Below are 144179 nucleotides of genomic sequence, written 5' to 3'. Positions count from 1 at the left end.
CACGTCCAGTGCATTGCTGCTCCTGCAGCTGCTTCAACCCTTATTCCCTGACAGAGTCAGACACTCTTCCTGCAGGGTGACCCCACATCTGCCCAGCCACCCCAGGGCAGGCAAAGGCTCCCACACTGCTCTCCCTTCTAGAGGAAGTCATCAAGCCTTTGTGCAGCCACCCTGAGCCAGGGTGTGGGTTGCTTGGGAAAAGGAAGAATTTATGGCAATTTTTTTCTGTCTTTCTCCTTTGGCGTGCCATGAGATTAACAGACATTAGCAAATGCCTCTTCCCGGAGTGATGTGACAAGATGAAACCTGCCCTGACTGGCACCTGCAGTCTGTTTCCCTTGTGGTCTTTGATCTGCCATTGCTGAAGGTTAGAAGACCTGAATGGCTCAGAAGCAGACACTTCCTTCGGCTTGCTTTCAAGTGCTAGGAGCATGTATGTGTCAAGACTGTATTTTCTCCCTGAAAAATTTACTAAGGGATAGAGGAATTATTATTATTATTATTATTATTATTATTATTATTATTATTATTATCATCATCATTATTACTTGTCTTACAGAAGAAGCCAACCATCTTGATAAAGATTTCAGCCCTTACACAGAATACTTTGAAATTCTCCTAAACTAAATTTCCCATCACCGACTACAGACGCCACAAAGGGAGTTTCCCCTATTCCACTGGTTTGAATATACATTCTCCAAATCTTTGTTCAAATTAAAAAGTGTGGAAACAAATAACTCCCATTTCCCCTACTCTGGAGAAGAGCATAAATAATTCTATAGGCTAGGGTATTACCTGCATACATCGCAGTCCCAAATATTTGAGTAATTTCATTTACCACTGAAAGGCAGCTGCTGCTGGAGGCAAATGCACCAAACCCTTGGATAGCAGAGCAGAGGAAGCCAAGAATGCCCTGCTGCAGAGAGGTGTGCTAATATTTCCTCAGCCAAACTTTATCAGCCAAATCACAGAAGGTCCTGGTTCAGATATGAGCATTTTCACCTGGCAGCATACTTCAGTGAAGCCAATGTAGCATAACCACTGTTTCTGCTGGATGATCTATCCCTCTGCAGCTTTTCCACAAATACTATTCAACAGTTTATTGAGCTGCAGGAGTGGAAGGGAGAAGGAGGTGAGCATGTTTCTTGACTAATTTGAGCAGGGCTATCTAAGAGACGACATTTACAAGAAACTCCTTGACTGACATGAAATTTATTAGGTCCATAACATGAATCTCCTTTGGGAAATCCCAGCTAAAGGCCTGTCTTTTCATGATTAAAAGCTAGGGAAAGTCCTCATGATGGACAAATTATTGTGTTCCTCTTTGTTTCAGCTGCCATCTCAACAATCAATTTGTGCCCAGTGCCACCTCCTCTCTCAGAGCACCTGAAAATCTGAAAGCAGCAATAAGGATAACAATGTTTTTAAATGTTAAAATCTTCCCATTGTAAAATTTCAATCTTCTAGACAAGAAATTACTCCAGGTACTATGGAATCTATGCCTAACAGTACAAGAAATTTCAACATATCCATGTGAATATGTAGGTAAGCAGTGCAGGCTTTTCAAAAGTTAGGACAGAAGCCCAAAGGAGAATTCTGAAATTCAACTTGGATAGCTTAAGAGAGAGAACTATCTTCAAATTGTGTTTTCCATTTTATTATTTTGACCACTTCTCCTGCTGTCAAGCACCAAAATTGGCACACACCAAATGCAAACTGAAGAACCCAAATTACCAATATTTGTATCATGGGAAATGATGATATTTGTGCCATGGGAAATTATTGGTTGGGAAGCGGTGAGATGAATATTTATGGACTGGAAAAATCAATGGCTAGGATTCTTAGGGGACAATATAAGAAAACCCATATTCTCATCCAAGAACTGCAAGTTTCTTCATTCCATCTGCTAGTGCTTCACTGTCTTCTCTCTCTGTGTTGAAGGGTCAGACCCCTGCAATTGTCCACCTGCTCAGAGTTCCCTTAGTTGGAAACTCTGGGTGCTCCTTTACTTATAATCTTACCCTACTTTAATAATCTTGTCTGAAATTTTCTAGACCCCCCCAAATCCATATTTCACAGGGTAATCTTTAGAAATATTCTGTCCAAAACCAGTCGAATTTATTCATGAGAACAAGAAAAATAAGCATTCATGTTAAAACATAAAGGGACATTTTCTTTGAGAAATTTTGTCTAATGCTCTAATGCAGGAACTTGACATTTGTCTGGGTAATGTCTTTTCTCTTTGTGCCTTGTGCTCTTCCCTTGATAATTCACTCAGATTTGGAAAAATGTGCAAACTCTGAATAACTGTGTTTTTCAAATCCATAGTAAAGGTTTTGTAGAACTTCACAGGCAAATCTTTGAAACCTTCACTCCTAGAGAATATGCTTCTGCCTGTGGGGAATTAGACCTTGCTTTTAGCTATAGCCCAGGATTGTTTTGAACAGTATCTGTCAATACTCCGAGCATACAGGTGCACTGGCATTTTTTAAAATGAAAATACTAAAATCTTAGAGTTAATAAAGCAATTGCACTACAAAAATAGTTGTTTTAGTAGTAAAATCACTACTACTGATACAACGCCCAACAAAGTCTGGAAAACAAAAGAGAAATATATTATTGCTTGTTAACATGATAACAATATTGTTCCTAAGCAGTGTTTTAATTTTAAAGCTTTGAAGTGATCTAGCACATCATAAAGGCTATAAAATTTAGATACTTCAATATAAAAATGGGCATGGGCAACACAGGTCTTGGTTCTGCAAACCTCGAAACCTCAAGTGCTAGGAGCATGTATGTGTCAAGACCACTTTTTCTCTCTGAAAAATTTACTAAGGGATAGAGAAAATATTATTATTATTATTATTATTATTATTATTAATAATTATTATTATTACTTGTCTTACAGAAGAAGCCAACTATCTTGATAAAGATTTCAGCCCTTACACAGAATACTTTGAAATTCTCCTAAACTAAATTTCCCATCACCAAGGGATGCAAAGCTGCCCAATGTCTCTGGGAACCCCCACTTGCTGAAGCAGGAGAGTGAGCAGGCACAGCAGTTTGCCCACACGTCTCATTTGAGGACAGATGCAATAATGCACACCTTGAGCAGGGTCTAATCTTTCAAAAATGTTATTTAATGCATCTACTTCAGCCTACTTCTTTCAGAGAACTTTAAAAGAATTTGTACAGTGTCAGTAAGAGGACACACAGAAAATACCACAGATGAGGGCCCAACAGTGTGTAAATTAGATTTTGCTCTTTTGCCTTATAGCAGAAGGCAGTTTAAAAAGTCTTCTCAAAAGGTATCCACAAAGGTATCATCTCTGTGTTTTCCTCTCAAGAAAGACTAAGCTGTATGGTTTCATCTAATACTGCCAAAAAAAGGCAGCAAACTTTGGAAAGAAATACTGTAGGAATCAGGCAAAATTAGACATTTCAGAATCAAGTTTTATGCTTGAATTAAGTATAGCGCCATGTCCTCATTTCTGTAATCATACCTGTGTGTTGCCTGTGTGGAAGCAGACCACAATGTACGCCTTTAATTTGTAACTAACAAGAAAAATGCAAACATATGGAGAGGCTACAATTCAGTCTACCACTGAGCTGAGCCTCAGCAAGTACTGGGAGGTTCCTTGCCTTCCCACCGCAGCTGTGGGAATTTGGCTCAGAATTAGATGCCAGATTTGGGTCTTTCAATAGTAAAGCAGAATTGAAAACGTGAGCTGGGAAGTCAGTGGGAATGTGGGGAAGAGTGAAAGTCCAAAGAAAGCTGCAAGTTAATGAAGGTTAAGAATGCAATATGCAACCACAAATACATATGCTTTAAAAAGCATACCACAAATGCTTTATTTTAGGCCACAGTGAGTGGCCTAAATCAATAATCCTGAATCATGGAGCTCCAGCTGTCTCCTATATATGCCTGGCACTCTGGGTAGCACTGAGGATGTGGCTCCTTCTATTTTGCTTACATCTCATGTTTGGTGTGACCGAAAAGCTGCCAAACTGAGCCAAACCAGGAGCCTGCATCAGAAATGATCTCACTATCACCCACACTTGTGGTGCCACTGTCTTGGGTTATCTCAGACACTGAACACTCAGTACAGGTAGGCCAAGGAAGCAGGGACACCTCTGTGGTGCAGAGCATCAAGCACAGATGGTGGCCACGGAGCCAGCAGCTATGAGGTGGCACAGCGGCCAAACTGAGCAGGTCTTCTGCTCCGGATCTGAAACTACTTGAAGCTTAATGGTAACCCTGCATCACATGGGACAGTCACATAAATGTAGTCTGAGTGATCTGCTCCAAACACAGAGGTTTACACGTTCTTATTCTGATTGTACTCTGGTTGTTGTAGTGGTGATCTTCCTGACTTATAGCGCTACTGAGACTAGGGCTGAAAGCGAAAGGTACATAAATACATCTGTACAATTTTAAGCAATAGGATATTGCACTTGGTTATGTTTCCAAGTGATTTGTGTTTTACAGCTATGCTACTTGCTTATTCATCTTTTATAGTATTGTGCAACTCAGAATCAGACAATCAGAAACAACATTGCCAAGGATTGTTTAACTATGAATGGCTTGGATCACTCTACAAATGGTAAACAATTTGTACAAGCTCTATGCTGAGGCAATCCCAGGATAAAACATTGCTCAACTAATCCACCTTGGGATTTTGTAAAATTAAGAGAGTGGAGAAAAGACCCATGGTCCCAGATATGGGAGAGAAATCTAGAGTTGGAGGGCTCTCCATGGAAAGATGCAAAAGGAAGGGGCAAGAAAAGAAAACAGAGCAATGAGATCAATGAGATATTGACCATGATAAATTCCAGCTGATGCTCATGAGGATTTATGAGCAGCTCATCAGTATTCAAAAGCAAAGACAAAGGCTGCCATGGTTAGAAGTAAAACTAAGAACTGATTCTTTAACGCCTGATTTAGGTAAGTATTTCTTAACACTTGTAAAAATCTCCTAGGGGTAAAGCAGTTTTCTTGGAAGAGGGAGGACTGTGGCAGACATAAAAATTCTCTCTCAAAGGGCAAATTAAGACTCTCTAGGTTGTGCAATTCCTCCTCCTTTATCAAATTTTTACCTCCACAACAAGGATGCTTGTCCACATAGGTAAGCAACTTTATTCAGAGTCACAGAGGTACTGATAACCCCCACAAACCCTGCATCTGGCATTCCTACCAAATCAATCAAGATTTTTAAGAGATTAGGCCTGAATTCCTCTCCCTTAATCCCAAACCAACTCACTTGTAGCCCTTCAACTCCTTTTCCATATATTATATCAAGCAGGATTTTCTAGACCTCAGAAATAATTCATTTTACATGGCATACATTTCCAGAGAGTCAGTCTTCAGTGCCTAACAAAACCAACCAACTCAGGAATCTGGGACTGGTTTCAGGATCTGCATCTCAGTTAAGTCCCTAGAACTGGGAAAAAAAAAGAACATCCATTCTTTTAAGAGCAATTCTGAACTCCTATGCTTCTACAAACAAAAGAAGTGAGAAGAATAAATATAGTGGTGGGCAATTTGTAGAATGTAACAGAGACCAAGGGACTAATCAAGGTCACACAGAATCAGAGCCTAAAAAATTGGGTGAACATTCAGTGTATACAGTCAAAAGAATACTTAGTCTGTAATAACTGCAATAGGGAGCCAAAGCTGCAAATAGTACAGGGGGACCAGCTGGTACTATCACCACAGAAGAAAATATCTAAAATAGGTTTTCTTTCTCTCCTAATAGAGACAGAAATCCTGAAGACCAAAGAGAAGTGAAATAAAAGATTTTTCTTACAGAAAAAAAGTACCAGGATCTAAAACTTCTAGGCTCCTGCCTTAAATTTTGATAGTGGAAATGTATTATTTTCTCTGTACTTCCTGCAAGTAGCCAGGAACAATCCAATCGCAATACAAATAGTTTAGTTGCTGAATCAAATTAGGTTTAGGGACTCACTAAGGAGAGCCGGAATGCCTAGAGTTTAGGCAACTTTGTACCACAGTCACCAAGAAAAGGGCAGATTTACCTGCTGGCAATAGCAAATGCCCAGCACTATAATATAAAGCTCAGGAAACTGATCCAAGCTAGTCCTTACCACCCAGATCCAGTGCCTGGAACAGATCTTCTGTTCAGTGGAAAAAATCATTGCCATCCAGATCTTCTTCTGGAACTTTGCCAGAAGATATCTCTTCTTTGACATGAGAAGAAGGAGGGAGTAGTGACAACTTTTCCATAGCTGAGTAAAATTTTGGGTTCAATCTTCTGATAGTGATGGAGATATCAGAACACCCTAACCTTAGTCCCATAGGGATGGAGCTGTCTTTGCTCATTTTTTGAAGCTGGGGGTATGTGTGCAATATCCTTCCACTTCACCCTAGAAGTGAGACTGGGAAAGGAAAGCTCACTTTTCCCAGCACTGCTCAGGAAAAGTGGTTTTGACACCTCTGTTACTTGGCAATAACAGGAAGAAGCTCCAAGCCAACAGATGATCCAAAGCTGATGCTAGTCTGAGCAAGAAGGAGCATCACCGTCTGGAAGAGCTTGGGACAGTGACAACAGGCAGGATTACACTTTTTAGCAAAGACAGAAGCAGTAGCAGCCTGGCCAGGACCAGGCTCACACCCTGAGCTGGGCTGACTCCCAGCATCTAATTTTGTCTAATCCCTAAATGCTACCAAAACATCGTATTTTCTTCTCATGACGTGACTGTAAGGAATCTGAAATAAATGTTGTATTTTCTGTTTTCTTGAGGAACGATTTCCTCCATATCTGGGGGTTTTGCAGTCCCGGTTCTCCTGGGGCGCCGGAAAGCCCGGGGGGGCTTGGAGCGCCGTGCCCACACGCCTCTTGCCAGCTCTCCCAGTGCGGGCGGAGGCGCCAGATTTAAGAGTAAAAAGGCGCCGTAAGCGGGAGAGAAGCGAACTCAGGGCGGAGGCGAGGCCGGAGGGCACCGGAGCCGGCCGAGGTGCGAGCTGCCCGGCGCTTCCCAGGCTCATTCTCCCCGGAGCTGGTGTCAGGTATTGCGAGGAGGGGTAGGGGCCCGGGGAGGAGATGGCTGGAGGCTTTCCAGCCCCGGCTCACGCAATGCTAACTCCGCACGCAACGGGGAGGCGACAGGCGGAGGAGGGGAAGCTCTACGGCTTCCTCAGCCCCTAAGATGCAGGCGAGACTTCGCCTCCCGACAGCGAGAGCTGCGAGCCCGCCCGCCACCCCGCTCCCCTCCCGGCACCTCCTCCGCTAAAACTTTTGGCCCCGGCCATAAAACCATCCGTGGCTCAGCCGCTCCGCTTGGCGAGGGCCCAAGGGCAGCTGGCAAATAACTGCGACCCCTCAAGCCAGGGGACGGGCCAGGCAGCGGCGATTTGCCAGCGGGGCCGTCCGCGTCCCGCCCGCACCGCGCCGCGCACCGCGGATGCCGGCGGGTTTAAAGCCGGGGCTGGCAATGCCAAGAGCCCCGAGGTGGCGGCGCCGTTTCTGGCTGAGCCTGAGAGCAGCGAGCCGTCCTCTCCGCGCCCTCTGAGCCCCTCGACCTCGCTCCCTGCAGCGGACTGGGCTGGCCCCGTCCCATCCCCGCAGCCCAGCAGGCGGGTGGGAGGGAGAGAGGGAGGGAGGGGGCGCAGCAGCCCGCTCGCTCCCGGTCCGCGGGGCTGTTCGGGGCAGGTGGCTGCCTTGGGGCGAGCTCCGAAGGGTTAAAGAGCTGGGAAGGTGATAACTGCGCTGGGATCGGGCGCAACTGGCACTTGGCTGCGCATGACCCGCCAAGCTCCGGCTGACAGGTACCGGGGCTCCTAAATGAGTTTCCCAAAGGTTTGGATCTGAACGCCGCCGTCGCCGCCCTCGGAGCCGCAGCTGTCCATTAAAGCTGCCGCCGGCTGCACAGCTCCTCTCCATCCTCCTCAAGGTCTCGGATGGTAGCAGCGTGCAACAGGTCAGTTCTACTACCAGAGCCCGCCGCTTATTTCACCCCTTCATTCCCTCTCTGCTTCTGAAAGGCTGTAGCAAATGGTAGGAGCGGGCTGCCCCCGGGCACGGGGATGGGAAGCGGGACCAGTCAGCATTGCCACAGCAGAGTCCTCAGGCATCCTCCGCAGCCCAACCCCGGGACCGCAGACCGCCAGCCTGCGGTGCTGCGACGGGCCCGAAGGTGCGGGGAGGAGGGAATGGCTCGGGACGGAGAGGGCTCCGTGGCCGTGTGCGGAGGTTTCCCTGAAGCAGCGGGAAATTCCGACAGTGGGGCGGGTAACCCGTTTCTTGCAGGGGATTTTTCGCCGAGGGCAGGGATGCGCAGCACCGGAATTAACCTGTCTCCGGCGCACGGCAACTGCCTGCATCTGCGGAGGCTCGTCAGGAAAAAGCATCCTCCAGCTTCCCACTGTGCCTCTCAGCCGTGACCTGTTGGATCTCTCGCTGAGAACTTTTCCTACCGGCGGAGAGAGATCAGCGCCTGCCCCGCCAAACACGACTTCGATCTCTCATTAAGAGCTTGCCACTCGATTATCGATTCTCCCTTGTTTTTCGCACAGGATTCGGGGGGCTTTAGGCACACGAGGAGCGAGGACTTGCCCGGACTCCGAGCGCTGGCGGAGCTGCCGGCACTTCGCCTCGGCCCCGCCAGCGCGCCCCGTCCGGGCTTCCCCCTGCCCGCGGGGACGCTGCCTGCTGACCTCTCCCTTTCCCTTGCAGCATGGCCCTCGAGAGGCTCGGGGAAGCGCTGCGCGGCATTCCCCCTTTACAAAGCTCCCTCCTGCTCCTCCTCTGCCTGCTCGTCGCCATCCACCTGGGCAAGCTCCTCCTGCAGCATCAGCAGCGCCGGCGGCAGGGCCAGCGCCGGGCGCCGCCGGGCCCTTTCCCCTGGCCCCTGATCGGCAACGCGGCGCAGCTGGGCAGCGCCCCGCACCTCTCCTTCGCCCGGCTGGCCAGCACCTACGGCGCCGTGTTCCAGCTGCGCCTGGGGCGCTGGCCCGTGGTGGTGCTGAACGGGGAGCGCGCCATCCGCCAGGCCCTCGTCCGCCAGGGGGCCGCCTTCGCCGGCCGCCCGCCCTTCCCGTCCTTCCAGCTGGTGTCGGGCGGGCTCAGCCTGGCCTTCGGCGGATACTCGGAGCTCTGGAAGCTGCACCGGCGGGCGGCGCACGCCACGGTGCGCGCCTTCTCCACGGGCAGCCCGGGCACCCGCCGCCTGCTCGAGCGGCACCTGGTGGGCGAGGCGCGGGCCCTGGTGGCGCTGCTGGTGCGCGGCAGCGCCGGCGGCGCCTTCCTCGACCCCTCGCGCGTCCTGGTGGTGGCCGTGGCCAACGTGATGAGCGCCCTGTGCTTCGGCCGCCGCTACAGCCACGGCGACGGCGAGTTCCTGCGCATCGTGGGGCGCAACGAGCAGTTCGGGCGGGCGGTGGGCGCCGGCAGCCTGCTGGATGCGCTGCCCTGGCTCCAGCGCTTCCCCAGCCCCGTCCGCGCCGCCTACCGCGCCTTCCGCGACCTCAACCGCGACTTCTACGGCTTCGTCCGCGGCAAGTTCCTGCAGCACCAGCGCAGCCTGCGCCCCGGGGCCGCCCCCCGCGACATGATGGACGCCTTCATCCGCCTGCAGCGGGAGCAGCCGCGGCTACAGCTCGAGCACGTGCCCGCCACCGTCACCGACATCTTCGGCGCCAGCCAGGACACCCTCTCCACCGCCCTGCAGTGGCTCCTCATCTTCCTCATCAGGTAAGCGCCGGCGGAGGCGGCAGCACTCCGGCCCGGGGTACAGGGGGGACGTGGGATCCCGCCCGGGGTGTGAGCGCCCGGCAGCCCCGGGGGAGCCCCGTTTAAACTGCGCCGCACTGGCAAAGGCGCTGCTGGGAGGGCTCCCGAGGCGGGAGCAGCCGGCCCGAGCCAGCGCGTGGAGCTCCGGCCCCGGGCATAGCCGGGAGCGCGGCCCCGGAGGGGAGCCACCGTCGGGACGCGGGTCTGCGAGAGCGGGCAGCGCCAGCCCGTGCAGAGCCGGGTGCCTCAGAGGGCTCCGATTAACTGACACGGAAGCTCTGGGAAACCTGCCAGAAAGAGATAAGAAAGTATAAAAGAAATCCCACCCTACTCAGGCGGTCGGGTTATGGTGCATAAGGAGAGGCTGGCAGAAAGGCGGCCGAGTAAAACCTGAAAGTAAGAGATTTTAGCAGGTCAAGATCAAGGAGATCATAGGAACAGGATAACAGCTGCTTAAGCACGATAAAGAGTTCGTGCACCGGTTGACAAACCCGCTATTATGCTGAGCTGCCGTTGCGTGTGCCTTCCTTGCCATTGCGTGACTGGGCAAGGCAGAGCCCTCGGGCAGCCGGCGGGAGCGCTGCCCTGGCACCGGCCCGTCCGCCGGGGAAACTCGGACACGGGAGGTGCTTTCAGACAAGGTGCCATTACACTGACTCGCTTGCCTTTTACTCTTTTACTGACTCTCTCTTCGGCTTTTACTTTCACTGCCTGCGTAATTTGTTGGTTTATGCAAACATTATTTACTCAGTCATGTCTTGAAAAACAGGCAAATATTTAACGCTCCAGCTAAGGGTGTGATGCCCAGTGTTCACGGAACTTTTGGGTTTCTCCCCATTTCTCATGTTCGCCCAGCATTTGATATGTGAGTCTGCTGCAAGATGAAAAAGCAAGGATGCAGAAGCCAAACTTGAATACTTAAAGCAAATGAAGGCTCCTGGGCAGAATGTGTGTTTTTAGACAAGAAAAAGATGTATTAACATTTTGATCTTATTTGGTTACTGTGTAGTCTTCCAAAATGTCCAGACTTCAAGACAGTCATCTTTAAATACGTTATAGGGAAAATATAATTTGATATTAATTAGAAAATATCTTCTCAAACTAAAAGTGGGATGTTCATAAAGCCATTCTGACAATTCAATATTTGTTTTGTTTTGTTTTTTTTTTCTAGTTTAGAAACCTCCAGGCTTTCAAAGGTATTAAATATATCTAGTGATAACAAACTCCATACTAACTTTTAAAAGTCACATACAGAGTTGGAAAATCAAATCCTTGTTCCTGTGGAAAATCCAGTACTTAGAAGAGACAAGTAATTCTAGTTTTAGAATTAACTTTCAAAATTGGATCAGAATATTCAGTTTCAACACACTTTAGGCTACTGTTATTCTTCATGTTGAGAATCAGTTATGTGGAATATTGAAGTAAAAACTGAGCAAATCTAAAATTAGACCATGGATGTAAAATTACGCATGGGACGTTCGTTTTTTTCTCAAAGTTTTCAACTGAGGTCTACACATTCCTGCTCAAACTGCATCATTTAGAATAGCAGTGAGATTCTGTGAAAAATGTTTACATTATTTGTAAGAAAAATCCTTTGAAAGTGTTATGTACGCACATGCATTCTTGCTTTAAATGACAGGTACCCGAAAGTGCAGGCTAAAATGCAAGAGGAAGTGGATAGGATTGTTGGAAGAGACCGTCTGCCGTGTGTTGAAGATCAGCCTCACCTGCCCTACATCATGGCTTTCCTGTACGAATCCATGCGTTTCAGCAGCTTTGTGCCTGTGACTATCCCGCACGCCACCACAACCAACACCTTCATCATGGGCTACCTCATTCCCAAGGACACCGTCATCTTTGTCAATCAGTGGTCAGTGAATCATGACCCAGCAAAATGGTCCAACCCGGAGGATTTTGATCCAACAAGATTCCTGGATGAGAATGGGTTCATCAATAAAGATCTCACTAGCAGTGTGATGATTTTCTCCTTGGGAAAGCGGCGGTGTATTGGAGAGGAGTTATCCAAGGTGCAGCTCTTTCTCTTTACCTCCATACTGGTGCATCAGTGCAATTTTACTGCTAATCCAAACGAGGACCCTAAAATGGACTTTACCTATGGGCTGACCATTAAACCTAAGCCATTCACCTTGAATGTTACGCTTAGAGATACGATGGATTTGCTAGATCAGGCTGTCCAAAGACTGCAAGCAGAGAAAGCAGCCAGTGAAAGTCAGCTGTCAGCAAATGCCTAAGCAATAAACCTTGCATCTACAGATAATCCCCCTCTCTTTTTACATTTGTATAACTCAGAGCTTGTTCTGGTAATATTTTTGGTACATAGCCAATATTACACATTATAAAAGCAGGAAGAAAAGTTGCACAAGGTATAATTCAGTTATCTTTTTAATTCTAGAAGGAGAGCCAGGGGAACAATATATTAAATGGTAAAACATATGCAATTTGAAAGTAAGCCTTTTCTTTTCTAGTTTGTTCACAGAAGTTATCATTGTAAAGTGCTTTTTATCTACTGACTGGTTGGAGCATCTCCAGGAACTGTCTCTGTAATCCTTTCCATGTCTCCATCCATGATGCCTTAACTCTAAGTTTGCCTTCAGTGACTCCATATTCAGAAGTGAAATTTCTTATTAAAAACAAACAAAAGCAGGTGCTCAGAACACTGCAGCCTGCTTCTAAATTTACTCTGCAGGAAATTGCCATAGGCTCATGGCAGCTCTGGTGTTGTGGCTGCTGGGATGTACGTTAATGCCTCAATAATAAGTGTTCACATGATTTTTGGTAAAATGGCAATGTAAAGTCTTGCCTTCAGCATTCCAAAATGTTTACATAAATGCCTGAAAAAAATAAAACTTTTGCTTGAGAGTGTGCTTGATACTAAAATTCATGTTTTATATGAAAAGCAACAGCATGTCCTAATATAGTAACTTTCCACAAAGTTTTGAAAGACCAGAATTTCTAAGTCATTAGATGGCAAGGGTGATACAAATCATATGCTAATCTGTTCATTAGCATGTTCCTTAACAAAGTAAACATTTGAATCAGATTTATAAAGGTACAGCTGAACTTTATGGTTCTTTATGAAGGAGATAATACTGTTGTCCCTAAGCACATAGTTAAGTCCAGTAAAATCCACATCGGCCAAGTTAGGTAGGAGTGAGATTGGATTGTTTTTAATATTAAAAATGTATCACATTTTTATACTAAAACATTAATGCCACAAGCCTCAAGTAAAGCATACAGCAAATAATACCCATACTCATTAGTCACTCTGTTAGGTTGAGTTAAATAGTATATCTGAACATGAACTATGTACTTTTAGTACAATTTGTTTGGAACAAAGCCTCAGAAGGAAAAGTAGCATTACACATCCTAATTAAAGTACCCATTAACTGAAGAAAAAGTACTTTTACAATATTTGTGAGGCAAAGTTCATAAAATTTAAAAGAACCCACATATTATTTTAAAGTAAAACACACATGAAACTTTATGGCGTTGAACCTCCAGTTATGCAGCTTTGTGAAACAAACATTGTTTCTCTAGAAGGCAAACAGCCCTGTGTAAATGCCTGATTTGAAAAGTGTTGGGCACTTCTTCAGGGCTGCGGGTTGCCCTCAGTCACGTATGAATTCCATCAGACAGGAGAGTGCCTCACACGACTTGCTGTGCTCAGCTGAGCACCAGATAAAGTATTAGTAGAGCTAAAAAAACAAGATTACAGTGCTACACAGTGAAGTAGCTCTGATGAGACCTAAGCAAGTAAGGATTTGCACTGTGACTTCCAATAGATGGCCAGTCGTAGTCATGCTGGCAGCTGGAACAGAGCTCCTGCTGACACTGGGAAGATCTGAGTTAACAACACAACCCCAATCTTATGTACAAGTACGCTACTGATTTTAGAAACCTGAATCCAGCCTACAAGCACCGCTCTATAACCCCCCACACTAATAATGTACCTGTTTAAAGTCTCTGACTTCATATGACATCTCTTTTTAGAGCTAAAAAAAGCTTTCTGCTACACACACATGGAGTAACCTCAGGTGTTTTTCTGAATTGTGTACAAGTTTGTGATATCACAGAACTTAGCCTATACCTGTGAAAAGCTTTATAAGATACTTGGCATTTTCATGTGGAGATCTACATTAGATCAAATGCTAGCAGAACAATTTTTCTTTCGCCTCTTTAAGTCCTGTTATTAAAACAAATAAATTATGTAACCTTCAGCTGAATAGCTATTCTAATGCAAGGCTCATCAATTCATATTTTAATAAAAAATGGCTTTTGCAATTTTGTACTTTTCCAAAAGCTTTGACTGTGCATTGGCTACTAGTGCAAAATCCATCCACACTGCTCATGTCAGTCAGGGGGTTACACACTATATAGCTGTTGGTCACATAATGCCTCATGTAATCTGTGACATTACTCAAATTTAGTAGCACCTATTTAGAATGCATGCAGTCATTTAGCAAGCTAAATTCTATGGTCATTTTGAGATGTATCATTATGTTACCAAAATATTAAATAAAATTATTCTTACACTACCATTGCTTAGTTTATATACAGCTTTCTAACATCAAGAAAATTATTATTTCTGATTTGGAAAGTATTATTATTTTAGATATTTGTTCATATACTTTTATCTTCTTCCCATTCCTGGATTTTAAGATTTTTCCTCCATGTTGCCCTTACAGCTTCTCAGGTCTGTCTGCCTTTCATGCCTTGCCATCTGTGTTCAACATCCTAATGCTCCTTGCTAAGAACATTCCCTGCTGCTTGCCTCAGCATTGATCTGAAGTCTCCCATGTCTTTTGCTTTTTTTTTTCTAATACCTCTTAATCTCTCCTCAGCCTGCACAATCTCCTCTGCTATGTTCTTCCCTCTGGCATTTCATTTTACTTCCGCCTCCCCTATTTTCAAGCCCACAGACTGGTTTTCCTTTCTCTTTTTCCCTCCTATATATAGTGCTGGCATCTATATACTCCTGGCACTGGGGACCAATCTGTGCTCTTTTGGCCTGGGTATATAGTCAGGAGTGCCAGGAATGGAAATCTCAGGGCCAAACAGGTCTTGACGTGCCCTTGCAGAGCAATCTCTCACAAAATGAAGGCAGTCCTGTGGTGAAGGGTGGCTGTTACTGCAAATGTAAAACATTTCTTCACGATGAAGCATCTCCCCCGCCCCTTGGTCTTTTTTTCCTCAGTCTGCTACACAAGCCTTCTTACTTCAGAGCTGTCTTAGAAATTATCACATCTTCCCTAATCCCGTGGTAGTGGAACAAGAGCTGGGTGGGACAGGAGGCTGGGCAGACTGATGAGCAGTAGTTCCCTTCTGATTTATTTTCAGCTAGAGTTTCTCCCTATGGGGGAATGACCTACGTTCAGGCTGAGTTGGTGAAATCAGGAGCACAAGCTGAAGAGAACTTACAAAATGCTCCTATGAATAGCTAAGGGCCTGTGGAGCAGGTGTAGTGCCCAGAGATAGCCCGTGCAGTGTGCACACCACAGGGGCTGGCCAGTGGGACAGCGTGGATTCAGAGCCAAGAACACCTCCCTCACCAACCTGCAACTGGGTCACCACAGCAATACTAGACCAAGACAGGCTGCTCTTTCTTCATGAAGCAGGAGGAATCTAAGCAGCTTCATTCAAGACAAGAGTTTTCCTTTAAAAGTCTTGCTCAGGTTGTAGTGATTTCAGTAGGCTGGGAAAGCCAAATGTCATCTCATACTTGCTTCTTCTGTGTGTGTGGCACCCACAGACTCAGCCCACCCCCCAGAATTTTACTAACATCCTTTATTCCAGTTGAGATAAGATATTAAAAATCCAAAACAAACACCATAAGAAGCAAAAAAGCCCACAAACCCCCAAAGCAGGAAGCCTAGACTTAAGCATACATTTCCTGGAGAGACAGTAGCTGTCAGACCACCCCGCTCCATAGCAAGGAAGGGGAGCAAGTTTGCTGAGCTAGCAGAGTTGATACAGGATATGTTGATACCAGTCAAGTGTACCATTACAGTCCTTATGAAACCAATGGAAACTTGCTGGCTTCAGCAGGAGTTGGTTCAGAGCTGCTGAAATCCATACCTATAACAATTATAAGGAAAAAAAATCATCAGAGCCTGAGCTACAAGCACTGCTGTAAAGGTGTGAGGGGGTGTCCAGGATCTATGTAACAGCTCTTGGTACCAGCAGAGTGATGGCACAATGCAATTAAATGCAATGCCACTTAGTTTTGCATCAGACTTGACGGGTTTTTGTGAGTGTCAGGGACTGATGCATACGTCTGTCTGTAGGAAATTGTTTCAGACTATCCAACCAGAGGAATCGGAGACTAAGCAATTGGGAACTCACATTTTACCTGAGGAAAGTTGAGGAATCAGCCTTGGAAAGTAAACAGTTAATATCTGCCTTTGCTACATTTTTAATTTGGTTAAACATTACTCAGATCTTTCATTTGCCCAAATAACAAATTCAGCTTGGGATAACACTGAAGGTGGATCTGGCTTTCTTCATGAATGAAGAGAATGGCTGGATTCTGAATGGTGCTGTTATTCTGGCATACAGTACAACACAGATACAGTGATTCAAGTTTCAACAACTTCTTTGCTGTTTACCACCCTGCACTTTTGCAGCTGACTTTTTTCCATGTTTCAGTCATTTGTACTCAGACCAGGCCAGCTCACTTAACTGTCAGGTGAAAACAAGCTCAGCATTAAGCACAGACAGTCTGGAACATTTAAGACAGCTGTAGCTGATGCTTTGACAGCCTTCCTTTTGGGCTTTTTGCCAACTTTTCAGACAGCTCCACAAACAAAAAAAATTGTTGCTCATCTAGTGTTGTCCTGTCCTTCAATACTTATGATCTTACTTCAATACTACTGATCTTGCTCCAGCCTGAAAGCTGAGCTGGGGTTACCCAACTCAGAAAAGAGCCCCTCAAGTCCCTGTGCTCTGGGTCTTTGTCTGGGGACAGTGATCCATCACTATAGACAACTCAGGAGATACAGGATGCTCAGACATTTGAAGTGCACATGGGCAGAGGCAGGGAAGGGAGCAGATTCACAGGGGACTCATTAACGGTGCATTAATCAACTGCTGAGCTATATAGAAGTCATTTGCTGGAGTGGCTGAGAGTTGGCAAATGAAAATATGTGTCTGGACTGCAGCAAGATTTCAGCTGGGAAGGAAGTGTGCACAGGATCTCTGATTTCCAGTAAAAGAGGGCTGGTGGTTTTACATTGCTTGTACATACACATACAGACAAAATATGCCAGGATTAGGGTGATAAGAATCCATATGGTATTAAAGATACTCATATCAGCAGCAGGGAACATCAAACTGAGAGCAAACCTTACCAGGCAGATTGATTGTTTTTCTGAAAGCTTTGGAAACAAAGGGTGTCCAAAATGTAAGTCCTGACTGCCTGTTAACTCAAATAATAGATCTGGGAGGCATTAAACATGGAAATGAGAGCTGAGGAACTAAGCACAAGGGATCAGCTGCAGGATTTGAGAACAAAACAAGTCTACAACAAAAGGTCATGGCTAGTCTGTCATTCTCCTTGCTTTGGCATCCCCAGTACCTGAGAACGAGAGGAGGAAGAGACAGCCCAGCTGCAACAGTCTGAACACCTTTTGGTGGAGTCTTCCTCTTGACATTCAGACAGAGCAGTAGAAGAGGCTGGCACTACACCCAAGAGAAACACTTCTGATCTAGAGGGTCTGTTCAGAGCAGCTCAGTGTCATTTATTTGAGCAAGGTGTGCAGGAAGAGTTTGGTATCGGCTGGTTATTCTCACACTATAATTTTGTCTTCAGCTGTATTTAGGCTCACTCAATACCCCCCAAGGAAAGAATGGCTTATATTGTGGCATGGTCCAGAAATGGGCCTAATCTCTGGTATTATTGGTATGTTTTCAGTGGTGGCTCAGACTAGGCTTTATTTCTACAATCTCCCTTCTCCCAACCTGACCTCTGGTAAGAGAGAACTGTTATCATGCAGAAACAGGCTTCTAAACCTCTCATGATAACAAATGGGATTTCACATAATCACATTTTCTCTGCTAAAAATAACAGAACACCCTCCACCTATTTAGACTCTTCTGCTCATCATAATAGAAGTGGACATGTAGAGCGAGACACCTTGCTCCCAGTACAAAAGCAAGATTGACCGAGCAAGACAAAGTTTGACTTCACAAAGCAAGTATGGTTTGCAATTGTCTGCAGGAGAGCACGCAACAATACCCCATGCTTCTTTTATGTTTTCTATTCTGTGAAGCATTTCCAAGCTGCAGTTAAAAAATTTAATTCAACTGTATATCTTCTTTTTAATTACACTTTTTCACTCTACAGAGGAAAAGTATAAAGTGTGAGGCTATTAATCTTCTGTGGTTCAGGAAATTTATATAATTCAAGTTTAAAGAAGTGCCACCAGAACATAAACTTAAACTTCACAATAATCACCCTAATGAAAAAATGAGACTCCTAAATGAACCTTTGTCTTGTAACATAGCTCATTTTCCTTCCCTTCATTTATGTGTTCTGCTGCTGGGACACAGCGTTGTGCTTCAACTTGTTCCAAGACATAACTCTGCTCATCTCTCTAGCAGAGGAGAGGAAGAGCGGTACCTACAAAAGCTGCCCTGCAGGGAAGCTTTCTGAGCAACCTTTCCAAGTGGCACAGAAACAAAAGAGAGGTGTTTTCCACCAGTTTTCTCAGGATAAGCATTCTTTCTCTCACGTGCCTAACATCCTGCCCAGCCTGCATCTTTCCAGTATGTGAGGAGCACCAGTGCCACAGCGAGCTGAGGGCAGCTCAGCCAGTGGGGGCTTTGGTCAGAAACTACACAAATAGTCTTTAAAAAAAATCAAACAAGGAAGAATTCCCATAAAGGAGAGAAAGAAAAAAAAATCTGGAATAAATAAATATTTAAATAGAGAAGATTCTCCACAGAATTACAAAGCAGATCCTCCAGTGACATCATACCTGAACTGAAACTTTGTACAAAAGTACCCCTGTTCCTGATGGCATTAAGACAGATATTTAGCACCTGGGTGTGCAGACTTACAGCACACCGACAATCTTGTTCTCTGCATTTAAAGGTTAAGGTACTAACTCCCTTGAAGTCTTCAGCAGAGGTGGAATACAAAAAATTTGTCTCATAATGTATTTACTATACAATGCTATTCAAATATCTTCATGCCAGCAAGAATCATTTCCTATCTTCACAGGGTGTCTCTCACCCTGATACAATACTTTTCTGCTTCAGTAAATAGCTCTAGCCTGTTCCCAGAGTTAAGTGTACACAGTAGTTTTTATTGGGTATAAAACCATAAAACTGCTCAGTAGAACAGAAAGGGAAGTTCCTGGAATAAACTGATGCTCCATCAGCTGAATGACTGCAACTGTGAAAGCAGAAGAGATGCATTAGGGTTGGATAGTAAGGTTAACTTTTGCTCTCAAGAGGACAGATAGCTTTTCTTAGGATTTATGAAGAGTCAGTTAATGAAGTGACTGGACTTCTTTAACTCTCTTTATGTAATTATGACCAAGTTCCTCCCTGAGGATTTGTCATACCTCTCTTTTATTCAAAAATTTCACTGAAATACACACAAGTCTAGGTGGCAAAAGTCAATTATCTCACTTAACCCAAGGCATAGATACTAATTTTTATTTTTCTAATAAAGGCACTCTGCTTTCTGGAGAAATCCAGCAAAGCTTGATCATATGCCAATAGAAGCAGTTGTCCTCCAGGGTCAATGGCAAAGAAGAGTCTCTGTGTTCTGAGGAATAAGTACAGGAAAAAATTGGGACGCTTGAGAAGTGAGAAGGAGAACACATCAGAGAAGGAGAAATAACAGGCCAAAGTTAATGGAAATAATTATTTTTATCTCATGGAGAAGAATGAAAGTGAGGAAAGAGAATGTGAGCATTTGTTAATGGTAATTTGCCACATCCCCACATACAACAGCTCCCCAGGGTACCCTAGGGACCACAAGTTGTGGTTGATGTGACTGTGACACACACATGCCCCTGCAAAGGGCAATTTGTCCCATCTGCTCTTTTATCTCCCCAGGCAAGAGAGCACAGCCAGCCTGCCCATACCAAACATATTCAGATTATTGATGTGCCATGTCCTGCCCTTGCTACTCCCACATCAAATGCTAGAGAACTGTATTTTGTTCTGCTGTGCTTAGAAATAGAAATGTTAAGCTACAGAACATCATTGGTGGTGCAGCTAGATTAGGAAAAAACCAATACTCTTCTGCTGGTGGGACACATTTCCTTAGGGATTGAGGAAATAAGCCACACTATTTTAGCTAGGCCATGTTGCACTGTCTAACCCAACTGCCTGATGTCACAGAATCACAGACTGGTGGAGATGAGCAGGAACCTCTGGAAGTCATCTGACTTGACACCCTGATGAAGCGGGGCCTCCTGGAACTGGTCTAGTTGTTCTACCTTCATGTTAATAAGAATTACCCATAGTGGTTTGGTTTTTTTACAGTAAACACGTAGCGAAGATGTTCACCACTGGTTCACTTTCCTTTCTTCTTAAAGTTAAACCCATATGGGCATCACTCTGGGAAATGCATTGCTCTCCCTAGGAAGTGTTCTTCCACAGCATCCTTCCCCTCTTTCACTGGATGAGAAAATCCTTCCCTTCACTTTTTTAGGAGGCATCCCCATAGGCAGGAAGAGAGAAAGGCTGTGTAAGACAGCATGACTGCCCATCTCCTGCTGTTTTGAGCTGGATTTCATGTGATTTTATGTGCATTTGCTCCCTGCTTCAGCACATAATAGAGAAGATCTCTCTGTCCAGCACAAACTGTCAGAGACTTTCCTCCTGCTGAACTGAGCCAATAAATAAGTTGTTCATGTCTTCCCCAGATGTTTCTGTTTTCTGAACTAATAGGAACCACATGTACTGCCGGCTCTCCCCGAAGATCTGGGCCAGCACAAACAGAGGAGGGGGGAATTCCCCACTTGACTTCAGGAACCAGGCGCCTGCAGGAGCAGGGTTGGCACAGGATGCTTCCCAAGTGAAGGCTCTAACAAAGGACCACTCCCAAACCACTGGGAAGAGGCCACAGGTGTGACCATCTGTTGAAAATGGGGGCCATTTTCAAAAGATTCAAAATATTTTAATCATTTTAACTCTTTATAGCACTTCAGTGTCTTTGATACTTGTAGTATCAATTAAGCACTACAGGCAGCAAACTTACCTATGGCAGTAGGTGAAGCAGCCATGCAATTTAAGACATGGATAATAAACAGTGCCCTGTTTGCGCACTGAATTTTAGTGTAGAAGTCTGTGTTTATTGTAATGGTCATCATGTAATCAAAGGATCTAAGCTTTCCCCTTAGTTTTTAAAACACAAATACCTTGTAAAATACTGTTATCTGTTCTCATGTTTACAAATATCAATACCACTATGGTCAATGCATAGCATGTCTTCTGTCAAACTTTGTGGTCAGGCTTTAAGAGAGGAAAACCTACAGAGCAACACATTTGCAAACACCTAAGTCCCTAATCTGGCCATTACATTTTACTGATTTTTTGTATTTTTTTTTTTTTTTTTTTAAATTTACTGCATACTGAAAGTTAAGTTTTAAAGATAGGAAACAAATTACAATTTATGCCAATGCAGATCTGGGCAGGGGAATTCACGCCGCTGAATACTCTTCAAAAATAACTAGAAATTAGAACCCTACCTTTTCCTTTCCAGTGTTTGGCTTGTGGGTTGGATTTTTTCCTTTGCTCTCTCATTCTTGCATAGATATTGGTGAAAATCCCTTGCAGAATACATGCTTTCCCAGGCTCCAAAAACGGGTATCAAAACTCTACTTCAAATTTTTAGAGTCTTTCTTTTATCCAGCACGCAAAAACATGTGATTACTGATGTTCACCAAACCCACATGATTAAACTGTGCCACAGAAGTGATCTCCAAATTTATTAGGAGGTACATCATGTTTTCAGCTTAAATGCATGTGGTTTATTGACTTCTTAGTTCTGACTGCTAAATAGCAGCAGTATTTAAAAAGACAGGCTTCAGCGACATATGATTCTTGGATGAATGAATTTCAGTAGTAGCACAGGCTTACACAGTAAGACTGGAAAGTAGCCCAGTGTTTTTCTAGAAAATTTATTTTCCTTTGTCTAGTTTTGGCCAGACTATATATATTTTTAATATTGGTTCTTTCAAGGTACTGGCCCTCAACCTGTGCTCAGTAACACAGTAAGAGAGCAACCTCCTGCAGACGTCCTATGAATTCCTCCACTGAAACTTTAACTCCTAAGTCAGTTTGAGTCCCTTCTTCACAAAGGCACTCAGACTTGAGTAAGGAACAAATTACAGAGAATCACCACATCCCTATGCTGGTTTAAAAAACAAAAAAACAAAAAAACAAAAAACAAAAGAAAAAAAAAATCAGACCACCCTAATTGTAATTCTGCACTTGTGGTTTTCAACTTCTGACATACAACCCCAAGATAATTTTATACATACTACCAGAGAACTTCTCTGCCAGTAGCTTGCAAGGCATGATAAAGCCACATATTTTGCCCAGGAATACACTAAAACATGGGGTTAAAGTTCATAATTGACTAAAGCTTCATTCTAAGTCCAGTGATCTTAATGAATATTCAAATTTCAAATGTAATTTCAAATATAATGAGTATTCAAATTTCAAAGACTGTCAGGTTACTTTCTTCTCCCAGATGAGCAAAACAGTGTCCAGGAGACAAAGAGCTTGATTTCTGCCACCATGCCCCCAAGAATTATTATTATTTTTAATGAAACACATTGAGGGTCCACATTGCTGTCAGCAACTAGGTTTATTTTTAGCTGGTAATATACTTAATAAAAACCAGGTACAAACCTCATCCTGCTTTAGAAGCACATCTTGGAAATTGGACAGCTCTGCTAAAGTCATTATAAAACAAGATTTTCAGATACTTCTAAAAAGCCATAAACCAAACTGTTCTTAATATGTAATAAAAGAACTGTTTATCTATGTGCATGCATTGAAACATCTGATGTTGCACTTTTCCCTTTATAGGGAAAGGCAACCTTGTCAGAGAGACCACACACTATGTCATATTTAGTACCTGTTAGGAAAATTTCAGCATGATTTTAATTATTTCTAAGCTTGGTAAATCCCCTTCTGCCTCTTTGCTGGAAGGGTTTACATCAATTAAAATGGAGTATCCTGTAAACTGTTTAAATGCCTAGAAAACTTCAATTTGCATCCTAGTTAGCAAATTATTCTTCTTCTAATTGTTCAGCTACAGTCTTGGCCACAACAACAAAAAAATGCAGTTTCACAGGTAGCATAGTACCTAGAATGCCATCCAGATGTCCCTGTATTGCTCTCAATACCTGTGATGAATTGTTTGTGCTGTCTACAGAGCTATCCTGAACTGACAGAAAAGCCAAGAGAGAGCAGAGGGGCCATTTGGCTCAGTGACACCAGACTCAGCTCCTGCAGAATTTGTATCTAAAGGGTAAACTTGTAGAAAAGCTGGGACCATGAACCTGGTATTTTACACCTATGGCTGTGAATCTGTCAAGAAATTTGCATATGCAAACACCAAACACATTAATTCATCTTAGGACACCACCTTCTGGAGGCAAGGCTATCTGGGATTCTGCCCACCCAAACCCCAGGGAAGAACTCAAACAAGGAAAGACAGGTACAGAGATTACACAGGAGGGAGCAACAGCTTTGCTGGAAAATATATGGGCACATGGGCCAGGAAGAGAGGCCTCACACTTCATCTTTGGCTCCAAGTCTGGACATATAATGATGTATCATACTCCTGACAATCAAGGACTGAGGCTTAGCTGAAACATCTCCCTCGTGTTGGGCTACTCACAGCATTAGAGCCTACAGACTCTTTTTTTCAGAGCAGAAGTACACAGCCAGGTGCAAAGCAATAGCCCTGTAATCATATTGGGGCTTTCAGTTTCAAGAAGCCCAGCATCAGAGGTTTCCACACACAGCTATTCTTCCAGAGGGAGAAAATGAGTTATGACCAGAAGAAGAAATTCTGCTGTTAAAAGCAAAGCTGGGGTTAGAGTTCACTGATCTGCCCCTTATATCTTGGTCTGCAAGGCCCAGGGGACAGCAAAAGGCAGTTGCAGGAATATATAAGAAATAGAGCTTCTTGGTCCCCTTCAAAAGAGACCTCAGCATCTCCTAGCAAAGGGCAATATTCACCTGCAGCCAGACATCTCCCTGCTCTTCAGTCTGCCCAGCAAGATGAAACCTGAGAGTTTAATCCACAGTAAATTAAAGAACCAGCATGTGTTTTAGTAATTAAAAAGAACATTCCAAGCAGTAGCAGAGTTTGTCCATACAAGCTGGCTGGGAGGAAAACCTTAAACATTCTTGCATGTCCTAGTTCACAGCTGGGATGCCCACATCTTCTGACAGTACTTGTTCTGGTAGCACAAGCTTTGTTCTTATTTCTTAATGGAAAAACATTAGGAATAATGAGATCACCATACTCTCATACTTTTTTTTTTTTTCTTTGAGAAGTACAAGGCCAGATTCATGTTTTGTTTTGTACTTCACTCCTATTTAGAAAAAGACACACATATCCTATTAGGCAGCCTGATGCTGCAGTAGGACTGAACACTGTTCTCCCATTGTGAACAGATCACAGAGATTTTGATACTACAGAGTTGGGTCATCTGAAGTTTCCTTGGTTCTGGATGTTTCAAGTAAGCTGAAGCTTTCTGGGAGCAGAGGAAGGGTGTTGGTTACCAAGGAAATTCAACTGGTCCTTACAGTAACAGAAGATGGATTACATTAGCAGGACAAGACTTCTGGTTATGCCTAACCACAATAAATACCAGATCCTTCCAATATATTTCTGCTTCACCTCCGGGTGGAGTTCTCAAGCTTTCAAGACAATATGCCCTAGAAGTCCTTTAGACACCTAACTCCCGTGTAAAAGGAGGACAACAGCCTGCCCATAATTCTTCTGTGAAAGCTTTCATGTAAGGAGATACAAGTACCACAGCTGAGTTTCATATTGTTGCAGGAAGAAGACAAACTTTTTACATAGCCCCTGCAATACTTAGTCATTGAATAAGTAGTTATCCCAGAAAAATGTTATATTGCCAAACATCTTCTACACAGATGCACATTAGAATTGTTTCTCCCCTGCATTTCAGGAATTAGTAAATAATGCTGGGGCCAATTCCCAAACACAAGGCGATTTTAGTAGACCACCTTGCTTGGGACCAACCCAGAGTCACCAACAGTTAAATATAATCCCCTAAATTATATACCACTGGTAATGTCTGACAAAATGCAAGCCTAAAACAAATTTAGGGTAGCACTTATACACCAAAGGCAAGGGCAATCATGAGATTTAGGGGCAGAAAAGTCTCTTCATTCCCAAAGGGCAGATACATCAGTTTGTCCAATAAGGGGGTTCATTACCAGGTTTAGAGCATGGACTGAGAACACATCACAGGATGCAGACACACATGTTCTGTCAGGCATTTGAACAGGGAAGGCTGCAGACCCTGAGGGGAACAACACTGTGCTACACTGTGCCATGCCTTCATTCTTTCTGTTCCTTGCACGGCCTGGGGTTCCAGGCAGGCTCATGAATTTCCATCCACAATCTAGAAACAGAAGAGCTAATTGTAACACCAGCACATCAAGGCAGCCAAGCCCCTCACCAAACCTGTCTCCGGGGCTTTCTGTAACCACAAAACTTAGGTGTGCATTTTGAGCCATAGCCCTCGTAGCAAGCCCAGCCTTTCCCTAGGGAAAGGGATGGGTGTTAAGAAGGAGATCCCAGGGAAGTGCTTTGCTAATCACACTTTCAGCTCCAGGAAAGTGTTCTTGTCCCCGGGCAATCTTTTCAACAAAATTGTATCTGAACGCCAAAAATTAAGGAAATGAAAAATGAGTAAAGAGCAAATTAAAATCCCGTAGCATTTAATTGTGGAATCAACAAAACGCCGTGTTCCTGGAACAAGCACTGTGCCTCAGGCACCTCAGCAACTGCTGCCCGGCACTGAGAGAGGCTGAGTCTCCTCAGTCTCCCACTGTCCCAGCAGAATGACGGCTGGGAACACACAAGACTCAAAGCAAAAGTCCTGGTACATGTCAGGGTTTCTCCTTCCTTTCCTTTCTCATGTTTGCAGCACTGCCTTGAATGTGACTGATGAGAACAGCTGAAACAATGGATGTGGCTTCTGCAAAGCAGCACATGGTCAGAGAGGGAATCACAGGGCTGGTGACTCAGTGGCTGCCCAGCACCACCGTTTCCTTGTATCACACGTGTCCTTGCAGGCTGATCTGCTTATTAGGATACAACAGGCTGCCATGTGATCTCTGTTTAATGGAAGCATAGTCATGGTGCATTTATATATTTATTTAAAAATTTAATTGATGGACACACCTCCTTGCAAATCATTTTCAAGGAAACATTAAAGTTACTTTCACGAGGGAAAACAGGGGTTAATTATTAAGAAAAATATAACTCAAAGCTAGCACATTCATTCTGCTATTAATATATTTTTCTTAAGTTCTTACTGTATTATCACTATGATAACATTGTGCGGAAAACTGTTTTCTTTCCTACACCACAAAATCTGTTAGCTCCTCCCATCCTTTGAGTTTACAGCAGCTTAGAAACTGCAGCTTTTGTGATGTGAAAAATCTAACAGCAAATTCCATCTGTGCTGAAAGACCATGAGTTTCTCCAAGGCTGCCCTGATGCCTGCAATATCAAGAATTACTCAACCTGTCTGAATATGAGATATATCTTTCTGTCAATAACAACTGGAAAATCTATTATCTCATTGGAAAAAAAAGTGGATTTGAGCAATTGGGTTGCTTTGTACCCAAGTTTCCACATCACCTGTATTTTATTTTAATTGTATTGAGAAACTGACTGCAGTTTCCCACATATCTGGTGCAAAAATTTGCAGCTTTTATAAGATTCCAAAAAAAAAAAAAAAAAAAGAGATGTTCCACTCAGTTGCAAAAGCTGCCCCTAGAGATGAGAAGGGACCCTATCTGAGAAAACAGGTACATAATTAAAAGTATGACCGAGTAACTCAGTAAACACTGCATTACCCCATCTCAGTTGTACATACTGTATGCACTAAGCATTAAATATTTTGGAGGCTGTACATAGTAATGAAGATACCAGTGAAGAAATAAAATGCTGAACTAAGATTCCAAATTCCTCTGTTTCTGACTGCCAAGCATCAGATAAATCAGAATAAAAATCAAAGCCAGCTCGAGAGAGGAGGAGTCACAGAAAATCAACATAATAAAACAGAATTTGTCAAAACACATGGAAACTGAAGTCCTGGAGATGTACACAGCTCTGCTGCAGGTTTAATTTTTATGGATACTTTTCCTTCTGGTCATAGGTCTGTCTCAGGTCAAACCTACTGACAGGCCTGTGGTTCCTGCTTAAAGTTCTGCCCATACACTTGGCAAAAAAAGCACTTCACAGCCCCTGCAAAGCTGCCTCTAAAGCTCACTGGTTTAGGGTTACATTTTGACTTCTCCTTACTTGGAATATGACTGAAAATACCGCTCTTTTTGGCACAAAAACTGGGAGAGATTCAGTGTAATAGGGGTGAGTGCACCAGTTATTAGCATCTCAGCAGGAGCCGCTCAGGGATACACTTCAGTTTCCACACACTTAAGAGCTAAAACAGCTTCAGCCTTGCCTGAAATTTTTTTCCCCTCCCCACTCCTACAGGATTTATTTCACTTTTTGGTGAACAAGTACTGAGTTCAGGAAACCAAAGAGATACCAAAGATGGGTACAATCCTCCTTGAGCACTTCTCTGCAAACCATAATCCTTACTTACAAAAAAGCACCCTCAAAAGACAAAATCCCACCTCAACACATAAAGCTCTCCCCTCCTCCTCATCCTCCCCTTCAGCCACAGACTCCCTGGAAGCAGATATGATGTTTTGGGAACCATCATCCAGATGATAGATTAAAGGTTGGTAGAGTATGTGTTGATTCCTACTGACTCAGTAACCCATTCGTGGAGCTCACAAGCTCTCAGTTTGGAGAAGGCAAAGCAAAGGAAGCTAATATATTAATTTACAGCGTATTTTACCTTTTTCTTTACCATCTGCCTGCCCAAACTGAACACATAAGAGACTTCCATTGGGAACTAACTGCTCTATATAAAGATGAGCCTGAAGGGTTATCATCTAGCATTTCCTCTCCAGCACACAAGGTATCCTGTGTTCAACAGGTATTTTTCCAGTCTTTCCTCTCAGAGGGAGGTCCAACTGTGTGCTGTGGTAATTCCCTCTCATGTTTTAACTCTGCATTTAAAAGTTATGATATAAAAGGATGTGCAGGCAGAGTCTTTCTCAAGTTTTCACTTCACATGTAGATAGAAATTTCAAAAAAGTTCACAAAGTAATCAAGTTGGTTATTGAAACTACAAAACACAGCAAATTATAGATACTTTTAACTCTTCAATTAAACTTATGAATATATCTATCCACACAAATATTTTTGTATGTATATACACCCAAACACACAAGCTATGGTCTCCACACAATTTCTGCTCATGCTATTACAATTCTGCATTCAAAACCAGACAGGATCCATAGCAATCCTGCCTCAGCAAATCCAGTGGGGTTGCAGTGCAGCTGAACCCAGTCAGCCTATTTGCCCTCAGTCAGTACCACTGTGGACACACTAAACATTTGCTTCTGTTCTGCTGCCCATGGTTTGACATAGGAAAAGCTCCTTAATTTAAGTTCCTTCTCTAGCCTGAATTTAAGGATTAAATACCACCACACCCCCCCATCATTTAGGAAGGACATGGCACGCAGAGCGCTGCAGACAGAGCCCTGCTCGCTGCCTCACACCCACCACAGGCTGCCTACAGGGCTGTCGGGGGGATTTTAACTGAGTCCTGTAACCAGTTATGGAAGAAATGGAATAAACTACTGGCAGTTAAAATACATCCTACCCCACAAACCCCAGCCACAGCAATGTTTTCACACTGGTGTCCTCGCTTTATTTGAGCGCATGTTCAACAATAACAATCTCTTACCACAGGAAAACGACAGCTTACAGGCAATGCATTTGAACTGCCTTTTCTGCCTTGTATTTTTCCATATAAATTCAAGTTGGTGAACACGAACAAACGCATCTTTTGAAGTGAGGAAAATAGGAAACGACCATTTTTCCTTCACTATCACTTGCCACTGCAGTAGTGCCCCACAGCACAAGGTAGTGGCAGAGCCCTGGAGCATCCCCTCAGGTCTCATGGCAGCCTGAGGGCAGTCAAAGCCCCGAGCGGAAGAAAGTCTTGCACGTAGTACAAGACCTGTAGTTACAGGCCCAAGACTTAACATGCCTTCCCACAGGAGTTACCAAATCCTGCCGACCTTCGGTTAGCTTGCCAAGGGACAGCTTCCAGATTTTCTCTTTTAACTTAACGCCACCCTGAGCCACAAGCAGACAGGCAGGCTTGTGAAACACCCACCATTACGGTACCCACCACACGTATCCCACACACACTGCTCCTGACACAGCAGGGTGAAGCTGGATACCCCACGGAGCACATACTCACCCCTCCTTCGCCTCCAGGCCAGCAGCGCCCACAGGTCCAGCCAGCCTCCTGCAGCAACACAGCTCCTGAGGCACCGGCACACCTCCCCAAAGGACGCTTAGGCACTGCTCACACACCGAATGTGCCCATTCCCCGCTGCCAGGGCCCGCCTGAACCTCATCAGGGTCGCTGTCCTCGTTGCTCAGCCAGGTGTGTTGCCTCTCCTGCCTGGCTGGCTGCTGCTCACCAGCTGGGGCACTTGTTCACACACTTCAGTGCCAGAGGTACAGCTGTGTGCCTGCAGACACAACTGTGTGGGCTTTCCATGTGCTCCAAACCAGCCTGGGACCGGCATAAATGCTTCCCAAGGCTTCATCTTCCCTGACAGCATTTTGACAGCTGATCGAAAGAGTAAAAGATGCCTAAAAAGTGAAGGCTATTTTTCAACTTATTGCTCTGTGTGTTCCCCATGTGTTTTTCTTTTATGTTTTATTTCAAACCATCCTCATGGGTGAAAGAAGCCTTGTCAGCCCAACTTTTTTCAGATAGGGAAATAAGTTGTGGGAGGGAGGAAAAATTCTGTGGTGTGCAATAGGCTAGAGTAATCACAAAATTCCCCCTCTAGAGAAAATAAACTAATGACCTTTAGACAAATCATGTATGGTGGACAACTAATTAAAAGTTTTGCTCAAACGACCATACAGGTCCAGGTCAAGTAGTTTGGGGTTTTTTTCCCTCTTGATCTATTGTTCTGAATTTCCCCCATGACATCTGAAAATACCTGCTTTCTCATTTCCTGAATCAGCCTGTTCAGACATGTAGGACTGGCTGTAAAGGTGGATGAAAGCAGTGCACCGCTGGAACAAGCTGGATTGAGCGCTAAGGATGTGCAGAAGAAAACGTCACACAAGGTCATGCAGGTACTTTTAAAAATCTCATCCTGGAACAAAGCCTGGGACTCACTGATGTCCAGAGGCCGTGTTGCCATGCTCTTAATGGCACCAAAATGTCACAGGACAAATCACACAAAACTAGTCTTCTGTAAGAAAAACACTTCTAAAACTAAGATGTCAAATGACTGTGGGATCACACACTCAATTACGGTCTTTTGTGACAGTGTGCACTGGTAATTCTTGGTCAGGGATTCATGGTGAAGGCACCAGGAACGCTTGTGCTTGAAACTGCCAATACTCATACACTGGTGGCATTAAAATCAACACACATATTCTAGCAGTGCTTTTGTATGAACCCCTTGTTGCACTTAGAATTGTTGCATTAGATGTATTCTGCTGCTCTAATTTGAAAAACATGTATTTTATTACCATTTTAAGACTTCACATATGATTTTATAGGGCACTATGTAAGCTGGCCTAACATTCTTCAAAGCAGTAATCCTTAACCCAGAGCCACAGTCAGCTTTACAAGTGAATTTTCATTTCTTCATAAACTATTCTCTTCCAAGATTAGGAATACACAAGTAAACTGCTGAATCCACTTTGCTGATGTGCCACATTTTTCTGAAGAATGAACAAGAACATTTCTCCCTAGAGACTGCAATTTCAACAGCCATGTTGGTTACCTTTACCATGAATCAGAAACCTGGACTTGGTTTGGAAAAAGCCCATCCATATTCATGCCCATAACCTTGACACATGTTTAGGTTACAATATTCCCTGTAAATATTGTGTGGCTCTATTTTTATCTTATACACATAGGCCATTCAAACCAGCTCACAGCTAATCTTAATAAACAAAACATATGAAGAGTGGACAGAGGGTGTTTGCGTGTGTGTAACTTGGGTATGTAGCTAAGTAGCTTAACCCCACAGTCACATCATGGGTCAGCAGCACTGCCATGCACAGAGCTCAGATTATTCATATTCAAGTTTGCACTGGATCCCACAGATACTTCTACAGTAACTGGTTGTTTATTTAAATGAGTAAAATATTTCCTAAAAAAAAAATAAAAATTAATGTTTCACATTCTTAGTTCCAGTGCTTCATTTCCCAGCATCACACATGCATGGGTTACACAAACATAGACAGGGCCAGAAACGCTTACTTCTTTTTGTATTGTCAAGACAGTTTGATTTGTTTCTTCTCCAAGGAACTTGGAAGCCTGTAAGAAGGAGAAGTGCCGGAAAATAAGAATATAACCTTATGTGCAGAAGAAAAAAAGAGCAAATAATAGTCTTGGCCCTCCAGAGCCACTCTTTCTTGAGTCTGCACTGGATGAATGCAGCAATACAATTTTCTCACATTATTACAAGACTTTCTGATTTGGAGTAGATGTAACACACTACTATGCCCACTGAAAAAAACACCACAAAACTAACCTCCAGAATGTCCAGGAAAATTCCAGCAAACCCACCAATCTTGCTGGAATCCATAATACCTCCCTACAGTTTTAGGTACTTCAAATAGAATGTGGTATAGTAGTAATGGCTGAAGATAAGTAGATCCAAATAAGCTGCTATGTTTGCATTCAACATGGCTGGATCTCTGGTACCCATTTCTTCATTGCATTTCTTTTGTTGTTGCTTTGGTTTCAGTGTTGTTTTTTTGGTTTGGGGGATATTTTTTTGTTTATTTTTTAGTTCAGGCTTTTACTACTATAAAAACAGAATTGTAGACATGGATTTAGGTGAAGTTTGGGTTTTTTTAAACGGAACTGGACATAGGACTTGTCACTTTCTTTGCTAGATCATCAGCTACACACCACTGGTGGACAGCTGTCTAACTGATTGCAGAAGTCGCTGTATTGATATTACTACACAGAAATGCATATCTCACCCTGACTCTGCAGAAGAAAAGACAGTGCTCTAAACAAAGCAGTATGCGAGGGTTATCTCTGTCACCATTTCCACGATGTGTCTGTGCCATTGCTACAAAAAATGTATCCCATGCTTTGTGGGCTGCAGAGGGACAACTGCAGAGGGATTAGGATCGGTGACAGAAGCCTTAGCTTCACCACAAGAGATAAAACTTACCTCCATATCATGGACTGCAGAACTAGCTGTTTTAACTGTAATGAAACACAAAAATCCTGGTACCAGGCCCCCAAGCTCACTTTTTATCACATATGTAAAGAGACAAATTACCACAGAGGATTTGCAGTGTATGTACTGGAGCAGAGACCAAACAAGAGATGCCACAGTAGAAGAACTGAAAGAGGTCCTGTGGCTTCAGGAAGCCTGCATCCCCATCTGCTCCATAGGGCTTCAAACCCGCAGGGGGTTAATACAGAATCACAGAACCTAGCTCCTCCACAGAGACAAAACTACGGAAGTGACTGTCTGCTTGTGGATATTTTAAACAAAAAAGAAAACATATGGCCCTCTGGAGCTATGCTTGCTTTTTCTCCAGCTGGTATGACAACAGAACAGATAGCCAGAGCCTACAACTAAATGCAAAAGCTTTATTACAAAGAGTAATTAGGGAACAATCTAGGGAATGTCCTTCAATTTTAAAAGTTCTCAGATTAGCAAATCAGAAACAAAAAATTTGAGAATGCTCATGCATATTAATTAGTAAAAACTTTTAAAAGTACAAAATATCTTAGCTGTTTCTTACCTGTGTGATTAATATTTCTGCAAACTGCTAAACACAATTTAGAATGAAATAAAAAAAAAGGCCCAGCCTTTTGTCTCACAGACGTAAATTTGTAATTCCACACATACACTAGTAATGAGTAAAAATTAAAACAGAATAATGAGCTTAATTCAGAAGGCTGAAAAGAAAAATCAGTAATTTCATTTATAAAATAATAAATTTATTTTAAAATGTAACCATGTGGATTAAAACCACAATTAAATAAATGGTCAATGGCAGTCATGATGCATATCTTTAAATTCAAGTCTTGAAACACGCTGATAAATACTTCAGAGTACAAACTCATTTGGTAGTCTGGGCCCAAATGCTGAGCCAGTGTGTGCAGACACAGACTCCTGAACCCCTGCAGGAATGCCTATGGCTCATTGGGAGCTGGAGTTGTGCACTCCCCAGGGTCAGCAAGGCCAGGAGGGATCTTACAAAGTCATCTAGTCCAACCTCTGCCAGAGGATGAACCGTGCCTGAAACACTGCCAATGTATGAAATCTGATTGAACTTTTATACTAAAACTTAAGTAAATGATTTTATAATGTTCTCAGGGAATATATTGCAGGGCTTTGTAAAGTTACCATCAGGATTATTTTCTCCCAATGCCTAATCTGAAGGTAGGCTATTCCCTCTCATCCTATGAATAGGGAATTTGGAGAACAAGCTTTGGGGTTCTTTTTTACTGTCTTCTTGGCAAAAACATTTTACAAATGTGAATACTCCTTTAGTCCTTGCTCCTGCAGACTAAACACACCAAATTCTTTCATGTTCTACAAGCAAAATAATGTTGTCTAGCACTGTCATCTTTCTTGTCTTTCTCTCCACTGGACTCCTTCCAGTTAGCCCCAACCTCCCTCAAGTGGGTGCCTGAAACCAGATACACTATACTAGCTCAGACCTCATTAGAACATATTAGGCCTAATTAGATAAAAGGTTATTTCATGTGAATTTAATGGGGAATGTTTATTTATTCAGTCTAGTATGAAATTTGCTTTTTCACAAAAACATAACATTATTGACCCATGATTAACTTGCCACTCACTGGAATCTGCATTTTCCAAGTCCTCTTCCATAGAATTGCAACTAGCCTGGTCTCCAGTCTCTTTCTGTTAATTACTTCAATTCAAGACTTTATATTTGCCCTTAATGAAGTAAATCCTACTTACATGATGTAATTTCAGTAATTAATATAAGTAACTTCTTGTTCTAATCTGTTCCTCCAATACATTTTCAGCTTTTATCACCAATAATTACTTGTAAATGAAGTATCTATTGCATAATCCAATTTATTTTATAAAGGATATCAATTAGCATAAAATTGATGTCAGTAAAGGCCTCCTTAGTACATCTTCCTAGGTGACTGATTTGTTAACAACAACCCTAAGTGCAAATCACTCTCATAGACTCTTTTAAACAATGCTTCCTGCATTGGCTATGAAAAGACCAAAACCAGACTTTACCAACAGCCGCTTACCAAAATCACAATGTGTCACCTTTCCCACTTCCCCATTCACAAGTCAGTTACTCTGTGTGAATCACAACACTCTGCCACAGAACGAACGGTTAGGATTAATCTTTCATAGTATTTTCCCTTTTCTCTGAAATTATGTATTAAAAAAAAAAAAGAACTCTTGAATTGAGACAAATAGAAACCGTTCTTCCACAGGATGAACATTATGCATACTTCAATTTGTGAGGATCTCCCTGTCTTTACCATAAAGTGGTCCACATTATTTTACACATTGAATAGATCAAGGGAACATTTAGCTGTCTTTACTCAATTCTATGTTCTTTAACAGAAATGCCTACTTCTTTCAGGTACACTCCCTGCATCTAGATTAAGATCCTGAATTAAAAGTCAATCACAACTGACCTCTATTCTTCTACAGACTGGTGTATTCTGGATCACTCCAGTGGTGAATGGAAATTCTTTCCCTATCTGCTACATTCTATTGAAAACACTGCTGTCCAAAACAGACAGAAGCAGTAGGTCTTTGGTAGTCTATTTTTATGTACAGATTATGTTACATAGATGATATAAAAGGTTAGTGATGGACACATGCTGGAGAAGATTCTCCAAAGACACTCTGATGAAACCACATTAGGCAACTCTTCAAAGATAGTCAGACTTCACCAACTTCATGGAGGTCCTGATACAAATCCATTAAACATCACGGCTGTCATAGATTAATCTAACCACTTCATTTAATTGGTCTGATCTTTAATATTGTACTTGATGCAACAAATAAATTATAATATTTAATTTATAAAATTTTCACATTTCTTTGTAAAACCAACAATATGTTTAAAGTAAAAAGAGCTTTGTTGCGGCAACAGCTTTGTTTAACTTCAACAAGACTGTAACTTTTTTAAGAGTAGAGAAATGTGTAAACATATTCATGATTTTCTTCTGTACACATCTGTGTAAATTAGTTGATATAAATATAATTTACTATAGAAACATTTTTTGTTTGTTTATGCTACACACAGTTCTATGCTGGCATCATGTACTAATTGATTAATCTTTTGAAGAGTGAGATTTATTCCTTTTGCATTCTAACCCCCAGTAGGTCCATTGCTAGCAGTGGACTTCATGTTCAGAGAATCAGACTCACAGTGTCAGAAGTCTAAAATTAAACTTCAGTACAAGATTATAAATAATCAAAAATGAATGTATTATTTTAATATCATAATCACCATACACTTAAAGGCCATGATCCAATCCAACCAAAATCAATGACTCTTTTTCCACTGATTTAGCTGAAATTCACCCGCAGTTTCCAGTCACTGTAGATTCTCATTTTAGTTTTGCAATTTTATTACAGTGTGAAGAGTTAAAAGTACGTAGTATCAGAGCTTCAGTGTAAGAAGTAAAGCCTCTAAGTCTTTCTGGGCCTCTTTATCCTGAAAGAAACAGACAACCATGCATCAACTTAGAGAAGATAAATCCCTTCATTTGCCTAATACGTGCCTACCCACATTTCTTTACTAACAACAGACATAACATACAACTGCAACAGTCACAAAATGTAAAGACTGCATAGTAAGTTAATTTATCAGTGAATACAAAAATAGAGTTTGAAGTGAAAACAAGAGCCAGATGGCAGCCCTCCCTTTACAGCTCTGTTTAAGCACTTAAAATGATAGCCCACAAATAGCCTTTTCAGCAGACCAGTAAGCCCTTCAGCTTGGGATACACCTTTCATTGGTATACTTTGCATAAAGTAGTGCCTTGCCTTATACCTGCCATAATCTTGCATCCTGACCACATGCAGTTTCTCTAAAGATGTTCTATAATGTTTGCTAATGATTTATTATGCAACTAAGAAGACATTGGGAAATGTAATTAATGACATAGGTTAGATTGTGTTTTCAGTGCATACAGCCATACCTACCTGGAATAACCACCATGGGCTGACTGCACCCTCATTATCTCCCAGACGGAGCTCTGCCTGTGCTACTGGGCTTACAGCAGAATGGGGCCAATGTGGGAGCAAGAGACTAGTGACCTGCTGTGCTCAGAGCTATCACTACTTTGTGCTCCTAGGGCAGCAGGAAAAGGCTCCTTTTAGGCCAATGTTTTAAGTGCACAGTTTGCATGGGGCTTTAAACCTAAGCCAGGCCTAAGACTGTCTCACAGGTAGTCAGTGACACATATTTTGGCTATTCCATGTATAATCTGCTTGGAAAAGGGCACATGCATATAAGCATGTAACCACGGTACAAAACCTCCATTATTCTAGTTATTTTTAAATGTCCCCTGGACATAATCTTCCTTTAGCTGCTGCTGCAAAACTTCTAGCTTGCAAAATGCATCTTAGCTTAAAACTACACATCTAACATGTCAGCACCTCATGCCTGCAGGCTCGCAAGATTCCAAACACCCAACACATGCATCCATGCATATTTAACAGTGCAAGTGAAAAGTGCCTGCACAGCACAGATTTCGTGTAAGTATTGCTAATGACAGGGACCAGTAATGGTAATGCCACAGGATATTCTGAAAGAAAATACTGTAGACAGTCAGTGAAGTAATCACTAAACTTCAGATCACCCAATCAACCAAAGAGCTGGAACAAAATACAGAACATTTTAGAATATATTTTATGGGTGAAGAAATTCCTGCTTCTCTTTATTTTGGTTAGTTGTCTATAATGTCATGGAGGAACAGAGAAGAATATTGAGATGATAGAAACCATATGCCAGACATGTCAAACTACATCATATTATTGGTCTGGATTAAGGCATTAATACATTAGCTGGACACTTCTCTTGGAGTTACTGCCTTACTCCTACTGGCAACAATAGGCTAAACTATCTGCCTAATCATTTATCAGAGGCCTTAAAAGGCACACACTGCAAAGCCAGTAAGATCTTGCCAAAATACTCTAACAGAAGGAAATGTCATACGGCCTTGAGCACTCCTTAAACTCCACATCACTACAAGCTGCCTGGAGCACCATATCACTGCTTTCAACAAAAACTGAAAAATTCAAAGTTTTCCCTTATTTCAGGGAAAATACACACTTTTCTGTACTGACACTGGTCAACTTATGAAAATGATTCTAAACTCCATTGAATAAAATAAGTAAAAAGACAGATATTGTCCCATGCTAATAAGAAATGGAAAAGTTTCATTGTATCTGGTTGTACTCTTAAGACAGTTTTCTAAGCTGAAAATTATTAAGATGCAAGTTTTCTCATATCTGAATTGAGTTCAGCATTTCATGAGTTGATGGGATACTCTACTCATTTTACAGGATACAGCATTTTAAAAATTTATCTTCAAAAACTTTGGATAATTGTCTCTGTCTTTAGAAGTAAAGGATTATATTGGGCAATGAGCTTTGCAAGTTGCAAAGGTCCAGAAACATTGGGCAATCTTCCCTGAATCTTCCTCTGGGCTTAGGAAAAAGAATGGAACAAACCCATGATTGCTGTAAGAGCTGTCTGGAGAAGAAACTGCAAACGTGCAAAGCATTCTTCCTCTGGTTTGCCAGTTCTAAACAAGACTGCATCAGTTAAAGCAGGAATTATTGTTGCAAACCGCTTAATGGGTTGCATTAATTGAGTCAGCAGCTACCAGTCCATAAGAACTTGTACAGCAAAAACATTGAAAAAAATCAGTAATGGCATTAAAAACAAAGCTGAGAATGGACAGTGAAGGGAACTATTATGTCACCTTTGGAGAGAGTCCTTCCAGACCAAGAGGTGTGTCATGCTAAAAGGAGAGAGAAGCCACAACTCTGTTCAGTGTACTAGTTTCTGGTTCTAAGGGTGAAAACTTCATTATTGCCCAAAGCTTGGCTGCTAATGGAAAGAAAAAGCCATAAATCTTATCAGGGGCCAACTCTCTTCCTTGTTGATTTCTGGGCCTGTGACTTTCTAAAAATGAACAATAAGGCCAGGTTTGGGGTTTTTTTGTTGGTTTTTTTTTGGGCTTTGTTTGTTTGCTTTGCTTTGGGTTTTTTTGTTTTGCTTTATTTTTTTTCTCCAGACAGCAGACTCTCTCTTTAAAGTGTAGCAAGCAGAAGACGAGCTGCAAGCTGTAGGAGGAATGCAATATATTTGCGTCAGTCCCATTTGTTCACCCTGAGGCTTAGTTCAGCACTGACTGAGCCATTTTCAACCTTGTCTTTCTACTGTCAAGGCTTACATTTATTAAACACCCCTTATATAATTTTCAGAGTTGAATATGAGTTCAAAATGTTCTGCAAACTGCTACACAAAAGGTATTCAAATTACAGGGTCAGGGACTACATTTCGCCTTATTCCTATTTTGTTGCTTTACTTTTATATTTCAACATTCACAGGGGATATGCACAGGAAAAAAAGACCTGGGAGGCCAGGGACTGAACAAGGGGAGAGAGGGAGTTGAAAACAAGAGCAAGAAGGAAGAGAGAGCTGGTGGGAAAAAGGGAATGTTGGCTTAACTGGAAGTAGTCCACATTTTGACAGTTCATTTTTGCTGAAAAAAATTTACTGATACATATACGTGGAGAGTTACACATAAATGTGCACATAAAAATTAAACGGTAATTAAAGCCAAGACAGAAAGATAATGATTTTACCTTCCATCTCTGTTAATTATTTCCTTATGTGCTAACACACTCAACCCAGGCCCTGCACATGTGTGCACTTGTTGACAAAGTCCCAACTGTCAACAGAGAACGATACACCCCCATGACCACAACCAAAATGGTTACACCAGCCAACGAAAACATAATTGTGTGCAACCACTGCCAAATCCCAAGCTGACATGCATCCTGTAGGGTTTCACTGAAGTCAGCAGGGCAGTATGGTATATTAAATGAGCTGGGCTGCAAGGGTGGTCCAAAGCTGTAGCCTGATATGCAGTAACAGCAATGAGGTGCTGAGAGACACTCCTGCTTTTGGGTACAGCTGTATCATTCCCTCACAGCTCCAGGAGAAATCCTGGACTGTAGCAGAAGAGACTCCCAAACATGCACAAGGGTTGTTAGAGAGCAATAGTTCTTGTGGACGGTATAAATCATACAAAGATAAATGCTATCCTATCCCTTCTCAGTTTCCTGACAGATTCTCACAGATGGTGTGACTATAGTGTGCACTAATGATTGTGTAATACCATTCAGTTTCTCCTTCAATATTGCAATACACCAATGCAATCATCTATGTGCCACCTTCTATGTGACTGATGTATGTCACAAGCTGGGGCATTCTGTGTTCTTTCATCTCATCATTATCTTCTCTGGGGACTAACCAGAACTTCTCAAGGCTTTTAGGATCAAGACAAGCACAGCTTTAAAATATGCAGCTGCCAATAAATACAGATTTTTGGATATTACTTCAAATGGAGGGAAAAATACCCTTTTGAACTCATAAGACTATGAATAAAGAGTTCAGCTCATTCAAGGACTACTGTTGAAAAATTACAAAACATCAGAATACAATTCAGAATAGTAGTCATGTAAAATTTTAATCAGCTAGTTCTTTTCTGGCTTGTAAGACTAAACTTCCCCTATGATCTGGTTTTCTTTTACTATTGTATACAATGTGGAGCCTTTGGTGTTCAAGACATTCTCCTCTTTCTGTCTGGCTGCTGCCTCTCCCATGATGGGACCTACAGCTTTTCTTTCTGATGAAAGAGCCTGAACACAATCACACCCCGTTACAGGCCCCTCAGAAAGGTGCCTGTCAAGGCTTTCCTTCACCCTGTATATTGCCTCCAAGACAACATATTTAAAATCCCAGGAGTTTGACTTGGCCCAGCTACTCTACAAAAATTCAAAATGGGATTTTACCAATCTATTTTGTAATCCTGGAGTGCACCACCACCTCTGTGAATACTTCTTCCTCTCTGCCCCTGCATCATCAGAATGCCAGTGGAGCAGACACACTCCATACTTTGGGGAACTGGCTGCTGTCCAGTCTTGCTGGACTAAGAACTAAACTAAAACAGTGTTAACTTTGATAGGATGTTGAAACAAATACTGTGTGATAGTCAGTTTAATACTAAATATAATAAGCTTGGTATTTATCAGGGTAAACTTCATTCTTATGTACGAAACTGTGACACCACAAAAAAACATCTTCATCACTTTTCAGAGGGAGAGAAGAAATAAGTACACAATGCAAACAAACCTTTTTTCAAGAACTTCAAAAACATGCAGATAGAAAATTGATCTGATCACTAAGATAGAGAAAAATAGACTATTCTTTGAAGTGCAAAATAATGTAAAATATGGACAGTCTCAAATTATTTTATCAACTCTTTAACAAATGTCTCATTTTCCCCTCGAATTTTAGTTTGAAATTTGATCCCTTTATAAAGAGTTTTTAAAAAGTGTATTCCCTGAGCTTGAAGCAGTCACATTCACTGTATACAAAACCACTAAATAAGCAATAGTTTTTTTAAGCTTTGAGTTGGTGGTAGCTTTTAGGAAATTCTTGTTCAACTCCACAAACACTACTAGCAGGAAAACAATAGTCCAGAATTCTAAATTAACACAAATCTGAACACTTCCATTATTTTTCAATTGAAACACCATTTACTTTTGCTGGCCATTTGGAGGCAAAAAATGCAAAAAATCTAAAGCAACAAATATTCTCTGAAAAGACTGACATATTTGATCTGAAGATGTGAAAAGAAAATATTCTGGTTGATGAGAAAACAAGAACACTTTTATATGGTTAGCCCAAATTACTCAGTTTCAATTGATAGTTTTTTTCAAAAACAAGTCATAATTTGTAAACTTCACTTTAAAAGCAAGAGTAAATTACTTTTTTCTCCTCAAAATCCTACTTAGAAGGACAGATTACAACAATGGCTTCAAATAAGATCTGTTGGAAATATCACAAGGTCTGCTCATATGACCAATCCATGGTGGCTGGAGTGGTTATTTCTCAGAAAATCTTGAAAAATCCAAATACAGAAATGGTCTGTTGGAACAGAACAGCTGATGGGTGCTGAAGTTTATACTCTAAACTCCCATCCCAATTTTTTCCTTATAGACAATACTAAAAATGAAATTTATAGCCAAGGAGATCAATTATTGTGTTGTAAAAAAAAGCATAGGAAAATTCTGAGCATGATTTCTCCTCAGCAGCTGCATTCTTGTGTAAGCATTCTGCCATTTTTGCTGCCCATTATTACTTTTATCACCTCCTCCACATGAGTTTCAGATGTCACTGTGGCTGAAGGCAGTCTTTAACAAGTCTTTGCTTCCTGCCATTCTACACCTGTAAGAAGTGAATGCCACAATCATGAATTTTTGTAATATCTAAATCTCCCTCACATGTTAATTTCAACCCTGAATTGCCATAATTTCTAATTACTGGGAAGGATGGAGTGCCCAAAATCACCAATAATTTTGTAAAACACTTTCTTACCTTTAGGGAAGTTTTTATCTACATTTTAAATAAGACTTCCAGCAACTCAATGCAAAAAGATTTCCTTTGCATTTTTCCTACTTTCCTGCCTTCATCTCTTCCAAGACTACACTTTCTGTAATGCAACTACTGCTTTTCAGATTAATTTTTTTAAAATGTAATAGAGAATAAAATAGAGACTAGAACCTTGAAATTTTAATCTCTTTCTTTGCAAGGCTGTTAACTCCTTTGTGGTGCAACACAAGCACAGAGTTCATTGTCATGCTCATGCTCATCTCCAGACACAAGAAAAAAATAATTCTGTGACTATTATACTTTATAATCCTACATTGAGACTTGAATTTCTACAAGTTCCAGCTTTGAAAACTTCCAATCATCTTTATTATAAACAAGGAATTAGGGCTTTATTCCCCTTACAAGCAAAGGACCATGTGTTTAACCATACACATACATACACACACACACAGACCTGTTATGTCTTTCTGTATGCAAGACAGGCACTCATGATTTCAAAATTAAATTACATTTTTGTCTTCAAATTAAAAGAAGTAATTTTGTTCCACCACAATAGTGCACCACATCTGGTTTCAACAGCCCTTCATGCAGTCACACTCAGCAAGGCTTTGAGCACACTACAAAGTAATGAGTCTCAGTAACGGTAATGCAACATCCACTAGAGGAACAGAGCAGCTGTTAAGCACTTAACAATAACTCACAGCAGCCCTGAACATTGGGATCTATTTTACTGAAGGGGCAAGTGTTTCCCAGGACCCTGAGGTTATCCACCTGGGTAGCAACCAGAGAAAAACTGGACAATTAAATGTCCCATGCACCTCCAGCAGTGAAGTACCACTTTACACTATTTATGGCCAAGGAAGGATTGTATGATTCATCAGAGGCTTTTTGTTTAGAGAGGACAGAGAAAGGTCTTTAATGTTGCACTGAAATATCAGCTTTGTTTTTCCAGATGTAATTTGAACTAAATCTCATATATTTCCTTTTAAAATAAAAAAATGCATAGACTGATAAGTTAAAAATGTGCCAAACTATTTTTAAAAACTGTCCTATTTTTAAAAATCCTCCTGTAATTCTTAATTTACAGGATGCACTTAATCAGAACTTGTTTCTTTTTTTATAATTGCTGTGTATCCTTTTTAAGATTCAGAATAAGTCTGAAACAGGCCATCTGATTTTTTTTCCTTTAACAAGAATTAGCTATGTTTGGAAACCCCTTTACCGCTTGAATTAAAACAAATTCTGTAAATGGCACAACAGATGCACAGAAGGGATATTTGGATGTGACACAACATTCAAGACAAAAATAATATCACTTAACTCAAAATGTTACATGAAATAAATCCTAGAAAAAGTGTCAAAGACATGTCCTGAGTTACAGCAGCTGAGAATTTGACCTGCGGATTAAAATGAACTATGGGCCACTTTACTGATGCCAAGCACCTCTGGTTTCCAGAAGTCACTGGAAACTGTGGATGCTCAGAAGCAATAAAAAGTAAACCACTGTCTATGATTATTTTTCTGTGGGATGATTTGTATCATGAAATACTATACATTTCCTCAATGTGGCATCTTTCCAGCAACTTTGTCTCTCAGTCTGCTCCTGATTTTATGCCTTTATACAAATACATGTTTCTCAGTAGAAGCCAACATTTAAAAACAATAAAGGAATTCCCCTGCTTCAAGAAAGAGAAAACTCATATGAGAAACTATGATTACACTTGGGAATGATGGGTTTCACATGACTGTGACAAAACACCACACTGCTGACAACCTTGAGATCCTGAGCTGTGGCAAACAGAAACAAATCCTCAGACTGCTGCTGACCTGTGCTTTATTCTCAGACCATGAACCCCATCTTCTACAGAGCTGCAGTCAATTCAGGCACTTTATTAGCATCTGTTTATTACTCTCTCCCCAATGCCTCTTCAGTCTTATTACAGTCTCTTCCCCCTCTTAAACTAACCTCACTAAATGTTATTCCTACATACAGCCCCAAGCCCTGAACCAGATCACTTCCAACACGTTTTCCCAAAAATCAGTAACAGTCTTTCTGTAACACAATAACCAAAACAACATGTAATATTCGAATTCAGATGGGATTTGAGGTAACAGTCAGCAATAGCAGAGTTCATGTTCCAGATCTCCATTTCACAGTAATTTCTTTCAGCATGCACTGAAAGGGTTTTTTTACCCTGTGTTGAAGCTGAGTGCTTGGTCGATTTTTTTAAATTGAATTACATACTACTGCCCTAATGCCATATTCTTCTGGACTCTTTTTTTCTAAATTTAACTCAAAACACATCACAAGTAAACAAGACAAAGAAGACGAATCCATGATATTTATAGAATTAGTCAAAACAGGAGAGGTCAAATCGTCTTGTCCTTTTCAGAGGGACAAACGATTTTTGGGGCCCATTTGACACTCACTGTTCTGTTTACAAATCAGTGTAATTTTTATTCTCATCACCACCCTGCTTGCCAGAATACATACACCTATCCCTCCAACTCCTCTTGAATTCCTGCTCTCACTTCAGGGTTACTTCTCCTTCTCAGGTCTGCTGATACTTCAGGAATGTGATAGGATATTAAACAGATAATTTATAGCAGCCTTTCCTATGTTCTGTAATAGGCAAGCTGAAGGTATATTTTAACAGTAAGCAAAGAATAAGGAGAATGAAATCGTTGTTAATGTCAAATCAGTATCAATATATATTTGAAGAAACACTGAACTTAAGCAATGATTACTTAATTTATGTCTGGTACATACTATAACTGGGGCCAAAAATTAGGCCACCCAGGAGCAGCGGCTGGTGAGGCATGCAGGGGTCTTTCTTCCCAGCAGGAACACTTGACATAAACATGTTAGTGCTCCACACATTTATTGTCAATCAAGTTACAGAGTTATTTAATGGTCTTTTCCCTTAACTTCAAAGAATTAAATGGGATGGGGCCAATTTCTCTCAGGAATCACCTCTCTTTCTCCATACCACATCTGCTGTGCTCAGAGGGGGTCCCTTAGGCTGAAAAAGCTCAGGTTTGAACTTGTCATGCTCTAGGATGGTAAGATGTTTCCAGTCATAGGTCAGTCATGGAACTTGCTTCTACATGAGATCAGACAGAGTGAAGCTTCTTGCCATGACTTGGTTTATATTTGAGAAATTAAACAACTTAAAATATCTCAAATATTTGTAGAAATTTTGTGTCCACATACCAAAAATATTCTAATGGGCCTCAAGAAGAATCTAGTAATCTCTCAGAACAAACAATATGCCAACAGATGTGACTTCAAGAACTGTGCCTCCTTAACTGCCCTGTGGTTGAAGACAAGCCAATCTTGAATAACCCGTCTGCCTCTGCTGTAGTTAACATACTGCCCTTGACAAGAATCACAAACCAGAGGCTTTCAGGAGCAGAGAAAGAGACTTTAGGACAAAAATTCACAGTGCTTTCAACTGAGAAAGACATAGGTCTGCGGCAAAATTTCAGCACAGCTAGAGTGACACACCCAACTGCTTATGCTTAAGATGATCTAATGAAGTGGGTTGAATTACAAAGAGTACAATTCAATTTCTGATACAGACAAGTCCATGACAGTTTCCCAAACAAAGATTTTTTTTAAAGCTGTTGATACAGACAACTGTAATGAGCCAGCCTAGAGTGAAGGGAAAAGGAATGTTCTGTGTTCGGAGGAAAAACTGAAACATTATGTTGTTACCGGCAGTGCAGTAATGGATGCCAAAGACAAGAGAGCAGTCACAAGGGAACAAGTTATCACTCTCAATACCCACCTCATTAGTAACTGAGAGAATTGACAGTGCAGAATCACAGTACTTCAGTGCATTGTTTTTCTGGCCAAGATCTTTATAGCACTGAAAAGAAAAAACATTTTGTTTCCAATCAGACCACTGTAAGAACACCAGAGTCTACAAATCATTATTTTTAAAAGAACTTGGTTACCTTTGCCAAATACACATAATTGCATTTGGAATATCCTGGATGCATTTCTTCTGCCTAAATAATCAAAAAACAGGAAAGAGAATAGACATAAAACTTGTGTGATGAGATTTATGTGGTCTGCATAACATTTTTAGCAATGCATTACATTTCCTCAAACATCAGACAGAATCATCCCTACTCTGTGTAATGCAAACTGTTTAGTAGCACTTAAAAAAAAAAAAATAAAAAAACCAAGAAAATACAAAACTCAAACCCTAAACCAGGCACATGAGATGCTGATAGTGAACACATAAAAATGTTCTGTACTACTTGCTCTCCTCTCTCCCTAAGCGCTCTGTGAAGATCTAGGGTCATTCTGTACAAGATCTATTGGATTCATTCACCGGGTAGGTTTAAAGATACCACTGTCTCTAGATTATTCATATTTATTTCCTCATCAAAGAAATAAGAAAGCAACTGACCATTCACACTTTGTGTAATAAGTAAATTTTAAAATTTAAAACTTACTTATTTAAAATTTTAAATTTTGTAATTATTTCTCCTCCACAGACTCTTATCGTCTAGCTCTCAGTTCACCTTTCTTTTCAAATATTCTTCTTCTGAAAAATTCAGGTAATTAAAAAATTCCAATAATGTCTTTTTTTTAAAAACAAACCAAGGATATAGAAGCTTGCAAGATGAGTAAAACCCTTACTAATTATTTACTAATGAAGAAGCATCTTTTAATCAATAAACAGCTTTTGGGAGAGAAAAACTACATCAGTGAAATTTATAGTAGTTGTAATCCTTGGACCAAAACAATGTTGCTTTCACCACAATTGTGTAGAATCAAACAACTGAAAAAGAAACCCAAACAGTTGTCTTTTAGACAGTAATTTGATTTTTGTTGCTGAAAATTACTTAAAACCACAGCCACACTGCAGCCAACCACAAAATGCCCTGAAGCTAAAGCGAATGTTTCAAATTATTTCTACCACTTTTGGAATTTGACCTTCAAGATAAAATCTCTTAAACTGGGAAGATGGTACTGTCTAAAATTCAGGAAATAATTCAATCTTTAAATAGACTAAGAACACAGAAAAGAAGTATTTTTGATAGTGAGGAAAATATGCCTGTCCAATTTCTTTGAAAAACTTTCTGAAAGTAATTGTAATGATAGAAGTTTATGCTTTGAATCCAGTCATGTGAAAAGCTTGTATGCTTTTGAGCTCCAGAAGCAGAAATTATTCATATGGAAAGTGCTAAAAGATAGATTTCTTTTATCCATGTGGTATTTTCTTGTAACTGTGTTCAAATAGAAAGCCCAGGAACATGAGGCAACCTATGTGACAGAGCTTCCTTCTCTACTTCACTACAAGAGTCATTTCATCTCCACAAAAAGAAAGGCTTCTACCGAAATTCAATGGAAGAAAGTTTCAGATCAGAAAAAAGAGAAACATCACAATGTCAAAGTTTTCCTTGCCTATGTCAACCCTCTTGCAGAAACAGGCAAATCAGCAACTATCACTATCGCTATGGATGATTTGTTTCAAAAGCATATGTAACTAATCTATATCCATATCACATTCAATTCAATAACTATTAACTATGGCAATTATTAGAGAATTTCCTGAAACTAAATAAAGAAAAGTAAGGTGCTAACCACTCATGTCCAAACTAATTTTAAAACTGAAAATAAAAAAAAATAAAAAAAATTATAGAAAGCTCAGTGGTGTTTAGAAGAGCCCTGAATTTATAGCTACTGAACATAGTCTATTGAACAGACATCTTGACAATACTCATATATAACAGCTGGTACACAGCAACACAGGAAGACCCTTGGCTAGAACTTACCTTAAGGAAATTCTGCAATGCTTCTTCTACTGTTGAAGTTGGTGGAGTCCCAAAGAGAGCAGCAGCTACTTTCTTTTCAATCCAAGACAACTGAGCTACCTAGAATTAAAAAAATAAATAAATTAAAAAGTCAGATTTATTTAGAATTCCTTCTCAGTTTTGCAGTAAATACTATCTTTTGTATTGTACTATCTATACAGTGTATTTTGGAAAAGAATCTGTAAAGGAATGCTTTATACTGTCAATTTGGCTAACTCAAAGCAGTCTTTTGGATTTTAGAGTCATATGGCCAAACACCAACATCCTCAGTAAAAGATTACTCCCATATTAAAAGCCTAGAGTGCATTTTAGATTTCCTAGCATCTTGCTTTTCTTAAGAACGTAAGGCTAGAAATAGTGCTTGAAACTTGTTAAAGGTTTTCATGAGATAAACAGCTTTGCATGGTAATCTGTGCACTTGACTACTTTCCTACATTATGAAAAGCTGTTGCTTCAGTAAAAATGTGTATGTGTGTTTGGAGCGTGTATAACAAGTTCATTTATTACACAGAAGCTGGTGACAACCACTGTTGTCAGAGGCTTCATTTTTAGCTCTTCCAATCTGACAAATAACACCTTCCAATGACCTCTTCTCATTTCAGGAAGATGAGCTGCTATAAAAGGACTTTAGGGAACTGTCATATTGCCACTCATTGCACAAGATTTCTTCCCTTACATACACTGACGCCTGACAGAAACTGCTTTGGTTACTGCCATCAGGTATGTGGCTCCATCACCCAACCCTCTCACTTCAAGCAAAGGATAGAGTTGCTAAGAAATGCAACATGAAAGAAGAACCTGTTTAAAGTTTAGGTGTGAAGCTACTTTCCATTGGAAACTTCTATTACGTCCGTAAAGAAAAGTCCGGACTTGTTTACTTCACATCAGTCTTTGAACCACAGCACTGATGGCACAGAGCAGATGAGTCAAAAAATGGTGAAAAACAAGGTTCTGTATTTTCTGGCCTGATCTTTGCAGAGGCAACACAGAGAAGAGGCACACAAAGGCAAAGAAAGAGAGCCTCTCACCAGAGACTTGGAGATGAAATATGAATCACATAAGGATATCTCTTTTTCAGAAGGAGCTGCAATTCAAATAGTTCAGCGTTGAAGTCAAGTCTCTCCTACTGCTATACAATTTAAAATGGTTTTCCTTGGATTTAGATTATTTCTGCCTCATTCCCTGGCTTCTCAATATCTGCAGGGCTGTTGCTGCTCCCCCTACCAGCTCCACCTATAGCCAGCAATTATCCAGTAGATGTCAGTTAATAATTGTAAAATACAAGATTCCACTTTCTTACAACTATCCACAAGTACCAACCAGAATGCTTCTGCTTTGAACAGACACCAAGTTCTATGTACTTCTAGTTGCAAATTGTCCTAAAAATACCATTGTGAAGACTAGAAATACAGGTCACCATGCAACAGGAAAATGCATAGGACTGTGTTTTCTCACCTGGCCCCAATATTTCTAGCTATGTATAAGTAGCATTGCTTGAAGACAGAAGGCATCCTGGTCTAGTCCTGCTAGCTGCTTAGTAGGGTCCCAATGCCTTATTTGTTACATGTTGTCAGTAAGTGTTGCACACAAAAGCACAAAAAATTATAACCCAGAGAGAAACAATATCACAAAAATAAAGCTTTTGTTTTCATTCTCTTTCACCTATCTCACTCTTGAAGCTTCTTCCAAGAAAATAAAATGCTTTTTACAAAATCTCTCCTGCAATCATGGAGTTCTTACTCACTGAAGCAACAAGATGTTGCCCCGCCATGCTTTCCCGCTGTGTTACAAACTGCAGCATGCTGCTTAAAACTTCTAATTGTAGGTATGTATATAATTCCTTCCCCATTTCATTTCTCTCATTGTTGTATAGTTTCTGAGACATATTCTGCAAGAGTTGTTAAAAGAATTTTTGCAAAAGTGCTGTTTTTTTCATGTCAATCTACTGTTGCCTTGTTCTCACTTCTTTTGGAAGAGGAAGGGCGTTTCTATACTTCTAGGACCCTCAAAACAAAAGGGAGGAGGGGAAGAGGTAAAAATTAAGGGAATGCGTTACACTGTTCTCTGCAAGAGCACACAACACCCTGGAGATACACACTGAACAGATACAATTACCACACTCATGTCTGCTGTTATGCAACAGTGAGGAAACAAAATTGCAGTTTTTCCATGTAGAGTATAATTAACTGGTGAAAACACAAGTTCTTCCTGGCAGCTACTTTATTTTCTTATGAGATTTAATCAGAACTGATTTACTGAGGTTTTAGTCTTTATTTTGTCTGGCTTGGGTGCTGCTTTGCACTACTCAAACTTTTAAAAAGCCCAAACATATATGCAGTTGGCCATTTTTATTTCACAAATCCCATCAAGCTAAAACAATGTTTAAAAGTGAAATCCATGTAAGCACATTTCACCCAAAAACAACCACTGAAAGGAGGTTGTAGGAGGTTGTTTAATTTCTCTTCTTCCAGGTAACAAGTGATGGGACTGGAAGAAATGGCACCAAGGGGAGGTTTGGATCTTAGGAAAATTTTCTTTACTGAAAGGGTGGTTGAGCATTGGAATAGGCTTCCCAAGGAAGTGATATAATCACCTCACTGGAAGTGTTCAAAGACATGTGGCACTTGGGGACGTGGGTTACTGGTGAACAGGACGGTGCTGGGTTAACAGTTGGACTTGATCTTAAGAAGTCTTTTCCAACCTTAATGATTCTATGGCAGTAGTGAGGTTTTTTCAATGTTCACTCTATCCAGCATTATACTTTTTGACTATTCCAGAGACAGTCTGAGAGTTCTGTGATGTTTTCAGCAGTCAGACTTATATGCCGCTGACTTGATGAATTTGTTTCAGCAACTCTAGCCCTCCATATAAGAAGTGCTGAGTTCACACAAGTTGTCCAGATTCCTTGCATGGTCAATACAGAGAGGCACTTCCATTAGGCAATTCCTCTTCACCTACATTAGCCTGGAATGAACACTTCTATCTTTTTTTCCTTCCTTCAACTACAAAAGGAGCACAGACCCTGGGGATAGCTAAAGGCAGCTGGGGTGAATCCCATCCCAACAGCTTAACTGTGCCCTACCTGAGTCTGTGTGCACTCCTCTACGACTGAAGTGGGACAAATGGAAAAGTCCTGTTATATGCAATACACAAAATTGTTTCCCAGAGCAATAGTGATGAACAGGAAATTAACCCTTCCCCTAAACACAGGTAAGCAAAGTCCTTAATCTGAAATAACTTTATTTGAGTAACTCTTACACCATGTTCAATGAAATGGAAACATCATTCCTACTATACCAAGTTATTAATCATTCTCTGACTGTGAGCAAGCACAGGGAACGGAACTCGAGGCATAACATGCTCTAGTGTAGTGCACAATTGACTGCTACAAGTCAAGGTTACTCCAATATGCAAAGTCTATCGAGGTCCACACAAAATCAAATATAAAGAGAGGGTAACTGTCACCAGCTACAGCAGAGCTATGATTCCACTTAGTGAGTGTTCCAAGAGTGGTAGAGTGTATCAGGGAATAAGGCAAACAGCTACTGTTGCAAGTAATAGCTACAACAATAACAACAACAACATTATTAAGGAATGAAGATTGGTATTGCCCTACAGATGATTTCCAAATGTTAAGTAAGTTTTGGTTTTTCAGATCTCCTGAACCCTGATGTCAGCCCTGCCAGAAGCCTGAAAATTCAGAGAAGCACTGCAAGAAGCACTGTGTTTCCAGAGAATATCAGGTTTTAATGTACTGGGTCATTCAAGGAACATCACTCCCCAGTGGCCATACATAAGGAGAGGTAGTCCCACCCACTCAAGAGCAACAAACAAAGGCCTGAGGAACCATCAGCCAACTCCTGATCTCCCTTAGAGCTGAAGGGTAGTAGGTCATCCTGACAGCCTGGCCTTTGCCAAGGAGAGGAGGCCACTCCAGAGTATCCAGAGTATCCCAAAGCCAATAGAGATGCTTGTCTCAAACAACCTCTCCTATCTGTCAAGGAGCTGTTATCCATTTATTCTACCAAAATTTCTATTCTATCCAGAGATGGAAGGAAGACACTCCCAGAGTTAAACTGAGGCTGAACATTAAGTTCTTACTTGGTACTCTTCCATCAGACCTCTTCTATCTCTGAGGGCCAAGACAAAAAATGTGGTTCTCCCCTAAATATATATACACACCCATATATATACTGAAACACTGGCTGGATTGTTGTCTTCTGTTTGTTTTTTATAAAAAGCAAACCTTGCCCCATGACATCTCTTTTCACATTCCAGGATGTTGGTACGAAGGAAACTAAGCCGCCTGAATTGAAAAATCATCCAGGGTTGACTTTCAGCCCTAAAGGACATCCTCTTCCAATGCTTCTTTGCTAATAGCTCACTGAAGACATAACACACAACTGCCTTCCATAAAGGCAAATCATACCATTGATCCAGCTTCAGTAAAATATTAATGGCACCTAATTAAATATCTCCAGAGAGTTTCTTTTTCTTTTTCATTACAATGTATTAATGTAAAACTGTATTAAATCATTTTGCAATGTTTTGACTTCTGGAAGAGATTAAGTAACTGGACACCAATTTTGAAATATTGGCTTCCAACAAAAATATTCTCTTTCCTGGCAGTTGAGGAACTGAGACAATCTGCACAGTCATTTAGGTATTTATCCAACTTGAATTGGGCTTTTCACTTTCCAGTAAGGGAAGCCCACTTAAAGAGCGTGCAAAGCAACTGGATCAATTTGTTCCCTGATGTGACCCACACAGATACTGGGATAGACCAGAGACAAATCCAAAACATGGCATGCAACCTGCAGAAAGAAAATCCCTGGAGATCTCATTTTTAACACACTACTAGCATTTACCAGGGACTGTGATCCAGTTTCACAAGCACATTCTAGCTGTTCTGTGCCTGTCCTGTAATGGCAAGTAGATGTCTTAACTAGATAGTTTTATAAGCTATTTGAAACATTAAAACACTTAACCCTCTCTCCGCCCCCCCCCCCCCCCAAAAAAACCCCAAAACATACAATTATAACGAATTATCAGATAATTGTGCCCAAAACTTTAAGGAAATAATTCTTATATACCATCTACCATAGATCCATTTGCTTCTTGTATATACAGCAGGTTCCACAGGCAAAATTTTGCCCACCATGACATCTGTGAAATGACTGGTGAAAATCTTGCCCACCTGATTGTGATACCAGAAGTAATGTTCTAACAGAGCTGATAGGATTCTGTGATCCTTTTCTTTTACACAGATCTACTGCCTTTATAATGATAAGAGAAATAAGAAACAGCAAAAACAAAAACTGATTTTTAGACAAGGTGGTGCACAACTGTCTCTCACAACTGGCTCTGCATCACACACAAACCCCAGCTGCTGTGACACAGTGAAAACCCAGCTGATCGTTTCTGCTGGAAGGTGCTATGACACCTGGCATCAGCTTCATTTCTGCCCCAGCAAAAATAACTGCTGAGTAAGAAACTTGGCAGAGCTATACCACTGCTCCTTGCAAAGGACTGCACTACACTGAGGAAGGTGGGAAATGGCAGTCAGGCCAGATTAAACTCCACAAATTAAACAGCTTTTACTAGAACAGTATGCAGTCTTTGCTTACAGATTTCAGTCTCCAAAAAATCTTCTGAATTTGTCTCCCCTGGTTGAGGGGTGACAGGATTGACAGTTGGACTTGATGATGATCTTGAAGGTCTCTTCTAACACTGATGATTCGATGATTCTATACTTCTTACTGCAAAGTCTTTTCAATGGATTTGTAACCCTGAGTTACACTTGAAGCATCCCCATTTACAGTATCTTATACAATTCCTGTTTGTCATCCAAAAAAAAGTATGCTAGACAACAGCAGTAAGACCCCCTAACATTAAATCAGGAGAGAAAGGGAAATCTCTGACTATACTAGGAAGACTTAAGTACATCAGATTTCACAAAACTGCCATCAAAGCCTATAAAATATCAAAAACTTGTTATCCTTTTTAACTACACTGCTTCAGTAAAGGAATATGTAACCAAAATTGGACAAGAATACCCTTGGAAGCAATACCTATGAAAGAACTAATATTGGGGCCAATCCTAACTTGATTCCAAAGTCAGCTAGGCTAAATATGAAAACCCACCTTCTTGCCTGAATCACCCCTTTTCTGCTTTAATTCTCTCACACTGGTCAACATCTTCCCAGCCTCAACAGTGAGACTGAACATTAGAAACAGAGCATCTAAAAGGAGCATTATCACTCCATCTAGAGGTACCAGATGAGTGACAAAGGAATTTTTCAACACTTCATCATAATCTCTACCCTGACTAAGTATTTGGAATCAATACCATAGCCAACAGCCTTCTTTTGGGATAATTACCACAGCATGAAACTTCACAGTCTGCAGAACAGAAGCAAGGACTTTGGCATATCTTCCACAAGCTCCTATGACTACCTATATCACATGCCTGGCCAAAACCTGGGTTAGTGGATCAGCACAGAAACCAACTCCCTCTGCTAAAACTAGTGAGGATATTACCAATCTCACTGGGCAAGGGTTAAAAGCTAGTAATGCCTCTAAACTAATGTTTCCAAATGACCTCATCTTGCTACTGAAAGTGTGCAAAGACAGTAAGTTTTTAAGAGCTGACAGCCCCAGAAGTTGAACAAGATGTTATTCAGTCCTATATTTGCATTTAGAGTACAAAAATCTGTTCTGTGTTTCAGGTTACTATTTTGTCATGGCAGTCACACAAGGCAAGAATTAAAGAAAAAAAAAGAACAGAAATCTGAAATGAATCCTTACATATTTCAGTGGCTACATCTGTTTAGGTACATTGTTTCACTAAATAAATGCAGGTCAGGTCATAACCTAAAGCAAATGCTAATCTGCGGTTTCAGTGTTTAGTAAGGAAGCCCTGCATAGATGTTGCAAGTGTGGGATATGAATTTGTAAAGATACAGCCAATACAACCAGCCACATGTATTACTCAGTCAGGAAGTGGTGATTATCACAAAAATGAAACGAGTAAAAAAAAAGTGCAGTAAGAACAAAGTGAGGTATACTGAAATTCTGTGTTTCCAAAAAATAGCAGCTCACATAAGAAATAAGCCATGAAAAACATCTGTGAGTATCTGGCATAAATGGAAGCTGCAGTCAGCTGTTGGGCACAGTACAGTATGAAAGTGCTTAAGTAATCATTGGTGAGGGAGATACTTCTCTCTGGACAGGGCACTCGGTGCCATGATGTAGTTGAGGTGTTATAGCATGGGTTGAACTCTATGATCTTGAAGGTCTCTTCCAGCCTAGTCATTCTGTGAGTTCTGTGTGAATTCTCAGAGGCAGGACAGCAGGCATACCATAGGATCATCTTCAGCAATTTATTTTTGCATAGCTAATGCTGATATTCAAGAGTAGACTGTGACAAAAAGCAAAAGGCCAAGTTCCTTGAAAAAGCTGGTGTCATTCCTTATTCAAATCAACAGAGAAAAAACATGGTTGCTAAAAGCTCTTTGAAAGTTAAATATATGAACTGAAAAACTGATGAAAGATTACTTTGCATTAAGTCTTGTTGCAGATAAAAACAAAGTCTGCAATGTGTCACAGCAAAACCTTCTTTCCAGTTTGCAGGCACTTTGTAGTGACTTGCATTGGGAATATCCAAAAGAAAAAAGCTTGGCTGGAATTCACTGCCCATTAGCAGTCATTATTCTAAGACGACTCACAGTGATCTTTTACAGCATAGACAATGCAAGAATGTTTTCTTCCAACAAAAGATTCCTCAAAGCACTAGAGATGAACCAGGATGGACAGCCAGCTGAGCCCTCAAAGATGTGCATTACCAAAAATACAACTCTCTTATTATAGCACAAGCACAATTTTGTCTAAAAAATGTATGGACAGTTAATCTTGTAAACAAATTATTTTATTTTTTTCATATATGAATACTTATCACTACAGAATCTACTACAACCAAATATAATCTTTATAAAATATAAATAAAAGTATAAGTATAAATAAAACAATCTTTAAAAGCACTTGTAGTACTGGTATGACACAAACTGCATCTCTTGCAAAACTCATTGGTGAAATACAGATTTTTATGCATGAATATTTTCTGGACATTCCCTTGGAATTTACCAAGCCAGTATGGTAGTCTTGCTGCCACAGATATAATCCTGCTGCATGTTACTGCCTTTAACTTAAGTTATGGATGGGAAATAAAGTTACCAAAAGACTATGTTACCAGCCCAAGTTCACCCAAAAAGTTTATGGCAGAACAAAGTGAACTCAAGAGGTCATTCTTCCTTCCTTCCAAATATCAGTTACTTTTCATTCATTCATTCATTCAGAAAATAAGCTGAACACAACAATGAGGGTCATACAAGCACAACTTACCTAATTCCATGGCAGGAATGGTCAGCTGTGAGCATCGTGCATCTGCTAGTGAACCTAGGAAGTGTAAATGTCTACTTTATCTAGCTCAAAACATCTACTTAAATAAACACCTACTTTGTCTTAAGTCCCACTAATTAGTTATAATTTTTTAGAATACTCTATTCACATGTTAGATAAATAAAACACAACTTACTGAATAGCACCATCTTCCATTTAGGTAATACAAAAAGGGATCTTGAGGCTTAAGTTCAATTGCCTTGTCTAGGTGCTCCTATTAGAAAAAAAATCAGTATCACTTCAGATGTTTGTTTGGTGTGTTTACATTCTAAGTAGTTTGCTGCAAGTCAGAAACAAATTCAGATATTCTCTTCTGCTGCAATTGTCTAACAACCTAAATATATTTTAACTAGCAAATCCCTTCCTCACAGAGGGAAACCACAAAATTATTTAGCAATGTTGCACACAATGCAAGAAGGTATGCTGTATTTAGAATGTGACTAAGTAACTCTAAAGTTCAGTCAAATAATTCAAGAACTTTTGTCTTAAAAAGGCAACAACTTCAATTAAATTGATTTCATTTACAGTTAGCATTAGGAAACTGTCACAGATCAAATCAGTGAGGAAGCAACTATTCTTGAATATATCTTACATGCCAGCACCCATTACTGAAGCATAGATCCTTCCACCTTGGAATGTGACTTCCACAATGAAATAGGGACACAACCAACTGTTGTTGTAATGTGAAATTCAGAAAATAAAATTGTTCTTTTTACAGTGAAACTACAAAACCTATAAAGTATCTAATGAGGTCCTTCTTCCAAAACCATTTTAATTTCAGGTCATGAATACCTTTATTTCTCTCTTCAATTTACCAAAGAAAGCTCTCATTGCTCAACTTGAGTTGGAAGAAAAAAATAAATATTTCAGCCCTACCATTTGTCTCTCAAAATAAATTTCATTTGAACATTTCTTTTTTACCGCCACATATCTGTCTTTCTAATTAAGCCAGTCACAAAAGTATTTGACTTACACATATATAAGAGACTATTATATTATCAAATCCACAAACTATTCAGATAGGAGCTATGTTTTTGTACTACTATTTTCTAAGATCAAGAGATTTCAGGTTTTACTTGTGAGGAGGAAAGCCTCCTTGAAACGGCTACTGCTCACATCGCGGACTCTTAAAACTCCATCCTCGAACAGCTGCAGCACTTGTGTTATTTGTCATTTTCCCTTCATTCCCAGCTTGTCCCAGTGCTCGGGGCTTAGCTCACTCACACGGCTCAGATGTAATTAATGCTCTCTCAGAGGAAAGCTCCGCCACACTCCAAGTCCTAACATGGACACGATGTGGAGGAGCCCATCTCAGGCATTCCCCAGGAACTGGAACATGTCTGTTGCCTTTCACTGTCTCCCAGAAAGGGAGGATGCCTGCTTGGAGGTCAAGGGATGGATGGAAAGTGTCTAAGCAATGCTGAGGACAAGGAGGGGGAGAGCAGCACATGTAACACAAACAGCTAACTCTAAAAAACACAATTACCTTGGCAAGGACAGTGTTAAAACAAACATTACTTAAGGGTGACATGAAGGATGACTGCAAAACTGTGTTAGTTCATCATTAACTATTTCATATGTTTTGATTTTCTAAACAGAATCATTATTGCCTTTCCTCCCTCCTTTGACTACAAAGGAAATCAGTAATCTTAATGCTGTTCCCAGAATCCTACCTCAATTCTTGTATTTTGCAAACATATAATTTATTTGCATATATAATAATAACCTTTTTGATTTAACTTCAGCACCAAAATATACCTGTGAGGTTGAATTACTGTGTCGGAAAAACCTGTCTTTGACACTATATAAGGAAGTAACTTAAAGGAATAGCTTTAATAAACCAACCCCAAATCCTACAAAAACATACCTTAAAGAGATAACCATTCCTGATTTTGTTTTGTACACTTTCAAACTGAGACATATAGCCACACATAATTGCAAACCTGAGAGGGGAAAAGAAAAACATACACACATACTTTTTGTGATTTAAATAAGCCTTTGAATCAAATTACAAAATATTTCAATACCTAATGCACACATTTACACCTGTTTTTTTTTCTACCTGGCTGTATGGAACTTTGGCATGAGCTATACATATCCAGGAACAGACAAAAACACAAACCAAAACAAAACAATGGAAACAAGGAGAAGTTTAAATGACTCTGTTTGGGTTGTCAGTTAAGTGAAGAGACTTCTCCAAAATTTCAGCCATTTAGTTCAGAGTGTGACACTTCCAGACTGGCTCTACCATTTACAGGAGTTTACCTTGACACATTGTGCTCTGCACCTCACAGGGAATGTGACCACCCCCAGCTGCAGAACTTCACCCATGAAGGCAAATGCTTGGGGTGTGCCCAGTAGGAAGCTGTGCACACCTCAGAAACATTCACAGTTACCTTCTACCTTTCCCAAGGACCCCAGGGCATTCCTTGACTTCTGACCTTCTTCTAGTATCCTTAAAAGTTGAAAACATACATACATTCTGCTCTAACAGGATCACTACTGCTATTACTAGATGTCTTTTGCTAGGATAATTATTACTTCTATTACTATTATTATTATCATTATTATTATTATTATTGATTGGGGACACTGAATGGTAAAAGAAATGTGAGATAAATTCTATAAAATATTTCTACTGTTAAGCAGCTATAAGTGAAAATATTTTCAGAGGTAAACCTATAAAGATTCAGATCTCCTAAGGAACATTAGTATCTTATTGACACTTCACCTTAATTTCTATTGCTTTGTCTTTATTTCTTCAACAGTTATAGAACCTTTATGCATAAGGAATCTCTTGCACAGGTATCAATTGTAGTTTCCTCAGACCTATTTTAATGGGTATTAAGACAACTTTGCACCTCTGTATAAAACTAACAGAACCACAATCGTTAAGCAGCAAAACCTCATGTAGATTATTTTTCTATTGTTTTTCAGAATTTTACTTTTTTATCAAATATTTTACAATGCAACACCAAAATAATCTTAAAAGAGGAAAATCAAGTTGAAGTCCAGAGGAAAACATGAGTTATGCAAGAAGCTTATTGAGTTAATTATGGTAGCACAACCACAATCTGTATGGCACACACAGTTTTTAAGCACTATTAAATATCAGCTTTCTCAAATTTCTTTATATAATGTAATTATTCAAGCTCCAGTGAATCCTCATTACAATGTCATTGCAAGCACAATCCAAGAAATTATTTTATTGCTTACAGTTATACCTAATAGTTTTAAGTTAGAAATGCTCATGCTACAGGTTGTTATATTTTTTGGTCAGTAAGTGTTCCTGGGTAAGGCACAGCATCAGCAGAACAGCAGTTGAGTTTGTGAGAGCTCCAGACAGACTGTCAAACACTGTTGAGCTGTGTGTTTGTTGTGACCAATGTGCGCTGGACAAAATCCAGCTAATGGCAGCACTACTGCTGACAGAGCTGCAGCCAGAATGCATTTCCTATGGGAATGTGCCACAGTTGATGGAAAAGGCAGGGGTGGGGTCAGGAAAGTTCAGGTATTTAGAAAGAGGGGGGAGGTAGTGAAAACTTTATTAGGGTTAAGTAACTCAGGCAACATTGCCCCTATTCCCTTCACTCATTAAGTGCTAATCAGATAAACTCAGCATACCATAGCTAAACGGATTGCTGCTACAAAAGAAAACAATGAAAAGCGAACAAGCTAATCCAGCATCTTGCAGTATTTCCCTGTCTGTGCGTGACAAGAAAGAGGGCCTTAGTTTAAACTAGTTCAAAGAAAAACTTCTACTTACAGCTAAAATCTCTTGGGAGGGAAATCCCAATGAAATTTTCACCGAATTAAAAGTAAGCTAACCTAGTAATTTTAAATACTCATTATTTTTCCAAGGGGAAAAAAAAAAAGGTCTTTTATATCTTTATTGGGTTTTTTGGGGGTGTTTTTGTTTGAGCTTTTTTTTTTGGTTGGTTGGTTTTGGTTTTTTTTAATTTGTTTTGTTTAAAATTTTATATTTTTGAAATGAGGTAGACAGCCAATTGATAAAAACTAATTAATTATTTTTGAAATTCTATGGCATTTTAGACATTTGTTTCATTTCTAAAAAATCCCCCAAACAAAACAAAATATGTGTCCTTTCATTCCTGAAAAGAATTTTTGGACATTTTTAATAATTTTCAAAGAGTTTAAAACACAAGGCAAACTTTTATTTCCAGTGGTGCAAAGGGTAATGTTAATCATCAAATGGTCTATGTTGGAAGCGACCTTAAAGACAGAGTTTCAACCTCTTGCCACAGGCAGGGACACCTTCCACTAGACCAGGTTGCTCCAAGAGCCCCATCCAGCCTGGCCTTGAACACATCCAGGGATGCCCATTCTCTGGGCAATCTGTTCCACTGCCTCACCACTCTCATGGTGAAGAAAATGACCAAAGGAGACAAGGCAGAGAGTAACTAGAAACGCTTCCATTTGGTTCGTGTTCTTTCCGAGGCCCCGGCGCTCCCTGGTCACCTGCCCCATCTCGTGGTGACAGGGGGAATACTAAAAAGATGCTCATACAACAACATGCAAATATCTAATGAAATGGGTAAAAAGCAAATGTCTGTTAGAAGTGCAAGCGATACTGGTTCTCTGCACAGCCATTACCTCTCTCACACCCTTTGAATATCAGAGTACTGCTCACAGAGCTTTCATAGAGAAAAATGAAGAGGAAATCATATCAGCAAAGAGCTGCCATTAATGACTTATTTGCTGAGCAGATGTTACTCCTGGGTAATGAAAAAAAAACAGCCCCAAACACATTCATCTAGATAAACACAACAATAATTACCTCATTAAGACAGACACAGTACTTCAGTTGGTGAAAAAAAGTTATTTCCAGAAGGAAGAAAAATGACTGTAGACAGTGTAGAAGCATATGATTAATCACCACAATTAACAAACCTTTATTAAGCATAAACACAACCAAACAAACTCAATATAACAGGTCAGTGCCATGATCCTCTGTTACAAATTATGTCCTGAAACTCAGACTTGCAAGAAACTCTAGCTGACAGATGGATGCCAAGTACCTATGTAGCCCGCACACAGAAGGTCCTGATCAAAGTGAGTTAACATTTTCCCTTCTGGTGCTACAGAATTTCTATGTGTATTCAGGCCAGGCAAAACTGTAAGGGGAATACCTTACCTATTGCCAAAAAAAGAGAAGCAGGTTGCTCCAGTAATTTTATCAAGCCAATTTGAATTTTGATATCAAAAATGATACCAACGCTTAAGACATTCATCCACATCTTATCCTTATTACAGGAAAAAGATTCACAGAAAATATTATGAAGTCTCAAATTAAGATTAAGCCACACTAGGGCATTTAAATACAGCATTATCTGTGTTTGCCCTGATAAATTTCACATGGTCAAAATCAGATATAACATGCACCTTTCCCAGACTTGCTTCTTCCTCTTCTATATACACTTTTATATACCCCAATTTTAAAATAACCTTTTATGTCACATAGACTTTGGAAATGTGTGGGTACAGGGCTTACATTTAGAAATCTAGATCTCCATTTTAGCATCCCAGTATCAACAGGGAAGAAAAATACAAATTTTTCTTAATTGTATCTGACAAGACTTGGCAAATGGGAGGAGAGTTTGTGATATTTACCCCTACCAAAGTTTAATTAATGTGTTTCATAACTGTTTTTCACTCCTCCTCATCCAGAAATATTTAACATGTAAAGTAGTGTGAGCTAAGGCAAATGTGTGGGCAGCACACAAGAGGCCCAGTGAAAAGAAAGATCACTTCCATTTCATTTCTAAATGTGTTCTTGCATCTCCTCATCTCTGCATGGCTCAGTTCTGTGCATGCCATCTTATTTTTTAGCCCCCAACTCCCCCACTAATCAGTTTCATCCACTTACATATTCTGATAGTCTCTGCAATGCAGTGAGACCCATAGGATTTCTTCTGACATGATTTCAATGAGATACCAATTTCTATGTAGGGAGATTTTGCAACTTAAATTACCGATTATTATCCCCGTTGTACTGCCCTTCCTGAGATCCCAGTTTTGCATACTTCATGTTGTATCACTTCACTACCAAGATACTCAATCTACAAAAGTGCATCTGACACGAATTTTCCATGGAAAGGTAAAGTATTGGTTTGATATGATCACCCGCATGGGGATATGGAAGCAGTGGCTGAGAATGTCTAAGATTGCCAACACACCAAGTAAGATGTGCCAAGGTGCAAAGTAAAGTGTTCAGGTGATTTTTTTTGTTTGCAGAGTTTTTTTATTAATGGGGATTTCATTTCCCTTTCCTTCTTCTTGGAATATAACTGAATCTACACTGTAGAAATTGGCAGAAATACACTTTTTGTATTAAAAATTCACCAGAGCACTGAAGCTCAGCTCCAGGGAAACATCAAATGTAGCACACACTTGTGTAGGTAACACTTGCAAAAGCGTGAGAAACAAACCTCTACTTTGCTTTAAAAAACCTCAAAGGTAAGGACATTAAGAATTCTGGCTTAATTTATTGTAACACATGCCATATACCAAACCAAGGGAAAATGCTGCTGTTAATGTGTATTCACAGAAGTTCACTAGAAGGACATGTGGATGCCATGTTCTGCATTCCTTAGGCTGTGAAACCCACCACTGTGTTCAATTCCTGTTTCCAGAAATTTAACTTTTATTTCTATAACAGACAGTTGTTGCAGACGGAAATAGAATCTTAAAGAAATTAGCCGCATAGTCTTCACAAATGTAGAAAGAGAGTGAAACAATAGCTTTCAGAGACAGTAACACAACAATTCTCCTTGACAGAAATGTAATAGGGATAATTAGGTTGTCAGAATTATTTCTTCTGTGACCATTCTGGCAAAAAGCTTGTAGTAAACAGATCTTTTCACAAGTCAAACCTTCCTTCCCTGCACTTGCATGAGTATGCTGCAGTGTTTCACTGATCCACTTACTTCAGGACAACTTACAGCTTTTGAGAAATGGCTTCTGAATTTGAAATTTGAAATTAATTTTTTAAAAATCATTACATAATTCAAAGATTACTGACTAATATTACACATAATTAAGAACAAAGACTGCTGCAAAATTTCTTTATAGAAATTTAAGAAACCTTATATTTCTGCACAAATTATCAGTTCCTGAAAATTACAACTGCATGATAGAAATGGATGCTTGTCACTTGCAAGTTATCTGCCTCATCTAAGTTTAAATAAGGGATAATTAAGGGCAGCAGGTAACAAGCATTTAGTTAGAAACAGGTGAGGATTTAATTTTAAAAGGTCTTGGTAGTATGACCATATCCTACAATATACTCCAAAAATTTGAAGAGTTTTGTTTCACTGGAGAATTATTTTTATGCCATTACACTTCACAAACCTGACAAATTATCTGTTAGAATTCTATTACTGAGGTGGAATGTTCACTTTTTTGTAGGAAGTTTGTATAAAATCACCAAAATACCCAAATGACAATGATTGTTCGTGTCCTCCATGGAACCAAGGCGTACTACTGTTCTGTAGCGTTGCCTGCCCATGAGAGACTCTCCCTAAGCTCTGGAATTCACTTCCACGGAAAATCCAGGGCTTGTGAAAGTATCTGTGCTTCTAATTAACTCTCATACACATGACGTGACAGAGAAAACTCTTGGGGGAAGGTGTGTTCAGGAAGAGTCTTAAAGCTACTGGGTTCTCACTTACTAACTTCACTTGCACCTAAATGAGATGTGCAATACGACTCCCACCAAGAGGTGAGTTCTAGAGAATAACACAAACTCAAGAGAAGCACCAAGTTTGTTTGTGGTAAACAAACCAAAGCTCAATGCAAAGAATGACCATTTTAAGTAAATGTCCTGAAAATTTGCCACAACAGTAATCTTTTTGTTCTTTGCAAAGCCTGTAACAAGTTCTCGTCAACAAAAAAGGAAGTGTGGGGATCTGCGCAACAGCAGAGAAACCTTCCAGACCTTGTCCCCAAATTCTTAAAGAAAAAACAGCAACAAACCTCCCACAAATATAAAAATTCACTGGTTTTGCAGAAGAATTTGAAAGTGATTGTTTAGTTTTAAATAAAAACACTGTTCTTATGCATCTACATTTTGTTTTATGTAATTGTAAAGTTGTAAAGCAGCACAACTATGTAAAGCAGCTGCAGCACCAAATTGTTCACATAGCACTTCTAATTAAAGTCTGGGTGATACAGATGATCCATGATCCAAGATGAACTGTGAGGATTCACAGCTGTCCTCTGGGAATCAGACTCACAAAATCAATTTGTTTGAGGTTTAGAAAACACAAGAGGACCTGCAATGGCTGATGATAACTTTTGCATGAGAGTTCCTCCACACCTTGAAAAATTGACACTGACTGAACAAAGCCACAAATCACTTAGAATATTTACTCTGTCTTTCTTCAGGGTGTTCATACAAATAATAAAGCTATGTTTTTCCTTTCCAGTGTTGTCATTTACTTCAGAAATTTAGAGGTCAACGTTCAAAAAGTCTGAAGGTTTTTGATCTCATTGGCAACTATGAGATTAAGCATGATCACATGTTTTCAAAAATCTGGATTCAGATATGAAAATTATTTCCAGCTGCAATTCATTACCAAAACCAACTGACTTCTTCAAGATATTTTGCTTTCTTTGTTCTACATATGTTTCCTCAAATTTAATTTGAGGCTGAATACTGGTTACTTGTTAGTATTCTGATCAGTAAGTTGAACAGTTCAAGCGTTGATCTATTTTATCTTACAATTTTACAGAAAAATATAGGTGATACACTAAGAAGATATATGGCATCTTTTTGTTCTTAACTAAATATCAAAAGTAATGCAAGACAGCTGAACTCTAAGCTTATATTAGCAAGTTTGGTCATGGAACCATTCCACTGAATTCCATTGGTGGACACAAAAAATGTGTTCCGTCTCGCAGACACCTTTTAGCAGTTCCACAAAACAGAAAAATACCTGCTCTGGAAAAGGGATGTTTTTGCTTGTATGACTCTGTCTACAACAATTATGTGGATCAAGGTATCTCAATAACTTGTTTATTTGGTAAATAGAGCTTTCACACAGAAGGGATAAGCTTCTAAAAGAAACTTCCAAACAGGTCCATAGACCTAACCACTGCATGACAGGCACAGTGTACATTTTTAATGGAAAAAATGAAATCGTTAAGAAATGCCACGTTAGAAAAAGTTCTATAGAAGATTTAGTAAGAGACAATATTCAACAGCACAACAGCAAATGACCCTTCAGTCATAGCAGGGAATAGTTTTAAAGACCAATTCAGCTCCAGTGAGGAATTCTCAATTAAAACCCAAAAGAAATTGACTCCAAAAATGAAAACAGGAGTACACATTTAAGCTAGGGGTATTGGTAAGACAATAAGAAGAGGTTCATAAATACATCAGAAAGAAAAGACACAGAAATGAAAGTGCAGAACAATTAGCAATGAGGAAATAACAGCAAAAGATTAAACCAATGAGACTAAATTCAGCTTCTTCCTCACTTATATCCCTCCTGCTCCACAAGGGTTAACTGTAATTAGAGAGCAAGGTACAGGACCAGGAAAAGAATAGGCTGTCATTTAATCCCCATTTATTTTGTGAGCCATAATATATTAAAGAGTTTAAGAGAACACTATAAACAATGTATGAGTGGACAACAAGATAGGAGCTTTACCAAACATGAGTGAAAACCTCAGTTGTGCTGATTGGAAATATCAAAACCCCTCAGAAATTAGTAAGAAATGAACAAAAAACTTTCTTCAGTCAATGTCAGAACACCAGCTTGGTCATCAATAGCTGATACAGACTGGCATAGCGTTACATGCAACAAACAGATGCGCTCATCGTACACAGGCTAAGATTATTTACCTTGTACAGCTTTAGAAAATTTTATGTTGGCAGTGAGATTAAAAGGAAGGATTTTGGTCTGAGACAGCATTGCTTTCACACTGATCTTGCATTCATGCTGAGCTTCTCATTTGTGTATCTAATCTCCTATTACAGCCAGCAGAGACCCTGTTCAATTCACAGGATCCCTGCCTGGACACAGGTGCCTCCTGCCACTGGAGATGCCCTAGGGTTTCTCACCACTTCTGGATGATGGCCTGGAAGTGTAGAGACTCCAAAGATCTTGTGTGATATCTGTCATGCCATGCAAATATCGTGGCACATGAAATGGCACATGCTGCCTTTCAGTATCCATCCCCTAAGTGCAGGATCAGGCCCTTGCTCACATGCAGGCACATATGACAGATACAGAACATCCAGGTATCCCATCTGGAGCTGGGTACTGCCCTTCAGCTCTGATCTTGACCACCCACTAGCAATCCTAGCACCTTTTGGTATAAATATTTGTCCTATTTTTTTATTTTCAGTTGTTTTTTCTGTTATAAATATTCTTCTTAACTATGGATTTCATATTACTTTCACATATTATTTATTCATTACTTAATTGTATTGCACTGTTACGTGTTTATACACAGTCTTATCTACTTATAACCTCACGTAAAATTCTGTTTGTGTACAACTTTGAGAGCACAGGTTTTATATGGAAGATTCCCTGAAGTCTTACTTCCTCTTGATGGGAATTAACATGTAAAATAATGTTTAGATAAACTGGAAAAATTTGCATTAGGCCAGACTCAAACAATACAGATCTGACACACAGCTGACTACAGAAGTCTCATGGGTAATGCAGAAAGCCCCAACAGCAAGCAAAAAGGCAAACATAGCTGCTATCAGGGAGAAGGAGAAGAAGAAATGTTACAGTCAAACCAGCCTAACCTGAAGAATAAGCATACAAAGCAGTTAACACGAGATTTTTGTGAACAAGCAGTATAAAAAATAACTCTGCCAAGATAAAAAGCCTGGAATATAAAAGGAACGCAACAAATGAGATACACCTTGTTTATGTGGCCTTTGACTTTGTTCTGCCTGATGTTCCTCAAGAATCTAACCATGGAAATATTGTTTAGATTAAATCACCTGTAGAGATGGTTGTAGAACCACGTTCATGTGAACCTGAGCATCACTTTATGCGTCAGCCAAAGTTTAGTGCTGGGTCCATTATCTACCAGTAATTTCATTAATTAAGTCAATGATTTTAAAAAACCCACACAACAAAAACCACTTTTGAAACAAAATGTTAATCCCTAAGGGGATGCATTTACAAGCCTAAATGGCCTCAAACCTGAAAAATGGTCAGAAATAAACACGAAATCAATTAAATGTGTGTAGAATACTTTACAAAGAATAAAATAAAATAAAATAAAACAAGTAAAAAAAAATACAAAATAAATCAAACTGGTTAAGTAGCAGCACAGCAGAAAAATATCTACTGGGACCACAGATTGAACAACTATTGTTATTCTAAACAAAAATATACCAATGTCCCTCTGGAGCTTGGAAGTCCATTATGCCCAGTATTTAGAGCCTCAGTTAGATTAGGACAACCATTACACTTATATCACACTTCAAAAATCATGCAGCAAGTCAGAAGGATGTCAGAAAATAAAGACAAGCAGATAATATATTCAGGAAAAAAAATATATATAGCGAGCTATTTTAATCTATAATGTCCACCTATACCTGTAGAAAGACGTCAGTTGAACAGTAACAGATAAAACCTCATGTTCACTTGCAACCCAGATACATGAAGGATGAAAACTGCAAACCATAACCCAGAAATCCACTGGCTGTTCCAAGAAGCAGTAGCTTAAAAAATGTAAGATTTTCCTCTTAAAGCTCTCAATTCGGCTTTCTGAGCTACCTCTGGAACACATTTCCTTACACTCGTAATTCTTCCCCTGCTAGAAGCATCTGCCAGGACAGGATCTCACATGTGAAGTCCAGCAGACCACCTACATCTCCCTGAACAATATGTAAGAGTTTATCAGCATTGTTTCTGCCAGTGAAGTTGAATTTATACTAGGATATTTTGTCAGTCTTGTGGCCTGAGGAGGAAGGGATGGACAGGATTCATACTTGAATGTGATTTTGTGGTTGTTTATACACAGAGTTCTAGCTGAGAGGGGTACACCAGCATTACCCTGAGGAAGTGGCCATGACTGTGGCCAAGGCAAAGAGCAGAAATGGCTGTAAATTGCTTTCAGAAAGAGAGAAAGCAAGACAGAGAATTACCTAATTAAATTACAATGTCTGTGTCTAATCAAGTATCTAAACCTGAGATAGCTGATATATGCTCCCTTTGTTGGCAATGGAGATGTCGTCAGCTGAGCCCCAGGAGAAATTTATGTCACTCTCATGCAAGACTAAAAGGGCAAAACTCACTCCAGTAAACTGCACTCCAGAAGTGACTGCTTCTCTTTAGATTGTGACAGGAGCCTGGGGTAAAAGTATTTGTTTTAGATATGCAGAAGTTTAGTGAAATCCCATCCCACAAGTGCAAAGACAAAATTAATGAAGAATGTAGAAACCAAAATGGAAAGGAAAAGCTAATGCTATTAGAAAAGAAATCAGGAGTTCAGTAAAATCTACCAATAAAATACTACAGTGAGGAACTATCAGCTAGAACTCAGCAGAATTATCTTTTACCTGATAATGTTGATTTGATAAAAAAATATTTACATTTGCAGAGTTTGTTAGTTTTGGCAAGGTCTACAAAACTAAACTAAGTGTCACACTTGGAGAAAAACTGTATGATAAAACAAAAATTGAGAAGTTAATTCAAATTTCTATAGTCCTCTATGTCGATTAATATTACAATTTTGACTATTACAAGGAAAGGAAAGCACAAAATTCAAGGTCAAATGACATTATTTTGTGAATTGTTGAAAGGCAAGGTAAATGGAAAACTATGGCTTCTCTGCGCAATAAAATAGTAGCTTAAGCAAATACTCTTATCTACATTTCTTGGTACTTATTGAAGTATGGTTGTTGAGTAGTTTCACATGCCATAGTAAATGCTTCACAGAATATTTCAATGTAATTTTTAGAAGCAACTGGTGATAATTGAGTTTCATAAAACTGAAAAAAATATTAATGACTAATTTATGAAGCTTATGATGTCAGAGAGGGTTGTTTTTTTTTCTTGAACTTAATAAATGCACACAAGTTTGCAAAAACTTTTTCAAACTTACCACTGGTGACTCTCAGCACTCCCAGCATCCAGCTGAACAGCCTTTTCAGCTTTAATCTTTCCTGTAAATGGAGTACAATATATGAAAGGGTTTATTGTACTCTTCCACATTTTAGGTGACTCCCAGGAACAAAGCATCTGATTTACTGCAGCAACAAAGAAATTGCTTCCTGTTCCTAGAAACATTTAGATGAACACTGCAACACCCTGGCTTTACTTCATTTACATAGTCATACACTTACATATAAGTATCTATAAACTATATACGCAATTTCAGTATTTTCCCTTAAAATCCAATTCAGATGCAGTTAAATCAGGGAAGGATTGGACTGGAATGCCAAAGCTGTTTGGAAGACTAAAGCACCTTAAAAGCAGGTCAGACAAGCACCTATCAGAAAAACCAGCAAAGCTGTTTCCTGTCTTGGATCCAGGAATAAACTAGTTGAAGTTCCTTTCTAGCACAAAGCCTTCCCTTAAGTTCCCCTTTTAACTGAATAAAGATGACAGTAGGTGATTTGATCAAACCCATGCTCCCAGTAAGAAGTTCAGATGAGATGCTTGCTGTTTGCAGATTTCCAGCTGCAACCAATTAAGCTGCACTGACATTTCTGTATTGTAAGTTAACTTCATAAAAACAAAGAATAGCATACACAGTCCTCCAACCCACTGGAATGAAAAATAACCATGGAACTACCGCCAGCTCTCCTGCAGTCTCAAGCCCTCCACAGCACTTCCAAAAACTGAGATGAAAAAGGCTGCCACCACCCCCACTTCAATGAGAAACTAAGCCAAACTAGGCTGGTTACTAAACACCTAAAACCCACTTTCATTCCATCATTCTTTATCTCTCCCTGTCTTTTGCTATGCCATTATCGTTCATCAGCTGAGGTTACATGCAGTCACAGAATCACAGAACATGGAGTTGGAAAGGACCTACAAAGATCATTGAATCCAACTCCTGGCCTGCACAGGACCACCCCAGAGTCACACCACGTGCCTGACAGCATTATCCCAATGTTTCTTGAACTCTGTCAGGCTGGGGCTGTGACAACTTCCCTGGGGAGACTGTTCCAGTGCCCAACCATACTCCAGTGAAGAACCTTTTCCAAATATCCAACCTAAACCTCCACTGACACAACTTCAGGCCATTCCATTGGGTCCTGTTGTTGGGCACCACAGAGATCAGTGTCTGCCCTTCCTCTTCCACTCACAAGAAAATGGTAACTGCGCTGAGGTTTCCCCTCAGTCTCCTCCAGTCTGAACAGAACAAGTGACCTCAGCTGCTCCTCATATGGCTTCCCCTCAAGTCCCTTCACCATTCTCATGACCCTCCTCTGAATGCTCCCCAATAGTTTAATGTCTTTTTCACATTGTGTCACCTGACACTGTCCCCAGCACTCAACATGAGGCTGCCCCAGCTCAGAGCAGAGCAGGACAATCCCCTCCCTTGCCCAGCTGGCCATGCTGTGCCTGATGCCCCCCAGGACACAGCTGGCCCATCCTGGCTGCCAGGGCCCTGCCGGCTCTTGTTCAACTTGACAGCAACCAGGATCCATGGTGCTGCTTCCCAGCATTTCATTCCCCAGCCTGTCCGTACATCCAGGGTTAGCTGTCCCAGGTGCAGAATCTGGCACTTTCCCTTGTTGAACTTCATACGGTTGGTGATTGCCCAGCCCTCTGATTTGTTGAGGTCTCTCTGCCCTTGATGGACTCAGCAGCTCCTCCCAGTTTTGCATCCTCTCTGAACTTGCCCTGTATCCCTTCCAGTCCTGTGTCCAAGTCATTTATGAAGATGTTGAAGAGCACAGGGCTGAGAATGGAGCCCTGTGGAACACCCCTAGTGACACATGCCCAGTGTCACCTCATTCACTGTAACCCTTTGTGCCTGACCTGTGAGCCAGCTGCTCACCCATCCCATGATGTGTTCATCCAGCAGTGTGCTGGACATTTTGTCCAGAAGGGTCCTGTGAGAGAGAGTATCAAAAGCTTTACTGAGATAAAAAAGATTACATCGATAGGATTCCCCTGATCAGCTAGGTGGGGTACTTTGTCATAAAAGCAAACCAGGTTTGATAAGCATGAAGCCGCACTGGCTGTGACCAATGACTGCCTTGTCCTTCAGATGTTTTTCCTATACCTCCCAGAATTATCTTCTCCATAACTTCACTAGGCACAGATTTTTAGGAATCCAGCTGGAGCAGCAGATCCTACACAGTTTCCAAGTTGACTGGGAATTGATCATTCTTGCAGCCACAGTCCTCCAGTTCAGGGTATTGATAACCCCTTGTTCCGTCATCCATGTTGAGGACCGAGGCAAAGAATACATTAAACATCTCTGCCTTGTCCCTGTCCCTGTTTGTGAGCCAACCACCCTCATCCTGTAATGGGCTGATGTTATTTTTACACTGCCTATTGCTATTAATACATTTGAAAAACCTCTTTTTATTGTCCCCCAAAGTTCTGGCTATCTTCAAGTCCAGTCACCAGTAAAAGCAAAGGAACCAACAACATAATTTACTCTTTCCATTTACTTTGCGTCATAATCCTCACTGCACACTAGGATTTATGTACAAAGCCAAGTTGCTACTAAAGCAAAGACAGTAAAAATTAAGTTGCTAAGACAGTGCAAGTCTTCAGTAGTATTTAGATGACAAAAGGATTGGAAAAAGAAAGAACCTTGAACAAACTGAGGTTGTCTGTGGAAGATGTTACAACATCATGAAGGCATGACGCTGCCTTTAAGGATGACAAAGAACAGCTGAAACTGCTTTTTCAGTGACATTGTCAGTGCCAACAGAACAAAAAATCAATGAGAAGTGTCACAAAAGACAAAATAACCCAAACTTGGGTTACACTTACAAAACCTGATTGGTGCAGCTAAAAAGGAAGGGGCAATGAAGAGACAAAAGAAAGAGCGAAGTTCTCCAAGAGAAAGGCAAGAAGGATTATTTTAGAACAGTGCCTTGACTGGAGGAGAGTGACATGGTGTAGAGAAGATGTAAGTTTTAATATAATAAAAAGAAGGCCCAAAGTAAAAAGGGAAACAAACTATTCCTCTAGCCAATATACATCCAGACAGTGAAAGAAAGGGTAACGCTTTTAAAAGCAACCAAAAAAAAATTTCTGTGATGAAGAAAATTAAAATCTTGCGGAGATAAGTTGTCAAACAGGACACATGGGGAGAGATGTCTGGAAGCAACACCAATTGTCACAAACGACTTCTGTTTCTGGTCGACAGTTCTTCCAGATTCACAAAGTTTCATCCCTGCCATCACCACAAAAGAGGCTGCTGATATGCAGGAGTGCTCCTTGAACACAGGAAAGCAGAAAAACAAACCCTGACCCCGCCTCAGCATTTATTTATTCCTCTTGCTCTCCCAAAGATGTAATTAAGAAACTGTGTTGACAGCATCTGGGAGTTTTCACATCTGTTTCTCAGCAAAATACAGGATTTTAAGGCAATCTGCAGAAACAACAGCCTCCAAATTATGACCCATAATACTTCTCTGCCACTGATTTTGGATCTCTTATTGAGGAAAGAATTAACTGAAGTTGTAAACTGTGGTGGTTTACTGCGCAAAACATTATCATTACAGTATGAATACTCCGATTTATTGGATTGCAAATTCCTTATATTGGAAAACTTAACCAAAGTTCAGAGCACGTTTCACTACATTCAAATGGCATTCCTCATAAACATTTTTCCTCTTACCATCAGTTACATATTTCCTTTTCTCCTCAGCATCAGTAGTCATCTCAAACAGATCTCCATAAGCACGTGCAAGCCTCCAAAGGAAGTCCACACAGTTTTCGTACTGAAAGTAGAGGACAGCTACATAATTAAACTCATCAGAATGATTTAAACAGTTTACTCCCACAATGCTTAAAATTAATAACATGCTTAAAGCAAGTAATCAGAAGATGGCATAATATTTTGTTAATTTTCCATCCTTCTACATACTACTTTTAGTTCATGTGAGAACCAATTGACTAATTTTCAGTGAACAAGAGAATTAAGCTTTCGTAAACACCCTAGACTGTCTAAAGAGGTTTTATTTTATAAATCAGTTTAAACTTCTTTTAATATACACATTTACAAGGTAATCCAGTAAAGCACAACGAATCCCTGAACAAAGTGATGTGTATTTTCTTTAGGGAAGCCATAAGCACCACACTCACACACAAGATCTCATTTATCTTCCTTGGTATTCCAATATTCAGATGAAAACAGTCAGAACCAATGCTTGCCAAACCAGAATAAAATGGTACACTGAACTGAGCACTGCACATCAAACCACCTTTAAATGTTATCTGGAGTTACATACGGGCCCAGTAAAGTTGAAGGAAAAATTCACATGAAGGATATTAGACAGGTATGAGCAGCCTAGATGCTCATAGTTTGACAACAGTAGGTCTGGTTACTACTTAATGCTACAGCATTCTTTCATACAGACTATTCCAAAACCAGGAGAAGTAAGTATAATTTACATTGAAAAAAGCCCATGATTTTCCTTTGTTTTATGCAAGAATTCTTATGTCAAACAAAGTCTTAAAGTTATTGAATTAGAATGGGTTATAGTAGAACTCCTATGCTCACACAACATGAATATTGACACCACTTTGAAATACTGCTTTTTGACTGTATTTAAAAAATATGCTTGAAATTTCATCATCCATTTCTATGTGCATTTTAAAGCTTGTATTTAGTTCTCAAAAGCAGTGTAAAGTAGAAGTTAATAGCAACATAATATTAGTTTACCCATAATACCTTGTCATCTTTCTCAAGCAGCAGTCTGAAGCCCTCCTTTTTATCATCCTCTGAACCCTTGTGCAAATTGTCCACCTGCTGTAAAAAGTTAAATAAGTCTTCATCTTCTTCTGATTTCACCATGGCATCAAGTGATTTCATACATCTCTTTTCTTCCTCGGAGTCTCCTTCAGAATCAGTATGAGCAGTAAGGTAACTAAAATCACAGAAAATAATAACCATTACTTTATTTTATAAAAAAGGGCATTGTTAAATTAAAAAGCAAAAAATCCAGAGCACAATTTATCCCAGTTGTCCAACTTTAAAGGATTTTTTATTAATGATATCAAACTTATTGGTATTACTACAAAACCCTTATCTTCAAAGGCACAGCACAGTCATATTCCAAACATAACAGGTAAGTAATTATACTGTCCTGCTGCCTAATACTCCATTAAAAAAATGCAGATATATATTAGAAACACATGTAGCCTTGTGTTTCAAATGCAGAACACTTGAAATCATTAATGTGTTTTAAGACATGCTCTGTAACCCTGAATAGGCCTCTTCAACTCTTTACCTCAATTTCCCTGTTTTTTGAAAGAGGAATGAGCTTACTTACCAAAATATAAGTGCTATTACAATCTTTTATGCAATATTTTCTTTAACACTTTTAAAATCTAAATACAAGCCAATAAAAATAACACCATTGTTATAAATTGTATAAATAAATTCCTTATTTCTTCCGAGCATTCTGAAGTTCAGAGTATCTGAAACTGAGCTTATATCAATTCATGATGCTTAGTGCACAAGCACTTAGCACAAGGTGGTCAAGGGCAAAGAAATATTTGCAAAAGCATAAATATCACACAGAGATAAGCAGGTGGCATTACTGTCCAAAGTGCTGAGAATACATTATGGTACTCTGATTTCAAAGAGAAGCAGCTGATGGCATTGTTTTTAAGAAGTAGCCTTTTGCTTATGGACTAAAAATGGACGGATAAGCCTCCTTTTCTGCATTTCTACTTTTGAAAATACTGTTCTGGGGAGAAGTAATAATGAAAACCTATCAGCTGCTGCCAGGTTCAGAGATTTTTCTAAATGGTTTCTCTGAGTATGAAAAGCATGGAATATACTATACACATTAAGTAACTGAATAAATTAAGTAGACCATGACAGTCAGACTATAGAAAATCTATTTCTTTTTTCAGAAATATAACCAGGACAGAATGCTAGCAGTCAAAATGAAGGTTATTAATCATGGCTTTCAAATATTTTGTTTTCAATATGTTGCTTTCCGAACAGGTAGTGTATCAGAGCAGATACATTTACAGCTGGCAAATGAATAAGTACAACTGCTTATGAAGCTACAGACGTACTAGATGTGGCATGACAGTTTTGCTGCAAAATTAACCCAGTGACAAAGGAAAGAGGAGTCAAAAATACATTTGGATAAAACAATATATACACAGACCATGTGTACATGTTCAAACTGAAAAATATCATGGAGCAGAACAGAGTTAGGAAACTTCATATGTTTATACAGAGTTGTTTTACATAATCTTGATGATGCTGAAGCTGATGACACATCCTATGCTCTATCTTGCAGAGACTACATTCAGTCACTGAACACTTATGTTCATTTTCTGAAGGATGTTAATACACACTGCATATTGTTCTTTCATAGTTATTCTGAAGTGGGCAGAGAAATATATCATGGCTGCACTTGTAAGAGTGAATCAAATGTACAAGGGATTTCCTGGGGAGTGGGACAATCTTTTAGCACCAATACAAAATTCTATGACGTGAAGTATGTTTGGAAATTATCTTTCCTCACATGGTTTAGATGCTCCATTCTCCCTAATTAAAAGATAAATGCACTGAGGATCTGGGCAATTCCCAACCCGAAATAAGGGCACTAGATAATACAAAAGAGCAACAACTAAGCAGTAAAGACAATATCCTTAGTTACAGGAGTTTGGGAACTGCATCAAATGCTACCTAATCAGGTAGATATGAAGATGAGGAAACAGTGTTTGGAAATCAGTGTGGATGTGGTATTCTTTGCTTTTGCTGCATAAACATCTGCTAAAATTTCTGTGATCACTAGTGTTCCAATGTTAGATAACAGATAAAATTGATTAGTAGAAAATGCTATAATTGCATATATATATGCAAAAATATAATGGCTGGATGACAAATACAAGGTTGGGTTGACACCCAAGCCCATTGGGCTGTCAGTTCAAACAAGACCAGCAGATTTCCAGCAGCACTATATCAAATGTTATGACAGAACATCAAACTGAGGCCAAACATCAAATTCACGTGGCATCAGCTAAGTCATATATTTATTGGGAGACTCATAGAAAAAATGTGAAATAGGTCACTATCTAACAGATCACGTGAACCCATAAGGAGCTAATTACAAAACAGCAGAGAGGGCAGGGTCATTTCTTAGCTATTCCCTCTCCTACCTCCTCTATTTACCTGCTTTATGAACCTTCAAATAATTTAAATGTGGAACAGACCCTCTTAAATGTTGATTAGAATGTCATAAATTTCAATTTACTTGTTGAGCAATATCTGCCTTCAACAAAGCAGCTAAAAGTCTTATACATTTATGCATTCTAAAGCACTAAAATCAGTAGCGACACAAACAGAAGAAGAAGTGTTAAGTGTCTTCTTAACACAGCTTAAAAACTCCAGGATTTTAAGGACTGCTAACACTCCCCTCCAAAAAAGAAATAAACAGAAAACAAGGAATAGTCATTATATTTTATTTTACAAATATTTCATACAACAGAAATCTGCAATTTTACCTGGTATTTTCCTGCATCTGTTTTATCAGATGATAAGCAGAAAACTGAGTATTTACAAGTGATAAACACAATATTTTGTGATATATTGATCAATATTTGAGAAAATAGAAGCACGTTTAAAAAATGTCTAGAGTCAGTGCCAATTTGTTTTCATCTTTATTACCAATAGATTTCAAATAAAAGAGAAAAACAGTGATAAGAATGTGAGGAGCAACAATCAACTGATAGGACCCAGCTGTATCACAATGGACTGTTCAAAGTTCAAAGAACAAATGGAAACTGTGAGTGCTGGAGACTCACCCCACTTTGGCTAAGCAGCTCAGTAAATCCCAGCATCTAGTACCAGATAAAAACAAACATTGAACTACATGGTATGAAACACCCCTGTGGTATAAACACACTTGGGTGGTTCAAAAACTGTGTTGGGGTGTTCGTAAATTGGCAGGCATCGGGCCTAGCCAGGTATCATTTGTTCACAACACTTCAGCTTTTAGACAGATCAAATATCATCTGTCGTCGTCTCCCTGCCAACTTAGAAAAAAATCACAAGCTGACACAAACACCTTCTCATCTGCTCTGGCTAATTCCACAGAAAGGTGATTATATGTCACAGATGGATCAGGATCAAATTTTCACTGTATGATCCAGCAAAGTGCATATGCATCAGTAATGGTAAGTTGCTTTCAAGTTTGTCAAATTGAATTTTAGGCCAATTGAAGGCTGCATTTAAAAGAAATGAACAGCAAAACAAATTAGAAAATGCTAAGTGATACTCAGAAGCAGGCAAGCGATTTTTTTTTTCCTGTTGACTAAACTATTTCAATGAGAAATTATATATAGAACATCTGTCAGAGAAGTATTTACTGCAGTGAATCATTCTGGTGCCTGATGCCAAATGCAATTTGAAGAGCTTGGATGCTGGGCCAGCTGAAGATGGGCGCCAAACATGACACTGATTTCCATGGTTCATCACTGCCATATCAGGGAGGAAACAGCTTGAAAATCACAAAGAGGAGAATTCGGTGACATGCTCCATTCCAGGCGATCATCTAGACACAATTTATTGTATTTGTAAATGAATGAGTGCTTGTTACTAATTCCCAAACATTAAACATTGAAGCTTTTACTACAACATTACTGGAACTGAAACAAATTAAAAAAAAAAAAAATAGTATACAGAAAAGCATAAAACCACATAGAAACCACAAACTCTTTACCATTTAATGTCTCATCCATTCAGTACACCTTCATTCAGACTGTCATTATGTAAAAATAGAGCTCATTTATTAAAACACATATGATATTTCTCCACTTACGGAAATACATAATTTTTGAAAGGCAAAACAGAAAGCTTCTCTTCCCAAGGTGTTGAATATTGTTGAAGTGACATTGAGAATATACCTAGAGCAGATCAAAACAGTGAGGGCCTTATCAGACACTGTCAGCTTCCAATATTTAATGAAAAAAATAGGTAGTATTAAAAGCTTTTCTGGAAAAAATTTATAAACCTGTAACCAATGTATTCACCCAGCAAAAATCCATAACACTCTTCAGATTAGTTTATCTGTCAATTCCCAGCATCTACACATTTGTCAATTAAAACCAGAAGTGCTTAACTCAAGCAAAATCCTATCTTCTAGACCATGAAATTACTGCTGAGGCAGTGAAACGCATTGCACATACTTTAGATGGTAGTACAGAAAGGTGAAAAAATGTTTTATCAGTAACAAAGAGCAAATTTTTTTTCTATAGTGCACAAACACTGAATGCACCATTGTGTGTGGAATTCACCACAGAAGAATATGAAACAATGAACATGGTATAGCACCCACAGCATATGAAGTGGTGATGTACAGTAACTGGGAAAAACCCAAGTGTTGCTATTGACCCTCCTGGCCATGCACCATAGTCATTAAAGTAATAGAAGACCTCAGAAAAAACTATATATACTGCAACTGTACATGTTAGGATTAACAACCTATTTGCAAGAGGAAGAAAAAAAATACTATTTAAATACATGAAATCAAACTTTCTCAACTTTAGAGAAGATATGAAAAACAAGGACATCAAGTACAAGGTGTTAATAGGAAAAAAGCCCACCTCTTTTCAAAAGGGGTTGAAAAACAGCATTGGGAAAGGACATAGCCAAATGACTAATGCTAACTATAACCTTGAATTATCTTCCTGGCTTTTGACTGTACACAAATACTTGTCAGAGAAGGCCTCTCTTAAGGACACACTCAATGCTCTTGCACACTGTAATCGCTTGTATTGGATCACCACATCAGCTTCTTCGTCACACAGAAGAACCTGAACACACAAGTTTCCCCAGCTTGTTCTCAAAGAGCAACACATCAGTCCTGATCAGAAAACAGGATTTTCTCAAATGCTACACGTGTAATAACCCCTGCACTGCATCTGTGGACCTGGTAATTCATAAACTGGTCCCTTTGCCTTATTTGCATCTCTGAATATTTTATTCATAACATGAAGGCCTATGCAAACCAACCAATGGATGAAATAATCTAAGAGAACCAAGATGTTTCCACACCAGATGAAGGAGGAATGTCATCAAATACTTATGCCAATCCAGAATACTTAAAATAAAGAACTGGTTCATAATTGAACCGACAGGTCTTAAAATATGGTATCAAAATATAAGACTTGTGAACCATGTGGGCTGGGATATAACACAAAAAAAATTCTGCTCACAGGAACTGAAAGTGAATGTGGAGAAACTCTTAAATATAGAATTCCATTAATATGCAGCATGTTAGCTGTCTTCAGAATATTACAGTTAGTTAAAATATTTTAAAGAGAAAAGGTGACATATGATAGGCAATTTTCAGACATAATGCTGCCTACACAGACGTGTAAGACATGCTGAGAAGTGGCTCAAAAAACTCAGTTGCTATAAACATAGTATTAGTAAATTGCATATAAGTATCTAATCTGATTATACCAAAACAAAGTAGTAATTACAGGAGATTAATGTCAAGACAAAAATATAGTGCCTCTCCTGGACTCCTGGTACGCATCACCCCCCAGTGTGTTCCTCAACATACGAGGATAAAAGATCCCATTAACTACAACGTGACTATAAGATTTGGTCAAAACTAGGAACTTTCTACGTTACTTAGTCAGTACCCTAAATTCCTTATGGTCAGTTTCTGAGCCACCAGAAAGTATATACAACAGCACATATACATAAACATTGCCATTTGTACAGAAGTTCTGCTCAGACGTAGCTTCCATAGTGTACAATGCCTCTAGGCAGAACACTGTAATAACTCATCTGTGAGGCTGATAAAAACCAATTATCAGGAAAAGCAAATGAGCATTCATACAGTTTGAACAAACTCTGTCCAAGACACACTTTGGACTAGAGGCACTTTTAAAATTACACCATTATTCTGAACTTTGCCTCTCATTGCATAGCTATGTAGCAATACTGCATTGGTGTTACCAAACACACTCTTAAAAAAAAAAATAAATCTGTATTATGTTTGGCATTAAGCCAACTTCAGCCATAGTGCAGATTCAGAGATGATCACCAAGAATCTTCTCTGATCTAAAAACCATTAATCTGAACATTTGTATTCTTTTCCCAGAAGTATAAAATTTATATTAAACTTTTAAAGGGCTCCTGTTTACAGTTTCATATAGGTAATGATGCAACTTGCACTGCATGTGTACAGTATGATATACAAATTATTATTAACTCACCCTCCTTCACTTTCTGCCTCCTCAGAGCTGGTAGTTTCTCTTGCACCAGAAGCTGTCTCTGCTTTCCTCCGCCTTGTTGCTCTGTGTGATGGACTAACTCTCTGAACATCACCTTTTCCTTGAAGCTCATTTCGAACAAGCTCTTCAAGTTTTGGAATAGCTTCTTTCAGAAATTCCACCTCTCTCTTCAGTTCATCTACGCTTAGTAGCAGGCCGTTCAATTTTTCTAGTATCTGCAGTTGCCTTCCATGTAAAACCATTACTGCTCCTTGCTCATTAGGAGCCTCGTTTTGCAAGACCACAGAATTAATTCTGTTACCTATATCCTGCAACGCACGTATACGCACAGCTGCGCCAGACTTTCGGATCTTGTGGTACCAAATCAGTACCAGGCTTAATCCAGCAGTCCCTGCCATTATTCCCAGTATCAGTCCTTTATTTTCGAAGGGAGACATTTCTGCACGCTCCTAGAATTGTGAGACAACAATAACAGAGTTTAAGATGTTTTCCCCTGCTCCGCGCAAGCGACTTGCTCTGTTCTGAAATCACGAAAGTGTAAGGCAGGAAGAACTGCAGACACAAAGTTACTCTTTTTGCAGGTTCTGCAATACAAGGCAGCAAAAACAAGACGAAAGTGGGTTTGGGAGCGTGAAGGGCGCTGGCACGTGGGCAGGACCGCAGCCTTCACTCTTAACCGTCCCGGCATCGGGATTTGTTTGTTTTAATGCGAGAAACTCACATAATCGGATTTTTCTCCACCGCAGAGAGGCGGAAACCCAGCTGTCAGGCCGGAGCCCCGCCCGGAGGGGCGTCACGCCGGTCCCCCAGCCCCGCCGCGCCGCGGGGCAGCCGGAGCCCCGCGCTCACCTCCCGCCGCCCCGCAGCCACCCCAGCCCCGGCAGCCCCGGCCCCCCCGGCCCCGAGCCCAGCGCCGCCCCCGCTACGTACGTACGGCCGGGCCGGGCAGGGCAGGGCAGGGAGCAGCGGCGCGTCCGGCCCTGGAGCCCGCAGCTCTCCCGCCGCCGCACAGGGGGCGGCGATACCCGGATCGAGGGGGCCGGGCCTCGGCCGCAGCGCCGGCCGGGCTGCCCGGGTGACGCGCCCTGCCCGCTGGAGGAGGGATTCCCGCAGCGCTGGGCAGCCCGGCGGGCCGCCGGCTGCACCTGCCACGGACATGGCTGGAAATACGCCGTCCTAGGGCGAGTGTACCTGCTCGTGTGTCTGTCCTCGGTACGGTGGCCGCTCGATTTCACCGATTTAACCTTTTGCTACTTCTAGGCCACAGAGAAATTGTGTTTCCACTGCACTGGTGGAGACCTGAAGCTGCAAAATCACGGATAAACTCCGCCCAGTTGCCTGGAAGACGGGCAGTCCCGGCACAAAAGCTTCGTTGCAATTTAAGCCATCTAAGGGCCCAAAGCTGGTTTCACCAAAGTCCATTATAGATTGCCCAGAGTCTGGAGGAACTTACCATAGAATCATAGACTGGTTTGGGGTGGAAAGGAGCACTAAACACCCTCTAATTCCAGTCCCCCTGCGGTGGGCAGGGACGCCTTCCACTAGAACAGGTTGCTCAATTCCCCATCCAACTTGGCCATAAACACTTCCAGGGTCAGGGCATCCACAGCTTCCCTGGGCAATCTGTCCCAGTGCCTCACCGCCCTCACAGTAAAGAATTTTTTGCTAGTGTCTAATCTAAACCTACTCTCTTTCAATTGGAACCCATTTCCCCTTGTCCTGTCACTCCATGCTCTTGTAAATGGTATTGCCCCATCTTTCCTCTAAATTCCCTTCAGGTACTGAAAGTCCACAATTAGGTCACAACAAAGCCTTCTCTTTTCCAGGGTGCACAATCCCAGTTCTCTTGGCATTTTTCGTAGGAGAGGTGCTCTGTCCCTCTGATTAGCTTGGTGTTCCTCATCTGGACTCATTCCAACAGATCAATGTCCTGTCTTGGGGACCCCAGAGCTGGATGCAGCACTGCAGGTGGAGTCTCACCAGAGCAGAGTAGAGGGGCAGAACTTGGATTTATCAGAGTGTGGGAGGTATTGCTCCTGTGCCCCATCTGAAATCACTTTTACTGGTGACTCTCACAAGGCTCTCCTTTGCCCTTTGTGATAAAAGGAGTTGGTCCCTGTATCTGGCCTTGAATGGAAGAGGGATCATTACTGACAACCTGTTCTGACCATTTATCTTCCTGAAGGCTTGTGGAGGGCCGGTGCACAACATCCTGCCAGCATTTACAAGCATAAAACTCATGTTTTTCTGTGTCTGTGCAATGGAAGAAGCTCTTCAACAGATGAAATTGTCCTCAGTCAAATCAATCAGAAACAAAGGAACACAATTCTGAAAAAACATACTAATTGCCTTTAAAAAGTCAAGAGAGTACTGTTCAAAACAAAAAAAGTACCTAAAACAGGTACCAAGAATTCAAGAATTTTCAGTCTTAGTACAAATTAGCAATTGTAAATCAGTCTGATGTCTAATAATCTTCAAAGAATTTAGTTTAAAACAACTACAGCTCTAAATTAATTCTTCATTAAGAATCTGAGGACGAAATTACCTTTATGAGACCCACCTACAATCTACAAAGGTAGAAATTTTCTAGAATGAAAAAATGAATACTGTTTCAGTATTTTACCATTTTTCCAGTTACAATACATCAATAACAAAATGTATAATCTGTTCATATGTTTGTAATTTGAAATTTTTAAACCAAGGACGGAAATATCTTCAATTTTATGGAAACTTCGCTAAACTCATATTATTTTAACAAATTTCACTATAAGTAATGGTTTTAAGATATACAGTTTTAAAGTGGAACAAGAAAACATAAATCTCCATATGCTGATAGTGTTTCAAGTGTTCAGGAATGGTAACATGAATGTGTTGGAAAACCTTTAGTTTTTGTTTTCTTTTTTTTCAGTATAGTCTGCCAAAATCTTTCTATAAGCCAATTAAAATAGGAAAGGGTTTTTAAAAGAGAATTAATTGGAGAGCAAACATAGAACAGAGCTGAAACAAAATACTATGGATGCAAAAAGCTAAGTGAGTATTTTCAAAGAATTTCCAAAGTGACTGTCTCAGGCTGCAGGCCTTAGGTGAGGAGAACTGTTTTCAAAAATAATGGCCCAGGAGAACTACCATCTGCAGCTGCCTGGATACGTAACAACTATGAAAATCAGGTCACCTGTCTGGTCCCAAACTCCTTGTTTGCTTTTTATCTGTAGCCATTTTACCCAGGCAGAGCAGCATGAAATCATAGAAGTTACTGCATATATGTAGAAACTTGTTGGAACACGGCAGCTTTCCAAGCTGGAGAACTTAATATCAATTTACGTAGATCTGACATAATTCAATTGGCCTAAATATGACAAATGTTCTAAAAAACTGAAATAAATGTTTTTAGAAAAGTACTGTTCTTCTGCATATGAATTTTTCGTAGTTCTAAAAAATCTTTGTACCTGAAGTCCTAAAAAACAAGTCCAGACAACCATCTGTTATAAAATGGTTATCCCCAAATATCTTTACTGTATTTTCTTATTTCCCAAGAACACAAAGTTTATGCCCCCAGGTTGTCCATGTGTTGTGCTCCTGACAAGCCATACCATGACACTTTCTCCACCCAGTAGCTCCTGAACATGGAGCTTAATTTCAGCCAATTGTGACAAAAGAAATATGTCAAGATCATAGAATTGTAGAATCATAGAGTGGTTTGGGTTGGAAGGCATCTTCGTGATCATCAAATTCCAACAGTTCTGTAATGGGCAGGAACACTTTTCACTAGAACAGATTGTCCAGGCTGCATCCTACATGGCCTTGAACACTTCCAGAGAAGGGGCATCCACAGCTTCTTTGGGTACCCTCTTCCAGTGCCTCACTACCCTCTAAGCAAAGAACTGCTTCCTAACATCTAATCTAAATCTCTGCTCTTTTAATCAAAACCTACTTGTCCTATCATTATTTGCCCAAGTAAAAAGCCACTTTCCCTCTTTTTTGTAGACTCTTTGAAGTATTGAAAGGCCACTCCAGGTAGTTTCAAGAAGGCCAGCGGCTTTGGAGTGGCAAGACCTTGTGAACATCTGCCTTCCTCCACCTCCATCCCCAGGGAGATGTACAGGAATGAGCTTAGCACACCAGTGCTGCAACACTGACACACCTGCATGGGGCACCAGCCTTCTTACAGCACTATTTTTGTACAACCAGGACAGGCAATTTACTGGTCTTTTGGGAAATTTTGAACTTGGACAGCATTTTTGTGTCATATTAGAAAAGTTAGCACATCATTGAGTGTTTGTATTCAATGGATCAGACAGGCATCATTACATAGTAATTGTACTTTTTTATGGAAGGCAATTTTACAATTTTCATAATTTTCTTTAGCTGTAATTCTTCTGTCCATTTTCTTTTGTGATATGCTCTTCTTTCTGAAATGCCCCTCCCTCCTCCTCCCCTGAGAGATTAATCTTGTAACAGATACAGAAATCTTTAATTAGCTAGTAGCTGTTCATACTCATTACTTCAGCAGTTGTCTTGTAGGCGTAAAGTCAAATATTGTTAATATGTTACCAAACATTGTGAAAGCTTAAATACCTTTGACCAGACTTGGAACCAGCCTGCCAGAAATCCTGTCTGGATGTCAGAACAGTCAGAATCACTATTCTGTCAAGTTTGTTGAATTCTTCTGAATTTTTTGCTATAGAAATAGAGAAAATTATATCTTACCTCTAAGGGAAGCACTCACTGTCAGACTTGTCAGTATTCTCTGCTGCTTTTGGCCTGAACAGTTGTCCAGTGGCCCTAGTGAAAAATTAATCAATTGAAGTTAAAAGGAGATGGGTAATAGCACACTGATCTTTTTTGTTTTCTTGAAATAAAGATATACTGCTTAGCACAGTTCCCTGGGGAGATGAGGCTGCCTCTGCCTTTATGTCTGTGTGTGCAAATGTAACTGTACCTCTCCCTCCTCCTTTGAATCTTTGGCCAATCTCAGTCAAATTCAACAGAGAAACTCTAAAAAATTTTCTTGAGTTAATTGATCTTTTTAAGAAGAAATCCCTGAATTACAGTCACTGCTATGGGGAATATTGCTTATCCCTTGGCACACAACTGAGAATTCACACAGGAGAAAAGCATTTTGCAAGGTCAGGAAAAGCTAAAGCAGAGTTCACTTTATCAGATATGAACAAAGAGAACTACAAGTTATAACCTGATAGGAGACCTGGCTTCATTAGTTCAACTTCACTCACAACCATCTGCTTATTTATTAATTGAGTTGATAGGATCCAGTGCTGCAATTTCAGCTAAATGCAAATGGTCACTGATGGCATGGCATTTCAAACAGCAAAAGAAAAAAAAAGTACGTACTGTTCCTGCTTCTTTGTGTCCTCAGGAATCTCGAGGACATTATCAAAATATATTTATACAAGCTCTGTTAATTTTTTTAGGCCAAGGTACATGATTCAGTTTCCTTGATGTAAGAGATGAGAGTTGGCAGCCCAAAAGAGTTTGCATATGTTGTGTTGAAACCAGTAGGAAAAAATAAGCAAGGCTACATCCGATGTAATTCCACAGGACTGCCTGATTTCTTCACGAAGAGAAATTGTCCTTGGAGGGCCTGGGTAAAAAGAGGAAAAACATATAAACAGTCATAAAAAGAAAGAGAATGTGTGTGTATAAATATATATTTGATATGTATATGTATATGCTCCTTGGGAGTCAAAACTCAAAAAGAATCAAACTCTTTATAAACTCTTTATAAAGATGTGTGGCATCTTTCAGAGCGACATGTGTACACACTGTATTTCACATCACCCACTGCATTTTTTTTTTTACTGAATGGAAATTGTCCCTTTTTACAGCTTCTCTATAAATATGCTGAAGAGCATACTGAAGAATTTTAGAGCTTTACTGTTTCTACCTGCAAATGGCAGCATGCCCCTTCCTGAACTCCAGTAAATATTGCCTAATGGCCCTAGGATGTCTGCAATTTCACATTAAAAAAAAAACATCATCCAGGTGATGTGGTCTGTTCTTCCATCATTCCTGTCCCTCTTCCCTGCTACCACTTGTGAGCTTTAAAAAAATTTCCTTTCTGATTTCCAGTTTCCATCTAGGCCACCAAGGCTTTGTGTACATTAGCAAGAAGGGGAGACTGACAGGAGTGGGTCTCTGGGCGGCTGGTGCTGATGCCATGACATCCATGCTGTGCCCCAGGTTAAGTTTTGCCAGCTCCAGCCTGATCACAGGGGCTGTGTCCCCATTTGTGGCTGCAGAGCCTCAGGTGTGCTTCTGCAATGGATATTCCCAAAGTGCAACCAGGTGTTCCATGACTGGTACATGGTGAAGCAAAGCTTGCCAAGCTGGGAGTTTTGCCTTCAAGCTGCACACCTGACCCAACCCAAATTATTACTGTATACATACGTATTTACACCAGGAGAGTTTAATGTGGGTTACAAAATCATTCAGGACAGCGACTACAGGGAGTTCACCTCCCACTGGCAATTGCTGAGTGCTGGCAAAGGGATTCCTCCTTCATCATGTGATCGCCTTTGAACAATGACAATCAGTAAGTGCAGCTAAAAGCACGAGGAAAAGTGGTGAAACCAGGTGAGCTAAGGGGAAGCATTAACAAACACCTAACCACTTGAAAGAGTTTTGCTATGTACAATAACAAGACAAGATTTACAGTATGCAATGCACCCACACATATTCACTCACACAAATATATTTATGTACACAGCATTTTAGTTTTGCAGATGGTTTCTATACACCTGATGTGCTTTTTTGTAAGGAGCTAGGTCCATTAAAGTAAAATGTAAATGTAAATTTTATTCTTTTACTTGGTGTTTGCACCCCATCCTGGTGTTTAAGAAACTTTCCCTGTGCTTCTGAGCTGCAGATTCCTAGCGTAAATAATCCAGGTGGCCTTTCTGAATTTTGGTGAGATGGAATAACAAGTCCTTTGCTTATTCATAGTTACAGTGCTGCTATCTTGTGGGAGAAAAGGCATCAGCAACTGCAATACTTTCAAAAGTTGATATTGAGTCATTGTCAATTGTGATGATGACTTTTTAAGTGTTTGCATGTTTCTTTCTAATTTAGAAAAATTGTGTTAGTGTGATTAATCCATTAGGTTATATGCGGAACCATTATTCAGTGTGGTCCAGATTGCAATTTGGGCTCTCTTCAGTGTGGTCCAGAATTTTGTACTGAAAGCAGAAGTAACAAATATCCCTCCCAGGACATTCTGGAGTATAAGCAGTACTGCTGTCCCTGAAAGCAGTGAAACTGTTTCTTCTACTGCCACTTCTTAGAGACACTATTTAAAGCTACTGCATGGCTGTGCAAGATACAATTTCAAAAATCCACATCTAATGAAAAGATAGAAAAACGTATTGGGCAACATTATAATATTTCTATGAAGCAGGAAGATTTTGGGCATAGTAGTTGTTTTAGAAGCATTTTCATTGGCACGTGCTTTGATAGTCAAACTGAAATACCAGTTGGTTTTTTTTCTGAGAACAGAGTAAGATTCCAGAGCTAGGAAGAAATTGTACAAACAACTGAAACATGTTTTTATTTGGTTTGTTTGCTTGTTTTCCAGTTTTCAAAAGCACATTGAAATACAGATTTGTATGTCATCAGGCACATAGAATATTTGACAGACTTCTATTGCATACTGTTATAGTCCACTTTACCAAGTTAGTACTAAGCAGCTTTTCAAGATCATCTGTTTTCATAAAAACTATTTTATATTTTACTCAAGTCTTAGATTGTGAAAGCAGGACTTAAGCAACCAAAACACCTAGAAGAATCAAATACAGCCCTGCCCTTAAATATAGTTTATCTTCCAGTTGTGAAACAATCCTTTTTTCACATTCCTATTTTTCAAGAAACATTTTTAAAATTTAAAACACTTTTAAAGGAGTCTATAGATCTGTATTCCTCACACAACTCCAAGTCCTACTGAGCAAGAAGTTTGAAATATGCATAAAATTTAGCACTACACCCTGGACAAGTCTGATACTCATCAAGAGTTACTCTGAAGAGCCAACAGCATGTGAGGCATCAAATGATGCAGACAAGGTATCCATTGCACTATTTTGCATCAGAACCTGATTCCAAAATACAGAAAGAATGCTAAAAAATGTGCTTATTTTTTAACTTATCCCAAATGAGAATGAAAGCAGAATTTGTAAATGTGCAGAACTGGAAATCTGTTTCATCTCCGGGTACTGTCGACTCATTTGTGTTGGGCTGCAAACTAATGTTGAGCAAAAACATTTAAAAATTCTTTGGTATTTTCCCTAAGAACAATATCGTGCCAGCGTCATGATGCAATTACGCCTCCGGGCCATGATGTTTGGAACTGCTTTCGGCTTGCGGGCTTGCGAGTGGGAGTTTGGAGGGCAAGGTGGGTCTGTGCACATCGAGCAACACCAGGTTAGGAAGGTCAGGGCACGAGGCAGTACAGGCAACGCCTGGATCATGGACTCCCTATCTCCAGCCCGGTTCCTCCCAACAGCGGAGCTTTTGCAGGGCTGCCTTGAGGCACACGTGGCCCATGGGATTTCCCCGAAGCCACACACCGCCCTGGGGACAACACCTGCCTCACGGCCACACCGCCCCGCCATTTGACACCGTTTCCTCACCCCAAGGCGGCAACAGCCACCTCCAGCCGGGAGCGCTGCCGGGATCACACGCGGCGGGGGGAGGCAGGGAGAAGGGACACCCGTGCCAAAGCACACACCTGCCACAAATGCAGATCGGTCCGTGCTAGCCATGGGCAGCCTCGAGCTGCCGGAGGAACCGGGTTACGCAGCGGCCTGGCGGCGGAGCGTGAGAAGCAGCGTCATTGCTTGCTTTCAGAGCGGCCGTGAGGGGACAGCAGGGGACAGGAGCCACACCGTGTACTGCGCCATACATGGCGCTCCCGCTTCCGGGGCAGGAGGGGCGCGGAGCCCACCGTGTCCCCGAATATCTCCCCACACGGCACAGGGAGAGGGAGGAGGAGGGACACAGCCACACCGGCCCCTGTCCCTGAGGCGCTGCCACCCCGCCCTCCGCCTCTCCCGGGCGCCTTCAGACGCGGCCCCGCCCGGCGGCACCGCTGGGTGGCGCCCGAGTGCCGCGGCCGCCAGGGCGGGCCGCGCTGCCGCCTTCGCTCCCCGGCCCTCTCCAGAGCCCGGCGGCGCCGCTGGATGCGAACAAACGTCCTAAAGCACGCCCATCCCCGGTGCTCCTCGCTCGTCCGGGTGCATTTGGAGAGATCAGATGGCGTGCCGCGGGTTCCTGCTGCCATCCAAAGCAGTACTTTTACATCGTTGCGCTGAATCCTGCGTTCATTAGATAGCTCAGTTCGCTGCCTTGGATGAGAAAACCGCGCTTTTGTTGTCTCTGTTCTGCCAGGTTGCTGGGTTGAATTAGCTCAAGGCAAAGCCCTTTGTGAGAAACAAAGGCAGGAGCTCGTGGCCAGGAGCTGAAGTAGAAAAATTACTGATTTGGCTCATCTTATAGAAGTTCATCTCTAATTGCTGTTTTGTAGAAGAAAGGGTACAAGAGATACAAATGGAGAAAGGAAAGACTACACCTTGTATCCTGTACCTATACCAGAGGCAGACTATCAGGTATCTCAGGACTACTTAAGAGAGCAGCATGTATTTGTAGTATATGCTGTTGTTTCTAGTGTAGATCTGAATGACTGTGCATTATCATGGTGTGGCTCTGTGTAAGCTGCCCCTTAAGAAAAATTCAACTCAGAGTGTTGTGTCCTTTGAGTCTTAAAGAAACAAACAAGCAAAAAACCAACTAAAACAAACAAACAAACAAACAACCCCACAAACAACAACCAAAACCCACCAAAAAACGAACAAACAAAAAAAAAAACACCCCAAAGATAAATGGAATCAGTAGAACAGATGCTCAGAAGTAGAATAACCACAAATGAAAAGTAAAGGCAGAAGCAAAGAAGGTAGAGAAAGTCTCTGTAAAAAATTAAATGCCAAGAGAGCTTGTCTCTGCAACAAAAGTGGTCATGACCTGGATTCCTACCTCCTGTGACGTGTGTCACCAGGGTACATGGCTGTAGGTTTTCTGTAACTTCTCTGGGGAGAAAGGCCCCTTGAAAAGGGAACAACTCTTCAAGTTCAGTGTCAGTAGTTGTCCAACTGCTTCAGGCTGTAGACTTTGGCTCTTTATGTGCCTAGGGTATACTGACCTCTGCCACTTGCAAGACATCCTTGTCATGGAAATTATTTGAGGCACGTATTGGACTGCATTATATGGGAGGCCAGCCCATGTGATCCTCATTATCTCTTTGGTAGTAAAAAGGGTGACTTTATTTACAACCTTTGGCAAAATGTCCTGCAATCTATTTTGAAGTGAAACAGGAGGATGAGCAGAACATCACAAAGCTGTGGTGACTTCCCTGCTTATTTTGGCTGCCTTCTCCTCAAGAGTTTTACTGAACAGCAGTCCGGTGCAGCAAATAAGCTTGGCCAGTATTTATAAGCAAACATGGGTTTCTCAATGCAATTTTTCTTATCTGCATCTTTCTTTCTTTCTTTCTTACTTTTTTTTTAATACTTTAATTGCTCTGAGGCAATGGCCACCTTTACCTGTGATGGTTCTAAGACCACAATCACTGTTCAACAGTAATGCAAAATAAAAATTAGTTCAAACTGAACTAGAAAACAGAATCACTATAGGCATTTTAGTTAACCAGTCTAGTTGCTACTTAGCTCCTACTTCAGTTACTTTATATCTACTTCTAAATACCATGAGAAGGTAAAAAACTAGTTCACTAAGCAGATATTTTCATCACGTTTCATCATAATTTTGATCATGTTTCACTTTCTCATATATGGAAGAAGGGAGTACATGGAGAGTTATTATTTAAGAAAACAATATGATAATTGATTTGTTGTATAAGCTGAGGCAGACAGTCATAGTAACACTCCTACAATATTACTCATCAGGAGCACTGTCCCGATTCATTTGAAGAGCCCAGCTTCAGTGTTAATAGTTTTTATATACCCAGTAATTTTGGTAGTTCTGTATACTTCAAATGGACACCATTGTCCAGCTTGGATATTTCAGACAGACACACTTTCCTCTTAAATTCAACGAATATTGACCAGGACTAGGACTCTAATAAGAAGCAGAACTTTTTATCAGATGACTACAGTGTTGTACAAAAGCTTTTGAAGTCCCTGGCAAGGCACACACGCTGTTTTGGCGGTCACACTAGAGTGAATACGCATACGTAATTCTGGAAGATTCTGACATTTCGGAAGTGCATTCGTGATTGGGTTGTGTCAGCCAGGACTGCAGACCTGCTGTCATGCCAGGGCTTCCAAGGCCCTGCACCTTCCCTGTGTGAGGCTCTCTGGGCCATTTTGGCTTTCCCATTTGGAGCAGCAGTAGCAGCACAGAGCAGAGCTGGCAGGAATTTTCTGACAGCAAATTTCTCCACTGGGAAAAAGAATAATCCAAACTGTAATTGACAGGTTTCTGAGTAGCACATTGGCTGTGAGAGAAGCCAGGCAGGATCCCAAGCTGCCTGCTTCCCCTGCAGGCTTACTTGGCTTTCTCTATCGGCAATTCACACACTTTCTGGGCTTCTTGACAGCTCGATAGGGAAAGTGAGGGAACCTGTGAACCTGAGAGGTGGGAGTATGTTCAAGGTCACATTTCCACTTTGGATGGGTAGTCCTTTTCTAGAAACGTGGGAGACAAATTCCTTTTCTCCAGGGCTATTTGCTCCAATGAAGCAAAGAGCAGTCAGTCTCCCAGAGCATCTTAGTCAATGCCAACAGCCAAAAGAGCATCCATCTTTTTCCAACCCAGAAGAAGCAGCAGGGATAAGGTGCTATAAGGAAAAAGAGGCATCCTCTCTCCCTTTTCTGAGATGCACTGGCAGAAGGGACCCATAGACTTTCAGTCATTCCATCAGCTATATAGGACTACTGCTGCTGTGCTTTTCCACTCCTGGCATGTAACGTTTTCCATGGGGATACAGTTAACAGGCATTTAACCTCCACCAGGGAGTGAGGGGAAGAAACACAGAGAGTGATTCATAGCTCCAAAATGCTATTCTCAGGCTGAGAAAGACATTTGTTCATTCTGGCTGCTAGCTCAGTGATGCTTGAGTCCTGTTTGAAACTCTTCTTTAAAACTGCTGGGCATCTATAGGTTATTTCAGCAAGCAGTGGAATATAGCATGTGTACTTCCTTTACCATAAATGCGACACAACAGATTAGCCAAACAACACAGGGTAATTCTGCTTCTCTTCAGCATACATTAGAAGCTGCTCTACAGGGAGCTTAAGCACAGAAACACCCAGTCTCATGCAGCCTTCAGAACAGCTCAAACCCCAAAGTCTTTATTCAGGCCCTGATTAAACAAACTGAACAAGCATAAATCAAACTAACATCATGGCTTTGCTGAATTAATATCCCACGTCTTGCTCAAGTAAACTATTCAGGAAAGCCAAAACTGGGCTTCAACTTTTGATTTGCTGTTTCATATTAGATTCCTCACACCTGTGAATGAAGCATATGACCACTTTTTCTTCTCATAACTTTAAGTTGTCTTCAGTTTTTCACAGCCACCTGTAATTTTTTCTCCCAGTTAGAGGTATTCGTAGGAGAAAATAGAGCAGTACGGCCTTGTAAGACATCTGATCAAGAAGCTGAATTAAACTTGTCACAATTAAGTGATTTGACATAAAACAGTGAAAACCACATTAATCTTTCACTGTCTCCCTTTTATTTTGTGAGAAGAGAGGTGAATATTTTTAAAATATGTCTTCTGTACATAGCAAAAAAGGTTATATTTGTATTTTCTTCTTAATAAGCAAGTCCAAGCTTCTGGCTAAAGTCCAGCAGACATTTTTCTTTGTCCATTAAGGCAATCTCCTACACAGTTTACCAGGGGAGGATGAAATTCCTCAAGCTGTGTTATAAACATTCATCTATGCAATCATGCTCCTAGTAACAAGAACAGCAGATAAAATTTAAGACTGCTATACTGAGTGTGCCTTAGGGATGGAGATTATAGAACCAGGAGTGAACCAGCAAAGCCAAAGACCAAGTTAGCCACTGTGAAAAGATTACACAAGACAATTTATCATCACAGAGAATTTTGAGGTTCAGTGAAAGTAGGAAAACCTGGATCTGTCACTCCAAATATAAGACAAAGGAATATTTAGATGCCAAAGGAAATAGTTTGAGAAAGTTCTTTTGAAAAGCCTTGATCCTTCCCTGTAGCAGTACTTTACTGTACTTTAATCTAAAGTAATTTAAGGCCACACAGCCTGGATTTTCTTCTGGATTAACTTTCTGAGAATTCTATGGAATGTCCCCATTTTTCCTCTGTCTTTATATTGCTCAAGATCATTCCTGTTGAATAAAGTCTCTAGAGATGACAGCTGAAACAAGGGTCCTGTTGAGACCATGACATGCAATGGACAGAATTGATTTTAACTCAATAGTTCAGCATGGGACAGAAAACAGGCAGTGTTGACAGCAGTGCCTGCAAGCTGCTGGCCAGAGGGACTTTTTATCAGTTCACCTCCCGGTGTTCCTTTTCAGCTGCAATTTACCTCCTCCTCCGCCAGTCTCCCTAATTAGTGCAGAGGATTTGTTTGTGTATAGACCTAATAAATCGTAATCACCTTCAATACAGCGCTTCCCCAGGCTCTGACCTTTTGCTCTCTGACCATGTCCATGCCAAGTACTGGGTGGGAGGATTGGGCAAGGATTTACTGTGTAGTGCCATCATCAGCAACAAGGAGCCAAGACTTCCCTTCTTCATTTAGGCCTGTGCTAAAGGCTACCACCATTAATTAATTATTTCCTTTATGAAAGCATTTCACAAAATTAGATAAGGATATAGCCAAAAAGTGACCTAAACAAATTACTGCAGAACTCCTAAACCATTTTAAAAGAAAATGAAGACTTCTCAGGGTCTTGTATTTTGTGAAAATCACCTATCCAGCTCCGTGAAACGCATATTATTCCTGAAAAATAATAATTTATAGGAGACTCTGGAACTGTTTCTTAAAATTCTGATGGCAAGAGCCTGATGAGGTGGGATTTTCTGGACACACTGTGAGAATATCAGTACCAGCCTCTCTACTGCTGCAGGCTGCATCTGGTTTTCAAAGAGTTACATTTTTTGCAGCATTGCTCGCAGGTTTCTGGTGCGTGAGTCTAGTGAATCTGGGAGCCCCGTTGGGCTGTAACTTATGCAGAAGGCTGCACTGAGTCCTGGCAAGCACAGGCCTCTGGAATTTAGCAGTGCAAGAGAAGGAAACATGCCAAGCCATCTACCTGAACTGCTATTCCCTCAACACATTCCTCTGTGATGTTTCTTGGCTGGCTGCTTGATCCCTCAGCTCTAGAACTGAAAAAACCCTGGTGCTTGAAGTTGTATTTCTCACAGTTCTTTACATAGCATAGGTAGCAAAAATACCCTAAAATACTATAAAAGTTCCATTTTCCAAAAAAAAAAAAAAAAAAAAAAAAAGCCTGAGAAATAATTGTCATTCCTAATACCATTATTTATCAGGTGTAGCAGATGGATGCTCATAAATGAAGATTTAAATATATGCAAATCAGAAGTGCATCTTTAAATATTTAGGTTTCCAATTCTGTTTTGAGTAGGATATTGCAAAATTAAAACTTTGAATAGTTGACTTTTAAAACATTCATAATTAGAGAAAGGTTTTTAGACTAATACTACATTAAATTTATCCTATTCTGTCCTAACCACACACAATTCTTTCTTCATTATGGATGATTTGGTCAAAGTCCCATCAACTGCATCCTCTCCTCTCCTCCCCAGAGAATGCCTATTTACATGGCTAATGTCATGGGGTAACTTTACCTTTAAGGTGGTTTTGAGAGCTAAGGAAGTTGAAGTTGCTGGGGACTGACGGGAGTCTTTTCTCCTGACCAATTATCGGTCATTACTGGGAATTGACAGCAGTTTTGACCATTGAAAAGTGGGATCAACTTGTGAACCCTACCTTAAGATGTAAAGTCAGGGCAGTTTAGTTCTCTTTGTTTCCTGGCTTTGAAAGGTAACTGAGCTCCGCTGGCTTCCCATTCCCTGCCCAGGCCATGCGGCCCGGGCGGGGGCTGGGCTGGGCCCAGCGGCTCCCGGCCGGGAGATGGGGCCTGCGGGGCTTGCCCCGGGCTCTGGCCGGGCCAGGCCGGTCCCTGGCTCGGCTGCAGTGATGGAGTTCACCGGAGACTGCTGAGTAAAGAAAGAGAAAAAGCTCTGGACCTGTGGCGAGCCGAGACAGTGACCACACTCTCCAGAGCAGCCATGGGGAATTTTCTATCGCAGACGGCTCCAGCTCCTGCAACCGGCAGAAGTCGCAGAACCATCTACAAAGCCTGAGCAAGATTTTAAACTTGTCATTACCCAGATGAGACTTGCAGATTAATCCTTTTATCTAGAGAGAGAAAAAGAGAGTGATCAACACGTAAAGAGACTTTATAAAACTATCAGAGACGGTAAAGAAAAGAATTAAGTTTTAGAAAAGGTGGAGAATAAGAAGATGAAGCTTATGAGCTCTTATGAGCTGAAATATTTTTCTGTTAAAGCTATGGAGATGGACAATAGTGTCCTGAAAGAACTTGTTTAATTCATGACAGTATATAGGGAGGAATAGAGTGTTCAAAGTGTAAATTTTGAGTAAAAAGTAGGGTGATTGTGATACAGTGAAGTGCTGGAAACAGTGAAGCGAAGATTTGAAGCCTTGGGAGGCAATAAGAAAACTGTTTTCTAGTGAAGCTCACAGAAACAGATGAAAAAGACTTTTGCCTTTGAATAACTCATCCTTAAAATGCCATCCCTAGACTCATTGACCCATACACACCTCAGAGTGATGTGAAATGAGAGGAGTGAGCTCTGATAACAGCAGTTCTGAGCAGCTGACATCAGAGCAATAGAAAACTATAACAGAAGTAGTTTTCTTGTGAAAAACTCCATAAATTAATGGAAAGAGACTTCTGTTTCTCTACAAAAACTGGTGAAAAGACTGTAGCAGGAATTAGGACTGTTTTAACCATCAAAGTTCCGAAGTTTTTGTCTCTGTTGTCATGTGAACAAAGGAATGGTGGGTAGTAGGAGATAAAAAGGGGTTTTCTGGAAATTTATTTTGGTGTTCTTATTATTGTAGTTTGTTAATAAACTTTCTTTATTCCTTTTAAGTTTTATGCCTGTTTTGCTCTTGTTCTAATCCATATCTCACAGCAAGAAATAAGTAATTTTTTTAGTTATTGGTTTAAAATCACGACACTGTTTAAAGCAAATACACAACTGGTGTGGAATTGCGGTCCTACAGAAACAGAGAAGCTTAGCACAGGAAAAGAACCAACATACAACTAGCAAAGTATTATAGAGCTTACTTAATTTGTGTTTCCATAATTTATGCATGTAGACATGTAAATTATACTCTTTGCTATAGAGAGCAAAGAGGTTTCTGTGTCACAAGAAAACAGTGTGGGTTAGATGAAAGTCATTCATGTCAGCCAATGGGAAAAAGCAGGGCAGATTTCCTGGAAATGATGGAACTATTAGTTCTGTAAATTGTGGAGTATTTCAGAATCAAAGTGTATGGAATTTTTGCACATTTGTTATTCTCTTGGTGACTGTCACAAACATGGAAGGTTGTTTCCAGCAGGAGTTATATTTAGCATGAATACTTCTTAGCTGTATGGTCACTACATAGTGAACAGCATATTTCAACAGGGTAGCAGTCTCAGCACAGAGGATGTGTGCACAACTTGCTGCTGTACCTATTCCACACACCATACTAGCATCTGCTCAGGAAGGACAGATGGGAATTTGCAAGTAGTTTTGCCCCATGTATTTGCGAGCTCTTTCTGTTTGTGTTGATGAGACAAACTAAAGCAAGGGTTCCTATTACTGCTCAAGCAATGATTGCCACTGATGACTTCTGCTATGCCACAGATTTATATCAAGATAGTTTCACATATATAAAATAGGAGTTATTTGATGTTCTTTTCCATAAAGTAGATAGTTCTTCCAAATTCCCTGTGTCCAAAGGACATAACCATATGTCATAACATTTGAGTGACAGTTCCCTATATTTCATGGTGCTATTAGATGTAGCTGAGTCCTTAGATTCATGTCTGACTGAAAAAAGTCCTTTCAGTGCCTTCAGCAAGCCTTGTTTCTGACCTTGGCTTGCTTAACACATTGTTTTGGGAAGTCATTTACTCTCCTAGACTTCCCCCTCTCTTCATTCTGGAAAGCTTATTAATTTATAAGTCTTTAGAATCTCAATTATTGTCTTAGTTAGATTTTGGAATTTTGTGTTCGTTTGTTTTAGATCTTGGCATTGGAATATGAGTTGTTCATAGACTAAGATGACTCTCATGTTTATAGGTCTCTGGAGAAAATGGAATCACAAGTCTTCAATAAATCTAATCAGCATTTTAAATAACTCACAGATATGAGAGTTTAACTAAACACAGAAAATACTCTGGTGTTCCACCCCACAGGGTCTTATTGTGGTCAACTTGGCTTCTGTACTACAAAAACATCCTCAGTTCTTCAAATATGCCAATAAACTTCCCCTGAAAGGCAGACTTCGGCAAATAAACCCCTCCCCTCATGCTACATAACCAATATTTGCTTGATAGACTTCAGATGAAAGAGTCAAAAATTTCTCCACTGACCTAGTAAGTTGCCAGAGGAGCTTAAACTGGTGTAAGTATGGGAAAGCAGAGAAGTTTAAACCAGAGGGATAGGATTTGGGACAAGGTGATGCAAGCCCAGCATCCAACAGAAAACATTCAAACTCTGGAATCATTCTAGCAGCCAAGCAGTTCTGCGCTAACACGGATGTCACAGGGGAATTTTTTAATAGACTTGTTATACTGAGCCAAATGGAGGTCTTCAGAGAGTTATAGAAGAAGTGGAATATGTACATCTGGGAACCAAACCAAACCAGCTCTGATACTTTAATTGCACAATGCTTTCATTTGCTTTCACCTATAAAGAAGCTTGTACAGTGTTTTAATTATTTTTTAAAGTTCACATTGATTCTCCAGACAATCAAATTGTACATGGAAATATACAGAATAAAAGGCTTCATTGATGGATATCAGATGATAGCATCAATAGCAAGAATACAAAAAAAAAATATTGGTCCCTATAGTAACGTATTATTTTTCTTTGAATAAAAGTAAGCTAGAGAAAGTATTATGTTACTAGCCCCTCTTTCTGAGCTGTTAAAAAAGTGATTGAATACATCCAGACTGTAATGATGTTCAGATGGGACACTGGGAAATAGAACTGGTCAGGAATGAGCAATTAGTTTGAATGAAGGAAGCATAAGAATGAGGTTAGAAACACAGAGAACATTCTTAAAACTGCATTTGTTTTCTTTTAAAAAATAATTTTGCAAAGAAGACATTTTCTTTTTTTAAGGCAATTTATTTGGAATTGCCTAATAAAGCAATAGTTCAGTCTAAGAACAGCAGAGATTAAATTTCCAACAAAGGTGTAATAGCAAATGCATAACTGCTATTAGATGCTAAAAAATATACTTTACAATAACAACAAACTAATTAATGCTTTTAGGGGAAGGAGAGCTCTGGGGACCCTCTCAAGGCTCAGAGAACTTCTGAGGGAGAGCTATGCTGTGCCCAGCAATTTCTTCTTTCCCCTTACATGCTGTGCTGACCATGACACAAGTGCCATTCTGCCATCACTTCTTGAAATGACAAAATAAAAAGTAATTTGAAAATAGCGTTGATTTCTCCTTTGGTTTAAAATTGCAGAAATGTTTAGAACTGCAGATATGTTTGCTACTCATCTCCAGAGGAGACGATTTGAGGAATTAGTGAGCATATGGCCTATGGCATTTGGCTTTCAAACATAAGTCCTTTTACTCAGTCTTTGAATGTTCTAATCAACCAAAGTCTTTATCTCATGCTATGAAAATTTCAAATTCTGAATAAAATCCAAGGGATGTCTGTACAACTTATCTATGGTCATTACATTTAGGAAGACGTTGAATTATGGAAGACCTTAGGATTTGTGTTATTTTGCATTTGTTAGTAGGGCCTGTGCTCTGTACTCCTGGACTTGCTGAATCTGTGTGTACCCAAATCAAAGCACCGCACTGTCGTGTACCCTCCTACTTCAGCCTAGGGCTGACTTACTACTCAGATCTGAACCACAGCCCAGGCAGGCAGCGCTTGCCTGGAAACCTGGACTATATGAGTCAGTTCCAGCCACCAGGCAAATCTGGGTCCCTCATACATCACGCAAAAATGCTCAGTTAGCAGAATTTAGTGGTAGCTTATTTCAGTGGCAACTTTTAGCAGAAGTCTTTCTAACTTGCTACTTTGCAGGGGGGGGATCTGGTGTTGACAGATGGAAAATCATCCAACAAATTCAGAACGGGGAAAATATAATGCATGGTTTCTTCTGGTGGTGGCTTTTACAAATCAGAGCCACAGACTGCCACAGTTATGAGAAATATGGGTCAGGAAAATACATCTAGACCTGGATGTTTGAGGGGTAGCTGGAGTGTGAATGTGCTCCATGTTACTGCACAAGCACTGGGGGAGCTCATGCTCAATGGAGGGCAGCGGCAGAGCTCCATAAATCTGTCTCTAAAGGTTGTGCTGGGATACAGCTGCCTGGGCTTGTGACAAGGTCTTCCTTGCAGAAATCACAAAGACTTGTAGCAGTGTGGATTTTTTTACTAACAGTACAATTTCTCTTTCAGTCATGCAGAAAAATTTCAGTTTCCTACTCTGTATTAGCCAACCATGGGAGGATCAAGCCCCAGAGGGGCTGAGGCACCCACATACCACTTCTGCTACCTGAATTCAGCCTTCAAATCTCCAAGCGGCTTTTCCAACACACCTGCCTGGGGAGGAAATGGAACTGTCTGCCTGCCTAAATTACTGCCTCTCAGCATGTCATTACTACTGAAGTGTGGATCTGTCCATGCTGTTACCTGTTTAAGCCCTTCTTAAACAAACTATTAGCAGATCTACATTGCCTGCAGGTCTGCTTCTCTAGGCATTTTCTGTTCATGCTGTCACAGGGTCTGACACACGGTGTTCCTGGCAAAGGTGTTTCCTCATGGTTCATCTAACAAGTGAAACCTGTAGAAAATAGGAGAATCTGCCCCCCACCTTTCCCAAGAGGGACATTCACTATATGTAGAAGAAATAATGACACTACCCTCTTCTCATGAAAAGGGTCTGACTTGGTTTTAGGACCGCTGCTGAGGAAAAGGCACATGCTGATGAATATTGAGAGGTAAATGCATGCAGCCAACAGAGTTAGGTCTCACCTGCCCCAGAGCCTTGCTCTGTCTCCCAGCACATTCCACCGGCTTCACAATCAGCATTTCAGCTTCCACAAGTGTCACCCTGAAAACTCAGCTTTTTGAGCTTGCTGACATAGTTTCTAAAGACTTTCTAAAGACAGGAGAGTAACTGTAAACATAGATATGTATAAAGTCTTTCTGATACATGTCTTTTGAGGGACATCTCTCACGGCCAGTGCGGTTGGGAAGGTGTTATCCTGACCATCCAATCCCTGGCCGTGGTCAGAAACCTATAAATTCTGAGAGAAGAAATAAAGCTCTTTCTTCCTTTCACCACACCTGGAGCTGTGTCTGTGTGACTCATTTTGTGTCCAGCAGCAACACAGAAAACCCAGGGACTCCATACACAGTGTCTGACAAGGTATCCAGGTACTAAATGGGAGTAGTGGATCCCCTCTGCTGTTAGTGCAGGACATGAGAGAAAATGTGGTCAGGGAGAGCTGCATGCCCACAGAGCACCCCTGACAGCCTGAGTTAGAAATCTGAAATGCATACTTTGCAAGAGAGGGGCTTTCTTCCTGAAGCTTCCTGAAATTCCTTCCTGAAATAGAGACATCCTTAGCAAAGGATTGCATTTAATGTAGGTACATTACTAGGCTGTGGTGCATACACCATAGTAAGGTAATGCAGACTTTGGTGTGTACATGTGTGTGACAGTTCCCTCAGTGTACAGTGGCCAAGCCTTAAAAAAGGCCCATAGCAATTCCTTTAACCCAAGAGAAGTTATAAAAGTGTTAATAGAAAATTTCCCTGCAAGGAAATTTCTTCCCAGGCAGCAACAGACAGAGGTAACATACCACAAATTTTCTATCTTGAAAGAAAATATTCCTTCTTTTCCAAATCAAAATCAGAAACTTCTTTCCCCTTCCTTTATCTTCTTTAGGAACAGGCTCATATAAAGAAGTTTGTGAGATATTTGGATTTTGGAGGTTGGTTCAGGCCCATTATGGGGCATCCTGAGAGGAGTTTCTCTTAAGCATCTCATAAAAATCTTGTCAAGTTTTTGGTATGTGTGGGAGTTTCCTGTCTCAGCTGAGGTCCCCTCTCTCCTCTTCTCCATTCTGGGTTTCTAGCCTATTACCTAAAAAGATGCTGTTTGCTTTACTTTTTTAATGTTCTGCATCATGTGTGACATGAGTGTGCACAGCACTCAGGACTAAACTCCAAATTAGGTGCCCTCAGGTACTTGTTTGTGCAAATACTGAGGGCATTCATACCTGGAGAATATTTTTCACATTGAAGACAGACATATGTCTCTGGAAAGACAGGTCTTTTCCAAACTACAGATATTAGTCTAACCTATGTTTACTGAGCCACTATCCCACAAACTACTTGTAGGTTAGTATATGTACTGCCCATGCAGTCTTAGGGCTTTCTGGAAGGAAGGAACCCCAGCCTTGCCCATGGGTGTTACATGACTTGATGTGTTTCTGATGTTGGGTTAACCTTCAAAGAAACTGGACTAAAATCTTGGAACTGTTTTCATTACAGCCTTCACCTGGACTGACATCACAGTCACACATAATAAACAAGAGCCTTGTCCACTAAACCTTTGCAGGCTTTATGTTTTAATGAAGTTTTGAGTTTATGCACTAGTTTTCGTGAAAGTCTACTTTGAAAAGATTACACTGTAAGTGCCTTCAGGTTTGTTGGTTTCCCCTTCCCTTGATCATATTTTATTTTGTTCTGTTTTCTTTACTAATTTTGCCAAAACTAACTCACACAGACTTTGGTTTTCTTTACTCCCAGGTTTCTACTTCTAACATGTGATTTTTTGTTAAAATTTGGACTCAAGAATAAATGTCTCAAGTTTTCAGAGCCAGAGTAATTTGCTTTAGTGAGATGGTGTGTTGCACCTGTATCAGCTTAGTGGCACAAAACATCTGTTAGGAATTTTTCATTAGAGTTTTTTAATTTTATTTTCATTCAGACAGCAAAATGAAAGCCTAGCCAAGAACCTAAAAGACCAATTAAGCTTTAAATAGTTTTATTAATAACACTGAGAAGAAATGGACTGCATAAAGGATTTACTTGCTGCACACTTGGCCAGTGTGAGTGCTCAACCATTATTACCAAAATCCTTCATACTTGTGACAAAAAAATTGAAGTGTCAGAAGTTTTATCTGAATCAAGCACGGGTTCAAACTATGACCTGAAGGAAAATGTGGCACCTTATTAAAGCTGAAGATCTGGCTCATATGTCTGAGCATCATAATTTACCAGCATTTTAAATCACAGACATATTTGATGATACGTGCTGATATCCTGAAGTGCTCTAAAGATGAACCTTGTGCAGTATTTTGGGTGCTCAGAGTCAGAGATGTCCTACTCACCACATTTGGTATTTCTGTTCATGACCTAAGCATGGTTTCATGTAGGCAAAACTTGTGGTTTCTCCTGTTGCTAACATTTTAGCAGGGATGAGTCCCTTTAAAACACAAATTAAGTGAAATCAGCTTAATTACATTTAATTTTCCCAGTCTGACGAGCCCTTGGCCTAATGGAATTTATTTGACATATGGGCAGGGCTGTCAATCCTGAGCCTCTTATTTCTCCACACATGCTGCTCTGCCAAAGCTTTTACTGGTATTGGGAAGGCAAAATCAGATGACAGAGACTGTAGTGGTGAGAGAAACTAATGAATAGGGGCTGCATTTGACAAATGAAATGAGCTGATGGCAGTGAACACCTGAAGTTACCTTCTGATGCCAGTTAAAGGCATCAGAAGTTAAAGGTTGACTGAAGCTGGGGAGCTTGCAAGGAAGATGCAGATCTATAAAATGTGCTCGCTCACAGCCTGTCAGAGTCAGGCTTCTGTCACAGCAGTGAAACAATTCCTTCATCCTGACCACAAGCAAAGCAAGTACTCCTGTCTCTCTGATGGAGTAATATAGCTGCAGGTCTCTGATGGGGTGCTGTCTTACTCCTTTCTTTAAGCTATCACATGAGAAGGTCATGAATGTTGTGCCAGCCCTGGTTAGTTTCTTTCTTCCAGACCTCCAAGGTGCTATTTTCTGGCACAAGGACCCAAAAGATACATAAGGGGAATGGATATGCTTCAGCCTATCTGTCTGCCATCCTTATGCCTGGGTAGTACTTTCCAGGGAGCTGCTAGAGGAATATCTAAGTAATTATGCCATGATTGGTAGGAATTGGATGATCAACCAAAGCCAAGTGGGAGGAAAAGTTAGAGAAGCAGGTGATGACCAGAGCTGAATGAGAAATCACTCATGCCAGACCCATGCCTGTTCCCAAGCAGCTTGGCATCCATTTGGGCTGGACACAACCCTGTATTCATTCAGGAAAGGTAAGAGGACTGAGGCACACAGTAGGAGCCAGCTATATCTCCACAACTATTGTGCCAGTGTGTAAACCCTCTCCAAACAGCCTGCTGAGTCTCCACCTGCACTTCTTTTCTCTCGTTCCAGAGCCCATGATTTGCTTCACCCACTGCCTCCTAGTTCAGCCATCTGTAGTGTCTGGTGGAAGAAGTCTCAGAGTGCTCCTTCAACTGCTTAGCCACTTCTAATGTCAGCTGTCCAGTCACCTGTACCTCCAGTGCACTGGAGAGCAGCATCTCCTTGCTTTTTGAGTATCTTTGGAATTGGGGCAGCCAGAGGTGCTCTGAAAAATATTCTCCTTCCTGTCTTTCACTGTGAATTGACAAATCATTTATCTTCAGCCTGCCATTATTGTTGTGGTGGATTTTTATTTAATTTTACACAATCACATAGTACTTAACACTGAGAGGGACCTCTCATGACCATGAAGGCCAACCTCTCCCCTCCTTGCTCAAAGCAGGGTGAGCTAAAGTAGTTTGCTCAGTCAGCTTTTTAATGCCACCATGGATGGAGACTCTACAATCACTCTGAAAAACCTGTGCCAATGTATGATCACCCCTACAGCAATATTTTTTTCTTATGTTTAAATGGAATTTCTAATATTTTAGTGCCTGTCCATTGCCTCTAGTCTTTTCAATGGGCACCACCACAGTGCCTCTTGTGACCTTAGGATCCCCATTTTCTTTCTTTGAATTTCCTAAATTTCTTCTTGTCTCATTTCTTCAGCATGTCAAAGTCTCCCAGAATGACACCAAAACCATCTGGTGTGCCAACCACTCCTGATTGTTGTACAGGCTTGCTGATGGTGCAGTCTGCCTTGTTATCTAGATCATTAATGAAGAACAGTCATGTGTTTCAAATGCTGATAGCTTTTATCCACTAAAAGCTCATTTTCTCCTTTGAGCATTTTATTTATGAATATCCTATTTGTAGATAGTATATCCAAATGATTCTTCATTATTCACCTCTGTGTTTCAGGTGGAACATAAAGTCATGGAATTAGTAAGTGAACCATATACCAATCAAATTTGTAACAGAATATTTCCAAGAAAGTGGTCTTGTTTTCAGGATGAACCTCATGGAAAAACATCCAGAGGAACACTTGGACTTATTTTTGACTAAAGTTTCTTCACAGAAACAGTCTGTTTTCTAAAGAGGTTTTTGTGGCTAAAGCACAGAACAAACATATGAAAAAAGAACAGAGACTGCATTAAAGGATACTCCCTAGTCCTGAAGTAAAACCTAGAAATGCTGGAAATAGGATATTCCTGCACAAAGAAATGCATGTCTGTGTATATATATATATGTATGTATGTATATATATATATATATGTATATATATAAATATAATGTATACATAAACAGTGAAAAAAAATTCTATTTTCCCATTCTATCCAGCATGAACACAGCTTAGCTCTGGTGACTTGGGTATTTTGGGTATTGAACATGTTTTCATGCTAAATAGCTTCATTCTGTTGATGCAAATTTGTGCAAAAGACAGGAGGCAGATCTGAGGTGAGGTAGTTGCAGTTTCTTACACAGACACAGACACACTTCTAAAACTTTCAGTGTAAGAGGCAGAACAGCAGCTAGAGTTTGCACCAGTAGCTTCCATCCTCTTTCCTAGCAGGAAACAAGGCCCAAAATGTCTCTGAGAATCTTGGGTTTTCTTTCTGTCCTGCCACAAGTGCCTCTTTTTTGTCCCATGTTTTGTCATACCCATTACCACTCCCAATCCTGAGTGAGAATTGGGAAAAACACAACTCTTGTTTGTTCCTTTTTCGTGTTCCCAGGCTGTGTTCCTGTTTGATTAGTGGTGTTTCCTTTTTCCTGTCCTTTGTTTATTACTATAACACATTTCCTGTTTATTGGTTTATAGTAACCAGACAAGAATAATGTTGTTTAAAACTCTGTCTTGGAAGTGCTGGAGGTTCAATGACACATAGCATTTGAGTCTTACATGCATTCCCAATATGTCAGCTTCCTCCTCTTCTCCATTTCTCCCCACACTTCCCAATTCTGCTCCCTTTGTCATCACACACCTCATCTTTTCTTTTCACTCACCCCATAACCTTTCACTCACCCCATCTTCCTATTTCTGGCAGGAGAAACGCAAGTATTTGGCAAGAAGAAGGGAAAGAACCACAAAAACGAGACATGGTGCAGCCAGTGTAACCATAAGCTCACAGTGGCAAACCCTCTTGCTCCAGCAGCACTGGTAAGAGAAAAGAAGTTGGACGCTGTGTTCCAGCAGCAGAACATGTGCAGGGAAAGCCAAACAACTTGGTGAAACTGAGACCTTTGCTGGGTTGGATTAAAAGTTGGATTAAAAAATTCTAGTTCTAAGTAAACCAGAAGTATTGCCTTTGTTTCTTCATGGCTTGAGGTAATTTAAGGTTTTCAATTTCAAACTTCTCGTTATCATACTGAGGACTTGCTTTTAAATTACTATTTTCTTTTGTAACAAAATCTCACATTCAGACGTATCCGCCTAACAGCATCTGGAGCTTTAAAAAAACAGGACAATACAGATGTTGCCCCAAATACCAGAGGACCCCACTAGCAGAGTTCCCAGCCTGCCTTTAGGACAGTGGGATGCCACTGTTGATTCTGTGCCTGCAATTGCCATAAATTTGCTACAAGTTTGGAAGCAAGTCTTGGTTTCTTCAAATATCAGGTTCTTCATTTGCCAGTCACACCAGCACCCCCCAAATGTAGACAGGCAGAGAAACTGGAGATCTTTAGGCCTGCCAGAGACATTTACAAATATTCAGGTCACAGTTGCCTTAATAATTCATGTAAATACACAGATTGCACCTCCATACCTAGCCCTGATAGGATAATGTATTATAGGAAAATAAACGAGTATCTTCAGGCCCAGTGTAAAGGTTATTCCTTCCATCCACAGACAGTCACACCGTGGATTGAAAGCCCAGAGACCAGCAAGTTGTGGCCTTCTGTCATTAGGAGCTTTCTGGTTACCACTGGCAAGTTGTTGATTACTACTGCTCTTACGGTCTTGGACACCACAGACAGCTTCCCACTGCTGCAGAGTCCTAGAGGGCTACTTCCACTGTGCCCTGCTGCTCCTCCTTCACTCCAGGCTTCAACCTGACAGCAGGGTCCTGTCTGGTCTGGAGATTGTAATGAAGGATTTTGCAGCCTGGAGGTTAGAACTGGAGAGTAGCATAACATCTAACAATGAACCTGACATTTCATTGCAAGAAATGAGACCTCATAACCTGAAGGCTTAGTTTGTAAAATGATGTCAGGAACATGATTTTCATTTTTAATGGCTGTAAACATAGCTTTCCTTCTTGCTAACCACTTACAGTCTGTATAAACAAACCTATTAGTGGTTTAGAGCACATAGAAATAATTATGTCTGTCCAAAAGGTGAAGAAGAGGCCCTGAAGACTGAATTTAGATCAGATGAGACAAGGGAGGACTGCACCAAGGAAAAGACTAATCCTTCTGTGAGAGATTTTGTTATTCAAATGTTCAAGGAAGTACTTCAAAGGGCTTGAGGAAGCGAATTCTTTGGAACCAAAGCATGCTGCAGGTCCTTTTTGGGGTGCAAGTCATGCTAGAGTGCCAAAAAATGTTTCTTTATTAATAACCTGACTCCAGCATATGGAGTTTTACAGTGACAAAAACTAGCTGTAGCATGCAATGTCATGTAACAATTCCTCCAGCTAAAGTAACTGAAGGTACTGGAAGGCTCTCAACACCATTGTCAATCTTTTGTACTTGCAAGTCACCTAAATTAGCAGCTTCAGTTCACTTTTCTGAAGAAGTTTTCTTGTTCATTTGCTTATTTGCCAAGATAATGATGCTAACTATTTAGGTGCCTAATTACAAATTAAGTGTCTAACCTGAAGTGTAAAATGTTGTACTAAGTTCCTTGACAGAGTTTATAGTCAAGCACTAAAAGAAGGGTGACTGCAATCCAGAGCAATGCATTCCTATCACTTGGCTGGATATTTGAGAATACAATAAAAAAATAAAATGGTAGGGTAATAAATTCTTGCCTTGAGTGTTTTCGTTTTCATAAGCATTCTTGTCTTGAATGTTTTCACAGGCATTGATTTCCCTCAGGTAAAAATATATGCACCAGAGTCACATTTACATTTTTGTTGAAGTGTTGCCACCCTCTGTTTTCCAATAAGTTTTTATGCCTTTGTTTAATGATATGTAATTTGTAGCAAGTTTTATGCTTCAAAGGAAACACATAAAATTCTGTTTATTATCCCATTCTTTATTTGTCACTGAGTTCAGTTTGTCCCACCATGGCACTGAATAGCCATTTGCTAACAGCTTAGAAGATAATCACCAGTTTCATCTCTAAGACTTAAAATAGTTCAGGGTGGTGCTTGTGAGTTTTTGCATACACATGCATACCCTTCCCCTGCCCCCAAACAAGCCACAGTTAACCACAGACAAATCTCCACATATCTAAATACTATTTGTCCTTGCACAACAGTGAGAATATGTCCTGAGTCACCCCAGCGTTCTTTTTTCTTTTTTTCCGGAACCATACAATTAGCATCTGTTTTTAGTACTTAGCATTCGGACTGAAGGGGACACAGAGAAGTCCCTGTTGTTGGCTGTTGCTATGCACTAGCTGGTAGTAGTGTGTAAAATTGCAGAAGGGACTACAGGGCTCACTCTTCCAAATACATCCCCACATTTTTAACCTATTATCCCCTTTTTCCCTGGGCAGAAATAAATCCTTTTGGAGACAGAGAGTTAGGAGCCCCACAAGGGGGCCAAGCAGTGCTCTGTCTATAAGCCCTGGATGACGGGAGAATAGAGAAATATAGGAAGACACAATATTTGTATGTTTTATCCCCTCACAGTGAGATACTATAAAATCAGGGCTTGGGTCCACCAAAGGAGAAAGGAACCCATCACCTCCACCCCCTCACAGAGGGAATGCACTTCACAGAAATATGTGGGTTTATTTCTTAGAAGTTTCCTCTCCATTCCCACTTCTAATGCAGCTGAGCATCACTGTGGGCAGGGTGCCACAGGCACTCTGAGCTGATAATGTTTTGCTATAGCTTACAGGTCTGCACAAATGACATGAATGAGGATGAGGAGAAAAGCATCATCTTAGGAAATGGATAAATATCAACCCATTTTAAGGTCAATCATTTAATGTTATCTGCAAGGGACTCAAAAGTAAGATACAGCTCTGACATTGCATCTAATTATCACCTAAAACTCAAGTCTCTTCACGTTATGACTTGAAAAATTCAGATTAAAGAACTCTAGCACCATTTTCTGGTTTCCAGCTAGGTTCTTTGAACAAGTATGGCTCAGATGGTTGATGCGTTTGTGCACCTCATTTCTTGACCAAATCAAGCACGTTATGCAAATGTTTCAGTGTGGAGACATAGTCACAAACACTCTGCAATCCAATGAGCCTCAGTTCAATGAGAACTTCTTGCTGAGAGAGGTAGACAGTGAGGTAACTTGAGTCATACCAAGTAGTAATATGTGTAGAGTGTGGCTGTGAAAGGGAAGAAACATTAGCAGAGTGGGGAGCATGGGGCCAGATACTGTGTTTGATGTGGTTTGATGTGGTTCCTGGGTACTGCAAGCAGCCACAGAGACATTAGCATTTCTGCCTTGGAACTGACAGGTCCTGGAGAACAAACTGGATGCATAAATTGGTGAAGACCTGGCTGAAATCTGCAGGCCAGTTTGCATACTTAAAATGGGACATAATCTTATGATTCTGTGTGCTATTATGATTATGTGTGCTAAGGAACAGGAAGGACAAGTCTTAACAGAATCCCATCCTTCCCTTCATGACATCCATTGCAATACTTTCCAACTATGCAACCACTATGACCTTAACTATGAACCAGTCAGTGGCAGATGAGTTTACATTTTTTCTATTCTTCCAGTCAGATATAGGAGGAAGTGTTTGTGTATTTGACTACATATCCTCTTTGAGAAGATGAGCTATTTGCTGCCAAACTACATTAGCAGTTAGATAAGATGGCATGTCCATGATTCTCCAAACATTTGACCACAGAAGTGGTGAAAGATTAATTCTTAAGTCTGTGACTTTGGGCCAACTGGGCATGTCTCAAACATATGTGCAAATTCATATGGACTAGTCTCCTGCATGTCTTGTGACAGGAGAGACATAATCACAGACCCTGAATTTGTCATCCCTATTGCTGTGTGAAAACAAGAGAAATCAAGGTAATTTTCCATTCTTTCAGTGGATTCCCTCCATACATGTTACTATGACTTACATTGAAAAGATGTTGTGTGATTATACCATGTCAACAAGAAAGATGTTACCTATTTGCCCATTATTGCAAGTTTTATGACCCACAATTAAATTGCAGGTGTAACTTGTTCCTGTTTGCTGCTGAATTCCAAAGAGGAATCAGAAACTGCATGCTGGAGACTAGTCAGACCCCACTCTGGAATATATTGTGTGTCCAGGATTTTACGCTTTACATGTGGGTTGCTGCTAGGCTGTAGGATTTGACTGCTCTGGATTTGATACCAGCCTCAGGGTCTGATACGTCACTCTGTCATGGGGTTCAATCACGTGGGCATTAGTAGGACTCCGCAGTTTATCCAATGCATTCAATGAAATTTTTTCCAACCAGTAGTGCAAAATGGAAATGCAGCTTAACAGGAGTATCTCAGCAATCTTAAGAATCTGTAATGTTGTGACTTTTATGTGGCAGATGGAACCTGGCACAGCAGGTAGATATTCATGTCAAGCGGTGATTGCAATCTCAAAAGCAATTACCTGCAATTTCAGCATGATTGGAACTCATTTCATACACAATTTTAAAGGATTCAGGATTGGGTACCAATAAAATGTATCCTCTACTGCAAATGTGACCTAACTTCAAAACTGCTTATTTTTAGGTAATTTTGTTATCCCATTTATCTGAAGAATCCTTCCCAGAGAAGCTCAGCATAGCAAAGCTACAAGCAACTGTCTATTATTTGGGAAGTTCAGAAGATCATTGTTACCAAGAAAATGCGTAGTGTTGACCCTGCTAATTAATAACCATCTTTCTAAGGATCAAAGAATGGAACAGCTGCTGTTATGTATGGTTGTTTACATTTTCCTGTCTGATGTTCTAACATGTTTTTAATGATTTATCTTCCTTCTGCAGAGGGTAATTCCATTGTCTTGTGAAAGAAACTCAGTGTCTGTTCCTGGCTGATGACTCCATACCTAAGATTGTGTAGCCATTGATCTGTACGTGGAATTTTCCCCAGTGTGAACAGGAATTTCATACAAAGTGTATGACCACAGTCCAAGAAAGGAAAAATCCTGCTGTCCTAAGAGATCTGTTCCTGGGAGTGATGGGACACCAGTGGTATTCCACTGGGCAAAAGGGCTAAAGGACTCAGGCAAAAAGACTGGAGAGCACTTGTAAGGGTTTTCCACGTTTCTGTTACAGCTCGTGCCACAACAAGATCCCAGAAAGTGACCTGTGTCTCTGAGCCTGGAGCACACCATAGAAAATGCTGATGATTTAAGATGAAGGGATGGGTTCTTGTTTGACAATCCAACAACTGGTTCAATGAACACAGCCTTTAATAGGTGCAGGGATGAGAACCAAGGATTGGGCTAAGGGCACAAGATTAAATACAGGGCAAAAAGGGCAGATCTGGGGGTTGAGGTCCAACAGGGACAAGGGAAAGCAGTGTGAGGGAGTGGCTAAAGACTGGGAGAACCAAGGGGATAACAGGGGTGGAACAATGCAGCAAAACAGAGCCAATGGGGGTTAAGGGAAGGGAAAACAATCTAGTAAGGGTACATGAATGGTAAACAGGGGCTGAGCAAGAGTGTCATCGATCCCCACACACTATCAGAATACCAGAACCCAAAAGGCACCAACATGAGGCTGCAAAGGCCCATGGGAGGGGGGTCTTTTCTTACTCTATTCTAGAGGGGCATCTGTCCCCTTTTGCCTTTGCCCCTCCATGGCTGAGGTATGACCACCCTGGTGGCAGACCCATGGGCCTCCACATGTTTCTGCTCCTGCAAGGATTAAGTTTGAGACATTTGTGTTGCATGTCCCTACTCTCCACATTTGGGTGTCTGCAGAAACATCTGATATTCCAGGTGCTTCAGGACAGCAGGTGCTGTTGGTAAGTCAGACTGGATAGATGACATGCCCAGGCAGTAAGAACCTCTTATCACTCTGTTTATGTCACTAATCCAAGTTCAGACACCCAACTCCATTAAGGAAATGTAAACAGTACTTAAATGGAAACTGGACAAAGAATCTGTGTTGGTGAGATCTAAGTTCAGTTTCCATTTAGAGAAACAGAAAATAATATCCACAAACTTAGTTTTAAAAAATACAGTAGTTGATACAGCTCAGTGAGAAGGCAGAAAGATGACAGAAATTATGGCAAGGGAGTAGGTGGGGAAGAACATATGGGGAGAGGAAAACTCTCTTACTCTAAGCTAGATTTTGAGTGCACGCATATTCTGCATATAGGCCACCCACCCATGACACATGGATTTTAGAAGGGTGTTATTCTACCCCTTATACATAGAAAAGGCTTTCCCTGTAACTAGGAAAACATTTATTTTAAAAATTGAATCAACCCTGACTAAAACATGGGTTTCAGTTACAGGAAGAATAGGTTCATGAACTCCAGCTAGATTTCTGAACCCTACCATCTTAAAAAAATAAAAATCGCCTGTCTGCTAAACTCTTAGCCTCCAGGAAACTTAACCTCTCTCTGGATCACCATGCAAGCTACCAGTAAGGTGTTTCAAACTGCACATTAGTCAAAATAGCTACTAATAGTAACTATTAACAAAATAAATAAAATTTTTAAAAAGGAAAATGGTTACTGTGACAGCCTCAGGTAAAAGAGTTACAGCATTCTTCTACACAAAGGCAGAGGTAGTTCTAAGCATGGCATCCAAAAATGTATGGTATTCTAGAGAACTATCAATGCTAACTTGGGACATATTCAAGTCTTGTAAAGAGGAATTAAGGAAGCTCTTCCATTCTTTTTGCTCCTTTGAAATCCTTTATAGTCAAGATTCGTAGTTACTTCTCCCTCATTCCCCATAAACAGAAGGTTATGCCAACCAATGCAACTTGTTGGCTGCTGCTGAACCTCTGCAGTAGCTGGATCATGATGTGAGCTCATGGGGTTCTTGGGGAAGGCTTCAGTATCTTCAAGAGCAATTTGTGATCCTGCCCTAGCAGGGCAAACAATGTTAACAAAATAATCTCCATATGAGCAGGTAGGCAAGGTATCTTCCTCGTGTGTATCTGACCTTCACAGTATTTCTTTCCATACTGTTGTTTGCAGGTGCAGCTTATGTTTTTCCTATTGAGTGAGGCTATTTATGTGACATGCTCTTGCTTCTATATGTCTTCTATATGGCAGTTCTCAGACTGGGGTAGTTACTGATTCATAAGGGTTTATTCATGGATGTATTTTACCTCTGCTGAAGGTTTTGCAGCTTTCTGATGACCCATGTGTACATTCCCAACTGCTATTAAAATTGTATGGGTTAAGTTTCAATACAAACTGAAAATAAACATAATTTTAATCTCCTATGACTTTTAAATTATTGCAGCCTCACAAATTCAAACCCTCGAGTGACTTGAACTCTTGCTTCAAGTCTATATAGAGTCAATAACTGTGATTTTCATTCAATTAATTTGGGTTGAACCTGAGAAAAAGAAAGGAGTCTTGCCCACTACATATGGTACTTCCATTTATTGTAAAGGGGTTTATTTAGCTTTCCCCCAAATCATGAGACACAGCTTTCAGCAAATTCACTTCTTCCACCTCTTACCTGCCCAGACATTCAGTGCACACATAGCCTGACAATACATTGCTTTGACTTGGGCATGAGCAACCAGTTGTTCAGCTGGTCATATCCGAGAATGTCCGGCACTTTCAATATAATTTGTGCCAATGAATTCAAACTGCAGATGCGAATTCAGCAGCTGTGGCTTCCCTGCATAGTGAGACCTATCTCCTCTGTATATAGAGGGACCTCAGGAGGTCTACCACATTCAAGAACAAGGCTGTTCTGTTTGTTGTGGATGTTTACGTGACTAGATAGACTCTGCTGAAATGTACTTGAAAACTATCCATGGCATGTGCTTCATCCCAACCACTCATTCCCTTTCCTTGACCTGCCCTTTGTGGAGAGCATGGAATGTTAAACATTTCTTGTTGGTCTGCCCAGTCTCTGCTTTATTTACACTTACTCTCCCATTCCCTTTTGCTGGGGCACCTTTTAGGGTATTTTCTTTCCTGCTCGATGTAATGGAGTGCCAGTAGGGTCAGATTCTTCAGCACTAAGGAAGTGGATCTTGGCCATTAAGGCTGGAGCCTGCACCTACTGAAGCAGCATGCAGAGCCAGAAGTAAGAAATAGTAAAGAAAATTAAGGACTAAATAATGCTTTGTGGCTTGCTGAGTGACACATCCTTTTTTCTGCTGCTCTGAGAAGAAATATTTTTAAAACAGTAGGTAAAAATCACTTCTGTTTAAGCATTTCTTCTCAATATAAACAAATTTTTGGCTTCTGAAACCCACTACTTCAGTAGTCACAGAGACATCTCTGCTGCATTTAGCAGAGATTATACAGTAAAGAACAAACTTTGCAGCAGAACAGCCAAGAACCTACACTTCCAGTCAACCTAGTTTAAAGATTTTATTTTTAACTATTATAGCTAATCTAGACTACCTGGAAACTTACATAAAAGTCAGACAGATTTATTCTAGTGTCAGCAAGACCATTCAGAACCAAATAAAATAAAATAAAATAAAATAAAATAAAATAAAATAAAATAAAATAAAATAAAATAAAATAAAATAAAATAAAATAAAATAAAATAAAATAAAATAAAATAAAATAAAACAAAACTCTGGGCCACTTTTTCTAATCAAATTTCTCTGTAGATAATCTTGTAGATATGTGAGACAGGTAAAGAATCAGGTGGAAGCCTTTAGACAGGAAACAGGACAGCGTCTGTCAATGAGAAATTCCCAATTAAATAAGAATTTGAGTCTTCCCACAGACTTCAGCTATTTCCTCAGAATTCAGCTTACTTAAAGCTGTGTCACCTTATGTCACCTCTTTGAGAGGTGACACTCATACTTGTCATTCATATTTTTAATGCCAGAGCTGCCATATATGTTGTTTATCTCCAGCTTCAAGTGTTATGTATTTTAAAAGCAGATACTTTCATTCTTCTGAGTTATCCTTCATATTAAGAGCAAAGGAAAAAGGAAAGCTGTTTTCAGTAATGAGGTTACAATAGAACAGTAATTTTAAGGAAGAATCCATAGGAAACTGTGGAGAAGCTTACAAAACTTTTTAAACACACTTTTCTCAATGGAAGTCATGTTAGATGTGAGCTCCAGCAAGCCCACCATGATGGTCTCTCCTATAGAAAGTACAAGATGAAAAATGTTGGTGCTGTATGGATTATAGTCACACCTGAATTGCATTTGAAGATTCATACTCAAGCCTAGGACTTTGTTAATAGACTGCTGGTAGTGGATTAAGTTGTTATCCTCATTTATTTTTAATAGAGACAACTTGCAGATCAAAGCCCTCCTGCTGGAAGTAAATAGCCAAGTGATATCAGAGCAGGGTTAGAAATGGCCCTCATTTCATCTCTGCCGTGTCAAAATTAACTGCTTATATATTAAGAAATTTCCAGCCTAACCCCTTCTCTGTATTAAATGTTTTGTGTGCCACTGACTTTACGGTAGATCAAAAATTACTTTTTCAAAGTAATATCCTGGCCCTAATTTTGAAAAGTTTGTAGTAAGTACAAATGCCTCTGAATGACCTGATTTACAGAACATGTTGAAAATACTGACATTCGACCTTCCAGCCACAACCAGGAGACTAATTCAGCACTTCTGCAAGCATAGTGTTTGGCTGTGGAATTCAAGATCCAGCTCAAGACCTAAGACTTGAATTGGTAAAATGGATCAAAGAGGCACAGATGCCAGTGTCACAGTAGCTTAGTATGTTCAGGTCTGAAATAGTGCCTGTCTGCCTCAAGTGGTTATGAGGTTTAGATCCAGCGGGCAACAGCCTGCTGAGCTCTGACATGAGCCTGAACACAGCAAGGCTGTGCCTAAAATCCTAACCATGCCTTAGTGTGTTTCTTGGTGATAATGGGGACATTTGCCTGCAGTGAGAGATGCAAAGCAGATTGATAAATTCCTCATCCTTTCATCTACAATGCAGGATAAGGATCTTGGCAATGGCAAAGGGCTGCACAGTTCATTCATTCACGTGTGCCAGAGGAAAGTCTGAAGGAAAGGAAAAAATGTCAGAAAGATCTGGCCAAAAAAAAAAAATGTGCCATAATATTTTTTATTGCTGCTGAGCAGGCAATTAACAACATTTCTCACTAATAAAACTATCAGTCATGATCTCAACAATCTGATGAAAATATTCTTTGGGGATATCTGAAAATAACTTTGATTCCAAGTGTTTATCAGGAGAGATGGTAGGAATTCCATGCAAAGCCTGTGTTCAAAGCACTCAGATTCCTTGTGGTTTCTCATCTTCCTGGAGGTAGGCTCATAAGAGAAAAAATGTGTGCCAACTTCTATGTTGTTGCACAAGCGTACTGTAAGATGATCAGAGGGGTTTACTCGCTAAATGCCAAGAAGTTTATTTAAGGTAAGGCTCTGCCCTGCATGGGGGTACATGAGGCAATGGTGAGGTTGCAGTGCACAGCACCCATTACATGAGTAAGGCACAAGAGCAGCCCCAGCACCACTTCCTTTCCAAAGCTAATGTGAACACAGAAGAAGAGTAGGTTATGGAAACAACCTGGGATGTGGGAAGTGGGGGCTTAAGCCCCTGCTGTGCTTTTATGGGATAAATCATTCAGCCATTTTGTATATTGGCTCCAAACTGACCCCAAGTGCGCAGCATTTACTGTGTGTCCAAACCTCGGAAGAGCTGTGGTGTCTGGATGAGTGCTGTGCACTCATCAAGGCTAGTGCAGGAAGTCAAGATAATTCCACCTCCACACTCAAAAGAGTGTGCAAATGAGTTAGGAGTGCAAAGGCAGACCCAATGGGGGGAGCAGGAGAACAGAGCTGGCAACACGAATGCTGAGCAAGCAATGCTGAGCAGAAAAAAGCAGTCACTGTCTGCCTCAGGCATGAGGAGGTGTCTGTCCCCCAGAGCAAGGTGACTCTGGTCACTGTCCTCAGACAAGGCCTGGGGCCTTTTATGGGGCAGGTTTATGCAGCAAGACAATGTCTTTTGAACAAACAGCCAAGAGGGAAAGAGCAACTTCAAGACAGATATGGTAATGATACAGGATAGAGATATAATTGGCATTATCATGTGTTATGACTCTCACACCTCCTGTTGTCCATGCTGAGAGCCTGGAAGAAGACTGTTTTCAATTGCACAGCTGATGAAACAAACTAAAATAAGAACTGGAGGGTGAAGGAGAAAAATCCAGACAGACCCAATTCTCCTCACTCCTGTATAAATGAGGAAACAGATGTAGGCTTGTGTGAAAGAGGGAGCCCTGCCGTTTATATCATGGTCTCTCTCTTTTTATTATCTGCAGTTAGTTTTTGGAAGCCAGTGATTAGGAAGCCTCCATGACAAGAATGGGGCAGTAGCCTTAGCTGGAAGCAAATACAGCTTTTGCAGCTGATTTGATAACAAGCCTTGGAAAAGGACTCTGAATGACAAATATGAAAGCCAAAGTATCCATACAATCAACATGAAAGTCACATTATAATTACAGCATTAAAAAAATTTTTTGAAGAAATAAAGCAAAACAAACTTATAGCTCTGGTTTTATATTTGTTTGATAAACAGTTCTTGAAGTGCAACCTGTCTCTTCTGTACTAACAGAGTTTGTACTTTAATTGAAAGGCCACATCTGAAGCAGTCATTGTGAAATCTGAGATACTCAACTTTGCTTACAGAATGATACAATTCTGATAAGCCACTTCCATGTCACCACTTCCCTTTGAGCTAATAGTTTTTCAGTATTTGCCTTAATAACTACCTTCAAGTAATGGATTTGATCAGTACTGTGTAGTGTTATTCTTTTCTCCCAATAGCAACAAACTGTATGAAAACACCTATTTCTAGTTCAACACTTACCCCTTAGAGCCCACAAATTGTTCTCCAGACCTTTTATGGCAAAGTTTATCTGCTGGTGTAGGCTTCTGAGATACTTCCTTCCACTCTGTTTACTTGTACTGATGCATTTGCACAAGCAGCCTGTCATTCCGCATTATATAAACTTAAGCTTCACAGCAAAAATAGCAATACCTGTTTTTTGTCTTTGCAGATCTGGCATTTTCCCTCGGACATTAATCCAAATATGAAAGTACAAAGAAAGAGGTAAGGAGGAAACACATAAATCCAGTCCTTCCGTTAGGACTGATAGGGGATTGGCCTCAAGACAAAAGCTTATCTGGGCTACAGCTATCCACACCAGGGAAGAATCAAACTGATTTACTTTAAACTATTTTTGCCTAAAATCTCCTATTAATTTTCAGCTAAAATAAAGCAACTCTTATATTTCACTTAAAAAGAAAAAGATTCACTAACCATTCAAAATGGAATAGTATCAAAACTGCTGTAATTAAATTGAGTGTAAATCAAACCACTGTGCAGTGATGATAATAAAAACATTCTTGCCATTGTCATTTTGAGGTGAACTAGAACAAGGAATGTAAAATTCTGACCACTTTGGAACATTTGAAATTCAAAGACCAGTAACTGCTCTAGAGCTGTTTCACATGAATTAATTTCATTTTGTGATTAGTCATTTCACAATTTCTTGTATGTGTTTTTGAATAATCAGACAGCAGATAAATGTGAACAGTCTAGTGAGGTAATTCCTTCACAGTTCTATATGCAGAATAAGCAGAGTCATACCTGTCTTCCGGTGCTTACTGAAATTAAAATACAAAAGAAAACACAAATATTTTTTCAAATAAAAATTTAGGAAGGAAAGATAAAGTAATTAGATTTCTAGTTTTAGAGTTTCTTCTGAATCAGTCAGGTTGGTAGGCATGCACTCCAGGGAAGTGTGTTCTGTACTGCAAATCATTCATAGAAAAATCAAATTATTTAATCTGATTCAGGGTACACAATTCAATGTGCTTTTTTTCAGAGTTGATGGCTTCTTAATTGCTCTCAACAGTTTTAAACCACATTAGTAAGAAGAGCAAATGCTCCTTTTTTGCCTCTCAGACCTTCACTTTTTTTTCATTTGTAAAGCATATAACTTTGTAAAATTTTAAAATATAAAATCTTGGTAGCAGCCTATTGGAAGATAGACTTTTTGTTCAGGGAGTGGTGTCCCATGGAAAGGTGAAACAAGAGGTGTCTCTGAAGAAGGGAATTTGTTATTGAACACATTTAAACTTAATTTCCAACATTAACAGCCTTTTCCCTGCATAAACAGAATCAGGAGTTAATCAAAGAATTTCCAAGTTAAATTCTCAGTTTTCCACATCAATAAAAGAAATTCTTCCAAACCCACAATCTCCATATTTTCAGTTTGCGTTGAAAGAGCGAAACTGGTGGCCAAACCTCAGTATGCTACATATTCAACAGAACAGCATCCGTTACATGGGTAATAAATTGCCTCTGGAGGAATAATTTTCCAGCTCAAATGAGCTTCCAACTGCAAAGCACAGGTGTTCCAAAACACTCCTTGGTTCAGATGTGGTGAGAGAATTTTACACATGATAAATCTTAATTATTACTTTAGAACAACTACCTAGTTTTTACTTCTGAATTACCCATTTACATCACACCTTCTCATCTCTGTGTACTCACTCTGAAATGCTGCTTTCATTTGCCATCACTGCCGGCCACCCAGGTGACAGAGCGTGCCCTGAGACAGACAGATCCCAGGAAAGAGTGTGGGAGTGCACAGCTGCCCGTCGCCAGAATGAGCGCCCGTGATTCGTTCTTCAGAGTATGGCAGTGAGTTCAGATACCATCAGAATGAAATGCAAATCAATTTCCCTCTTTATATATCTAAATCTACAGATCTCAGTATTTTCACTGTCATACTAGCATCACAGCAAAATGAGGGAAGCTGTTTGCAGCTGCATCAGCATCAGCAGGAAAAGACAGGAGACAGCCAAGAAGAATCGGTGTCTTGGCCTTTGGGACATGCTGAAAAGCAAACTAACATGGCCAGAACTCTTGGAAAGTTATTAGTATAGTTACTGGCATGTGCTAATATGTTGGAGTTTTGAGTATTGATTATTACTGTCACACATGCTACTGGCTTTTGCTGGCAAGGTAGATCTATCCATATAACAACAATACTTCTCTTTTCCTTCACAGACATACCAAGAGTTGTCATCACCAGAGCTAGAAGTAGAATTCAGAATCTTACTTTGAACATCTCAATCACATTCTTTAACTTTGTGAGGTTTCCTGGCATTAACAGATGCCACAATGTTTGGAAAGGAATTTTTGTGGCACGTTGTTGCTGAGTTGGCACTTCAGGCCAGGTTATACTCTTAATAATTTTTTTCTGCTGCAAGAAAATGAGCCTCTATCTGTACTTCTACTGCCTCAGATTCCACATGTCTTGTCAAATTACCTTCAAATTCACACACTGGAACTATTTAGGTCTCTAAGGTGTAATAATAGCTCAGTCAAAAGCAAAAATTTGTTCAGATGACTGAACAGAGTCAGTCAGAACCTTTGAGTTCCCAGATCAGAAACAAAAATAGTTAAAATCAGCACTTTTTTAATGTACACAAATATATATTTAGTTTAAAGAGAAAATAAGTTCACGCTGCATGAAGTATTTCAACATGCAAGTTTGAAATGAACTTTTCCTCCTCTCCAGCACATCTGCAGTTCACCACATGCAGACACACAACATACGTTTTTGTTGAAAGCGAATAATGCTGTGAAGGAATATGACAGAAATCACAGCCACAAATAGCTTTGGTGGAGTCAGCAGAGCTATTTGAAAATAGCCCTTCACCATATTTTCTTCTGGGCAAGTTCTGTTGTCTCCCACAAAGACGGCCGCCAAATACCCCCCACACGCAACAAGCCGCTCTCATCAGAAAGCCAAGCTCCTGTTTGATGTACCAGCCCTTCTCTGGGTAATCATAATCTGGTTTGACATGTTTGCTGATGAACATTTCACAGATAATTTTTTTGTTTTGCTGTTCCCTGGTTTATACCTCTTCCAAGACCTTATGTGACTCCAAGCCACCATTGGATAGAATTCAAATTTTAACTCCTCTCGATACTTGTGCATCGGTCCAGGGTCAGCCAAGCACCATGCTCTTTGCATGACTGCTGTGCAAGAGAGAGGTGGGAGCTCACAAAAATTACTAATCTAGCTACAGACCTGATCCATTATTCTACCTTGCAACCGTCAGTGGCTACATTGCACAGGACAACTTCCTATGGTACCCTTGCTTTTCTTCTCTAAGTTCTTTTCTACTGGTCCTTCAATGAGTCTAACCACTCCCAGCCTCTGAATAGGGGAGAGACTTTGCTGAAAGCCCTCATCTCCACAGCATCTCGTTCTTCCAAACTTTCCCTTTTCTTTAATAGAAATCCATTTTCTCCAGTTACTGCTGTGTGCACCACTGCATAATCCCTGCCTTTACAGACATGTGCCAAGCCCCTCTTCCTAATTGCTGTCACCAGGAATCAACAGAAAGCCCTTTGAAGGACTGAACTGTGATTTTGCCTGTTAGAGTCTTAGCCCAAAAGCACTTTCCAAAAGCAAATCTTTGAAAGAAAGGAGAGAGAGTCAGAGCATCTGCTTAGGATGCAGTGATGTGATGCAGTGCAGTGATGACGTGCCAGATGACAATGCCTTTAGGTAAAGAGCTGCTATCACAGCTGGAAAACTTGCCTGTACCCTTCTGGTTTGCAGTATATATCTGCAACCCTCACAGTTTATATTTCTACCTCACCAGTGATATTCCTAGCAAAACTGCAACTGCTTGGGTTTCTTGTTTCCTCTGTCAGCATTTTAACTGGCTTTCAGCTCTCCAGTATGAATTTGAGATGCATGGGCCATATCAGAAGTTAATTTTTCAGATAAAACAAGGATATGCATAGAACCAGCCAAAGGCTGACTAATTATTTTCTCTTCACAACTTAAAAATAGTGTCTTTCTGACTGAATATTTCAACCATTACCATTTTTGTTACAAGGAGACTCTTGTTACTGTTTTGCAGACCGGCCATATACATGTTACCTTGGCTAATAGACAGCCAAGAGCATATTCTTGGCGAATAACCAGTCAAGAGCATACTTCATCCACATATTCCATAAATTTTTAATTAAATGACCTCAGTATGCCCACTCTTTGAAGTTGAATCTATCCAACATCATTAAAACTTGCTCACATACTCTTACTTTGTTATTAAATTCTACTGAATACCTATGAAAGTATTTCATTCTTCACCCTTAGAAAGGATTGTAATTACCTTGCTATAACAAGCAGAATAATTAACAACTTACTCTGCCAAAATTTGTTTACTTACCCATCCCAGCAGGGTAGATTCCAGTACTATGCATACTTTCGCAGTTGTCTAGAAATAAAAAAAAAAGAAAAAGAAAAGAAAAGAAAAGAAAAGAAAAGAAAAGAAAAGAAAAGAAAAGAAAAGAAAAGAAAAGAAAAGAAAAGAAAAGAAAAGAAAAGAAAAGAAAAGAAAAGAAAAGAAAAGAAAAGAAAAGAAAAGAAAAGAAAAGAAAAGAAAAGAAAAGAAAAGAAAAGAAAAGAAAAGAAAAGAAAAGAAAAGAAAAGAAAAGAAAAGAAAAGAAAAGAAAAGAAAAGAAAAGAAAAGAAAAGAAAAGAAAAGAAAAGAAAAGAAAAGAAAAGAAAAGAAAAATGGTATTATTGAAAATGTTCAGTAGAACCATGTAATTAAGAATTTAACTTTTTTTCTTCTTACAATTTAGATAGCGCTTTTGAAAAAGTGCTTTTGGACTTTCCAGTGAAGTTGTCAAACGCTGCATACTAATTTTATTGGGCTTTTTTTCTAGGATAGTAATTTAACTTGATTTTAATGCTGCATTTTTGTCCCTTTGAGACTTGCAGTTCTGATTCACAGCTAGTGAAGCATAGTCAAAACAAGGCAAAAAGCCAGTTTTTACAGGTAGCTAGGAAATAAATCAAAGCATTCTCTACATTCAGAATTCTTTGAAATTACTTTGACCACTTGTTATGATACACTAGTGCCAGTGAGCCCTAGCTGTACAGTGAATGGTGTGCTTGAATGCTTAAGCAAAATTTCAGATAAGTTGGTGATTTTAAGCATAGGTTCAAATGCTTCATCTAGGCCACAAGCTCAGTTTGCATTAAGTCTCCAATAACTCCCAGGTATCATCAGACGGAAACAGACTCAAATATCCATCCTAGGAGTTACACGTAGCATTTAAGTATAACAATCTATACTCTTCATTTCCACAGGTGGATGATGCCTTTTGAATGACTCCTCTGCTCCCACAAATATTGTCCTAAAAAGGTGAAATGATTGCAGGTAAGACAAAATTTCCATTAAGTAAATTATTTTATGTTTCTATAGTACATGCCATACACGGGAGAGATATCATTGTGTATTCTGACTAAATTATCTATTACAGCACAGCTGCAGTAACTGTAAGAACTCAATTTTCTTTGTGACCGTGAACAGTCCTCTGGAAAAAATGATCAGTTCATTAAAATGGCAATAGGCAATGCTATTGAATATTCTTTAACTTCCTAAAATCCTACTCAATGTCAGTGTTGACTGAAGTGGGCATTATGTACACTTTTTGTTGACTCCCTGCAGAATCCCAGATAGTATTCCTGTGGACTCCTTTGCCTTGGAGTGGGAGCACATGGGAGCCTGTTGGAAGCTGAGACACAGATCTTTAAAATAACAGGATATGTTGCTTTGTTGAAGAACAACATTTCCAGTTAATGAAGACTAGTTTATTAAATTCCATCAAATAAAGATTATAGAATACTTTACAAGTAGTCCAGCCCTAACCCTTTACCCATCACTCAAAACTGAAATTTCCAACTTTGCTTTCTTCCCAAAGACATTGTTTTTCATACTCTCCCAATAGAATCTTCTCAACCACTCTCTGATTAATGCTGTTTACTAGAAAACTGTTTCAGGTGCTCTTATACCCTGCCTATCTACAACATTGAGCTGTCAGTAGGACGTAGCTGTAGTTACCCAGCCTCATTAAACAGTGTTCAGGTTCCCTGCAGCAAGACAGTGTAGTTGAATTACCCTGAAATTTGGACTTGGCAGGAAATCTGCAAACAAGAGACTGGATGCTTGGTTCTTTGTGTTTGCTCTGGAAAGTCATCCACTATTTGACATTTAAACCAGAGGGGAAGCAATACAGAACACAGCTACTAGAATAGTTACTTCCCTGCTACAATAATATGATTTGCTTACTGAGCTGTAGGACCCCACCCCTTGGTGGAATCTTCTTGCAGGGTTCCCCATCCATCTATCCAGTGACCACTCTAGCAGTGGAAGTGACTTTCACGAGAGCTGAGGTATGTCACCACTGGCAGTACATGAATTCCCCTGAAGGGGTGAATGAAGCAGACTGTGGACCAGGGTCTGAGATTGCAACCTGCTTGTGAACCACAGCTAATTCCTTGTGGATGTGGGTTTGGGGCACGAGGGCCAACACCTCTGTGCAGGCATAACTGCAGGGGAGCTGAGGAGACTCTGGGCTGGTTGAGCCTGTGGCATGGAGTGAGGACTGGCTAGGAGTCCTTCCCCTTCTGCCTATACACCCTCCGGGTGCACAGATGTCCCCATGCTAACCAAAGGTAGGAGTGTCAGCTCTGGATTATTTATAAATACTCCTTGCCACGAGTTTTTGGCTTTATTAACAGGAAGTTACATTCCTTTCATTGTAATTCTTGGATGAGCTTGTTGATATGCATAGAAAAATCCCATCCTTCATGTGTGCATGTGGGAGGAATGTTTTACTCTTCCTTAATCTTATTCTGGGCTCTGCTACTTGCATATAGGACATATTATGCTAGTACTAGCTAAAGATAAGTATGATGTGTAAAACACTGAATGGGAAGGGAATAGGAGCTCAAATCTGTTACTGCCACAGGCCATCTGCTCAGGTATTGACTCTCAGAATCTTTAGATCTCTTTGATTACCCTCAGACCAAGGAATAACACCTTCCTTTAATGTCACATTTTGACTTGTCCGTGGAGGATGGAAGACATGGTAGTTTGAAATAGCATTTTGAACTGCAGTTGAAGACCAAATTGTAGCACTGACTGATGCACTGAGTTGAAGCCCTTGAAAGAAGATGCATTTATCATTACATCTGCAAGTCCAGGCCAAATTCCAGTTTTAGCACCCCAGCTGTGGGGTTTCTTTGTTTTATGTTTTCACACAAAGTTCTAGGATTTGTTCTGCCTCAGTTATAGACGCTACTAGGAAATTCTTTGGTGCACATTTCACTCTCTGTCATCCAAGACAAACACTTATCAATGCTTTAATTTCTTATAAATGGGAACAAGTAGTTTGTCTTTTGCCAGAAATGTGATGCTATCAATATATTACAAAATCTACAAGAAATTCATTCGCCCGTATGTTCACCAAACACTTTTCAGCTCTATCTGGGCATCCTGGATCAGTCTTAAAGCCATCTGGAATCGTATGTTGCCAACTTCTCATCTTCACTTAAGTACAGTAGCAACTTTCTGAGCTTGTAGTTGCTAAAATGACTAAATTTGGAAACATAGTAAAACTGCACTGCAACAGAGAAGCCTGTTGAAGGCTTTAGAACCGCAAAAGCATACTCCAGTGTTTTCTTTTAGCCTTTTCAAAGAAGTGCATAAATAGTAAACAGCTTGATCTGTATCAATTCTAGAATAACTTCTGAGGAAAAATTTTCCATAATTTTAATTTTTTCTAAATCTGTCTTCGCCCATTCTTTATGAGTTGCCTTTTCAAAGAATGTTACTGGCTCTTATAATTTTAATCCTTCATCTCCCTAACCTCGCTTGTCATCCAGTCTTCCTTAAACCATGGTCTGTTCATCCACTGATATCTGTATTAAACTGTTGGCCACACATATGGCCATTTCTATCAAACAGAGCTTCAGTCATTAACTTTGGAAGATGTCTCAGGTACTTTTATTTCCTTTGGAAACAACATCTTCTGAATAAATTTCCAAAGCTCACAAGCCTGTACGTGTCATGAGGAAGTACAGCTTGCTGGATTCCTCAGCTACAGCCAATAAATGAGTTATCCTGTCTTTAGCAACCAGAGGCATTTATGTTTGCCACAACAGCATAAGCAAGCTCTGATGCTAAACGATATTTTGCTTAAATTTTGTTCTCATCAGACCAAGCTGAAAATTTTGAAATACCTTTCAAAATGTGTTGCCATCAAAAAGAGACACTGCAAGCTTATGCTGCAAAATATTCATTTTGTCAACATTTTGCTGATGCTGCAATTAAGTATGCTGCTTTTTAGAAAGTTTTTAAAAAGTAAAATCTGTAAGTAGGAAGTTGTGTATAGAAGCCTTTTACCATTGGATTTTTATTGGAATTGATTTCTCTGATATCAAGTCCTATGGTGAGGAGAATACCTTTCTCTCTGTACCGCTTCTGTGAAGATAGTGCTGTAGATATACAAACAAACAAACAAACTTAAACAAGATCAACAAGTATTTATCTAAATATGTCAGTAGCACATTATGTTATATAATTTTTCTCTATTCATTCAGGAAAACCTCATTCCTGACTGTCTGGAATACCTTTGGCACACTACCTCTGGTCAATTAAACAAATGCTGAAAATTGGCAACAAAAATCATTCTGCTTATTGAATATATTTCAGGGCCTCCTCAGTGTCTGTGTTTGAATTTGGGTTTACTCCACTGGCAGAAAAGGCATCAAACAGAGTGAAATGTTCCTTCACTGTAGCAAATCAGGAAACGTTTTAAATGTCAGTGAGTTGCACTATTTTACAGTGTCTGCAAGTTGTACTCCAAACTTTTTTTCCTTTTGGTTTTCATGTCAGTTTCTGAGGACAATCGAGATTCAATAAACCCAGCCCCAGATCTGTCTCACTGAAGGAGAACATAGAGCTGCTCTAGTCAGAGAGGTGCGAGCTTATTTATCTAAAGTCTTTTTCAAAGACACAGTCACACCTCTTAATAATTTTTATATTTCAAAAAGAATATTGCAAAACTAGAGAATAACAGTCCAAGTCTGTTCAGGAATGCAATTTTTAAGGCAGAGATCTCAGGAAATACATCCTGTCTCAGCTTCCAAAAGCTCTTTTCTACGTTAATATCTTCTTACATTTCCTGTAGTTTTTTTGCCTGCCCAGATAACCTCATCTTGTGTTTCCATTACCTCATGAGTTCTGTTTTACTCTGACCTGTTTTACTCTGTCCCTGGCCTTCATTTTTTTTTTGTTAGGGGACATGTATGACCATAAGCTTAGTTACACAGCTTCTAAATGGATGATTTTACTGTTTCTTATTAGAATAAAAATCTATTTAAGCACCAATTCAGCCAGGCTAGTCTTTATGTTTACTATGTATGGGCAGGGTCTTGGAGGGTTTTAGCTGTTTTCTTTCTTCCTGACTGTCAAGAGCTGTAGGTAATGCAGTGCCCATGTGGTGGATAGGGCATGTACCAGTAGATGGTGCTGAAGAACATGCAGCATGGTCCTAAGCTTTGGGTGTTGCTTCCAGCAAGTGACTGCTGGTGCTATACACAGCTGAAGAAAAAAGCAATCTGGATTTTCATCTTGTTAGAGCAGATTAAAAATAATGGTATTTTCTTCCAATGTTGAATGAAGAACTTTCAGAAAAAAAAAATAAAAAATAAATTGTCATCTAAGACAGGCTGTTTCTTCCACTACAGACCTTACATTAGGACCTTCACTATACTCTTCTTTCTTTTAAAAAAATACACATTTTCATATTCTGGTGTATTTTTTAACTGAACTACTGCTTCTTCCTTTTTCATTTCTTTACATGTCATTCCAGGATATGAGACTTCTAAGCATGGGGTAGCCACTGTGCACAAAACCATTTTGATGGCACGCCAAGCAGTCAGGAAATACAAGTCCACCTTGATCAGACCCCCATCCCTTTTTCTGTAAGTAAATTAACACTGAACCTCTTACCTTTTCACTTTGTGGCCTAGTCAAAGCTAGGGAGTGGCTCTTAAGTTTTCACCCTATACTGAGTTAGAGATTTTCACTTTGATAAACAATGGATAACATTGATTTTCTTTTTTCAAAACCTATAAGTCTTGAGGCAGAAGGGTAGGTCTTGGATGAGGGTGAATAGAAAAATGGGGAAGAAGCACATTTGAAATAATTTAGATTGCTGATGGTTAAATACATAAATTTGGTGAATGTGATTGAGGCAGTTTAAATTAGTGACTCTTGCCTTGTCTTTTATTGTATTAGACTTCATGAATAAGAGATTCAAGGGGCCACTTCTACATCTGGTTTTATCCTGATTCAAATCATTCTAGAATGAAGGAAGCCAGAAATGCTGGCAATAAAATATTCAGCTCCATGAGACCTTCCTGTTGTCTCTTAGGGGACATGGTGTCATTTGGTAAATGTAGATCAGGTAATTTCAGAAAATTCCTGTATTCCTGTCTGACAGAGCTGCACCACCCCCCACACCCCACTAGGGAGACAGCACAAGGGGAAGTGTGTCATTAAGTCCCCTACAACTCACATGCTGGCTCAACAGCAGAACTCTCTTTTCCCGGCTTTAACACATTAGCCAGGTTTATGACATATTGCAGCTGAGACCAAGGCACATGTTTATTTCTGCTCCAAGGGTGACAATCTCTGGAAGATACCCCAAAAATCATCTTTGTAGTATAAAGATCTTAAAGGGCTGACAGTTTCTAGACAGTTTTCTGAATTGTCTTCATTTCAGAAGACATGTTCAGCTGTAGGATTGAGGATTAAGGGGACAGATGCACAGCCAAGAAAACCTCTCCTTTAACTCCTCCATATGAGAAGAGCCATCTCCACCAGCTCCTGCCCACTGGGCACAGGGCCAGGCACAGCTGCTCTCCAGTTTCACCGCCTGTGCTGAGCATGCCATGAAGTACAGAGAAATCTTAGCTGATTTTCAGACACTTATCTATCTGCACTGCTCTGCTACAGCATTCCTGGGTGCCAGGGCACCAAAGGTACCTAATACTGAAATGCTTCATCTCAGTATTTAGCTCTTGGGATATCTCAGGAGTGCTTGGGGGATGTAGCAGTGTTGCACATGGCTTCTAGTACTGTTGAGAATGGCACATTTCCCGTCCCAGAGCCTGCAGCACTCCTGGAAATGGTCCTCTAACACTTGACAGTGATTTGTCAACACCACCCACATCTAGCAACTCCTCTGTGTAGTTCTGCATGTGCAGTGTTCACACCATTATCCTTCATCTTAGAGCCAAAAAGAGGGGAGGACTCACGCAGGCCTAAGACCAGACCTGAAGATAAACAGCCTTCCACATTCCTCACAGTTTTGCAACTGCTAAAATGTCTGGGATTTTTAAAAAATACTTAATTTATGCTTGGAAGAGAAGAAATAGGTATTTCACCTTTTGTCTAATGAAAGTGCCTTAACTTACTCTGTCAAAAATAGTCCTCTGGATGTATGAAAGCTTCTGTTCCTGTCTGGTTTACAGCATATTGTTTGTAAGGAAATTCTGCAGTGGCAAAAAAGCATGGTCTTGTCCAGAAGCTCAGCCCATTAATAACACACAAAGATGCACTGTATTCTGCCAGGCAAAAACACCAGACAAGCTGGAAGCCAGTATGGAAATATTTAATGATTTTTTCAGTAGAAGAGCCAGCTACTGTATTTTATTAAAAGGGAGTATTAAAACTGCCTATTAAAAGTATTTCATATTTTATATGAAATAACACATAGATTTGTAAAATATGGGTATTATAATTTACACTGAAAATAATTTGAGGCACTGAAGCTAAGCCATTATTGAAAAAATTAATTTATTTTCACATATGATGGCTCAGAAAAACATGTTGGGATTAAGATCAATGTAGCATTTCCCTTAAATTTATATACATATGTTCTGATCTTGTTCTCATTTTATAATCCATATAAAAACTCAGGTAAAAACATGGGGAAGTTTGGAAGAAAGTGTCAATTTGGTTGAGTTTTTCTTCCTTGCGTGTCTTTTAGAGGATGCTGTGTTTTAGCTAGGAAGATCTGACAGATTTTCTGATCTTTGGCAGTAAGAGAAGATGAATCAGAGAAACTGAGACAGTCCTATAAGTGGGAGTTATAACAGTAATCTGAGTCAAGTTGTAAACTGTATTGGGGGTGGGTTGTATTGCCATCAAAGAGTTACTGTAGTGGAGACTAAATCTGTGGGAATTCCCTGGGTTGATCAGAATCCTGGCTAATCAGTAAGAAGTGATGACAAAATACAACCAAGCCAAAAGAGTCATACCTCATCTCTGCTTTCCACCACTAGAAGTGACCAGACAATGGAGTCAATACCAGATTTACAGAGCTGGATAGGTTTGGCTTTTAGAACATTTTGGATGTATGTAGAGCTTGTTCTACAAATTCCATCTGCACTTCTTCATGTACACACACAGATACACCTCAAAACGTGCTGGTCAAAGCAATCATATATTGTCATATGAAAGACTTTGCAGCTATACATTGAATGATGCTGGCTGCATGATTTGACTCAAGTTATATAGTCAAATGGCATAACATTACACTAAAAATAACCAAATAACCTATATACCTATCTTACTAGAGGACAGTATCTCTAAATTGGAGGATAATTTTCTTTTAATTAATTTAATCATATCGTTTCTCCTACAGCGCAATCTGAGTGTATCTTTTAATGTATATTCCTCTCTTATGTCTCAGGTATGTTTCTGGGTTCAAAATATGAGGGCAGACTAATTAAGACCCTCTGTACTCCTCTCAACATATTTTTCTCCTTGGGAAAATCACTCTTGAAAACTGTCTAAAAGACATAATTTATAGTTTCAGGTCAACATGTGTCAAACTTATTTGTCTGCAGAAATGACATAGGCATACAGTGTAATGGAAGAGGATTTCCAGGCAACCAAGTGTCATGATTGAGTTCCTTATAGTGTTACACAATCTAAGGAGCACTAATGCACTGCAAGATAAAGTCCCACCCTTCACAACTCTCAGGAAATGCATATTATATGTGCTTCACAATCTCTGTCTGATTTACTGCTGGTATTGTAAAGTGCTCTGTAATCTACATCCAGGCTCCAACTGTACTTTAGGAGTACCATCAAGGAAATTAGCATTAATTAGATAGAGGAAAGATGAAAGACTCTCGGAAGCATTTAGGACCCAGTAATCATGTTTCCTAAAGAGAGAGACAGAATGTGGTCAAACAAAGCTGCTGAATGATTAGGTCAGATGCTCCTGCTTTGCAAGGGCCAAATGCAATGAAAAACACTGCAGCCAGAGCTGAGAGGAGGGCAGCTCTACTTACTATTTCCATCCAAACCTGCTGCCTCTTCCTCCCCTGCCTGTCCTAACCATAGCCACAGCCACAGGCTGCGAATTGGAAGCACCCTCTGGCTGAGTTTGTTTTTCCTCAAAATAAATTTCTTTGGTCACACATTATTTCTGAGGTGTCCAAAATCTGGGCAGTAAACAGCAGAAATAATTGCTTTCCCTGGGGTTGTATTCTCATGGTTTAAAGTGCAGTATTTCCCTGTTCTCAGTCCGGCTGCAGCCATGGACTGTATGTAGCTGTATGGAATGGTGAACAAACTGAGCAGCAGTTCGCCAGAGCCGTTCCTGCAGCAAGAGAAGACATGAAACAAGACTTTTGTCGACACCTAATTCTGTAGATTGTGCCTGCAGTGGTATACAAGCTCTCCTATCACCACAGAAACTATGAGCAAGCTGGAATATCCTGCAGAAACTACTCCAGCATTTAGTGAAGGTTAAATAGATGCAAGTCACACTGAAGGCAGAAGAAAAGAGAAAAATAATATTTAGGGATGTTGGGATGGTTCATGAGAAGTGTCTCCTACTCAAAGTAACTGATCTGAGCTGGGGATTTGTCTGAACAAAGAGAAGAGTTAAGAGTTTGGCTTTCAATGCTCTGCTTTGGCTTTGGCTGCCAAAGTGTCCCACACCATCTGCAGAGCTATTGAATTCCTGGTGTGTGGTGTCACCACTTGCTGAAGGAGACAAATTGCTACTGTAGAGATGATGTGTGTCTTGCTTTCATATTCTTTATTTTCCAGAGTTTACATTTGAAGCAGTGCAATGTATTCTATCTGCATTGCCATGTGAGGTGCATGATGACACTACAGCTTGAGATTAAAGTACGAGGGCTTCATGTCCAGAGACTCACATTACTTGTGGAATCACTTCCACTTGTCTGGAAGTGCACAATGAATGTAAAATGCTGCACTTCAGATTTGAAGGCATTTTATCTTCACTTTTCTTAACAGAAACAACCATTTAAACTCTCAGAAAACCCAGGCTGCAGACTTTGACGTCAGAGAGATCAAATTCAATCAGTACTTGATTAATTAAAAATGATAATTCATAATACAGATTAGCTACTAAAAATATTTGTTCACATTTACTCAGTTACATAAATGTATCAAATTATTAACTGCCAGTGGAAGACAGTGTGCTTAGAAATTTGAAGTCTGATCTTCACTGTGTCATTGAGTCAGAATGTAGTGCCAGGTAAATATGATCCACTCAAATTATTCCATGCTTAAAATGGAAGTCACTTCTATGTCAGAGAGGGTAAATGGGTAAATAATTGATAATCAGCAGATAATTAGTTGATAATTAGTTGATAATCAAGTGTGCTTTGAATCAAAAAATGCAACGAATTATTATCAGTATTAAACTCTCCAGTAGGATATGACTCAGCCTTCAGTGTCTAACAGTTCATGTCATTATATTTGATTTTAATATTTTAATATAATTTTCATTTTGATTTATTAGACAAAATTAAAAGAGCCCTTTAGCAGCCATAGTTTGGTCTAACAATAAAAATGTGACTTTGGCCCCAAACTTTAGAAAGTTAAAAAAATATTCCCATTAGAGTTTTAACATAAAGACAATATAAACACTTGAACACAGTATTCGAAATCCTAGCTGACTTTGCCTGTTTCCATGCTAAATATGCCCTTCTAGGAATAAGATATATTTTGGAAATTTAACATATGCTGGTTTGCTTGTTAATCTTTTTTTTTTTAGTCCACTATTCCATCTGAATTTATATTTCCTCATTATGTTTTTAAGTATATATCAAAATTTAGAATCTACACTTAAAATTACAATTTTTTTTTTTTTTTTTTTTTTTTTGCAAACTTGACTCTGATTTTGTGACAGTTTCTCAAGCACTTTTTAACCAGACTGTTCTATCTTTCCCCCTGTGTCACTTTGGATGTCTTTATATATAGCTGGCAGGGTAGGAAAGCATGAACATTTTAAATGGTTAATTAATGCTACAGAGGCAGTATAGCTGCCAACATAGCCTTTCTCTCTACCCCTATGAAATTTACTGCATTTCATAAAAAAATGGTTCCTGTAATTCTGTTCTGCAAAAAGAATGAGCACATGGTACTATTAAATAAGTTATAAAGATAAGTTATGAAAAAGACTCTTATAAAGATAAGTTATAAAAAAGACACACATAAAAAAGTACATTTGTTTATTTTTTAATACCATGATTTGTAACCTCACCTCAAAGTTTGACTCAGATTTTGCAAAATGTTGGGATTGGTAAATGAAGAAATATGATACCAACTTCTGTTTAAACAGCATTTAGCATACAAGCTTTGAAGCAGCTATTGCTAATATATGTTTGTGCAAACAGACACCACACTGATGAGAAAACTCATGCTGATTAACTGAATGCACACATGGAAGGACTCTTACTTCCAACTATTTTTAATAAATTTGTGAATAAAAGTGCACAGGAACTGATGATATGTCAGAGAGACCTGCTGAATGTCCAGGGACATAGAAAACTTTTTAGAAGAATGAAATACAATATCATGTGCTGTTTTTAGAGCAAGGTATGACACAGACTAGGTAGAAGGTCACGCAGAGTGTATCTAACATCAAGGAATAAAAACAGCTTCAGCATTTTTATTACTTAGATTCTTACGATTTGAGGAGAAACAATCTTATTATTTTTGGATGCCTGAGTTCTGCAATTACATGAAATAAATTGCACAGTAAACCAGCTTCTGATAAAATTTTAATTGGTATCATCTGTTTTTCTGTCTGCTTTTACAGATCTCCAAGTAGCTTAGTTGGGAAGAGAGCTGGTGTGCTATAAAAGCAGTTATTACCTTAAATAAAACATTTTTGTCAAACAAACTGACTAAATTCCTTAGGATGTATGACCTTTGAAAAAGATGATTCTCCTTTTTTTAAGTTTATCTGTGTTTCTCTATAGCAGTGTTTCTGGAAAAGAATGGGTAGGGTACCCCTTTTTGACTGAAAATTCAGAATGAGAGTTAATGAAGCAAGATCATGTGATAAGCATAAATGCAACCATGACTAAAAGGTAAATATATCTATTTACCTTGCTCACATACATGGAAATGATACCAAGAACCATATCTACTTACAAATCTATCCCATACCTCCATAAGCAAAGGACATTACACTATCCAAAATGCTGAGACTTTTTTGGGTTTTTTTCTAGCCCTAGCTCACCAAGCACCAGACAAGCACATCCTCAGTCATGAGAAAGCCATGGGGCAGTATGTGCATTTTGCATAGAAGGCTGCATTCCATTCATGCACTGAAATTAAAGCTAAATAGAAACCGGAGTTCCTCCAGGCAAGAACCATAACTTCTAATTACCAAAGGTAAAAGATAAACTGAAAAAAACAAACATTCTTTCGGATACTGCTAAAATTATGATGTGAGTTTTAGAAATATTTATCTTTCCATCCACAAGTGAACATTCTTCTGGTAACTTGGAGTTTTTCTTGGATTCTTGTTGCTGTTTCACAATCATCTACGGGTTTATTTGTAGTCTTAGTGGTGCTTATATAATTACATAAATCTAAAAAAAAAAAATAAAGTGGCTGATTATTTTAAATTCCAGTTAAAATAAGTCAATTGAAAAAGGAACTATACTTCAGTGTTTCAGCTGCATTTCAGAGGGTCATATATTCCTGTGCTCAGCAGGCCACAGAACGAATGATCTTGTCACAGGCAGTTATTGGGATTTCTGTGAGATCTCAAATATAAATAAATATCTAATGTGGACTCACAATAAGCCACAAAAGGCAGCAGTGTCTAAATCTCTGGTAGTCCTGAAAAAGCTTAGAGCCGGGTCAAGTGAGAAAAGAGACTATCTCCAGTGAGAGCTTGTCTTTGAGAAAGGACTCAAGAAAACCAAGTCTAATTAACTGGAAGTACAGTATCAAAGTTGATTAAATGTGCAATTGAGGATAGGACCAAGTGAACTCTGCCACAGATGCTTTATCTCTATGTGGCACCAACATACATATCTTCGGGGTTTCCTAGACCTACTGCCTCCCCACAATGCCCAGTAATTAAACCTAGTTCTTCCTCTAAGATTTCAAACTGATTTCACAGGTCCAAGGTGGCTGTATAATGCATGTGGGGTATATCCCAGGCTTGCCAAACTAGCAGGCATTGTGAGTGAGTGAGGTATAGATCCATACTGTGTGTCCACACACGGTACAGAAGTCTTTGAACTCTGTTCAGAAGCCAGGTCCAAACTGTCAGCTCACATATATCAGTTCAGGGCATATGCAAAGCACCATCTGACCTTTCACCATCAATCTCTAGGAAGGCTGAAAATCCCAGACAAATATAGAAAGTGGTAAAAATTTTCCTAGGCAAGATTTCCAGGTAGAAAGAAAGAGGGTACATGTTGGGAAACAGAAAGCAAACAACAGAAAAGGGAATGTGCTAGGAATGACAGTTTTGTTGGATCATTCACAACTGTCAATGCATGCTACTGCTGTTGGAAATCACTTCAATAAAACTTTCAAAAATCTTCGTGCAACAGCATGTCCTCCTACTGGCTACTTGTCACAAATGAGTGTTTTAAGGTTGTGTAAGGCATGTTAACAAGCCATGTAATCAAAAGTCTATATTATATATTAATGGACAGAGTTGGCTCAAACTCAATTCAGATTCATTGTGTATTTTTGCATGCTTACAGTCACCTTCTTCTGTTGATCAGGTCAGAAAGGTATTTTCATTAAACATAAACATTAAACACTTACATTAAACTGTATCAAAGGCATACAACTTCAATTTCTCTTGTTTGGGATAAAAGAAAACCTTAGGAGGAACGGTATAAAACATGCTGAGAAATTCTCTCAGTAGTCGTTCATAATGAAAACCAAAGTCTTACAAGATATATGATAAAAAGTACAAATCATAGTAAAAATGCATGGTGTTTAAAAGTAGACATAATTTTCAGTCTTTTTGGAATAAGTGTGGTACCAGTAGGGTAAATTGAATTTTGTAGGCAAAATCCTTTACAGAGCACAGCAGATCTGACTCTACTTCTTCAAATTACAAGCTGATTAACAATAGCTCACATGTTTTGCACATGCTTTCTGCTGTGCTCCACAAGAAACTTGTAGGTGAGAAGCCCCTGAACTTTTGGCCGGTTTCCAGTCCCAGGATGTTCACTTTCCCTTTCAGTGTAGGCTTGAGGCAAAAATGGAAAAAATGGAAAAAAAAAAAGTGTAGGAAAACATTCAAGGAACCTCTTGGTCCTGGGTCCTGCGTTATTGTGTTTGGACTGCAAAAAAAAAACAACAAAAACAAACCAAGGCACAAAGTAAAAGCAGGTCAGAAATCACTGTATTTCCATAGAGTAATATGCACTATATGCTGCCATGAGTAGTTCAGTCACCATGCCCTACTCCTTTGGAGAAAACGTTCTCCATCAAGTAAGTATTTGCTGAATGCTGAATATCTGGGCCAAGAAATGTGCACCTGCACATCCCAATACATAGCTGGGGCAACATTCCAGAAGGCTCCTGCAATGATTCATCAGCTCTGATCATGTTCACCCCTCCAATTAATGGAAAGAAAGAATAGCTTCAAAGTCTGGTTTTAAGCCTTTTATCCACAATCACTTTGGCTAAATAGCTAAAAAATCAGTTATGTCCTCTGATACACCTGGAGATTCAGCATGTTTTACAGAGGACACTTTAAATGTATCTTAATCTTCACTTAAAAGTAGATTTTCACGTCAGTGCCTTAGCTTAGTCTGCTACACTAAGGACTTGCCTTTAAAGTACAATGTTATCTACTTAGCACAGACTCTTTTGTTTCCTTTTTTATTCATCAGTTTGTGCAATTATTCAAATATAATGTAGATGAATATAAGGAAGGAAAAAAAATATATATGTAAAAGGAAACAGGATTTAAGTGATCACCATTAGTCTGAGATTTTTGGTCTGTACCATCTTCTTCAAACTGAACTGATGTAAGACAGATACAAACACTATTTCTTATAAATATCTACGATCCTAATATTACCACTGATGTTTCTACATTTCAGCTCCCCTGAAGCCTGGGAGTTTCCTTCTAATTTGCACTATGCTTAATGAAAGAAGAATCAGCCCTTTAAAAGATCATAATTATATCAGAATTTGAACTGTCTCCACACTTACTCCTTTTCTCCTTAACCTAGTAGTAACAAAGAGAAGCTCTGGGTAGAGGCCTAAAGCATGAGGTTTTTAATTTGAAGGATGGTGAACTGGTAAATTATCTCAGCCTTTCCCTTCTATCAATTAATACAAAATACTGCATTATTTGATTATGCCATTTTCTTTATGAGACCTGTGTTATGGAAATTAATACTAATTGTCACATTTGGTTGCTGACAAAAAGCATATTAGTGAAAGACGCAGTTACTGTTGGAGTCTTGTCCCAGAAAATCATAGGAAATTCTCTTTTCATTCTTTGAAACTTGGAAAAACAAACAGAGAAAATATCAGACATAGATAACCTGATAAAAGTTACAAAATAATTGGGTAACTGCAGAGACATTTAAGGGAAAACACATAAATCTCTGCAGTCAGCCACAGATTTAATCCAGTGCCCACTTCACCTCTGAGGTGCCCACAGCAGAGCCCTGGTGGGGCCAATGCCAAACCAACCCCCAGTCTCTGCTCACTTCACTCCTGGCAGACCCTTACCACATGGCCAGAGGGATGCCAGAACGTGAGGGGGACTCCTGATCTGCTCCAAACCCCCTAGGGTTGCCCACCATCAGTGCAAGGATTCCTTGTGCAGCAATCAGGCCATGCCCTGTTCCTACCCACCCACCCACCCACCCACCCACCGTCCCCAGTCTATGCCCAGTTGCAGGCACCAGCTGCAGAGAGAGAGAAAGGCTGGTACTAGAAGGTCATTTCTGCTGGAAGGTCAAGAAGCACTATATGGATGCTGGAAAGAGCTTGGACATCTTGAGAGAGATGCAAACGAGGGCAAGGTGTGGCTCATGTTTTGAACCTACAGAGGGGTGACTCTCACTGTCAAACCAAAGAGTTGTCGTAGAACCAGCCTGAGGCCTGTCTGAACTGGTGGATCCAGAAGCACTTCCAATCCCCTGGGTCAGGGCAGTCACTTCCCAGCTGTGTTCGGGAGATAGACACATGCTGTCTTCTCCATGCCCTGGTTTTTGCAGGAAGCAACGTGGAAACTGAGCAGAGAGCTGCCACATGCACAGGGCAAGATGACAGCACTTTTGGGGGGATCAGGATACTCACTGGATACCAAAGCAGACATCTGCCCTCAGCCTTGACACAGCCTAGATGTGCCAGATCGATTTACCATGGATACTTGTGTTCCACAGGGAATGGGAAAGATCCTTGAAAAGCAGTGGGGTGAGGTTGGTTTGTAGCAGCTTAGAGCCCAGGGTGACCTAATGGTGCTGCAATTTCATGTACTCACATTCCTGAATTCAAACACACCATGAGCTAATTGATGATCCATTTGTCTCCCCATTGGATAGCAAATAATAGGGGTTTAGATGCCAAATAGGAATGCGGCACAACAGGGGAAATTTAAAGCTTCTATTTATTTGGGACTTCCCATATTGATATCAGCAGTGATAGGAGAGCCAACTGAGCAGGAAGGATATTATGGGCTGTTGCCTGCTTTTTGCAACCAATTCCTTTCAAATCCGTGCAGGATGTAGCCTTGTCATCCTGTTTGAAAACATTCTTCGCATGTTGGAGTTTTCAATGCTAAGAGAAAAGGTGGCCAAAAGGTTCCTTACAGCCACAGGGATCAGGAGACACATATTTTTGTGAGGATGAGCGTCACAGAATAACTCTTTATGTCATCCTGCTGGCTCACTGCACCTGTGCAGGCATTGTGTTTTTTAGGAAGTGTTTCAGTTTACAACATCCTGTTCTATGCTGCTGAAGCCAGTGCTATTTACAGCACATCGAAATACTACAATCATGAGTAGGGCTGGAATGCAGAAGCTTCTTGATTCTTCTCTAGTGTTGATTGTACTGTCTGCACCCACAGAAATTACTCTTTAGCTGTAAGATGATCCAATTCAGATCAGTATTTATCTCTCCGGTCAATAATTTCCTTTCAGGTAATTCCTGTTGAGGAGAGTAAAACTCTTATACCTTGCAGAAAAGGAATTCCCACAACAGCAACGCATGCATAATAATGTCATTGGCACTATGTTTTGCTAAGAGAATTTGATGCCCAGACAGGACTTTCTGTTTAGGGCCATTTTGCCACATCTTAGCAGTGAAATACCAGCACATTAAACAGGAGCTAATAATGAACTGTAAGGCTTGCATGTTGCATCATTTTAGCAGCTTGGCTTTAATGGCATTCTCCTTTCTACATTTTTATTTCTAGTTTACTTTGAAGAGACTGCATATTTCAAGACTGATTTCCCTAACTGTTAATACTGTTAATGCTGTTAATTTGTCAATATCATGGGGGTTTATTTATTGTAAATTTAAAATTAGTAATAAATAGCAAATAAACAGGGTAATTTAAAATTAGTAATAAATAGCTTGCTAGTCAACGTGCTCCAAACTTGTACATCTTATGAGATAGATTGCCAGGGAGAGGGCTACCTGAAATCAATCTTCCTTTGACCTTAAGTGGGATGTTAGATTGCCTCTCCCAGGCAAAATCCCTGGGACTGTTCCACAAAAGGGAGTGCTAGACATGGTGACTGACTTTACAGACAAAAACTTTAATTTCAAAGTTTGCATTTTAAATATCCAACAGTTTTTCAGATAACTTTAAAAATGATCCCTTATTTCTTTTTGTGTGTGGAGGGATGGGCTCTGTGAGGCTTGAGAGCATTCCCAAAAGCTCTCAAGCCTTGTAGGGGGGTAGACCCATACTCTGACAGGCTGCACATCACAACATAGGTCTTTGACAATTACGTTAAAAGCATTTGTCAGCACTTATTTTGTTTCACAGCTTGGAATTACAGTTCCATGCAGAGAGGGCATTACTAATCAGCATGCAATTTCTGCAGGATATCATGAATCACATGTTGCAGGACATCCTCCTGAAAGGCTCCATAAATTCTGACTAATTTTTAAAATAAACACAAGACAATAGCAAGCAAGACCAAACAAAGGTAAATATGCAAACAGTGAAATGCAGAAATTTGATCCCATCATGTCTCCTCCCAGCTGATACCTTCCACCCTTCTCCCAGCCACTGAAATGTTGAGACCTCTGCGTCCCTTCAGGAAGGATCATCTCAGCATCTCCATGTGCACATCTAACCAAATCGTAGCCTGACTAAATCTTTGTTCAGGACTTCAGGAACTGGTTGGCTGTGACCAAACACTGAGCAAGACCGCTTCCTTTCTTGATGGAATTCACTAAGGAATTTATTGTAATCTGCTCTGGCATTTTTCTTCAATGATACATTTTTTAAGTCGGACGTGTCATGAGAGAGTCATCACATGACATTTTTCCATGGTGCCAAGGTCTTGTTTTCCAAAAGCTGAGCCTGTATTGCATAAAATATACAACTGAGATTTGCACATTAGTTAGGACTCCAGATAAAAATGTATTAGACTGAGTAGAAAAATCATCTCTTCAAGGACAGAAATACAAGACAACCACGCATGGCTGGAAATCCAAAGCTGAGCACTAATACCCTAGTTTTAAGTTGATGTAGCTCAACCATTGGACTGAAGATTAATGAATCTACCTGAAATGTTTGTAAGGAAGTCAAAGCTGATGGGAAACAAAGACACTCCTGCTTCTGAAAAATCAGATCAAACTGGAGGAAAATTGGATACTGAAAGCATTTTAATTTTTTTCTGATTTATAGCCTTGAACAGACACACAGAAGTCAAATATAATGATCCATGCAATGGATCTTGCAAGTATTCAGTGTACAGACTGAATAAACAAATGGTTGCAGAGCAGGGTGGCTCTCTGTTCTCTATGCCGTGCTAGCTCAGATCTGGGAAGGTTCATTGTATTCCATATTGTCTGCATTTACAAGAGGACTTGTAACAAACTTCTGCACTTTTAAAAATTCATCAGATGGTATCAATTCAAACCTATAACCTGGTTTGGGTTAACACATACCTCTGTGTAGCAATCTGAAAATTTAGACCAAATAGAAGGAGCTGTTTTTGGAGGTTTCAGACCACTGGCCACTGCAAGCAATGAAAATTTTGTAACAAAAACTGCATGTTTCTAGTAAACTGGCAGATGCTACTTACTAACTGACTCTATTTGTTCCACTCCAGAAGTTCTGACAGACCTAAATGTCAGTTTAACACACCTGTAGAAAATGATAGATAGGAAAAAAAAAAAAAAAAACCCCGAAAAAAAAAGGTCAACATTTAAAATACCAGGTCCCAAATAAAAAACCTCTAAGTGTTGTGGTTACTTAAGAAAAACAAACTACGTCATTCAGCAGAAAGATGATTGATTCAGGTTTGGTACACGTCTTCTTCACTAAAATATGTATTCCAGTCATGTCAGTTTTCTTTAGAGGTTACTCAGACCCAACAGTTTAGCTAAAACAGAATGGGATTTAAAATATTAGCTAAGTGCAAAATTCCATAACCACCTGACTCTGGACTAAGCTAGTGCAGACAAAATTCCTACCTGAATTAAATGAGTGTTTTCTTATTACATTAACAATGCACCACTGGCATGTAGTTAATGGCCAGTTTGTAGGCTCTTTACATATTTAAAAATATTAGTCCATTTGCTTCCCAATTGATATTCCAGGATGACAATGCATTTATGTATGTGTGGGATGGCAAGGAAAGGAGAGAAGGAGTTAATGGTGGTTATGTTCTTCAGATGAAAGTATTTTTGTCTGCAGATCAAAACCCAACACTATTTATCACTATCAAATGAATTTTTCAAGCACTGTCATATTTTTATCTGATTCAATTTGATCAGTGTTTTAATCACATACAGTATGTAGTTTGTTTAGCCAGATGTCCAGTCATCTAATTATATAACAGAAGCATTGCTAAAAACATTACCAAATTGATGTGAAGATTATGAAAATTAAAACACACATACCAGTTATATTTGTTATTAGGTTTCCAGACATTTTTCTGTAAATGCACTGGAATGGAGGTATCTTTAAAAAAGATATTTCAAATTTTTGCCATGCTAACCACTTTAAAGCTTTTTTTTTGTATTTTGTTTCTACTAATACTTTTGAATCTAAAATAAATACTAAATCTTTACTGGGTGTACAAAAAAGGTGTGTCCTGGATTAGCTAGTTCCATCTTTCTCAAACTGCAGACTCCTAAAAATTTCCCTGTGCAGATCTATGCCTACTCACAATAAGCATTCTTTTCTTAGTTATCATCATAAGACCCTCAGAGTTGGGTACCAGGGGCCTGAAGATAACAGGTTGAAAACAAATTCTTCAGAAGTAAGGTAGCAATTTACTTCTCTTAACCACTTTGAGGACACTGGGAACAGAAAAAAAGTCAGATCTTTACAATCTTGAGGGTCTTGGTGGTTTTGGGCTTGGTTTGTGACTTGTCTAAGTTTTGAATTAGAGACTATTAGAGAATATTTGTGGAATAGGTAATTTTATTTTGCATTTTAAATGCAGATTTTGATATAGCTAATCCCATTTGTGAGAAGAAATAAGTAGAAGCAGACTTGGTTCCAATCTACAAGGCAGGAGACAGGAGCTGCACAGTAAGATCAGGAGATGCAGAAGTGCACACTGTAGTAAATACATAACAAAGGCTGTTGTGGGTTTCAGTTTTTTCATGGTTGAGCTTTTTTTGAATATTCTTTTAAAGGGGAGTTCTTTTATCTCAGTTTTGTTTTAGGAAGGATACTCTAAAAGGTTTGTTAGAATTTTGTTTCTTGTGTTTATTAATATATTATTAAAATATTTGGTAGATCTTTTCTAGACTTTTTGTTAAAGTTCAGGTCATCATCACTTGGCTCAAGTTGGTTTGAACAGCACAAAATAGTTTTGAAATACATAGCTTTTTTATCTTTACTTAATTAACAATAGACATGTAAATTATTTTTTTAGTGATTCAATGACTTAACATTTATGTGTCATACTGTGGCATTCTCTATCTAATCACTTACTATTACTTAAAAACTTTTAGAAGAAGAAGATGAAGAAGAAAGATGAAGGAAAAGAGACACTTTAAATCTTTTATTTTATTTTTTATTTTCTAAACTAGTTTAAACTAACTTTTTTACTCAGTGACTTAAGAAAACTCTCAAATTTATATACTCACTCTTTTAGCTTTTCTATTTAACAGTTGTTTTCATGAAAACATGCTCATAAATTTCATGTTATATGAAATTCAGCCTTTTCTTGGATCTTAGAGTCAGGCATCAGAGGCAAGGGCACACACTGTGCCTCAGACTCAAAGGCA

General features: G+C 40.0%; 2 protein-coding genes across 7 annotated transcripts; one reads left to right on the top strand and one right to left on the bottom strand.

The window, feature by feature from the left end:
* Nucleotides 1-7420: 7420 nt before the first annotated feature.
* Nucleotides 7421-14333, top strand: LOC131577141 (cytochrome P450 1B1). Of its 2 annotated transcripts, none has more exons than XM_058834584.1 (3): nucleotides 7421-7938; nucleotides 8268-9710; nucleotides 11389-14333. In XM_058834584.1, the coding sequence occupies exons 2-3, from the start codon at nucleotides 8695-8697 to the stop codon at nucleotides 11999-12001; spliced, it is 1629 nt and encodes a 542-aa protein (XP_058690567.1). In that variant the 5' UTR covers nucleotides 7421-7938; nucleotides 8268-8694; the 3' UTR covers nucleotides 12002-14333. The 2 variants fall into 2 exon arrangements, with proteins under 2 accessions (XP_058690567.1, XP_058690565.1); XM_058834582.1 differs by having other exon boundaries at nucleotides 7424-7938; nucleotides 8694-9710.
* A 20787-nt stretch (nucleotides 14334-35120) lies between these two features.
* On the bottom strand, nucleotides 35121-90669 carry RMDN2 (regulator of microtubule dynamics 2). Of its 5 annotated transcripts, none has more exons than XM_058834587.1 (13): nucleotides 90555-90669; nucleotides 85869-86118; nucleotides 85227-85301; nucleotides 80502-80968; nucleotides 73978-74173; nucleotides 72922-73024; nucleotides 69211-69271; nucleotides 57980-58055; nucleotides 56249-56326; nucleotides 47617-47715; nucleotides 45784-45837; nucleotides 45615-45695; nucleotides 35121-35841 (listed from the first exon to the last, which is right to left on the bottom strand). In XM_058834587.1, the coding sequence occupies exons 4-13, from the start codon at nucleotides 80954-80956 to the stop codon at nucleotides 35788-35790; spliced, it is 1257 nt and encodes a 418-aa protein (XP_058690570.1). In that variant the 5' UTR covers nucleotides 80957-80968; nucleotides 85227-85301; nucleotides 85869-86118; nucleotides 90555-90669; the 3' UTR covers nucleotides 35121-35787. The 5 variants fall into 5 exon arrangements, with proteins under 5 accessions (XP_058690570.1, XP_058690571.1, XP_058690568.1 ...); XM_058834588.1 differs by lacking the exon at nucleotides 90555-90669 and adding an exon at nucleotides 89254-89475; XM_058834585.1 differs by lacking the exons at nucleotides 85227-85301; nucleotides 85869-86118; nucleotides 90555-90669 and adding an exon at nucleotides 81450-81692.
* Nucleotides 90670-144179: the final 53510 nt, after the last annotated feature.

The sequence above is a fragment of the Poecile atricapillus genome, chromosome 3 (assembly GCF_030490865.1).
Source record: "Poecile atricapillus isolate bPoeAtr1 chromosome 3, bPoeAtr1.hap1, whole genome shotgun sequence".
Taxonomy (NCBI): domain Eukaryota; kingdom Metazoa; phylum Chordata; class Aves; order Passeriformes; family Paridae; genus Poecile; species Poecile atricapillus.
The sequence above is the reverse complement of the archived record's forward strand: the minus strand, read 5'-3'. Positions and strand labels throughout refer to the sequence as shown.

Bases quoted from the DNA above. Each gene is read 5' to 3' on its own strand.
- LOC131577141 (XM_058834582.1), top strand. From the start codon at position 7,919: ATGGTAGCAGCGTGCAACAG. The intron at 7,939-8,693 runs GTCAGTTCTACT...TTTCCCTTGCAG, and splicing joins ATGGTAGCAGCGTGCAACAG to CATGGCCCTCGAGAGGCTCG. The intron at 9,711-11,388 runs GTAAGCGCCGGC...TTTAAATGACAG, and splicing joins CTCCTCATCTTCCTCATCAG to GTACCCGAAAGTGCAGGCTA.
- RMDN2 (XM_058834585.1), bottom strand. From the start codon at position 81,677: ATGTCCGTGGCAGGTGCAGCCGGCGGCCCGCCGGGCTGCCCAGCGCTG. The intron at 45,696-45,783 runs GTAACCAAGTTC...TTTTCTTTTCAG, and splicing joins ATTATGTGTATTTGGCAAAG to TGCTATAAAGATCTTGGCCA. The intron at 35,842-45,614 runs GTGGGTATTGAG...TGTTTCTTTCAG, and splicing joins TTCTCTCAGTTACTAATGAG to GATAAAGAGGCCCAGAAAGA.